General features: G+C 36.3%; 1 protein-coding gene across 4 annotated transcripts; it reads left to right on the top strand.

Annotated features, from left to right (window-relative positions):
- The first annotated feature begins 8,064 nt into the window (after nucleotides 1-8,064).
- Nucleotides 8,065-119,684, top strand: ATP2B1 (ATPase plasma membrane Ca2+ transporting 1). Of its 4 annotated transcripts, none has more exons than XM_063076139.1 (22): nucleotides 8,065-8,194; nucleotides 61,932-62,359; nucleotides 72,455-72,652; nucleotides 77,997-78,251; nucleotides 78,343-78,468; nucleotides 81,962-82,102; nucleotides 84,899-84,937; nucleotides 85,676-85,837; nucleotides 87,345-87,559; nucleotides 89,911-90,153; nucleotides 91,503-91,744; nucleotides 94,489-94,726; nucleotides 99,612-99,791; nucleotides 100,470-100,557; nucleotides 100,954-101,060; nucleotides 103,521-103,712; nucleotides 103,942-104,155; nucleotides 104,608-104,819; nucleotides 106,384-106,491; nucleotides 108,410-108,592; nucleotides 108,971-109,084; nucleotides 116,103-119,684. In XM_063076139.1, the coding sequence occupies exons 2-22, from the start codon at nucleotides 62,152-62,154 to the stop codon at nucleotides 116,412-116,414; spliced, it is 3,777 nt and encodes a 1,258-aa protein (XP_062932209.1). In that variant the 5' UTR covers nucleotides 8,065-8,194; nucleotides 61,932-62,151; the 3' UTR covers nucleotides 116,415-119,684. The 4 variants fall into 4 exon arrangements, with proteins under 4 accessions (XP_062932209.1, XP_062932211.1, XP_062932212.1 ...); XM_063076141.1 differs by having other exon boundaries at nucleotides 108,971-109,057; XM_063076140.1 differs by lacking the exon at nucleotides 8,065-8,194 and adding an exon at nucleotides 8,596-8,821.
- Nucleotides 119,685-144,179: the final 24,495 nt, after the last annotated feature.

Genomic DNA, 144,179 nt, shown 5'->3' on the forward strand with positions numbered 1-144,179 from the left:
TTTTCTTGTAACTATGATTTGCAATCGCTTCATCTCTTCGAATTCACTTACATGATTATTCTTATTCTGATGACATTTGCCCACTCATTAGGTGTGGCCCCAAGCTCAACTCAATGACACATTTTTTTCTTGAACAACTGATTTAGACTATGATCCAATGAATCCCCCATGCCAGTTCCTTAATAATATGTGAAGCAGATTTTTTAAATTACTGGGAACTTCTAACTATGAAAATTGAGTCTACCACTGTTAAAAACTTGAATCTCCATCTGAATCAAAGGTTTTCTCTCCCCCATCACTGTCTGTGTGTATCGGGAGAAGGGGGTGCTTAGTATTTGCACTTTTACTCCCCTCCTCCATTTCTTCTCAAAGCTGTGGCTTCTTCCAACGTTGAAGATAGGGAGGATGGAGTAAGAGAAAAGGGCAAAGTCTCTTTTCTTAGCTAGACTCCATTGTAATCCCCTCTAGCTGTCAATGCCTTCAATGTGGCAGACATCCAAACGTTGACTTTTTAGTGGGTACATGTGGGAGTTTTTGGAAGAGCCCAGCAAGGCCTTCCACTGCTGTTTCCTATCATGAGAGATAGGCTTCCTACCAACCTCTCTTGCTCCTCCATCCCTATTCCCTCCTCTGGAGCTGCACCTGGTAGGTGCTCTCACATGGCCAGCAGCTACCTTCCAAATCGTCCCATAGGAAAACTCAGGCATCTATGCTGAGCCACAGGACGGGTGAATAGATGACTCTCCTGCCACTCGTCCCCTCACCCTGGCATCCCTCTTCATTTATCTTTAAGTGAAAAACAGGTATTGATCATCACATCTGGTGCCAGTGGAGACATCCAATCACAGGGTATGTAGAAACCCCCCAACAAATGACTCTCCTGGGAACTCTGCTCCCTTGCTCTGTGAGTAGTATGTTCTCTTAGTGTTTGTTTGTTTTTTTAATATTCAATTCACCTTCACTCATGTTATCTAAATATGTTATTCTAGCATAGTTGTTTTCCCTAAGAACTTTGAAGACGTTATTCCATTATCTTTTGGCCTCTGTTATTGCTAATACAAAGTTGGCTGAAATATGCTAGTTGTTTTTTCCTGTTTTATCCTCTCTGGCTGCTGCTTTGCTGTCATGCCATTTCTCAGTGATGTATCTAGGTGAACTTTTTAAATGTCTTTTGCCCTTGGTATCTTTTTCCCCTAAGTCCTTGGGCAGAAGACAAGTCTCCCTGATGATTTTTTGACACTTCCTGAGTTAGGTGAGTTGGTAAGAACTAGTACCAGCATACCACTTGCTAGAAGGCAGCATTCCAGCTTTATATGGTGTTTTAGTACATTTAGGATGTTACAACAAAATCCCACAGACTGGGATAGTAGGTGGCTTATAAATAACAGAAACTTATTGGTCATAGATCTGGAGGCTAGGAAGCCCAAGATCAAGGTGAAGGCAGTTTTGGTGCCTGGTGAGGAACTGTTTTCTGGTTAATAGATGGTACCTTCTAGCTGTGCCCTCAGGTGGTAGAAGGGGTGGGAGAACTCCCTTGGGCCTATTTTATAAGGGTACTAATCCCATTCATGTGGTCTCTGACTAACCTCCCAAAAGGTTCCACCTCCTATTACCATCACATTGGGGGCTAGGATTTCAACATGTGAATTTTGGGAGGGCACAAATATTCAGACAATAGCACATGAGGGTTCAATTTCAACTCCCTGCCTCACTCAGGTCCAGCCACATCTCCTATCATTAAAATTCCATGTTTACACATTTCTGACTTATTTCCAGTTTCAGTAATCTCCTGGACTAATATCTGCTTACTGTGTACTTGCTTCTCTTTGAGGTATCTATTTCTGGCACTGCAGATTTCTTCTGTTTTTGTACTCAGTTGTACATTAACATCGTTTCCTATATTTTCCCTAGTATTTATACATAACACACAAATACACACACAAACATTTGAGGAGTGGTGTTGCATAAAAGGGAAAATCAAATCTAGTAGATCTGAAGAAGGACCCTGATACACGAATTCTGAAAAATGCTCACCAAATGAATCGGTGTTATGAACTAAAGTCTGTCTTCTCAAAATTTATATGTTGAAACCCTAATCCCCCATGTGATATATTTGGAAACAGGGCCATTAGGGAGATAATTAAGGTTAAATGAGGTTATTAGTGTGGGTCCCTTATCCAATAGAGCTGGTGTCCTTATAAGAACAGGAAAAGAGAAATCTCTCTCTCCATGCATTCACACCAAGGAAAGGCCATGTGAGGACACAGCAAGAAGGTGGCCATCTGCAACCCAGGAAAAGAGGCCTCACCAGAAATGAAAACTGATGGCACTATGATGTTGAACTTCCAGCCTCAAGAAATGTGAGGAAATAAATGTCTGTTAGTTTAGCCACCTAGTCTGTGGTATGTTGTTATGTCAGCCTGAGCAGATTGACACAGCCTGACTATCAGTGTCCAAGTCCATCCCTACTGAGCACGGTACCAGAATCTCTCAGACTCTTTACGACTATAACTGTAATGGGAAACCCCAACTGGGAAATACCAAAGAATGTTGTGCAAAACTATATTATTACAAAATCATACTCTAAACTTACCTGGGCCTTGGATAATATTTTCTTTATCTTTTGCCCATTCTTAGTTTCTTTAGTCTGCCTTTTTCAGTCCTTAGCCTTACTCAATTCTGGCTGATGACATTAAAAAGAACCTACTGTATAAGTTAGAATATCAAAACTGACATTTTTGTGCCTATGTCGTCCTCCCTTTAAAATTCAATTTTTACTCTATCTTTACATTCCTTTTTTTTTTTTTTTTTTTGTCTTTTTCTTCTACTACAGAGAAAGAGATAAAGAGATATTCCATTTTTTTCCCACAGTGAATTCCCTCTATATGTTCTGGATCCCACTCTCCTCTTACTTCTTCACCCACTCCCCAGCACTTTTTAGCTTTCATCCCTTGTCTCCTTTTCCTCTGCCATCAAAAATACATAGGTCAACAAATTGGTTTTCAGTGACTCGCTTTTGATAACTGTGAACTGGCTTCTTCCCATCATCTCTACATGGAAGAAAAAAAATTGACCTTGAAAGAAATTCCCTCGAATCATCAGATTAAAAGAAGGCAGCTATGGATATAAATCTAGAATTCATCATCAAAGAGGTGATAGTTCATTTGTTTGCTCCTTCACTTGAGTCAAAATTTTATTTTAGGCACCTATTATGTGTCAAATTCTGTTAGGCCTGGCATGTAATAAGTGCTTAATAAAAATTTCTTTGTATAAATGAATAAATAAACTATCATCTTGATGCTAACACCTCTTAAATAGACATCTTTGTTTTCCTACCTTAGTAATCTGAGACGACATTTGTTAGGATCAACAAACGCATAATGAATAAATAAATGAGTAAAATTATCTTTGTCCTCAAGGTGCTGAAGTCATGAACATGGGGGAACTTTATAGAATTTGGAATTTAGAGAAATGCTAAAGTACATGAACTTACTATTGGAAATAGCCAGGGGAAGAAAAAAAACTGGTGAAGAACACAATGGAAGAATATTATAACAGACGAGGGAACAGTGTAGTGGGTTAGAATCACCTAATGGGACAGTCAAAAATGCTGATCTGTGAGCTGCACTCCAAACAGACTCAGTCAGAAGCTATGGGAGCGTAGCCCATGAATCTACATTGATAAGCTCAGGAAGGTGACTCTTCTGCATACCCTCAAACAAGGAGTTTCAAAGAAAAGGTAGGCAACAATGAAAAATTATATAAAAATATAAGCAGTAAAAAATCTGAGAAGTGTAGGATTCTCCACACGTGTAAGAAAATCTTGCTGATTTTCTTATTGATAGCATATATACCAAGGTTGGTGGAGCAGAAAGCTGAGGGCCTGGATCCTTAATGGCTGTGTTCAGCAGCTGAATCAACCATACCATCACTTACACTGAACTTCTGATGTGAGAATAATAAGCTCCTATTCATTAAAGCCACTATCAGTCTAGTTTTTGGTTACTTGCAACCAAAAGAATGTCTAACTGATTCAGTAAATTAAAGATTTTACTTGTTGGGAGAAAGATTAGACTATATCAGTCAAATGATGTGATGATTAGTGACTAAACTTGGTGTGCTTTAACAGGATCACAAAGAGCGTCTGTCTCACAGGAAACAAACAATTCTGTTTTAAAATAATCTATCTGACCAGCAGGTAAAAATGTATACTATTCTTTGCAGTACATTTACTTGGTAAGAATGAATGTTTATAAATAATAATGATAACACTTATTGAGCACTTAGTACACATTAAGTACTATGTTACGAACTTTATATAAATATCTCACCCAAACCTCATAACAACCCTATGATACATCATAACTCATCTTTAGTAATGGGAAAATTAATGAGTTCCACTTACAGAGGTGAAGGATATAAAAGTTAGTAAATATGTGTTTCTTGGATAATGAAAGGACAGGAAAATGAATGTGGTAAACTTGTTGGTTCCAAAATACTTTTCATGGCATTTCTACTGCACATCTACTTCTGTATTAACTTAAATCCTATATAGCTTTTGTGGCGAAGTCAAGTCCAAATCTTTCTTAGGAAACCTTCCTCAACAACATTTAGATATGAGCTTTCTCTTTTTTGATTCTAAAATTTAGATTTAGGACCATATTACATGACCTAGATTATATAACATTTAGTGTAGAAAAAAATGCCTCATACTTAGAATCTGAGTACAGGATTTTTAGGCAGTAAATAATTCCTGTCAAATGTGACATCTAACTATTTTGCATTTTTCACGTGTAAAAATTTTCTATTATGTGACTTGAAAATTCTTATTTTAGGCTTTATGTGTAATTATACTCCATTTAATTCAGCAAATGTAATTAATTTGTTGCTAATAGATAACAGTTCTCTGTGGTCTTCAACTAATATTTCTCTTGACATCTCCCTCTGGTGATCCAGGTTAACAGAAATTTGAGAACACATACAATTATTTTTTTATGAAACATTTAGTTTCCCATCTTCCCTGCCTCCCCACACCTGTCAGTCCTCTTTAGCATTCTGCAGTGATCAGGACTGACACATTCACATGTGTATAACTGTGTATTGGGGAAAAGGATATGGTTTTTAAAATATGCTACTATTGGTATGTCTTTATTTTATCCTCTTGCTAGACTCATGTGACAGAATTCTTGAGGGAATAAAGATCCTAATGTTTCCTTTTACACTTAATTACATTGAGGATTTCAGAAAACTTTCTCCATGAATTATACATCTTGAATTATCAACTTATAAGCAAAGATGTTGATAGTTTAAATTTACTCCATTAAAAGGAATGGACTTCAAAAACTTGCCAAATATATTATTTTGATTATGCAGTTTCTCTTCAAATAATGTTAACATCCCAAATAGTAACTTGTCATAGGGTTTACCTACCTTTACAAATTTTGCATTCTAACTAAAAAGGGTATTAAAAGAACTTTGTAAGATTAAGTATTTCAACAGTAAATTGTATTACTATATTGTTCCTTATTATGTACTGATGTATCTCTAGATCAATTAATTCCATGGTATAAGTTAGGTCTAAGATTAAGAAGATACATTGGCATTTTTGGATTCAGGTAGTTTAATTTTTTATTTTTATTTTTTTAGGAAATTAAGCATTCCAATACTTACATTGAGAAATATGCTATTAGGGAGGTTTCAGTACTACAACCGTGGGAGAAAAAAATTGAATTCCTTAATGTAGTGTGTAGTTATTTCTACATTGTTTTCAGTCTTTATCTGAAAAATGAAAATATAAAAACCAAACTATTCAGTAGAATTATCTTAACTATGACAGTAAAAGTTTATCATTGCATGTGACTCACATTTCATTAAAATGAATACAAATATGTTCTGGGATACAGATATATACACACAAGTTTTCATTTATGAATATATATATGATTGAAATCATATTCTGAAATAAAGATGCTCAGTAATTTTCCATGACCATAATAACACTTTAAGAGCATATATTTTGCCATTTGGAACTGCCACAAACCCACAAAGTGAACAGATTCTAGTATAATCTATTATCCATTTTGCTAGTGTACTATAGCAATGATTCATATATTACTTTAATGTCAAATTCTTGATTAAAGTAGAATGCATAATTTAATTTTCTATTGTGACTTCCTTGGAGGAAAAGTTGGAAAAAAGCCAATGATTCTTAAATGTCTCTGAGACATTTTTAAAGAGAGAAATACTGGAATTTACCTAAGTGAAATTAATTTGTTCTTCTGTTAAGATTCGAAATAGTGTCAGGAAGGGCTATTTATTGTACCACATAACCAATTTTCTGACACTGATTAAAGAGCTACCATTCTGTCCAGTGTTAATTTTGCAAGTCAATTGCGCACAGCTCAGAAGGTTGGTAATGTCCAACCTGGTGAGACACAAAAACTGATAAGAAATTATTTTCAACAGTGTTAACTTAGATTTTTTTCACTTTTAAACTTCTCTTACGTATTTTGTTTCCAAGCCTTTAAAAATGTTTTAAGTAAATACTATCAGATAATGAACATACATAAAACAGTATTTCCCATTGCCTGTATGCTTTTGAGAAGACTATACAAATATTAATTCTTCCAGTTCTAAAGTTTAGAGAAAGAAGACTGCAGACCTTATCTTTTTGTTCTGATGAAGTGATATGTAAAATAACACTGACAAGGTCCAAGCGAGCAGCAATGGCTAGTCCAAACAGAGGCGATTAGACGGACAGGGAGCACGGTACCTTAGTTTAATATACACATTTAAAAATATGTGTGTATATGTGTATAAGAAGGAAAACCCGTCTTATTTTTAAAGTAGATGTCGCGACGGGTGGTTTTCTTTTTTCAACCTGGAAATCTCTTGAAGGTCGGGGCAGAGCCGGTTACCTTTTAGCATTGAAATACCGCACTTTATCCAGTGTTTTTTGTTTGTTTGTTTGTTTGTTTGTCTCTCTCTCTCTTTCCATTTCCTCTTCCCCTCAGGAAAGAAGGGTGTAGGGCTGAGACGCTACGCGTGAACTAAAAGAGCCACTAGCTAGGCATAGGTAGAAAAAGCAAACCCACAACGAAAACACGGGGATTTTAAGCGCGGATCCTGCGAGGCCGGTTTGCAGCAGCAGAACGCCTGCGTTAACCCTCTGGGCGCCGCTGCAGGGATCCCCGGTGTCTGCGGCCCCGGCCGGCAGGAACAGAGATGGGACGTTCCGCGCCCGCAGGGGGAGTGGGCTCTCTTCCCCACGGAGGGAGCGAGCCAGGTGGCACTTTTGTCTTCCGGCGCGTGCGTCACGACCCGGGACAGGCATCAAGTCCGGTAAGGAGTCGGGGCAGAGACGTGGCGAGGCGCCGCTCGAATGTCCACCGTTCGAGGGTTCGCTTTAACCTGTCCTCGCCAGGAGCGCTAACTCTCGCCCGCCCGCCAGCCCGCCCGCCGGCTTAGTTCCTGGGACCTGGAGGGGCGCAGGCCCGGGGGTGGCTAGGGCGGGGCTCCAAGCGAAGGGCGCCCGCACTCCTGCGGCAGTCATCGCTCTCCTGCCTCCACACGTCGCGGGAGCTGCCCGGCCCCGCACGGAAACAGCAGCTGTGACTGACGGAGTCACCGCCGCGCACGCCCGAGCCACCCCCTCCTCCCCCGTTGCTCCCCCCGCCCCGGCCCAACACGTCATGGAAACACGGACGTCAGAGCTTCTCAGCCAATCGCAGGCAGCGGCAGGAGGGAAGGGGCAAGCTGAAGGGACGGGGGCAGCAGCGAGCCGAGGCGCTCCGGGGAAGGAAGAAAGGGAGGGGCGCGCGGAGGCGCGGGTCCCTCCGCCCCTCACTCCGTCCACCCTTTCCCGACCGTGCGGCAAGTTCTAATCGACGAGCGCGTGCCCGCCAGCCGGGGACGCGCTCGCCGAGTCCTCCCCTTAAACGCCGGCCCGGTGGCGCTCGGCTCCCAGTCCCCGTCCGAGCCGCGCTTTCTCCCCGCGCCCGCGCGCGCGCGCGCCCGCCCGCCCCCAGGCTCCCCGCGGGCCGCGTCACGTGACCGCGCCCAGCCAAGGCGGCGGCGGCGGCGGCGCGAGCTTCGGTGGCGGCGGCGGCGGCAGTGGCAGCGGGAGCAGCTGCGCCGCCAGCGTGGAGCGGGAGGCGTGTGGGTTTGGAGAGAAGGGAGCGCCAGACCGAAACGGGTGAGCGTTGTCCTCCTCCTGCCTACCCTGGCAATCTTGCGGGCCACCCGGTGTAAACGGGGCCGCTTCCCGAAGCTGCTCGCAGCCCCCTCGTGCTTGGTCGTCGCCCTTCGGTGTCCGCGGGCCCCACCCTGAGCGGGCCGGGCTGCGGTGCTCATGGAGGGTGGTGCACCCCGCCCGCCGCTACCTTTGCGGACGGCAGCTTGAGGCCGGCGGAGCTACCCGTGCCGAGTGCGGCGCGCCCTGTGTGCGGCTCTGCGGAGCCGAGGAGGCGGGTCCTGTGAGGACGCGGGCGGCCACTCGGCGACTGCCGGGCTCTGGGCGGGGGCCGGCCGGGCGCCGCCTCCTCCTCCTTCGCCGCCGCCGCCTCCTCGCAGAGCAGCGTGAGTAGGGAGCCCGGGCTGGTGGACGCCGAGCCTCCAGGCTCCGCGGCCGCCTCATCCTCGAGGTGCGGCCGCACCTCCGCGTGGCGCCCCGAGCCCTGCGAGCCGGTTGCAGGCGCGCGTGGGAAGGAGCCCCATTCTCTACTCTTCCCGCTGTCCCTCACCACCCCCTCCCCCCCGCCGACCCTCCTGTAGCCTGCTTTTCCTTCCCCCCCTCGGAAAATGGTTTCCGCTGCCGGGCGAGGTGAGTGGCGGGGGCGGTGGGGCAGGTCACCTGCGGGGGAAGCCGGGCGGAACACAGAGGTCTGGGCATCGCGGCGGGGGTCCTGACAGCTGGGTGCTCGGCGGATTGCGGCGGATTCTGGAGAAGTTGGCGGGGACAGTTGGGGGTTCCTCGCAGGTTGTCTCCTGCCGGGAGATCGTAAAGGTGAGCGGGTTCGTCGCCGTGCGCCTCAGCTCCGGGTCCGGCCGGGAATCGCTGTCTCGGGCTGGAGGGATGGGGCTCGGTAGAGCTTCTAGTCTACATCCGCAGCTCTTCAGCTTCACCGAGTCGCCTCTGCCGCGCCACAGCCCATCCCGCCACTGGTTGCCCCCACCCCGGCGCGTGGTGACCTTGAGGGCAGCGGAGTCCGGCATTCCCTTTCCCCGCGCCCGGGCAGAGTCACCCCTCTAATCGTCGGCTTCGGCCCCCGAGAAGACCTGTGGGCGGGGAGCGGGGGCCTTAGTCAGCCCCCGGCCGGGGTGGTTGATTGATGCGTGTGAGGACGGTGATTTCCCGGGAGTTGGAGAGCTGCCTCGCCTTTCCCCCCACGTCTTCCGTCTGGCCCCCCAGGATGTTCACAGTTGCTTCCGATTCGTGTTTCTGGATTTACTTTAAAAGGAGGGGGTAAAAAAAACAAAAAACAAAAATCCCGCGCCCCCATCTCCCTTTTGGAAAAGGGTCAGTAAGCAAGAGGATGATGGCAGGATGGCATTCCAGTTGCGGGGGGTGGAGTGTGCTCCCATTATTCCATCCTGCGGGGAGAGCCCTGTGGCTAAGCTAGTTAGCGACCCCTGGTTCTGCGCCGCGGTCACTAGCCAGATTGGTTTCTGTGCGCATTTCATTCACCAGTTTTCTGCGGGACTCGCAGCGCTGGAGGTGCTCGCACCCAGTACAGGGTAGTGGTGTTTGGCGCCGAGGCGAGGGCAAGGGATGGGTCAGGGTGGGCTGAGGGGGTCTGCAAATATGCGGAGGACTCGACCTTCCTCGGCAGGTTCATTTTACCTTTCCCTTGTGTTAGAGCGCTGCAGACGGCAGCCTTTGGCTGCTATGTATACTACTTTTCTGGGTTGATTAATAATCTAATGGCTCTTGTTGGTATCGATTGCTGTTCATGATAAATTAGTTATATGGATTTTTTTCATACGTATGTAGGTATATGCATATATCTGGACGGTCTGCCTTTCAACATGGAAGCCTTTGTTGTATTTAACCTCCCCCACCTCAGGACAGCCTTCTTTAAAATAAGGCTCTTCTTCAGCGTGGGTGTATATTATAATAAGAAGTACTTGTAAGAGCCTGGTTAGTTTGTCTCTCGTCGGGCAGAGGGTGTGTAACCCTTTGGGTGGTGGCCCGTGTGAGTGAATGGAGGGCCTTCCCCAGACTCCCTGTCCTTGTGTGTGGTAGGGGCGGATTGGGGGAATTAAGAGGGATTGGAGGAGAATCTGCTTTTTGTACTTGTGCGTTTCATTTCGCACCCCCCCCCGCCTTTCTTTTTCCTCCTGATGAGTTCAAATTTGAAGTAGAAATATATATATTTTATCAGGAGCCTTTGAAAGCTAGTATATTGATGTAAATGGGCTTATTTAATCATGATTTCAGGGGGACGTTTTAGTTTCTACCTTGCTTTGGATAAGACAGTTAAATTGCTGTAATTAAGGGTGGATCTCTGTCCTGATTTTGGCTTGGGTGTAACTGCAAAGATCTTTGAAAAGTAACTGTTATTTCCTACCATATAGTCTGCAAAAGTGAGTCACATTCGGGTGAGTTGAGGACAGAGCGCCACCTTTAATTTAAAATATCGTGATTTTCTTTTATTAAAATGGTGAAAATTCAGAGTATGCCTTCTTGATTTTTATCGTAGTTGTTATTACTGGCATCCTCATATAGAGGTATAGGGGGAATTGCCTTCTTTTTTGTATTCTGAAATTTCTTACTTTTGGAAGGAATTTCTGCAATTGTATGGGAAATCACGGTTTTTAAAATGAAGCTTGGGATTTAATGTAGCATTCTGAGATGAAGTGAGAAACTAGTTTTGATTTGTGCTTACGATAAAATAACAGAGATATTGATAGTGTGGATCTACTTACGAAAAGAAATAAGAAAAGTAATAGATGTTTAAAACTAGCCATGGCCACCAAATAAGTTGGTGTCAACACAGTAGTGGCTACCAACATAGTAGTTGTTTTACAGTTGTGTTTTAGCTGCTGGGCTATTAACACATTCTAAACTAAACACTTGAAATCAGTAAAATTACTAACCTTGCTTGGATAAAGTACAGTAATTTTTTTGTTTGTCATCTTCTAGTAACTTGCCTATGAGGATTTTACAATTACTTGTTTTTAAGTAATACAAATGAGTACTTTCTGCGGGAATATTTACATTCAAAGTTTTAAAAGACCACATTGGAAACAGTGGTTTCTATATATGGCTTCTCTCAAGTGCATCTCATGTAAGAATAAAGGGAGTTTTTAATGCTTAGAAAACAAATGCTGTAGTGACAACTGAATTGGTGAGATTTCCTTTTCTGCCCACTTGCTTCTCCCCCCCCCCACAAATAAAAAATTTAAGGTACACTGTCTCTTTATGTACAGGATACTTTTTGATTATCGTACTGCAGGTTTAACATGAGAAAAAAAGTCTTAGCTCTCAAGTAATGAGTAAGTCAATATGTGGATATTACCAAATATAGTTTTAATTACAAACCACAAGATATTATTACCCTTCTATTTGCATTTAAGTTCTAATTTAACACTTTCAGCTTCTTCATAGACTACTGTAAAACATTAGCTATTGAGCTGTAGATAAGCTAAAATTAAGCAAAAATTCTGTTTGAGATGAAAGGTGGCTTATGCTTTTACTGCTATGTAGTCTCTTTGAAGCTGTATAATATGGCCCTAGGTTAAAGGACATTATTTGAGCTATTAGGTTGATGAATGCAAAATAGTTATACATTGTTCTGTATACTTTGAAAGAATCTTTTGATTTTGGGATTAAATGTACTAATTTCCTTTGTCTGACAGACATGTTAACTTCATTTTGGGTGAAGTGGTTGGTCTCTTACTGTGTGAAATGAGTTTTAAAAGGAATGGCCACTTATAAATATTGGTGGTCTTTTGCAGTATTGAACAAAAAAGAGTATTTGTCTTTTTTTTCCCTTTCATTTTACACATACATAAAGTTAAAACTGATGTTTTCACTTTTTAATTATGGAATTTGGTAATTAATGAGCAAAAAACAATAAAAGGAGTAAAGGACAGGAAGCAGTCACTTAAGGCATAAATGTTTGCAGCTTGGGTTACTCAACCAGTTGGAAGGGAATAATTATTTTCTAGTAGGTGTCATGATACATAGAAAGATACTAATAATAGCTTATTTGGGAATAGATAGAATCTGAGGTACCATTGCAAGGAAAATGATATCTGATAGTCATCGGAGTAATTTTTAAAAAGATAAATAACTTGTAAAAGATTATTTTTTAGCTTTTGGAAATGTCATCTATACACACCATATATATATACATATATTGTCTTGTTAAAATTTTTTATTACAGAAATTGTAAAATGTGTGAAAGTACAGAGAATGGTATACTTACCAACCAGTCTTCACAATTATCAACTCATGGCTCGTCTTATTTCATTTATATCTTCACACAGAAAAAGGATCTGTTATAAATGAGGACATAGGACAGGTGACTGAATTGAATTCTTAGGTTTTATATTTGTAATTTACAGAGTATATTCAATAGGGTCCAATATGTAATTGAATCTGAAAGGTCTATTTTTATGTTCTTCATTGTCTATATGGCATATATACTTTAATTCTTCTGGTAGTAGTCTGTCTTGCAGCAGGTGTCTAAAGATAGATACTCTCAAATTTTGCTGTCTTAATAATAATGCCTTTGATTTATGAAGTGCTTTACAGTTTTTAAGCCTATATTTACATACTATCTCATTTGATTCTCACGATAAATAATCCTGTGAGATGAGTTAAGCAGTTGTACCTTTTTTTTTTCTGGTAGGTTAAAGGATTTGTGTGGGCCCTCAGGTGACATAGCTAACAGCTAGATTAGCCAGAAATGGACTCTAGGTGGCTTCTAGTTTTTGTTCATTGCTTTTCTCATTATAGATGTTTATGTAAATTTATGAAGAATCAGTTTCAGATCACAGTACATTTAATAGTGGAAATAAGTAGATTTGTTTGGGCTTAGCTTTATAAATTTAATCATTGATTATATTTGATATAATGTAAACAGCTCATACCATACCCTGATTTACTTAACAGCTGAGTAAATGAATTTTAACATATTTGACATACTGTATTTTTAATACTATGGTTTTTAAGTTGGAATTTTGTTTTCAAAGACCTTTTGGTCTTTGAAATGACTAGGGGTGTCTTAAACCTTGAGTTAAAAATAAAATGTGCTATACTAAAAAAAGTTTCTTTTAATTTCTGCTGTAAATTTTTATGCACTTGTTTTTTTGTCCCATGTTTATTATGTAAGTCTTTTTTGAAATATTAATTTGTTATGGAATGAAATTTAGTTTAAGGTGGTCCCAAATGAGGAGATTTTTGTTCCTGAGATCCAAAACCTTAGAAATTTCACAATAAAAATAGTGTTTCTCTAATATTAGTATGCCTGAGAATCACCTGAGGAAATTACTGAAAGTGTAAATGCCTTGGCATTACCCCTGCAATTCTGATTCAGCAGATTTGGGGTGGGAACCAGCAGTCTGCATTTTGAGAAACACTGATGTCGAATTTATAACCGTTAAAATTATTTAATAGAGATGCCTTTATATATCAGGAGGACATCATTGATTTATTTTATTTTGAACATAGCTGAATCAGTGCTTTCAAATAGTATTGGCTATTGTAGCAATAGTTTGATTTGATTTGTTAATGATGGTTTTTGTGACCACTGTAAAGTTAATAAATTGAAAACATTTCTGTTATTTATGTGTTCAGAGTGTTTTTTTTTTTTTTTCTTTTTTCTTTTCTGGAGGATCCATCTGTGGTTATTTATTAAGCACTGTAAACTCTTAGAGAATGTTCTCTCTCTTTTTTTTTTTTAATGTTTTAATGTTTGCCATTTCCGAATGACTTGAACATGAGGGCTTATTTTCATAAAAACAATGCATGGGATATCATTATAGTGCTGTATATTTGTGCATTATTCTAGCACTTATTTTTCGTTAGAAGGAAAGACTTTGGATATTCCTTCAAACTAAAAAGACATAAATTGAATAAATTGTCATCCTTATTATTATTTTTTTTTAAATTTTTTTTTCGTGACCGGCGCTCAGCCAGGGAGTGCACCGGTCATTCCTATATAGGATCTGAACCGGCAGCGGGAGTGTCGCCGCGCTGAGTGCGCCACGGGCTCAGCCCATCCTTATTAATTTTGGTTAAAAAGTAGCTGCTTCAGAAATAGGTTAGTGCTGAATGATCTTTTAAGAATATTGATGATATTGGACTAATTGATAACTTGCTGTTCTGTGCATTAAAACAGGTTAGTGTTGTTTCACTTAAATGCTAAATAATAGTTTGTTTAGTTCAGCAATCTAGTATAAGGTCCATTTCAACTGACGTTTGGAACTATTCTGTCTCATACTATATACCACGTATAAATTACCTGCCTTTAATCATCTTATTCATGACCAGTTTTAAATGCAGTTGTTTTTGCTTAATTTATAACACTATGGACCATATCCTGTATCTGCATTTAAAATACATTTTATAATGAAATTAATTTCAAAGCAGGTCCATCTCAAGACTGTGCCAAACCTTAAACTTAGGCTTGTTGGCTATACCTCTGGGTATATTTAGGAATCATAGCTTATAATTTACCAATGATTATGGAAATATAAATTAGTAAAGATTTTTGGCAGAGAGATACAGGTAAACTTTGGGCAAACTTTTCGCCACATTCTTTTAAAGCTGTTTTTTGTTAAAATTTTCCTAGGATTGCGTCACCTATTCTGAGTAGTGTGTGGTGTTTTTAGTTACCTCTTCTGTAAGAATATTATTTGGTATTTATAAGTACAATAACTTCCAACAGTATGGTTTCTCAAAATCTGGGATATCTGCTTTTATGTTAATATTACTGTTATCTGGGCCTGTGAGGGAAGGAATAAGGATAATTTTGAATGGACCAATGCTTGCTTACACTGTGAAATCTGAGATTACACTGCCCAGCTGTAAACTGGTATGACTACTGTACAGACCTGATAAATTCAGGAGTAAAATTTGTATTCTGGAAAGTAGGTCTTAAAAAGGATTTGACTGTTTAACGTAAAAGATGCTTTTAAATAATTTTATTATTAGCAGTGTAGATCTGTTGTTCAATGTATTAATCTAGTGAGTGAGTTCTGTCCCAGGAGGATTTTTGAAAATAATCTTGTACTCTCAAAATTCTCAGATGTGTTGCTTTAATCTACTTTTCATATCTGTGTCAGTTTTTTTGTTTTTAAGTAGCTTACCTGCTGTCATTTCTTCATTCAAACTTTCAGTGGTTCCTCATTTTTCTCTTTATCAAGATAATACTTGATTCCGAAGGCCTTTCATCAAGTAGCTCAGTGTTCTCTAAAGAGTGTTTGAAAACACTGGTTCTAGGAAATATTAATAAGAGTTTCGTCGGAGAAAGGGGGCAAAATAAAAATCCAGGATGTGCTTGGTTTATGCAGTTTTCCAATTGGGGACTCCTCCCTGCTTTAATATGCTAATATGGACTGAATTTATCTAAATATGCTTCGTGTTTTGCTCCCTTATTTCACAGACTGTTTTAGTGGAGTGTCTCTCACCTATCAACTTTTCTGTATTACCTAACCAGGATCGTTGCTTTGCACACCTCTAGGGGGTGCTATTTGCATAGAACACAAAATGAACTTTGCTTCCTGGAATTGAGAGCTGCGCTGCATACTGTAGTACTGTGGACTGCCCACTATGTGACTGTCCTGTTGTTTGGTAGTTTCCTTGTCTCTGACTTCATGTATGTTTTTCCTCTCATCTGACAGAACCTTCAGTCTTCTGGTATGGCTAAATGTGTCCATCCTTCAAAACTCAGCATTAATTCACCCTTTCTAGTCATCCCTCATTAATTTTCTTGTCTGGATTCCTCTACATTTGTAGTCTGGGTGGTATGCTCCCATTCTTTTGTCAGTAATTTCATTTGGAGATAATGTAGAAAAGTTGAGATAGGATATAGGTTTTTGAGGACATATAGAATCTTATTGAGCAAATTAATCAATATTTTTTGGCATATTGATTTAGGATTTGGACATTGTATAACTTGTTAAGGTAAAACAGACAGTTGAGGGAAATTTTCTGAGAGAAATTTCTAAAGCCTTTTTACTTTTGAAATTTTTAACTTTGCTCATATGCATTCACAGAATAATCTGTTTTACTTCTGGTGGGTGGCTACATGTCATAGAATGTTACTAGGACAGTAGAATTTATATTCTATGTAATAAATACATTTCTACTTCTGAATTTCAATGTGGTCGTTCATTTGTCCATGTTAGGTTTTATTCTGATTGTAATAAGTCATTAAAATAGCAGTTAAAATTTGTATTTTAAAATGACTAATTTCACTTTCCTTTGGCTTGTGACATCTTCCCTCACATCACAATTAAGATCTGCTTGTTGAATCTTTAATACATTAGCACATTGTGTGATAAAAAATTGCCTTAATGTGGAGTATGTATTATGGCTTAAAATTTAAAGTATGATAACTCTTGTTGCTGTTTATTGATAGGAATACTGTTGGAGCTAAGTTTTGAAATCTGTTTGTTACAGATTCTAATTTTTGTGAGAGGGTTCTTTTCCATGAACTCAGAGTGAACTGTTATCTCTTGACCTGGTGCAGATTCACTGAAGGCATTAGGACGAAGTGTAGGTATATGTTCTCTGTTAAGATTTAAAGCATAGTAATGTGGTTATTCTTCCAACTGCCTTCCTTAGGTCAAGAAGGAAAGCCTGTACTTGACTTTATCATTTCTATTGAATGTTCATGTGACACATAAAGTAGTAATTTCAGACATGTAAGTAATGATTTATATAGATTAAGAATGTATGTATACAGTTATATTAAAAATGCTTGGAAAAAAATAATGCTCTCCAGAAATTACTCATTTCCCAGTGATTAGCACAGCTGAAACTATATAGGTGCACTGCAATTTAGTGTTCTCCCAATTCTTTTAAATCTTATATATCTAATTGTAAGGTATTGTAGAAAAAAATTCTAGGCCTTGCTGCTACTTTAACAGTGCAATAATAATCGTAATAAAATTATTGGTCAAAGAGAAGCACAGAAGTGGTTTTTGTAGTGAAAAAATAAAATAAAAAGATATCTGAAGGCAGCAGTCAGTGGAACCAGCAAAAGTGAAATGTTAGGTCAGTAAATCTTGATCTTTTTCTACTGGGTCACACATGGTGATACTGGCATATTCTCCATGCTCCCTTGGTAATACCTAGAGTTATGTGAAATTTTCAGTTTCTTTGTTATAATTCTGTCCTTGTCTACTCATGCTCAAAGATCAAATGAGTTGATGCTGTAACTACTCGTTTGTATAAAAAGTAACTCATGAACTTTAGGTACTTTAGTTTGGACATTCCTGACAACTAATATGGTGGAGAGCTATTGAGTTAAAGGGCACCAGTGCAAAACAGAGGGCTGAAAACAAGGAAGTGAAATGGCAAAGAGATGATGGGAAAGCCTAGCAACAAACCCTCTGAATGCTGGTAAACAGGAAAATGAAGAGCAATCAGCCCATCAGTCAACCCTTCTGCACGCATAGTGGATTTAGGGTAAAATTTACATTAACCTTCCTTTGAGGTTAAACACCACTGTTTTTGTACATGTAATTGAAACACTGACACCTACGTGATTCTTCTTCACCTGTGCCATCTTACTGATGACATTCCTTTTGTTGGAAATGCCCACCTTTCTCAGAGCCCCTTTAGGGTATTCCTGTGAGTGACTAGACCTAAAACTTTTGGTTTTTACTCTGTGGTATCTTAGGAACTCCGTATTTAAATTTGAGTTTTATCTTCACCACTAAAAGGCCTAGTGTGCTTTGGTAAATCACCTGGTTTCTTTGTAACTTCCAAAAAAAAGTGCAAAGGGGTTTTTATTAGTTTTTTCTCTTGGAAGTTTGGCTTTCAGAATAATTTGTGTAGCCATTTCAGATCCTTGTCCCCCCCTCTGTTCCAACCTTTTAGTTCTTTATTCTCCTAGGGTTGCCTTCTAATTTTGTATTATAACTACCTTATCATTTGATTTTTTCATTTGTGGTATTCTATGTTTCATTCATGAACATAAATTCATTTATTGAAAAGCTGAATTACTTAAGATTTCCAATTAAAGAAGTGGCGTATAACTGGCCTTTTTTTTTTTTTTTTTTTTTGGCACAGCTGGCCAGTATGGGGATCCTATATAACTGGCTTTTAATTCTGCTCCCTGCCAAACATATACTACAGTAAGAGCTTAGGGGCATTCCCCCCACCCCACCCCCATTTGAATCCTTGACCTTGGTGTTATAACACTGCACTCTAACCAACTGAGCTAACTGGCCAGCCCTGAGAGTAAGGGAATTCATAAAAAAATAATAAAGCCACATGGGAGAAGAGAAACTCACACCAAAATTTTCAAAGGAGTTGGCTTAGTAGACTCAAAAAGCTGAATGGTCAGTCAATAATGGAAAAGGCCAGAAGCAACTCAAGTTTCCATTGCAGAATTCCCCAAAGGCTTAGAGTTGGGAAAATGAGGTGCCTCTAGTGAAGAGGTGACAGTGGGGCTAAAACTGGAGGACTGGTTGAAATTTAAGAGTTTAGTACTCAAATATCTTTGCCCACTCTGTGTAGCTCTGTGACCCCTCTCCCCTCACCGTTGCTGAAGGCTGAAACTTGTTTTCTGGAGAAGACTAAGCACTCTGGGGAACACAGTTGAAAACCAAGGTACCACACTGAAAACTAAGTGTGAGTTTACATATTTATGTTAAGATCCTCAGCCGCCTTCTTACTCAGCTTTCAGAGTGTTAGCCACAATAGAAGTGTCATCTTTGACCAGATCAAGGGAAAAGGCTTTAAAGATTCTGACACTGGTTGAGAATGTGGCCAAAGAAAATGTCCCAGTCAGATCACCCTACAGTGAAATCCGTATTTAAAAAGCTACACCTTTGGATCTGGAACTTCTATTTAGTTTACTTGTGTGTTATTTTCTCTCATACTTTAAAAATTTTGTTGCAGTCTTATTTAAGGTATTCTTGATGTACAGTAAACTTCACATATTTAAAGTGAAAAACTTGAGTTTTGACATATGTCTATTCCAATGAATCATCACCACAGTCAAATTAATGAGCACAACTATCCCCCTAAAAATGTCCTTGTGCCTCTTTAATCTTCTTTCTTCCCTCCCCCTCCCCTACCCCCACCAGCTCCTTTCCTCAGGCAACCACTGATCTGCTTTCTGTTACTATAGTTTGAAATTTCTAGAATTTTATATTCATGGAACTATACAGTATATGCTGTTTTGGTCTGGCTTTCGCTCAGCATAATTATTTTGAGATCCATCCAAGTTGCATATATTAATAGTTCATTCTTTGTTACTGCTGTTAAGGATTTCACTGTATAGAAATACTGCAATATGTTTATCCTTTCATCTGTTTATGGACATTTTGTTTCTAGAAAGGTACAATCTCTTCTTAGAATTGCATTGTAATTTTTTTATATATTCTAGATAAAAGTCCCTTGGGAAGCTTTTGTGTTTGTGCTGGGTGTGGGAAGAAGAATGGTGGTGAAACATGTATATGAAACTTAAAACTGAAAAAGCAAGCAGGAGCACTTAAGCATTATTTGTAGAGATGTAGTTAGGGACTAAAATGAATAACTAAAGGATTTGAAAGTACCGTTCCTAGTTGCTTCTGAGTGGAAAGTGGAGTTGGGGGACTAAGGACTATTGATCTTAAAGCCTTGTGGGTCTATTTCTCTAAACACTTTATGTATGCAAAAGTTTGTCAGAACTAAAAATGAATACATTCATGGAATAAGTTTAAATGTGTAGATAGCCCAGACATGTCTCTTGTCATTCAACTCTTGTGTCTGTGTGCAGTCCTGTGCAGTTTAGATTCACAACTGAAAATTACTTTGGGTGAAATAATCCGTTTTTATAAAAGCTTAAGGAACAATGTGGAATTGAGTGAACAGCAAAGACAGTCTATGGACAAATTAAAGTCTTCTTTCTTCTCTTGATTTCTGCCTCAAGTCTTCCCCTCTTTGCAGATTCAAATTCCTCATTTCTTTATTATGTAGAACAGTTGGTTGCCGTATTTGGTTTCTTGAGTCTTTCCCTCGGACTTCCTCCAACACCACCACCACCATCACTACCCCACACATATCCCAGGCAACTCACAAAGACTTATAAAAACATTTTTTTCCAAATAATTACATATGGCGCCTTCCCTGATAAGTGTGTGATGAATGATTTCTCCTGGTTTTTCATCTGGATAAGTATACAATTATCCCTCGCTATCAGTGGGGGATTGGTTCCAGAACCCCCGAGGACACCTAAATCCACAGATGCTCAGGTCCCTCATATAAAATGGTATAGTATTTGCATATGACTTATGTAGTCCTCCTGCATACTTTAAAATCATCTCTAAATTACTTACAATATCTAGTACAATGTAAGTACTGTGTCATACAGACACAATTTTTTTTCCCAATTATTTTATATTCAAGATTTTTAAAATCCACAGACGTGTACCCCTTGGACAGGAGGGCCAACCATGTAGTTTTTTTTTAGTGTTAGAGTTTAACCAAATGAAATGTTGATTTGAGAGAGGCTCTTTAATAATCTCTTAAGGTATACATTTTTACAGGTTTGTCTTAACGATTATAGTTTTGAATTCCACCCTCATTAATTTTCTGTCTTCACCTGGAGGACTTGATATTTGACTGAATTTCTTCTTCTTGCTCTTTGTTTTTGAAGGAAGTAGTATCTCAGAGGGAGACAGCAGTCATTTCTCGAGAAATGTTAGATTTCAGAAAGGAAAAAGAAAACTAGTGTTCTTTTGTGAATGTGCCATGAAAAACAGACTAGCTCTAAAATACACTAGTTACTTTGAGTAGATAAAGGGAATTTAAAATTATTGAATAAAATGAATGCCTGTGTAGTTGCTTTCTACCTGCCAGGTACTGTGCTAAGCAGTTTACACATATTAACCCATTGAAATAAGAAGGTTCTGTGGAATTTGTGGATGAGGTATTCCTTATGGAAAAAGATAAAAACGATTATTAATGGTTTTAAAGGGATATCTTAAAATCAGTGACTTACATAATCTTTTTACCAATTTAAAATGTTACAAGACTGGTTGTGTAATGTTTGGAAAATATAGAACAGTGTAAACCTGAAACAATTATTCATAATCCTATGTCTGAGAAATAGCTAGCTTTAACATTTTAATATTTTTGATCTTTTAAAAAATTTGTACATTTAACATGCTTGATAATGTTGGTATAATTGTGTGCTTTTTAAAAAACTTAGTTTATGTCATTAAATTTTTCTCATGTCCTTAAATTTTTTTATTAACATCATTTTAATGTTTATAATATTCTATCCTATGGCTTCCTTTGTTTTTCTCTCTGTTAAATAATCCTCCAGTGAGCATCTTTATTTGTAGATGTTTATCTTCATTTATGATTATTTCCTTTGTAATTACTGGGTTTAAATGATTTCCAAAGTTTGTAATCTTTTGATTAAAATTTTCTTCCAGCCTCCTTTCTGTGAGGCAGTTTAGGGTTTTGGGATTCTTTGTCTTTTCTTGCTGTGCACACAGTATGTTCTACTCGCTTCTAGGTCTCTGCTCTACTTTCTCAAATTCCCATAGAACTTTTTGTTTGTTTGTTTGTTTTTGTTTTTGGCGACTGGCTGGTACAGGGATCCGAACCCTTGACTTTGGTGTTATAATACAGTGCTCTAACCAGTGGAGGAGACCAAACCCCCATATCATTTTTTAAAATTCATATTTTGTTGTTTACATGTTTGACACCTCCATGACATGTCCAGTTTAAGAGCAGGGACTGTTTATCTTTCTATCACTCACCCTTCTATCATTCTCCTGAAAAAGGAGAAAGCTACAAAGGTTTAACATAGAAGCTTTTAAGTGCAAATGTATGTTAAAAGTTAATCCAAAAAAATTAAGGTTCTGTATTGTAGATGAAGTAAAACTTCAGGGAAGTTTAAATGTGTCTTAGCAGTCTCTTTTATGACAATGTATCTGAGGTTTTTTTTTAGTTCTCAGATTTTGAGTGGAAAACATAAGAGGATTTTTGATAAATATGTCCTTTTAAAAAATATTTACCTGACACTGCTAGACAGTAACAACTGTGGTCTGCCAAGAAGAGAAGTTGTTGTGCAGGGCTTTAAGTCTGTCTCACTCTGAGTGTCCAGTGTTCCTTCTTGGTTTCCTTTTTCGTGCAGTGATTCATCAGGTACTGTATGCTTCCAGGAACCAGTGTAAGTGTATGTACATATCCCCTTCCTGGTCTTTGATGTCTTCCTATTATGAATGGGAGTATATTGTTTCCAGCTATTATACAAATGAAGAGGAAGACATTTTAGGGTCTGCTGTCAAACCTTCAAATCTCAATAATTTTGCTACCATAGTATCCTATTCTTAGAATTCTTGGTGGTGATTTCTGTCCTTCTATCACTATTATTTTGCAGGATTGTCTAAGTTGCCTGAGCTCTGCTTGTATTGCTACACACAGCCAAGGTAGCGAGGCAGGCTGTCAGTTCTGAGTTGTATCATGTCTTGGACTTGCTTCCACTGTCTCCCTTCTTGATATATGAAGGGTCTTCAAAAAGTTCGTGGAAAGATTCATATTATCTTTTAATTCTGTTTTTCCATGAACCTTTTGAAGTACCCTTGTATACCTGTAGCCCTTGATTCAAAGCATGTGTTTCTCCAAGCAGGTACTCTATTGGTGAAGGTCTTTGTCAGAAAATTCCTCCCTTGAGAAGATTCTTTGGTCATGCCCATCCAGTATTGGATACCAGGTAACCCCGTAAGGTAGATGCCCAGGGAGCTAAAAGGAAGAAATTTTGGGGTCTAGAGAGATTATAGTTTAACCTAGAGCTGCAGATATACACAATGAGTTTAAGATCATTATTGAAAATCAAAGATTATAGATAGTGGCATTGGGAACTTTTAAATTAAAATGGTAGCTGCAGGAGTGGGATGTGATAAGGGAGGGAGAACAGGACAGTTTACATAATTGATTGTAATGTTTTAATATCTAGTTAGTAGATATACATCTACATATATGTATTTGAAATTCAGAGCAGGTTTTATTTGTGTGTGTGTGTTCCAACTCAAGTAATGCCTCTTAATTACTTAGAAAAGTTATAGGTATAAAAGAGTGAAATGTACCAAATTAACTTATGTGACATTAATCTAATGTTGAGGTCAATGAAAACCAGTCTTGTCCAGGAATGCAACTTAGTGGACTAAATGGTATCTGGAATAGGAAGGAAGAAAGGTGAAGCAGAAATAGAAGAAGAATGGGAGAGGTGTGTGATAATTTTTCTCCTAGCCTAAGGCTGAAGATTTATTTATTCAACTTCCTGAACCGTGTTAAACAAAGTAGAAAACCAGGAAGTTGGCAGAAAAGCCCTCCAAGAAGCCAGAAGTTCATGCATCAAAACTCTGAGCACTTCATTACACTGCAGGTGTTTGCTTGGTGTGTTTACTCATTTTTAAAATACATTTCTATACCGTATTGATAACTTGTTTCCCAGCACACTGCATGTGAGAGAGAGAAAATTGAGAAACTGAAAAAGTTGTTTAGAGTCAAGCACAAAAGTAACATAAGAAAGAATTGAAAATTGACAACTTCATGGCAAAAAAGGAGGCTTTTTAAATAAAAAATAAGAATTTGTAGAACTTAATGATCATGGAAGATTTGGTCAGAAACAATGGTTTTGTTCTCCTCTTCCCATCTGGAATATCCTTAGCTGGACTAGTCATCCTTTAGGACTTACCCTGAAACTCTTTTGTGAAGGCCTCCTGATCTCTCCAGAAAGTTAGGTGCTTCTCACTTGGTACTTAGTGCATTAACTTGTGTCCAGTTAACTCTGAGCCCCCTATATTGCCCTGTCCCCAGTGTTACAATGATCACCTCTATTCATAACAGTTCTTAACTGTATTACAGACATGTGCAGCTTGTTGATTGATCCATGTATTTGTAAATCATACTCTCCTTGCTTAAATTTCTCACATTATAAAATACTGCTCTTCATTCAAGACCTACTTTAAAGGTTGATTCTTTGATGAGGCATTCCCCCAGCATCCCTGGGCAGGGTTAGTGCCATGTCTGCATCACCATCGCTTTATATTAAGACAGTGTTTCCTTGATGCTGAAACTGCAGTTAGAAAATAAATCATTGTTTTAATAATAGTTTTGGGGGGTAAAATGAAAAATATACATATAAAAATACTTTTATTAACAGGAGCATAGTCTAGGCATATTCTATTTTCTTCAACATAGAAAAATCAGAGTTTAAGCCTTTCTTCATTTTATGTCTGCTAAATCATATTGGCCATTGATTAAGAAGAACATCGTGGTAACATGTTGCTTTTTATAGTGTATGTTCGTTATCTCAACCTCCTTAACACTTTTACAGGTGATTTATAACTTTGAAACAGTGAAAAGTATAGGTTTTAGTTGAATTTCCCATTGGTTAATCTCAGTTATTTTAATTATCTTTTTATATTTTTATTTTTGTCCTTAATGTAATAGTGACGCTGAGTACTAATACATAAAAAGGAAATACTATTCTTTCTTAGTTTGAAAATTCTGTGATTTTTCCGAGGAGAGTTGGCAAAATCTTTTTCCTTTAGTTACTTTGCCTGACTTGTGACCGACAGTCTATGTATAAACTAGCTTTTGGTGTGAATATTACTTCTTAATTATAGGCTTATAAAAGATATTTTAAACAAAAAGTTAGGGATTGAAATTCCCATGGATTCAACATGGAAAAAAAGGGTGGAATTTTCCGTTTTATGGGCTAAGTAAGAATGCCAGGAAGTGGAAAGAATGATTATTTGAGCCAGGGAAATATGGTATTTCTGCATTGTCATATATCATCTTATATTTATCTGTTTGCAAGGGCTGGTTGGTAATAGCTATATGCCCAGGACGTAGAATAGTACCTGGCATGTTATGGGTCTTAAAAAACTGAGTAATAATCCTGAGTGATCACTTGCTGGTTTAATTACATTTGATAGTTGTCCAAGATAATGTGCTGTGTTGTCAGATTTTTCTGTAAAATATTTAAAATAAAGTTTGTCTTTATAAAGATAAGTTTCAGCTATGGCACATTTCTCATAGCCCAGTTCTGCTGAATAAATAGGTGCTTTCGACTTGGAGAAGAGTTTTCGAGAAATGCACTTGTAACAGTCACAGACTTCAGATTTCAGAACATTGGTTTAGTTGAAGAAAGTAGATTTGGCCTACCTACCGGCTTTAATAGTTGAGGTCATGAGGATAAAGAGTTTGATTTTCTTTTGTAGTTGGAAGAGGACTGATTGTCAGAAGCATGTTGCATATAACAATTGGTATCACTTAATCCATATAACAGCCTTCCAAATAAGATGATGGTTTCTTTTTCCGTAGACAGAGAAGTTGGTTTACTTGCCCAAATGCAGAGTGGCAGAAAGGCATGTGGGCCCAGTCCTCTAACTCTGGTCCACTGCTCTTTCTGCTGTACACAGTTGGCTTCTGACATATTACTAGAAGTTTAAAGTAATTTCAAGAGCTAGATTTTTTTTCCTTTTCCTTTTCTTGGAATTAAAATGTTCTTGTATGATTCTTGAAGTGCTTGTCTATTCACCTAAGGATTGATGAAGAATGTACAAGAGCCTAGGGATTGGGTATATTGACTCTAAATATTGACTGCAAAAGCCAGATTTAAATCTAGCTCTGATTAGGTTGTGGGAAGATTGTGCCACACATTTAGAGTAACTCTCCAGCAGTGAAGAGTTGATGTTATTCTGATATTAAAGGGAGAATTTATACTACCAGAGATTTTAGGAGAAAATAGTAATTATTAATTAGATGTGATATTTCCGATTATACTAGAGAAAAAAGTTAAGGTCTGTAGTAGAAATACATAATGCAGGAGATCCTAGACAGCACTCATGTCAAAACTAATAAGTAGTAAATAATAAATGGTGAAACACATGTTTATTAGTTAATAAAAAGCATAATTCTGTTAAATTTATCCCACAAGAATAAACAATTCTTTTGGATTTAGGATGTTGGCATTTTGAGTTGGTTCAAGAGATTCTGTATTGCAATATTTTGAAAGGCAATATTTCAGCCATTAAACAGACTTGCCTCTGATAAACAAGTTTCAGTGATAAAACTTTTTGCCATCATCTCTGTTACATACAGTGTGTGAGCCACCCACCTTATTAATGAGAATTATTTACAAAATTACTCTTGATGATACGAAGGTACCTCAGAAAGTTTGTGGAAAAGTAGAATTAAAAGATAATATGAATCTTTCCAAGAACTTTTTGAAGACCCCTCTTATATCTTCAAAAAATGAATATTTGCTGTCATTGAGGATATATTCTTTAAAACATATCCCATGATCTAAAGGAAATTTCAAAATAGGAATGCAAATGTTTTAAGCAATGGCAGCCTTATTAGGATGATTTAAGGTAATTATTTCGTGGTAGAAAATCATTTATTAGGCTGTATATGCTCTCATATGTTTATTTTGAAATAAAAGTTATAGGTATACTGCACAGTAAGCAGCTATCTAGGACAGAGTCTGGAATGTATTACGTGCTCAGTCAGTGCTTACTAGAAATAATCCAAGTATCCAGAAAGATTATACCTGGGGTTTCTATAGAGTTTATGCTTAAACTAAGGAAAAGTAAAGCATTCAATATGAATTTATTCAGAAGGTGAATTGTAGGTTTGTCACAGGATCAGTATGAATTCAATGCAGACCATCACAACTTCTATATTTACAGTATTCTACAATGACATTTAATATTTAGAAAACACTAAACTTCTGTATACATAGCACTTGTATGTACTGTGTGTATGGGGAAGGATAGGAGGTGAAGGTGAGGATACAAAGAAAAGTCTCTCCCTAACTGGTTTATGTTATGTTAGGTAAGATAGACAGATAGAAGTACTAATCCAGCAAATTGCAGAATAGGTAAGGATTAAGATATGATATTGAGTATGGGCTGAACGTGGAATAAGGCTGCTCCAGAGCTGCAAATTGGGAATTTGATATTTTCAAGTTCCTTCTCAGAGGCATGATGGTTATTAGTCCTATTAATCTGGGGCCGGGAAGGCAGGCCAGATGGAAAGTGCTTTTTTACAATTCATTTCCAATGTTTTATAAAGGTGTTAGGTTGGGAGACCAGAGTGAGGTGAAGCTCAGCTACTAGAATATGCAATTTCCTTCTGAATCAAAGAAAGGTTAAATTATATTTAGTGTTTGACCTACCTTTTAAAATTATAATTCTTTATAAACTGGAAAGTTGTAATAATAGGTAATCAGGACCAACCTGTATAAGCAGGACCAGGTTGTTAATAAATAATTCTTTAGTGTAAGTGTTCCAAATATCAAATGGGACATATATGGACATAAAAATTATTGATTATCTGATATCTAAGTTTAACTTGGTGTCTTATAGTTGGTGTCTTATATTGGACAGCCCTGTTAGGACCTGACAAGACAGGCAGTCAAAGGGAGTGAAACTTTAGTCTAAGTTTGAAAACAGGAAGCTGAAATGTAGACCATATGTAAATTTTAAAAAGGATACCAATATTGAAAATGAAGTTTGAAGAGGGTCTATTTGTTACCAATCAGAAAAGACAGGAGGGTTTTAGATTCAGGATGGAAACAACTAAAATCAATATAGTGAACCAAAGTTCTGAACCGTTAAAGTAAACTTTATCATGAATCTAAATTGTGACTCAGCTTGAGGCTTCTTTGTGTGTATTATCTGGTAGAGGAGACTGTAAGCAAAAGATTACGAGTAGTCCTAAACCCATGGATGGGAGTCACTTGGACTGGTAGACATAATGAGGGACAGCATTTTGAGGGTAGATAAAGAATTTTAGAGCTAGAAAAGATCTCAGAGAACTCTCTTTTATAGACGAGAAAACTGAGTCCCAGGGACACTATCTTGTCTAAGATCATACAGTGAGAATGAAAACCCAGGTCTGACTCCCAACCTTAGTAGCCCATTCCTCTGTTCAGTGTTTAGCTTTCCTAAACCTTGATGGAAATAGTATTCATTCAACAAAATATTTGAGTGCTAGCTGTATGTTTTGTTCAACTATAGTTTCAGGGACTATCTTAGATGCTGGAGATAATATTGGTTAAAGCAGGTAGTCTGTGTCCTATATAAATGGAAATTTATTGTTTTTCCATTTATTTATTATAAATAGTAGCTGTTAAATGAGCAAGAATTAGGATGAAATAGTTTCATTAAAATGTATAATCCAGAGCTCCTGGCTCATTCCCCTGTTCTGCAGTTTATAACAGTTGTGCAAAAATGTATGTGGTGGGTCTCCAAATATTTTATAACCTAAAACATTTGTGCAGCTGATATGTTTGCTCCTTTGTTTACAGTTCATTTAGTTATCCTCAGTAACGAAGAGTAACATTGATGAGACCTCAGCAGTTTTATGAAAGAAAGTGCTATAAGTTTATCACCTGGGACAGTGAAAAGACAAAAAATCTGACCTTGGCTAAAATCTTCACCTTGATTTAGATTTCTGCCAAGGACCTTCTAATTTATAAGATGAGTGCCCTAGGGTGCTTACCAAAGAGCTCTGGATTGATCAGCACTATGGTCCTGGTTTTCCTCTCCTCACTTGGAGGACAGTGTGTTCTTATATGTTCTTAGGCTTTTTTTTTTTTTTTTTTAATACCCATCTGACTTAGCATTCTACATATGACTGAATTGATGGAAAAGATGATATTGCATATACTCTGAGTTTTGCCTTCTTTATTTGGCAGTCTGATGAGTTCTAGGACATCTTTCATTGGTTCCCAGATAAATATGTAAAGTATATTTGGTTTGATTTAAACATTGAAAAATTAAGTATTGTAACTTATACTGGTAATTAAAAATTACTGTGTAAATAACATTTATCTTAATTCCATGTTGAACTTAGTCCCAAAATACTAGTATTTTTCAATTTTAGCAAAATTAGTGTATGGAATAAAACTTATTTCTTTTATTCAGGTGTACCAATTTTATAATTCTCAACACCAATTCTTTATCAGTTGATGTACAATAAGAGGAAGAATGAGCTGAATTTATACTTTTCCTAGAATAGTTGGAATGTTTTTAAAATAGATCTTATAAACTTGACTACCTCTTTAAATTGAAGCAAAAATTTTCTAATTAAATACTTCAGTTACTCTCAAGTTTTATACCATTTTTTAAAAGCATTTTGTGTGGTAGTATCTTTACCACACAATAATATTGCTAGTATTATTTAAATGACAAAGGGACTATTGGATTAAACACTTCCTTGGCCTTCTGCCTAATAAGTTGAAAGAGGTTAATCATTTGTATTTATAGAAAATATGAGTAACCCTGATGGAGTTTGGATGTGTTGTCCCCTCCAAAACTCATGCGGAAATTTGATCCCCAATGTGGCAGTGTTGGAAACTGATTGAGTCATGGGGTCGGACCCCTCATGAATGGATTAATGTCCTCCCTGGGGGAGGGGAGATTAATGAGTGAGTTCTCGCTCTGTTAGTTCCTGAGAGAGCTGATTGTTTGAAAAGACCCTGGCACCTCCTCTCTCTCTCTTGCTTCTTCTTGCCATGTGATCTGCCTGTACCCACTGGCTTCCTGCCGCTTTCCGCCATGAGTGGAAGCAGCCTGAGGTCCATGCCAGGTGCAGCTGTCCCATAATCGTAAGCCAAATAAACCTCTTTTCCTTATAAATTACCCAATCTTAGATTTTTCTGTTATAGCAACACAAAATGAACTAATACAAACCCCCAAAGAATATTATATTAAATTATGGATATGTGGTACAGAGAGAATTATATTTTTATCTGGGTTAATACTCTAATTGTTTTAGTGTATATGTGGCCACTGTAGGAACACTTATTGTCACTTTAATATAAGTTTATGTGCATCTGTGCATGTACACACACCACCCATGAAATAATGAAACACTTCCCAAATTATGTACTTTCCTGTTGAGATTGAACATAAATATGCCGTGCACTTATGTAGGCATAGTTAATATGCCTACAGCATATGGAAATGGCCTCTGCCCAGAGAATCCTCTTAGGCCAGTTTGGTTGTTTATGAATATGATTGGTTAGTTAATATTCATTTATTACTTTAGTATTTCTTAATAAAGAGTATACTCACTGTAGCACCATTTTTGCTGAAATTTCTTTTTAGGAAATTCTTTGGAGGGTTTACTGATGTGTTTCATTACATTGGATAAAGGCGGAAATACAATTATGTTTTTAAAATCCTAACTACAAAGTAAGATAAAAGTGAGTGTGCTCAAAAGCATATCAGTTATTTGGCATTCTTGTAGGAGAGGAGAGCAGAGGATGTGTGTTTGAGAAAGGCGTGGAGTCTTTGTCTAGAGTAAAGAGTAGACCTAACTCAAATTAGGAAAGGTTATAGATATTGGAAGCAGCACCATTTTGTACTTGGAAATAGGATTGTAACAGCAGCTTAAGCTGGATATATTTCTGGTTTATCTTCTCAAAGGAATAGAGTATAAGATAATCCTTCTTTTATCATCTAAAAAAAGTGAAAGATTGAGTTGAAGAACATAACACTGAAGGGAATTTCAGAAAATTTTCTTTTAACAACGGCTAGTGTTTTCAGTCAGTACCTCGAGAGGAAAAAAGGTTAAAATTAAATATTGCTTGAGATAAAAGAGAATGTATCCGTCAGCTTGAGCTGCCCTAACAAAATACCACAGGCTGGATGACTTAAACAACAGAAACTTTTTTCTTACATTTATGGAGGCTAGAAATCCAAGACCAAGATGTCAGCAGGGTTGGTTTTCTCCCGAGGCCTCTCTCCTTGCTGATGGTCATCCTCTCCTGAGGTCATCCTTGCTGATGACCTTCTTGCTGTGTCCTCACATGGCCTTTCCAGTGTGTAAGCACGCCCCTGTGTCTCTTCCTCTTCTTATTAAGGACATCAGTTTTATTGGATTAGGGTTGCATCCTTATGACCTCATTTTACATTTAATTACCTCCTTAAAGGCCTTATCTCCAAATATAGTCACATTGGAACTTAAGGCTTCAACATAGGAATTTGAGGGGACCCGATTTAATCCATAACAGTGAAAGCAAAGAAATTCACAGTGAAGTAATTTTAGTCAACTAGAATACAAAACTTGAGCATGCGTCAGAATCACTGGAAGTCTTGGCAAGGCCTCATTCCTGGCGTTTCTGATTTAATAGGTTGGGTATGGGTCTGAGAATTTGCATTTCTCATAAGCTCCGATGGGATGCTGATACCGCTAGCCTGGGGACCATACTTTGAGAATCACTGATATCACGTTTTCTGTTCAACTTGAGGGGAGTTGCTGCAGAATGCCCTGAAATAAGGGAAGCTCCTGAGGGGTGGGAGTGATGAGACAGATTGTAGTGGGAAATGGAAGACCCAGCGGGAACGTTGAAGAAACTGTTGGTTTAGCTTACCTGCATATGTTTACTTTCAATTCAGTGAGTTAGAGATATTTTGGAGGTTTAAAGCAAGCACTTCTATTGTCTGTTATGGGAAGAAAATTGACTATAGACTTTGTTATTAAGGAACTTAATTCTTGGAATATTTATCATCTCCTTGAAATGTTTGGTCAAATGTTCCCTCTTGGTGAGACATTCCCTGACTATTCTATTAAATTGCGTCTGTGAGTTTAGAGACTTCATCCCAATAAAATGGGACAAAGGCAGAGGCTATATTGAAAAATAGAATGGTGCCTGAAGCTCAGAATTTAAAATTTAGCTAGTTTAAACAGACTTTTGGGATTTATAGTCTAGGCAGTGAGTAAAATTGAGTTGTACTCTAAAAGTTCTTTTTTGTTGATTTAGAACTTGAAACAAATTTTCCCATAGAACTACAGCTGTAAGCAGCTGATCAACGAAGTTCTAAAAGGATGCTAAATAGCCATTATTACTAGCCTGAGATCTGGAAATCCCAGTTGGATTAAGATGGGTTAACAAGCAAAAGGGAGAGAGAAGCCAAGTTTCCCTCCCCTGTCAAATCTCAAATGAACCAAAAGAGAAGGTTAAGCTTTAGAGAGTAAACACAAAAGCTCTGCATTAAATACTCTAAAATAAACAACTTTTTTCTTTTAAAAATCACTCTTCTCTTGGCGTGACTGATTTTAGCTGGGTGTTGAAACAGTCCTAATTCGTTTTATAGTCACATATGAGAGACCAATATTTCCTTAATCCTTAGAAGTCCTTGTAATATATTTTAAGAAGCGTTATAGACATGTGTATGTTTTCTGTATGTGTGTGTAGTTATATATAAATATATATGAAATCATAGTTGATACTGATACCTCCAATTCCAGTCCACTGTGTTCTCCCTTGCCTTTCCCTCACCCCATTTTTTTGTCTCTGTTCTTCAGTTGCTCCCAGCAATACTTTTAATTCTTCGCTCAGTCTTATAGTGTACATGATATAGTTTGAGAACTTCTACACCATGCCACTATGAAAAAGCAAATGCACTAATAGAAGTTTAAAATTTGTTTACATTTTTTTTTCCTCCCCCCACCCTCAAAGGCTGTATAGTTAAAACAGTAGTCTAAAAGTGAACTGCAGAGGCACTACCCAACCCCTCTTTCAGAGTGGTCATTTTATTCATTTGAAATATAGTTGGGTTCATTTACTTATGTTGCCTTCAGTTTTAGCCCTCCCTTCCCAACCCTTTTTGTTTCAATTTTATATTTTGAATATGTACTACTTTAATGTGCTTCCAAAAGTCATAACTGCACACACATACAAAATGTACACTCACAATTGTCAGTCCTTTCCTTTTCTCTTCTACCTTCCCACCCCGTTCTTTTTGCAGGTAGCCAGGTTTCCTGTTTTCTGGTTTATTCTTTGTGTTTCTTTCCCCCAAATAAACAGACTTTTGTATGTTTTCTTATTTCTTACAGTAAAGGCGGTTTATGTTTTGCACTTTGCTTTTTTCCCCCTCTTGATGTATCTTGGAGATTGCTCCAGGTTGGCTTGTAGACATTTTCCTCACTCTTTTTCACAGCTGCATGGTATTCTGCTCTATGTGCCATGTGGTATGTAGCCACTCTCCTATGTTTGGACATTTATTTTCCAGCATTTTGAAGTTATAAATAATGCTGCAATGGATAACTTTGTGCCATATGTATTTTCATATTGCTTAAGTATACCTTCAAAGTAAATTCCTGGAACTGAAATTGTTGGGGTGAAGGGTAAATTAATATGTAGTTTTATTAGCTGTTGTCAGATTCCTTTCCATAGGGATGTGCCATGTTCTGATTATCTATTGCTGCATAACAAACCACCCCAATCTTAATTGTGCAATACATTATTTTTATTATGCTCTTGGATTCTAACTCAGACATTTGGGTCAGGGACAGAGGAGTGGATTGTTTTTCTGCTGCACAGTTTCTGGAACTTTCATCAAAAGTCTCAAAAGGCTGCAGAGTGACTAGAATAGTTAGGGGCTACAATTCTATTTCGACTTCTTCACTTGTATCTGATGCCTAGGCTGGGGTGACTTATGTTTGGCTCAGTTCAGAGATTCAGCCAGAACATGTACACATGGCCTCTCAGTGTAGCTTGGGCTTCTTTACAGAATTGGCAGCCTGGTTCTGAGAGGGCATATCAGGAGAGCGAGCATTCCAAGATGAGACAGAAGCCACATGACCTTTTATGACCTTCTTTCAAGTGTCATAATGTTGCTTCTGTGGTACAGTTAGCCCTCTGTATCTGTAGGTTCCGCATCCATGGATTCAACCAATCTGGGATAGAAAATATTAGGATAAAAATTCTGTCTGTACTGAATATGTACAGGCTTTTTCCCCCCTTTTTCTTCATTATTCCCCAAACAATACAGTATAACAACTATTTACATATCATTTACACTGTCTTACGTATTACAAATAATCTAGAGGTGATTTAAAGTATATGGGAGGATGTGCATAGCTTATATGCAAATACTATGCCATTTTATATCAGAGACATGAGTATCTGCAGATTTTGGTGTCCATGGGAGGTCCTGGAACCAATCCTCTAGATTCAAGGGTAGGGACATAGACTCCACCTCTGCATGAGGGTATGTCACAAAAATTGCAATTAAGTTTTAAAACTGTAATGACATTTTCCATACATTGTTGGTGAATTGATGCCTTGCCACACAGTACATTTACCAGCTTTTGAATTTTCGCTAATGTGATTGGTGAGAGATGGTGTTTCACCATAATTTTAATTCACATTTCTGAGTGAAGTTGAACATTTTCCCTATTTTTCTATTTTGGTGAATTGTCTGTGACTTTTGCTCATTTTTTCTTTAGGATATTTTATTCCTTTCCCTCAATTTAAATTTCTTTGATATTTTAGGGAAAATAGCCCTGTTTTCTGTGATGTTGCTGATACTTTCTCCAGATTTGTTACTTGTGTGTCAGCTTTGCTTATATTGTGGTTTGCCATGCAGAAGTATAATTTTGTGGTCAAATTTATTAATCTTACTTAATGCCTATGAATTTTAAGTCATAGCAAGTAAACCTTTTTAGTTACAGAGGGATTCACGTATGTTTTCATCTAGTTCTTGTATAGTTTCATTTCATTGTTCCATTTGGACTTTATTCTTGTATGATATAAGGAGTGGATAAATCTAATTTTACCTTTTTCTAAATGACTGTTCAGTAGTTTCAACACAATTTATGGAAAAGTCCATCTTTGCTTCCCCTCTTTCACAAGTAATTTGAGTTACTACCATTGTATACTGATTTCCATATGTATTTGGGTCTATTTCTGGACTTTCTGTTTTAACCCATTGGGCTTTTCATGTATCAGTACTACACGGTTCTATTCATAGGGGCTTTCAATATTGTTTTAGTATCTGGTACAGCTAGTCTTCCCATCACAGTTCTTTCTTTGCTGTGGTTTCATGAGCTGTTTTTGTATATTTCTTTTTCCATATAAACTTTAGCATGAATTTGTCTAGTTTTGGAAAGAAGTTTGTCATTTTTATTAGGCTTGCATTAAATTTACAAGTTAACTCAGAGAAAACTGACATCTTGATGATGTTGAGAAGTCTTGATTATGAACAAAGAAAGTCTTTCTGTTTGTTCAGGTCTATACTGTTGTCCTTCGGGAGTGTTTCATAGTTTTCTTTATATAAATTTTGATCGCTAAGTCTATTCCTAGGTATTTTTAATCTTCTTTGATTGCTAATGTGATGGAGTTTTCTATTATATCTTCTACTTGGTTATTAGTTGTGTATATAAAGACTTGATTTATGCATGTTAATTTTAATCCTTATACCTTACTCAGTTGTTTTATTGTTGAGTTAGTTTTCATTGATTCTCTCAATTTTTCAGTTTAGGATTTTCCAGGTATATTATCATGTAATCCATAGAAATAGTTTTAGTTTTCTTTCCCATTTCTTATGTCTCCAGTTTTTTTTTGTTTGTTTTTGGTTTTGGTTCTTTTGTCTAATTTACTGGCTGATACCTTCAGAATGATGTTAAATAGTAATGGAGCTAATGGGTATCCTTTGCTTGTTTTTAACCTTATATTGAATGCCTCTAGTATTTTCCCATTTATTTAAGGTACTGACTTTAGGATTGAGATATACAGTATATAATTTATAATGTTAAGTATCCATGCATTTCTGTTCACCAGTAGACTTTCTGATATTGTATTATCCTTATATTCTTGGTATAAATTCCATATGATCATGCTGTATTTTTTTCTTTAATGTGATGTTGGAGTCTGTTTGCAGAAATCCTAACTAAACTGTTAGCATCAATTTTTATAGGTGATGTTGGTCTATAATTTTACTTTTATTTGGTTTAGATATCAATGTTATACTTGCCTCATAAAAACCTGGAGTTTTTCTTTATTTTCTTTTCTCTGAAGCAATTTATGTAGCATTAAGACTCTGATTTTCAGAGGTTTAGTAGAATTCCTCTGTGATAACCCTCTGGACTCTCGTACACTTTTGTGGGGTTTTTTCTTTGTAACATTTTCTGTTTCTTCTATCTCTGTCAGTTTTGGTAACCTGTATTTTCTTAAGAAATTATCCATTTCATCTTGGTTTTAAGATTTATTTTCATAGAGGTCTTCAGTCTCTTATTTTGGGGGACTTCTTCTGTATACATAGTTATTTCTTCTTTTGTCATTTTATTCAGTATATTTCTGCATTTTTCCTGCTTTGTCAGCATATATAACAAGTGCATTCTCCTTTTTTAACACGTTCTCACCTTTGTCTCAGTTGTTCAATTAAATGCTGCTCCACTGTTGTCTTTCTTTGTGTGAGGGTACTTCAGAAAGTTTGTGGAAAAATTGAATTAAAAGGTAATGCTCATCTTTCCATGAACCTTCTGAAGACCCCTTATGTGTTGCTTTAGTAGTCTAATTTTCTTACTTTTTTTTTCTCCGAGGATTTTTTTCTTTGTCTTTAAACTCTGGCAGTTTAACTAATATGTGTCTTGAAGTAGATTGTTCTACATCAAATTTTCCAGGTATACAGTGGACCCTTTCAGTATCGCTGGTTTAGATTTTCTCTTATTTCTGGAAAGATTTCTTAAATCATAGTTTTAAATATTAATTCTTTCCATTATTTCCTTTTCTCGAAGGACTCCAGTTGTACAATGTTGGATCTCTTACATGTCTTCTATTTCATATACTTCCTTCTGACCCTTTTTACTTTTCTTGATCTCATTTTCATTCTTTTATTTTCCTTTCTTTCTTTAATGTCTCGTTAGATTTTCACTCAAATCCATTTTCCCTTGGGCATTTTATAATTTATTTTTAATTTCTGAAGATGTTTTTAAAAATATCTTTCCTAAGATTGATCAACTCTCATTGCATTTCTTCCTGGATTTTTGTTCATTTCTGTTTTTAGTTTTCGAATTTGGGGTTCTAGGTGATTTTTGTTTTTAATATCTCCAAATACTTGCTTGAGTATATTTAATTTGATTTAAAGTATTGCTTAACAGTTTTCTTCTGTTTCATGGAGTGTTTGTGGTTATTGTTTTGTGGGGAGAATATTCATTAGCTGAAATGTGATTTGCATTTTCTGTTTTCCTTTTCCAGTACCTTCGTATGGAGTTGGTTTGATTTCCCCCCTCCCCTTTTCCTAGGTAGTTTGTGGAGTAGGTTCTTAGTTCAAAAATGTCTTCTGTCAAAATATTGAAATACATTTTTTAAATGGATAATGGTGGTAGTGAAGAGAAGCAGGGATTTGTGTGTCTTTGTCTGTTTGGTTTTTACAAGATTCTTAATTTTCCCTTCTTTTCCTTCACTGCCATATCTCCAAGGGGCACCTCCCTTCTCTTTTCATCTGCTTCTCCCTGAGAAGCACTGTTTGTCTGAGCCTGCCATTTTCATTGCTCTTGCCTTTCAATCTCCCATGTAGCTGATGTGAACTACCAAATTCCACTGTTCAGTATTTTGGCACTTGGTGTTGGACTTTCTTTTTCTCTGGATGATTTTATCTGTGCTTCATCTGTGTCCTTTGGACCCCTCTTTTCTTTTTCAGTCTCTTAAGCCTCTCCTCTCCTGTGCTGTGCACCCATAGGCTTGCAGAGACAGGGGGATCTCCATTGGGTTTTGGTGTTTATTTCTCTACTTACCTGTAATTTGAAATTTGTGGTACTCTGTCTCTTGGTAGCACTGATGGTCACGTGTGGTTTCTTTGCACTCCTTATGATTTTATGCTTTTTGGGAAATAGATTGGGATTCACCTTGCTGCTGTTTTCCTCCTGACTCAGAAGTTGCAGAGGAGCTTTTTAAAACTAGGATCCTAGGGGCTGGCCAGTTAGCTCACTTGGTTAGTGCATGAAGCTGATAACAGTTCCAAGGTCAAGGGTTTGGATCCCTTTACCGGATGGCCTCCAGGAAAAGAAAATAAGTTAATTAAATGAAATTATGATTGTAATCCTGGGGAGTGATTCCATTGTTATGGAGCGAGGCCTGGGACTCTGCATTTTTAAAGCTGTTTCAATAATTTGTATTCAGAGTTAGTTTTGGGAGCTGCTTTCCTTAGACCAAGAATAAGCACACTTTTTTGTAAAGGGTCAGCTATTAAATATTTTAAGCATTGAGGACCACATATAGTCTTTGTTTCATGTTCTTTTTTTTTTTTTTTTTTTTTTTTAATCCTTTAAAAAAAATTCTTAGCCTTTGACTATGCAAAAACAGGCTGTAGGTGATTTGGGCCAACCCCTTCCTGACTTACACCAGAGAGAGACTTTTTTTTTTTTTTTTTTTAATTTTATTTTGTCAATATACATTGTGGCTGATTATTGCTCCCCATCACCAAAACCTCCCTCCCTTCTCCCACCCCTCCTCCCCCCCAACAATGTCCTTTCTGTTTGCTTGTCGTATCAACTTCAAGTAATTGTGGTTGTTATATCTCCCCCCCCCCCCCCCCCCGGTTTTTGTGTGTGTGTGTGTGTGTGTGTGTGTGTGTGAATTTATATATTAATTTTTAGCTCCCACCAATAAGTGAGAACATGTGGTATTTCTCTTTCTGTGCCTGATTTGTTTCACTTAATATAATTCTCTCAAGGTCCATCCATGTTGTTGCAAATGGCAGTATTTCATTCGTTTTTATAGCTGAGTGGTATTCCATTGTGTAGATGTACCACATTTTCCGTATCCACTCATCTGATGATGGGCATTTCAAGTCTCTCTTTCTTTTTTTTAAATATATCTTGGCTTGAAAATTGTGATGTTTACCTTTTTCTGAGAGCCTGAAATAAGCAAAATTTTTTAATGCTTTAAGCAACAACCTTGGATCTACTCTGGGTGGATCAACCAAGAGGTATAAACCAGAAAGTATGGAATTAACAATATGAAATGAGAAATAAATATAGGTGTTACCAGTTAGCTGCTTCAACAACAAAATAACTTTATATTATTCTCATAAAACACCTGATTTCACAAAACACTGCACTGTAATGGATGCCTAGCATACTGACCACCACAATACTTAGCACTGGTATTCATGTAAATACGTGAATGAGAAGTCCTTGGAGAATAAGTAAGTTGTAAATATTCCTACAGAGTTATTTGTTTAAATTTTAGGAATATATACCAAAATGATTTTGACTTTTGCATGGCTAAAATTGAGCTTTTCTGGCAGTATACAGGTTCAGTTGCTTCTTAAGGCAATTCTTGATTTGTGTTAGTTAAGTCAGACACAAAATAGCTTCCTATTTTCCATGGCCAGAGGGCATGTCCTTAGTCTTAAAGCTGTGTCATATTGTCTAAATGTATAGGAGAAGGTGCATGAAATCTTACCGTGTGGATGACCATCCCTCCCACTCCTGGTTTCCCCCAGTGCTAGCAGTAAACAGAGTCTTTACAAGCATAAGACTCAGGAGCAAAGAGATCATTTTGGAAGGGTAAATAACATGAATAGCAATATAGAGGTGAGAACAAATAAGGCTTAGGTAGTAGGCTCTTGAGTGTTTGAGCGTTTTTCACTGACAGGTTCTTCTTTCTCCACCCACTCAAAGAAAACATGAAGTGGAGGCCAAATGGCCACTTTTTTAATATCATTTAATCCTTCTGTGTTTTGTGAAGGGATTGATTTCTGTTGCGGAAATCACTGTGGTTTGCAGTATGGAATTTTTTAAAAAGTCAGTCTGTTAAGTCACCTTTATTTTTGGTCACCAATCATCCTCTTTATCTTAGTTATTCATTGATGCAGTGTTTAAAAGACTTTTATACAGATTCTTACTTTGCACAGGGACTTAATGTAGTAGTATTATGCAGGCAGGCTTAGGTCGAATTTGTAGTGAACTAAAACTCCTAATTTTTTAAAAATATTTCTCCACTCTGTGGTTATATATGTTTTTTCCCCCACCTTAAGAATTCTAATGGCAGGGGTTAGTATTTGTAAAATTTCATCTTACTCCTTTTTTATCCCATTCTTTGAACATGTAGTCTGCCATCTGATATATGAGAGCTCCCCTACTTGTGGTATTTGAAAATTGTCTTTTATATCTTCACTTAGGTTTTTGATTAAAAATAATGAAAAAGGTGAATATAATTTAATTGAAATTCTATTATTGGTTAAATTCTGAATAGCCACACCTGATTTTCTGATACTGTGGAGAAGAAAGAGTGAACACTGGTGTGAGATTCAGTACCAGGAGAAATAAGCAAGTGAAAAAAAGAGTTCAAGGAAGTAACTAGTGTTACTTCCAGTATAGTTCTCCTTTGAAGAAAGAGGAAGATGCAAAGAGGGTACATTTATTCTGTGGCATTTCAGTCTTAAAATGAGTAAAACATAAGTTTCACTGTAAGCTTGGTCTTGTGTTCTTCTGTCTAAAATGTGGTGAATCAGATATTTCCATTAGTGAGTTAAGAGGAGAATATTTGAAGGACAAATTAATCCCAGTTGGAAACTATTTCTTACAATGTTCATTAGTGTGCTAGAAAGATTTGGGGGAAGGTATAATCACTGCCTCCCACTTCCCAGCACACAATTGAAATTAAACTCCTGTGGATAAATCACTCAAAACAGCTGGGCTCTGCATAGGAATACCTCAAAAGCTAGGCCTTCAATGCATGTAAAATACACGGTGTTTAATATCCTACAGGGTCTGTATTCAGTATCATTTGGCAGTGATAAAGGAAGCTTCTACCTCCTGATCTTTGTGTTAGTTTCCGGGTACTATTGGATATATGAAGAGTTGTTAATCTTTAAAATTGTGTATGTTTTTTGGTGGTTTTTAGTTTTGAGAGAGAGTGACTTCTGAATTTTTTTGGATCCACAATGGATACCAGTTCCTATAGTTTTCTTGTAAGGAGAGAATGTGATTTGCTACTGTAAAAAGTGCTCACCATTTTTTTGTTTTGTTTTGTTTGTATTCTGTAATAACAACAAAAAGTGTTTGCTTTGTAAATCTGGGAATTACAATTGTCTTAAAATGGGAATTTAGAAGGGTTATTATCTTGTAAAAAGTAGGAGCCAGAAAGTTTTATTTTATGCAAATATGGCAACAGCTATAAAATTAATAAACTATCTATTTGTAGTTTTTGTACCGTTGGTTGAATAAAAGCAATGTCTTCACTTAGGGAAGACTGTATTCCCCCAATTTTTTGTACTGCTTTATTATCCTCTAAATAAAAATATCTACATAAACATCAATAGTAGAAACATTCTTTTCACTTAAAAATTAAAATATAGTAAATGCTTTTTTCCCCAGGCCTTTTTCTAGAAGAACATTATAATTTTTAAATAAGTAGTCCAAGTCATATGTCATTGTATCTGATGCTGCCACTCAAAGTCTGACAGATTTATCACCAGTAATTCTACCAACCAACAGTTGTGCAAACCTTGTCTATAATTTTTTTGCATGGTTCTGTGCATCCATGGTGAATTCAGGAAATATTTATTGTTAAGAGTAAATTGTCAACCTTTGGTTTTTAACCCTTTAATCTGTACTTCCCTGAACCTCTCAGGAGCTTCTGTGATGTGAGAGGAGATTGAGCGGTTCTCTATCACTGCACTTCTTTCCTAACCACCTCCTACCCCCACCCCCAGCTTGGATTTAGTGTTTTACATATTAGACATAATAACCCCCTCCCCCTGGTAATAATTAATTAGTTAATTGTCGTATATTTGATGACAATAAATCTCTAAGGTTGAAAAAAAGAAAATTCTTCTGGCCTAAATAGATTAATTTGTCAAGTATTTTTGAAGTAACATTGTTTTCTGAAAACCTTTCATCATGTATTTTTGAAATGGTGATACCTAAAAATAAGTCCTGGCTTGTCAGAGCTTTAAGGAAAGATAACAACACACCTACCACTGGAATTGTAATGGCATCTGGGGCATCCTGGAAAGGACTCTTTTCTTGGTTTTATCATAGTGGTAACTAGTGTTTGATTGAGTCATGTGAAATATTTTGCTTGTCCTGAACTTGAGTTGTGGTGGCCACTTTTCTGGAATGTAGCAAAAGTTACTTTATTGCTTCAGTTGTAAGTTATATGACAGCAATATATTGAGGAGGGTGCAAATTTTATATTTGCATGCTTTTCCTAACACTATAATAAAACAGTATTGTTTGTTCATTTATCAAACATTTAAGTGCCTACCTTATGTTAGGCCACATACTGTACTCTAGGGATAAAAGATGGGCTTTTTAAGGGCTCTTTGAGAATATTTGAACTTTGCTAAAATAGCAATAACACAAGAAAATAATTTTTAAAAAATGAGTAACTGTAGCAATGCTGCCTTCAGAATATAAGTGGTCATCCTTTAGAAGAGATGAATTAATCTCTCGAATATTTTTGGCTCTGAAAGAGATAAGTTGACTGTTGCATATATGTCTTAATTGTGAAAAGCATGAGCATAAGTTTATTGCTAGATCATATTGAGGTTTTCTGTTATATTTTTAATGAAGAATTCTCTTGGATTATAAACCAAACAGGATCTTTTCTTTTTTTAGCATCTCTGTATTTTCTATAATGTAAGGCTTTTCACATAATGATCTTCAGTAAGTTGAGAATTCCTGATCTCGACGAAAGCAAAGGATACTTCAGGGTTTAAACTCCCAAGAATTTTAGTGACAGCTTCTTAATACATAACAACCCTCTCTCCCTTCCTCATTGAGAGTTTCTGGGATACCTGTAAGAGCTTTTCAGATTTTGGTTTACCTTAGTGACAATTTTAAGTTTGTAAATATCTGATTCAAGTAAGTACACTTTTTGTAATGGCCAGTGTTTCCAGTAATGTGGGAAAATATTTCACCTTTACTTGGTAGGCTGTTTGTTTGTTTTAGTAAATTGTTATCTTTTTAATTGTATGTACTGTCTTTCCAAATAAGTGATCATCTCAGGTCAGGTGCCATGCCTCCATGTACATGCATTTAAAGGCCGTCAACTCTGCCTCTTAATAGCTCTCTGACCATGGACAGTGGTCCATGGCCTCACTTCAGTTTTCTCTACTGTAAGTTGGAAAGTAGTAGTACCAAAATATCATATGGTTGTAATAAACTAAAACACTATGTAAACGTTAGCCATTATTATTTGCCATCATCATCATCATAATCATTCACTTTAAATAAAACTGACAGCATATAGTAGTCTATATAGGAAACATTCTAAATCAGGTGGTTTTCCATTTACATTTGGTGACAAGCCAAAGAGATAGTACTCTGAGGTGTGTTTGCTTACAGGTACAGTTTCAGAGTTTGCTTCTAATACTGCCTTATGACCAAAGCTTCCCTGCTTACCCATCCCTGTCTTCCTCCAAATTCCTTGCATTTTTTTTGCCAATTCCAAAAGGCTCCACTCATTGTTTTGAACCCTCTATGAAGTTCATATCCACTTTTTTTCCCTCCCTTTTATTGAACTATGAATAACCAAAGGTTAAAAAAGAATCAACTACATGGTAGTGATAATTCCAAGGTCCAGCTGCCAAAAAAACAAACAAAAAGAATTAACCAATATATACTTACCACAGTTGTAATTAAATAATTATATAATTAGTAGTTTCATCTATCTTTCTATCTGTCTAATCAGTCTTCTACAAAAGTGTCTTAAGTTCTGTGGAGACAGGAATAATTCCGTCTTGCTCCCCACTGTGTCCCAGCACCTAGCACTGAGATAAGCCTTGAATGAGGAAATAATATTTGAATGCCTGCTCTTTTACTGCTAATGTCAGTAAAGGATTAAAAAATAAATGTACATGAGTGATGATGTGTGCCTCTTCAGAATCTTATAGGCTAGTTGAGGTACGCAATATATAGGTATAAAGAGATAGAAAAACCCAACTTTAAATGCTTGCATAAATGAGAAGTTAGTTGTAAGCTGTTACGTATTCTATACCTTCTAATTATATTTTGGCAGGAGATGGTGACCCAGTGCTAGCTGTGACACTCCTTTTACCACTATAGTTAATCATGCCATATTCACATTATCTGCATTTCCTATTTACCTCATTTAAAAGTCTCCAATCATGGTTGATATGTTTAAGACCAGTGCTGCCCTTAACAAGCTTTGAATTAAAATTTGGCATAACAAAGAGGAATTTTCAACTATCAGGGAGAAAAAGTTGAGTTCTTCTATATGAAAGAGACAGTATACAAGATTTTACATTTGTTCTCTCTTAATCCTCATGACAGACTGGAGGTTTTGATAGCAACATGTCTAATTTATTTTATAAACCTGCCCTAAAATTCAGTGGTTTTAGAGGGAACAGAAAGAAAGGAAGAATGTGGCAAGATTGGGAAGAAAAAGGATTTAGCTACTGATTGGATATTGGGGAGAGAGTGAGAAATCAAAAGTGCTTTTGCACTAAAGTGATGGATACTTTGACTGAAATAGGAAAGATTAGAGCAGCGTATCCTAAAGTATTCTGTGAAATGCTAGTTCCAGGAGATATTAATAGGTGCTCAGTGGAAAAAAAGAGAGTAGTTAAAAATAAGTTCAGGAAATGCTACATATATTTTCCTCTTGTAGATTTACAAATGTGCAAGGCTATGAAGTTTCTGCCTGAAGAAATCTATTTAACTGTGCTAAACACAAAACACCTTTTTCACAGAATAGCTATTAACATACTATGAGTTAGCCTCCTCTAGAGGAATTTGGGGATTGGTAACAGGAATCAAGTTTTTGGGTTTGAGCTTGAGGTTAGTACTAAAAATTAAATTACTGTCAAGTATTTGAAGATTTTGGAGATGAGAGATAAATGAGGCTTGAAAGTGTAGTTTTGTAGACCAGCTAAGTGGAAGCAAGAGGCAAAACTTGGAAAGAGTAATATCCAGCTGCAACCCCAAACCTAAAGCTATTGAATTGCATATGGGTCTTTCAGATAAAGGCACAGCTTTTCAGCACCTCAAGTGTGCAGTTGTCATGCTAGACTATATGATCCACAGTAGTCAGATAATGAGGGTACAAGTAATGTTTATAAGTACAAATCAAGCGTCATAATTGTGGCCACCAGGGAGATAAGAGCAGAGGACCCCAGACTACTGGGTGGATTTAGTCTGGGTGGTTGGGTGCTGGGGAGAGACAGATAGAGCAGCTAGTCAGAGATACAGAGAAGGAATGCTCAGAGAGATAGGTATAAAACCAGAAACTGCACGTGGAAGGCAAGAGAGGAGTGTTTTATGAGAGAGGCAGCCATAGGTGTTAGGTAAGAAAGGAATATAAGATCATTTGGCCCAACTCCTCTACTTTACGTGTAGAAAAATGAGATCAAGGGAGACAGAGTGATTTGCTCAGGATTAAGTGCTAGCACAGCAGAATCAGAATTGGAATTTTGTTATTTCATCGTTGTGGCTTTGTACTCCAGAGATTTCACAAAGGAAGAGATTGCTAATAATGGTGTTGCAGTATCTACTCTCTTGGTGGGAAGGGGACTCACTGTCCCTGAAGGGACCTCAGGATAGGGTTTGCATCCCTTAGTAGATTTATCATGGTAAGGTTTAAGACTTGCACTTTGAAACTCAATTTATCTACACTCTAACTATTGATGTTTTGGTTCAGGCTCATATTAACAGAGTTCATGAGACTGATATAACAATCAGAATGTCAATTTATTAATTTACAGTAGAAAAATAAAACTGCCTTGGGCAACAGACTCTCAAGTCCTGGCTAGCACATTCTCTTCTCCATAGATTTGCCACACAGGGAAACCACATTATAATTAGAAGGCTGCTTAGTGAGTTTGTAGGCAGAACAAGTGGTATGTTTGGAATGTGTAATGCAGTCAGGCTTTTCTTGACCTATCGAAGACCAGTTACCTCATCGTGCAATTGGGTGTGATAATAATACCTTGTTCTTGTTCGTAGGGTGTTGAGTACTGTAAAGTGCTTAGCACAGTACCTGGCACATGTGTCCTACTCTTAACTCTAACTACTATCAACATTTTAATTCTTCAGTTAAAATACAAATACTGCTGGAACCTCACTGTGAACTTAGAATGCTCTTTTCTAAACACTGTCTGAATGAGAAAGGCAAGATTTTCTTTTTCTTTTCTGATGACTGTCCTTTGCCTGTGCTTTCATGGTTGAGCAGCCCCTTTCTGACTGTTAAATGCTTTTTCCCATTGAGTTAAATTGACTCATTCCATCTGCCTAATGTCAGATCTTGAGTCTTGGGCTCCATCTTGCTCTTCTATAGGATGCTCATTTTGAATGCTCTGCTCAATCCATTATATTAGTTGAATCATATAAAATTGCTGATATTCTACTGACTTTCATCTACAAAAATGGCAGTGTCATATGGCTTAATCTAATATAATTTTAAATTTTAATTTCTTCCAGGTGATCCTAACAGTTCCTATTAAGAGAGGCAGTCAGTTGGTGAGGTCAGAAGCCTTTTTTTTTTTTTTTTTAATGCAAAGGCCTGAAACCATTATACATCTTTTCCTGTGATCAGGTTCTGAGAAGGTTATTTTGTTGTATGTGTACATTTGTCTTTTGTATAGTATTTGTTCTTCCTTTTCTCTTCACATTTAGTTTCTTATTTGCTCAGGCCAGCATTGAATGTATGAATGATTACTTCTACTTCCTCAGTTGATAGTTTACACTATGCATTTGTTATTAATTTTTTTTTCTTTTCTTTTTTTGTTTGCTGGCCCTTACAGGGATCTGAACCCTTTACCTTGGTGTCATAATACTGCACTCTAACCAACTGAGCTAACCAGCCAACTCGTTATTAAATTTACTAACATTGTTAAACCAGTGTTTGCTGTGCGGTATACATTCTGTGTATGATATCCTCGATCATAAGCATTAACTTTAAAATGTTCGCAGTTTTGGTTAGGATATTGTGGATCAGTGTCAGGATTGGCAGATTTCTTCTGTTGTACTAGAACTTTAATATAATGCTGACAGATTAAAGTCAGAATGCCTAATAATTGAAAAACAAAAACAAAAGAACTTGAGCTTATTTTGTGCAAATAACATTTTAGAGCATTTAGGAAATAATCTGTATTTATTTATCTTTAAATATATTTTTATTGGTTTGGGGCTTTTAAAAATATAATTTAGAAAATAATCTGTAGGATTGGAACTCTCACATTTCCCTCTTCTGTTTTCTGGTTCTTGTCCATTTACAGTATGTGAATTCTGCATGGTTGCAATCGTTGGATAGATATATTTCTGTTTTTCCCCTGAATATGGTGTCACAAAGAGTTTTCCAGTTGTTACTTAGTTTTAAGTTTCTAAGAGTCTTAAGTAGTTAGTCGTCTACTTTTAATTATAAGAGGAAAACCTTTTTATTCTACTGGGGTATCACATTACTGTTTTTGTTTTTTAGGGAGGTTTTCTTTTTTTTGGTTTTTTTAAGTAGTTTGGAGATCAGCTGTTATGAAATTCTAGATATGTGATACAGCCCTCTTGCTTTTTAATTTTTAAATACTGTTTGGTGGCATTATATATAAGGACATCATATCCAAATTCTAAATTAAATGTCTTTGTATATTTAACAGATATGTATTATGTGCTTCTGTATCGCCAGACTAACTTAAGCATTATATAATGTATGCTGAATATGACAGTTTATTGGAAGCTAATTAACAATGTGTTACTGCTAATTATAACAATAGTTATAGTTTATCAAGTGCTTATTATTAAGTGCCAGGCACTGGCTCTAAAACACTGGGATGATTCTAAGATATTTCATGTGTTAATCTTCAAAAATTATGAGGTAGATGGTGTTACTCCCATTTTACAATTGAGTAAGCTGAAACACTGAGTCAGTTGCCCAAGGTCACTCAGCTGGTATGGGAAAGTGATGGAATGAAATCTAAGAAGCTACGGACCTGTCATCATCCTAGTTATGATTCAGTGGCAGGCCAGGCATCCTCTTGAGTGCTGAAAGAATCTTTGCTTCTCCAAGATTGACAATCTCTTTTGCTGGCACCTGAGATGAGCCTTACTAAAGGACCACTGTTTGTCTTCAGTGGCATTGCCATATGTTCTCCCATTCAGCTCAGTTGCTCTCTGTTGAGCAGTTTCCATGGGCAAGGTCTTGTTGCTGGAGTGCTCACTAGGCAATACAGAAATGAATAAGACCATCCTGCCCTCAGAGCTTACAGTTTAATCAGGAGGAAAGTGTTGTATATGAGAAATTGCAGTACATATTGAATGTGTTCTAGAGACTCAAAAAGACTGTAGAAGCAGAGAGAAATTAATTCCATGCCTTGAGGTCAGAGTAGAGGGAGCATTTTAATTGTTCCTTAAAGGACAAGTTGATAGAAAGGCAACAGGAGTGGGTCAGCTTTCATTAGGGAACATTCTCTAGCATAATAGGAGACTGTTATTTGAAATGTGTCCAAAAAGAAAAAAAGAAAAAGGAAGTGGGGAGTCTGAGAGCTATGCTGGAACACATGGATGAGAGGAGGGATGCTGATTTGGTACATGACACCCATAATGAAGCTGTCAGTGTGCATACCTGTACTATTGATCTTTTACATGTGTGACCTATTGAAGACCTCTTGAGAGGGGAAGTGCTTTTAGGCTAGATGCTGCCCAGTATCCGTCACCATCTTGAAAGCAATTCTGCCTCCTCATTATCTCCTGGTTTATTCATTTTACTTTCTGAAATTGCTAAGAAAAGAAGTTAAACATGTTCTCGTCTTCTCAAAGGATGATGCACATCTCCTTAGTCTTACAGAATGATTTCAGTTGTCTGTAGTAAAAAGTCATCAGAAAGAATTAGAAAGTCAGGAGCTTTTGAAAACTGCATGTTTCTACCTGTCAGTTTTATATTAACCTGAAATTTGCATTGTTTTCTTTTGTGTGTATGTGCCTATCTTAATTTTCTCTTAGGGAAGCTTGAGGGTTTTTAATAGTATTAGTCTTTTGCAGTTTAATCTTTACTCTTATCCATTGTTATTCTAGTAAACAGTTAAGCAATCTGTTAGCTTCAATAAGGGCATAAAAGGAACACAAGTTGTGGCTATCGCCCCGCCCCTCAGGAAGCTTGAGTTGTATTTGAGCAGAAAAGATAAACTTTTAGGAAACCCTTCAGAGGTGTACAAGTAGGTAATGCATTTTTATCAAGGTCTCAGTTTTTTCTTTTGCTGCCTCCTTGTTTTTCTGCTCAGCTATATCACACTATATCAGTCACACCTCTATTTGCAGCCCCTGCCCTCCCTGTACCACTCTGCCTCAATTTAGTTATATCTTAGATACTATCATGAAGCCTTTCTTGAAGCCACATACCTTGTGCTTTGTGTGTTCACCATACCTTTTGTGATGCTCTTTACAATACTTAATTGTACTTGTGTGCTTATCTTTCTCCATCCTTTAGACTGTAAACTCCTTGAAGACAGAAAACCTTGGACATAGAGTTTACTCAGCTTGAGGACTGATAGGAACTTTGGAGAAGAACTACAGGTTTTGGAGGAACAGATATAAGTTTAATATTGGCAATTGCATTTGAAGTACTGCAAGATATTCAGATGGAGAGGTGTCAGTTGTAACGTGGCCTGGAGCTTGATTGAGGCAGTAGATATAGGTCATGATGTGGTAAGAGTTGCCAAGAGAAGACATTGTAAGGAAGAAAGGAAATACCCTCATTTAAGATGTGGTAAAGATTTAAAAAGCCAGTGAATGTGAGCAGAGGAGGATTGGTTAGAGACCTGTGAGAACTAAGTGACTGATATAATGGATAGGAGGGAAGAATACTGTCAAATGGCACAGCAGTACAAAGGAAGCTGAGGACTGAGAAAAAGCCTGAGATCATTAATCAACATAGAGAACCATCTCAGTAGTCTGTGGAGAGGATAGATCCAGTTTGCCTGGGTCAAGGTGAGAGTGGGTGATCCGGAAGAAGCACTGAGGATTGACCATTTTAAGAGGTGAGGTAAAGGAAAAAAAAAGGATAAGGATGGCTTAAAAAGTACGGGTGTCAAAGGATAAAATTAGAATTTAAACATTTCATTTAGCTTTATTGGCGATTCTAGAATTGGGCAACATGTCATTCCGTAAAATAGGATAAGTGTTCCAATGAGCTGAGCAAAAAAGGTTGATTTTATAAACAGAAAAACGGCTGGAGAAAAAGCAGGGGGAAAAAGCAAATTGGTCTTTTTTTTTTTGTAGATTGTGCCCCCCCCCCCCTCCCCCCGGGCTGGTGGTTCAGGTTTGGTCATTTTAATTTACTTTTTTTGCAAGGTGGGGACAGGAAGACCAAACAATAGAAAAGTAACCAATTAATTAACATTAGGTTACTTTAGGCTGTCTCTTTTGTGTAAAGATTAAAGCTGATGGAAGTTCATTATCATGCCAATTAAAGACTTAAACTGGCCTGTTTGGAAAATTGGTTGTTATCTCTCTTTCTCTTCTGATTTATCCGAAAGTTGGATAACTTAGTTTGGTGATTGGAACTTTAGCAGGGGTGACTCCATTTTGGTTTTCAGTCTGATCTGTTGGGGCCTAGTACAGGAGCTTAGCCCAAGACAGTGGCCTCCTAAAATTTTATTTAACACAAGAGTGGCATGCTTTGGGGGGCAAGGGGGTGACCCAGTCTTTTAGCAGAATGTATCTGAATATCGGGCTAGGCTAAGTGAGGGAACCACCAGAAAGGGGATTGAGGTGATGGCAGTGGCTTGCAGTAGCAATCAAGAAAAATCTTGGAGCAGAATTGAGTAGCCTGAGTAGAGATGAGGGCTGGAATAATTTAGAATAGACTTGGAATTTTAAGAGGAACAGGTAGGAAGTTAGAGTTGTGTCAGTGCATCGTGTATGACTGAGAAAAATAAATTTCTAATGGAACTAAGAACTCAGTCTTAAAAATTTTACCAACATTGCTCAGCCAGATGGTATGTCTATTCACGGGTAGCTAATTAACCAGATGGGTGTAGTAGGAGGATAAAGAGCAAGTGAGACGTCAGAGCAAAATTAGAATTGCTGACCATTGGGAAATTAGCTTTTTTAGGGAGGCAAGTGTTGATCACAAGTTGGGGTCTTGACTGCCTTTGAGCCTGGAGGTCAGAATGTGTACACAAGATTCAGTAGAAGTGAAGAAAAATAAAGGGAGGTAAGTTTTACCAGAGAGGAAATCTTGAAAATAGAACAATTCCGAGTGAGGTTGATGACTTCAGTGTGCAGTCCTACCCTTGAATAGCAGTTACAGAGTACAAATCAAAGTCTTAGGATGCAGGTCAAGAATGTGTGAAACCAGAATTTGAACGATCATCAACATGATGGGACAGAGTGGGTTACAGTTCAACACATCTCTAATGTCTGTATTTTTTGCACTTGGGTGAGTTAACCATCAATCAGATTCTTGCCTGTAATCCTCTTAAAATATAGCTTACCTTATTTTTCAGCCATGTTATTTGAATGTTGTGCAAAAGTGAGTATTGATTTACTGAGCTGCTCTTTAATAACCACTACTGGAAATTGCAAAAGACCATCAACTATCAAGCTATATAGATAAAAAGGGGATAAAGAAATGGGAAAGTGTCTTCTGTCCTTAATTCTGTATTCAGTTGTTTAAATACTGGAATAAATCATACTTGAAATCTAGAGTTTTTAATTAAGAAAACAGAAAGCCAGTGTTAAATTTACAGATATGAGTTATGCCTCTCTCAGTATTGCCAACTTTATTTTTGTGAGCTCATTTAGTGACATAATGAGCATCCTGTTTCCTTAAGCATTTAAGTGTAGGTTCTTGTGAATTGACAGGATAGAAGCTCTTAAGAACTGAGTAGGCCGACAGAGCAGCTGGTGTGACATTCAAGTGTTCATATTGCCTTAGCTCCTGAACAGAAGGAAAAAAACAGTTTTAATTTAGAAATTTCTTATTTGACTATAGCTGAAAATCTCAACACCAGTGAGACTAGAAAATGATAGAACATTTGGTTCTCATATTTAACTAGAGATATAGTATGCTTATATTTGTTAAACTGCACAGAATTACATAAAGTTAACTTTTCTGATTTTTGAGCTTTTTAAAAGCTTATTTTTTACTAGGAAACTTACTGTTAAGATGAAAGAGTCCTAAAATGCCTAAATAGAAAAATAGAATAGGAGAAAATAAAATGTAGTTTATTCTGGGGTAGAGCAGGAGAAGGCAGGTATTTTAATTGAAGTTCTTTGTTAAATTTGTTAAAATTTAATACTTGTAGGTGTTTAAAATCATTTAACATAAGTTGAAAGTGTAGCAATATGAGTCTCCACATTTTTGCTTCGAATGAAGGAAATTGTAGTATTTGTGTAATGTAAAATTTAAATAGAAAAATGTTAATATACTTGGTATTAAAAATCAAAACAATTCAAAGTACCAGTTCACAGAATATTTTTAGAAGATGGTCTGCTTTTAGTTACCCGTGTAAATTAAGAATAGCATAATAAAGATTCATGAGTAATTTGCTTATATTTTTTTCAGAAGCTTTTGGATCAAGATGACAATCCAACAGTTGATTGCCTATTCAAAGATCAGGGCGCATTTTCCTACAATAGTGGTTCTCCAGACCAGTAGTTTCAGCATCACCATTATCTGAGAATTTGTTAGAAATGTAAATTCTCATGCCCTTCCCCCAGATCAACTGAATTGAAATTCTGGGGTGAGGGTCCAGCATTCTGTGTTTTAAGGAGCGCTTCAGGTGATTCTGATGCATGCTGAAGTTTGAGAACCACTGATCTGCAGTTTGTAGAATTAAGTTTTAGGTTTATCCTGGTTTTGGTGAATTCAGAGGGATTGTGTTTTTTGACCTGTAAGTATAACCTGCAAAATTAGGCCAGCATTCCAAGAGATACAAGGTATCATCAGTGTTTGGGATGAGATACCAACTGACTTGACCATAAAGCAAAAATGACGACAGTTAACTTCAAGATATCTGTGTTTGAGATCATTCACATTAAAATTTTATCATATACTCTGCTTAATTAAATACTTTGGCATAAACAATCTGTGCTGGAAATGACAGGTATCAAAAAGACTGAGTAATTGTCTATAGCCCCAGGGAGGGGGGTGAATCACCAATTTATAGAATCCATTCTGCTTTGGGCTGGCATATTTCTTTATAAACTAAAGGCCATGGGGAATTGGAACTGTGTTTGGGGCTAAGATGAGGAAACTGGTGGTTTTTTCACACTTTCACTGAGTCAGAGTGCTATAGTATGGTTTCATCATTTTAATTGAATTGTGAAATTCTGAAATATTAGGGAAAGAAACAAAAATAAATAAGCCTTGTAAATGCATGTGCAGATACATTTTTTACTATTATGTATAAACCAATCTCATGTTCTCTGACTAAAACAGAGGAAAACAATTATGATAAAGATTACCTTGCCACCCAGCTCCTCCCCACTGACTCCCTTGACAATTGTCCGCGAAGAGGAACAAGCAGTAGAAAGTGAAAACAAGCAGCCAGGGTTAACATTGGTGGGAAGGAGGGTCAAGCATCCAAGAAGTTTCAAGTGAGCGAATGGTCAGCAGTAGCAAAGGTTGCCAGTGGGTCAGATAGAAGGACTAAATGTGTTCATTAGATTTAAGAACAAGAGGGGCAGCCATTGGTCACCCAGAAGAGTAGTTTCAGTGCAGCAGCAGATGAGAAGAAGCCAGATTGTAATGGGTTAATCTGTGAATGGGAGATAAAGTAGAGAGCAGATTTCAGAGAGGATGACAGCTAGATGTGTGGTTGAGGGTTTTCTTACCAAATGGCCTTTAATAGGAAAGATCTTCCCTACCTCCTTTCCTTCCTTCCTTTTTGTTTTTTAATTTTCACTTATTTCTACCTACTAACTTTATTACTTTGTCGATTTGGTATCTTTTTATTCAGCATGGATAACCCTAACAAGTTATTTCTTAAATAGCTGTATCATTTCCTGCAGGCTTTATGAAATATTGAAACTTGTATTATTACTTTGCATACCTTCAGGTACTTAGGACCCTGGTTAAACCATTGCCATCTAAGCCTTATAATTCATTTGAAAATCTGAAATACCTTTTGACTTCTTTTGCCGAAAAGGATTTATAAAGGAGGGTTAAGGTGATAAATCTTGCATACCAAGGTAATTTGAAAACTTGAACGCTATGACTTTCTTTTAACTCATCTAACACACCTGGCATATTATTTTAAACATAGTGTTAGGAGTTTTATTTTGCTCTGTTATATGAATTGTCATTGCTTCCGTTGCAAAACCTGTTTGTTTTAGCTTAACATTCAAATAGCATTTCTGCCAATTAACATTGAGCACCTACTGTGTTCCAGACAGTGCCAGAGGTTAAAAATGAGAGGCACAAAACCTACCTTGAGTTCGGAGTATATTGGCGAGGACAGAGAGGTAAACAAATCATTGCAGCTATGTGATAAAAGCTATAATAGAAAAACAAATTAGGGCCTCCCCTATTCTAATCTGTTTCCTATCCTGAGAGATTTGCTAAAGTGGTCATGTAGGATTTATAACTGACAGCAGCAGTAACTTGCCCTTTAAAGTACTTAGTCTGCCTCTGGAAGAGTCTGCTAGCTATAAGTAAGTTACTGAGGAGAGTGGGACTAATTTTAGTTAACAGAGACACAGTGACAGTATTTATGAATCCTTCAAGACTAATAAATCAGGCATTGTAGAAAATGCTTATTTTCTGCTTTATCAGTTCTATAAAACTGAAATACTGTTTGGTGAATTTATTCTTGTTTATATGTATTGTTTACTCATCTGATATAAATTACTTTTCTAAACAAGCTGTATAGGCTTTATGCTCTTTTATGTGAGTGTGGATGTTTTCCCTTAAAAAGTGAAAAATGTGAGTTCATAGTAATATTAAATTTGTCATCTCTTGGTTTCTTTGGAGTGATTTAACGAAATAATTTGAGTATACTAAAACTTTGTGAAAAAGAAACTCCCCATCGTTCATGTTCTTGAAGTATCTCCTGTTTGGTAAGTATAGTATTAGACAATCTGCTCTTTCTGCCATTAACATTGAGATATTACACACAGGCACTTATATTTAATAGTTTACAGTAAATTATTATCATTTCTTATTAAAGGTTATTTTAATTGTTGGAAGATTTCAAGTTTCTAGGGTGTGAATCAGGTAGAAGGTTATTTTTTTTCTGCAGAAAGTAACTGTATAAGAAGCTTGAAGATATGGAGATTGAAAATGCATAAGGCATCGTTTTTGCCTTTAATTTTTTGGTGTAATGGGCCTTAAATATAGGCTTAGTTGTGTAGTGCTTATACTGTCCAGCCCCTCTAGGAGACAGTTCTGGTGGTGAGTTTTGGATTGTCCACACTGACCGAGGGTCCCTGCCGGTATTCAGGAGAGTTGGGTGGGGCTGGGCCAGATTTCTTAATTCATGAGGTAGCTCTCACTGTCAGTAGAATGTCAATAGCAACCACAGTGAGAAACAGCTGTAAAGGCTAGTTTTCCTTTTTTCCATGACTACCTGTCTATGTGCAAAGGAAGTGGAATTCATTTTATGTTAAACAAAAATAACACTAAGAAAATGGAGGTCTTCTTCAGTGTTCTTTTTGAAAGGCTGTAGTCAAAAAAATATTTTTTAGTTTTTTGTCAGTCAAGTGGTGCATCTAATAGCAAGGATGTCAGTACCCATTTTGAAGTACAGTGGCAGTTATTCCCCTGGTAGTAGTAGCCTCTTTAAAACTTGTACATTATTATGATTGATCCCATGATTTAAGTTTTAGTCATTTACTCTCTCTCTTTTTTTTTTAAGTTGTTTACCAGTTTATTACAAATGATATTGGGATATTACAAAGGACACAGATGAAGAGATGCATAGGGAGAAGGGGTGTGCAGATTCCATGCTCTCCCCAGGCACACCTCCCTCCAGCAACTTCCACTCGTTCAGCTGTCTGGAAGCTCTGTTGGTTTTTGTTTTTCATCTACAAAATCCATTTATTGCACACTTTTTGTTTTATAGCTGAGGTTCAAAATGTTAAAAGAATTGATTGACCTAAATGAAAACATACTAACAGTAATCAAGTTTAAGTGCCATTTCAGAAGAATATGCCTACTTTTTCAAAGTTATTATGACTTTGTGACTATTGTGACTTTTAAATTATGATACTAACATCCTACTCTGAGTAATGTGTAAGACACAGTCTAACAGACAAATACAGTAAAGTCTACATCCATTGTGTAACTGCTGTAATAGGTATGTTGGTAGCCTGGCATTGGCCACATACCACTAACGATGTGAATTATGACATCCTGCCTTTCCAAAAATATGGATGCTCTTTACTCCTTTACCACTTTATGTGGTAAAGAGGTTGAAAAGAATCCTTTTCTGAAGTTAGTATCTCCATGGAAGAGAAGGAGAGTGGCATAAGGACATTCTGAAATTTAGAAACCAAGCCAGACCCCTTTGCCAAAGCGTTTACTCTCGTTTTTAATGACTTTGTATTTAATACTTGCTTTCTTTTCTTAAGCATTTTAGCCTTTCTGTAAGTACATGATTATGAGTGTTTGGTTTCAGTGGCTCTAAAATGAGCAATTGGATTTGATCTCCAACATCTCTTTCAGGTCTTAAACTCTAGGATTCTTTCCTTTGTAACCATTATTTGACAGAATGAAGGCTTTTGAAAATTTGTTTATAGTTAGTATTTTATTTTGATTTAGATTTAGCAACTTTTATAATATTTAATACTTTTTCACTCCAAAAATTAGTGATTATTCTGATTAAGATATATTAGTATATTTGGGTCCAGTGAATAAGTTATAATTTTGTACAGTTATCAAAGTTGACATTAAATGTTTTCTTAATTTATGAGGTAGTACACATTGACTAGTAGTTAAAACACCAGAGAAGTAAGAGTTTAAATCATAAAACTTCTTTTTATTCTCGTATTATATGAATAAAAATAAGCTGTCCTTAGAGGATTTGGTTTTTTCCCCCCAAACCCCAGATCGATAATTTGTATTCATATGGAACCAATCGTAGATTAAGAACCTTTTGTAAATACTAATTTTCAATTTTTAAAAATTTATTGAGATGTAGTAGAACTAGTAAATAGAAATTTGTCTTAATATTTAAATTATTTCAGTATATCAAGTGATACACTAATTCTCTCTTCCTCTAGGTTTAAAAATCTTCTCTAAACATTCTTTGTCTGAAATGGCTTGGCAGTTCACCTTATCTGGGGTGGGTGGGGGAAAGCTATTCTCTGCAGAATGTATCTGCATATATTATTAAATAATAGTAAAAATAGCTGACATGTATTTACCATTTTCTGTGTATTAGGCTAAGTTCAAAGTGTTTTACATGTATTAATACATTTAATGATGAGGGGTGTAATGTTATTGTATCTTTATTTTACAGATGAGCCTGTAACATAATAGGTGTGTTTGTTCAAGGCAAGGTAGGATAGGTCTGTTACCTCCCCTTGTTAGATATTAGGCTCCTGTCCTTGCTGCTTAAGAGCACACTCACTTTGGAGATGGGTGGGGAAAGCCCTTATATTGTGCTAATTAACACTAAGTTGATGCATACTTAGCATTGAGTAAACTGAACCTTTGTCTTTGCAAAGATACTGTTGCATTTCTTATGTCGTATTTGTACAGTTATGTTTTTGGAATTTAGGAGACCATACTTTTATACCAATTAAGTTTATCTTCTCACCTCTCATCTGTCTGTCCAGATCTTGATTCTGTCATCTAACATAATTGCTGATTTACCTCCTAGTTTCAAGTCATCTATAGATTGGATAAACACAACCTCTTGTCTTCAAATCACTAACAGAAAAGTTTAGAATCTCTCAGGAATTAGGAACCCAATAATGCATTAAAAAAACACCTCTATTCAGGTTGTCCCGTTCATTACAAAACATACTTAGTAGTATTAACATGTATTTTCTGTCTTGCCTGCAAGAATCTCATGTTGCTGTATGATATTAATAATAACTTTTAGAGCTTCATGTTTCATCCAGCTTCATATTTCATTCAGTAATTTACCTATTCTCTTGTATTTCTTTTAGCTTTTCTAATAAGTGATTTTTTTGTGTGTTCACTGTTGAATCTAGATCCCTTTCATACAACTTTTCCATGATCTCTAAGTCAAGTGACCTTGTGAAAGGAGGTGTCGAAATTTGTATTAACAGAACTTCTCTTTATGAACTCCACTCATTACTAGGACCTCACAGTCATCTTTTTATCTTCTTTTGCGGCCCTGCCCATTCACAGTAAAGCTTATGTGTCAGTAGGAATCCACCTTAGTCTCCTTTTTTGAAGACTGTAACCATTTTTGTCCAACTCTAGTTTTCACCTACCTCTTTTTCCATAATACCTCAGAGATGAACAACGTGGTTTTGATAAGAGATGTCATTAATTCTGGGATAAATTTTGCAGGCCAAGAGGCCTACATAGAGTAGCTAATTATATGTTTTCTTTACAATCCCCCTTTTCTGGAGCCTCAGTTTCCACTTAACATTTCTTTTTCTTTCAAAACTTTTCGAGTGGAAGATAAAAATCTTTTAGAGAACAATAAGAAGCAAAGTAGATGTGAATTCTGTTGTATCTCAAATAGTGTGTCTTTCCCTTGGTTATCAAGTTATAGCTAACAAGTAAAAAGCAAAACCTTATTGTTGTACAAGGGTATACTTTAAAAAGTTCATGGAAAGATACATATTGTCTTTAATTCTATTTTTCCACGAACTTTTGAAAAACCTTAGTACTGAGCACTTTTGTCAGTCAATCAGTTAGGTGAATGGAAGAGTAGGTAAAGAGGAAAATAATGGAAGAGACTATAGACCATCTAGAAATAGACAACAGCCTGATATATAATTCGTAGGTAATGGGTAATTCAAATAGTCCACTTTTGGAAAGGGGCTTATTTGCATTGGCACTTTTGCCTGGACTTCCTTTTCTTTCAACAATGATGGAAATGAATGTGATTGGTAGTTATGTGCTTATTATAGCTGTATGAGTTGCAGAGTGATTAAAAAAAAAAAAAAAAAAAAAAAAAAACTCAACCCCCGAAAGGGCATTTATTGACAAATAACTGAAAAGATCAAGGGTAGGACAAACTTTAGTCACCAGTTGACCCGGGGGCTCAAATAATGTCCCAAGACTGACAGGCACATTCCCTCTCCCTCTCCCTCTCCCCCCTCCCCCTCTCCCTCTCCTCCCTCAATATTAGGCTACACATCCTTTCCCTCTCCCTCTCCCCTCTCCCCTCTCCCCTCTCCCCTCTCCCCTCTCCCCTCTCCCCTCTCCGTCCTCGACATCCTGTATAATTAGATCCATTCTCAGCGGCTATCCCCTTTAAATCTCTCAGATTTAAGTTCAGTAAAAGGAAACAAGTCTCTGCCCAACAGTCACAGAAAAAGTCCCATTGCCACCCATGGGCCCTTGTCGGAGTCATGTGTACATTTCTGAACCATTTATTAGCATGGCCTGGGGGGTATGTCTGGGTCTGGGGATAGAATCCCACTCAGACTGTTTTGAGAGTTGGGGAAGGGCAGATCCCTAAACAAAATGGGGCTATTGCTGAGAGATATGGGAAAGGATGCTGAGGTGGCAGATGACAGCTATCCATAGCAGTCTCTTCAATTCTGATTTTATTACATAAACTGGTATGTTTGGTATTACTTGTTTTTTGACCTACAAAAACTTCCATTAGGTCCCAGTTAATGTGAAGACCTAAAATGGAGGCAATATAGCATGGCTTTTTGAATCACAAATATAGGTTCAAATCCTAGCTCTATTATGTATCCCTGTTGTTAAGGAATTTAAGTGAATCCACTAAGTAACTATTTTCTCTTCTTTGAATTCTGTCAAGAGAAAAGACAGATTGGTACATAAGAATAAAAAAAATATTTTAGGGTTGGTGTGATGTTCAGTAAATTTTGGGTATGGAGACTCAGGGAGATTATCAAATAACCATTCTCTCCAGTTTTTGAAGTTGGGTTATTATAATAATTGATGTGTGAGTAGGAGGGAACATACTTTGCCTACTAGATGAGTAAAATTGGTAATAATTGGGCAAGCATAAGGATTTGTGAAGTGGGAGGAAGCAGGCAATGAAAGAATGTCTTAACCAAATTTGTAACTATCACATCCTTGCAAATTAAGGCAAGCAAACTTTCCTCAACTTGCTGGGGGGAATTCTAAGTTTTTAGTCCATTCTCTATTGCAGTGGATCTCACAGTGTGTTCCCTGGACTGATAGTATCAGCATCACTTGGGAAATTGTTAGAAATACAAATTATGGAGCCACACCTTAATCTTACTGAATCTAAACCTCTGGAGGTGGGGCCCAGCAATCTGTATTTTAACCACCTCTCCAGGTGATTTTGATACATGCTGAAGTATGAGGTCCACATATCATGATTTACAAACATCCTCATAACAATTTCATAGCTGAAGGTTAACTGCATTTACCAGTATCTTTCCTAGTTTCTAACCATCAAACATTTTATTTATTAAATATTTGGGGGCAGAGGGTGGGTGGATTGCTTGGGAGGGAGATAAGTTGAATCAGTAAAATGGAGCCTGGCCTTGAATGCCAAAAAGGCCTGAGCAATAGGACTGCAGTTTCATCCTGTAGGTTTGGATATAGTGGCATAAAGCCTATTTTAAAAACTAACTGTAGCAGCAGAATTCACAAGGGATTAGATGTAGGAGATATGAGAATGAGGAAAAACCTGTGGAGTAGTGATTATAATTTGCGTATAAGGACTTGAAGATCAGGAAGAAAGAGTGTTATACAGAAGAAATTGTTCAAAGGAAGAATCAACTGAACTTAGTCACTGAATGAAGTTGGAGAGGATGGAATTAAAGATATGATTTCAAGCCCAGGTGATTAGAATAATGGTGATTGGGGAAGGGAGCTGTTTAATTAGGAATAATATGAATCCAGTGTTGGGCATGTTAACTTTGAGGTAATTGTTTAAAGGGTATGTATGGAGATGGAAGAGTTGAGAGCTCATCTTTAGGTAGGTTAGAATAATAGGAAAACTTTAAGGTATGTTGAAGAAATTAAAGTAATGCATCCATTCATTCCTCAAGCTTTTACTGAGGGTCTACCATGTGTCTGGCACAGTTCTCTTTTCTCAGGATATAGTAATGGACAAACCCTGCCCTCAGAACTAATATTGTAGGTGGAGGGAGACAAAATAACAACATGTAAGTGAATAAACAAGATAATTTCAGATAATAAGGGTCAGCAAAGAAAATAAAATAGAGTAACAAAAAAGACTGAGGAGTAGAGAATTTCTTTAGCTAGGAGGTCAGAGAAAGACCTGAGGCAGTGACATGTGACAGAAATCATGGTGGAAGATAGTTTTAGAAAGCCAAAAGATGGTGGAGGCACAGAGTGGCCAGGGAGAATTGCAGGAAACCACATTAAAGGGTTTGTTGTGCTTTTTGGCCTTTTAGAGGCTATTCTATACGAAAGGTTTGGAGAGAGTGGTCCATATATTAAAAGGAAGATGGGCTTGGAGACAGTCCAGCTCAGACATTTCAGACATTTGTTTGCTGTACAGAAAACGTCTCAATTTCTATGAAAATTACTTAAGGAGTAATAACACCTCATGGGATTAAATTGTGATGATTAAAAGAGAGAATGAATTTAAAGCAACTAGCATAGTGCTTGGAACATAGGTGCTTAAATGGTAACTATCAATACCAGTAATACTGAATGGAGCATAAAATTCAGTCATGTGAAATGCAGTTTCACTTAATAATGAGATTTAATGTCTTTTTATATACAGTTCTATTTAGAGTTATACTTTAATCTTTTATCATGCAAAAAATTTTAAGGGTATGAGACTATAATTCACAAATACTTTAATAATTAAATTATGTACTTTGATTAGCTACCTTATAGTGTTTGGAAAGTATGCAAGTGTGCATAAAACTCTAGATAAAATTTATTAACTTAAATATTTTCTTCTTGCAGATGTGTATATCTCATTGATGTGAAGAAACTAGTCATGGGACAAAGGTCAAGATACTTTTCTGGGAAATGTTGCTGCTGATGCTGCTTTATATAAAGTCATACAATGAGTGTTTGGTTTAAGAAAGATTTTCATATTTAAAAGATTTTCATCTTGGAAATATATCAAGTGAAAATTAGATTATTTTGGGAAACATTTTCCTCCTAATAAATTATACTTGTAATGGGCGACATGGCAAACAACTCAGTTGCATATGGTGGCGTGAAAAACTCTTTGAAAGAAGCTAATCATGATGGAGACTTTGGAATTACACTCGCAGAGCTGCGGGCTCTCATGGAGCTCAGGTCCACAGATGCATTACGAAAAATACAGGAAAGCTATGGAGACGTTTATGGAATTTGTACCAAGTTGAAAACCTCTCCCAATGAAGGTGAGTTTTTTTTATTCCTTCCTAAAGAGAGTGCTGTGTATTTGGCTTATAAATAAACATGCTTATATTATCTTGGCTGTAGTATGATTATGCCATAATTATAGTGACATTAAAAATGGGTTAGTGGGCCGACCATGTGGCTCACTCAGGAGACTGCAGCACTGGGAGCGCCGAGGTCACCGGTTTGGATCCTATATAGGGATGGCCGGTGCGCTCACTGGCTGAGCGCTGTGCGGGCAACACCACGCCAAGAGTTGCGATCCCCTTACCGGACACACACACACACACACACACAAAAGGGTTAGTTATCAGATTGGTGCAGTTAAAGTATCTGTAGATAAAAAAATAATGTTGCAGATTAATTTATATATTTCAGATTGGTGGGAGGAAATATTTTGTCCTACTCTTCATATTATTGCTGTCTGTTTACAATAACAAGATTGTCTTTCCACTCTAACTATAGAGGATGGAACCAGGCTTGGTAGCCCCCAGGGGATTCAGGGAAAATAAACCCGGCTCACTATCCTTCATTTTGCCAGCCGGCTTAAAATAGTTGGTACTGCCAGTAGCTGACAGAGTTGTTTTTAGCTTATGGGGCTTAACCTAAACTTTAATGATTAGTTCAGGATGTCCTAAAGCAAATGGAGTAGATTAGATGGCAGTTTTTCATCTGGCAGACATTTCCTTTGATGAAAAATAGTTCAATCTTTGAATTATGTTGAATTTGCCTGTGTTCAAAGAAGATTTTGGTTTCATAATTCTTGATGTGTAGTAAGTTTCTTTTTGAGCATCAAGAAAGGAAAATTCATTATAACTTCATTTCATTATGGTTTCTGAAATGATTTGAGAAAGATGGACTTTTATATGTTGATCATGTTGAACATAAAATTAGGTTTGGAAGTTTCAGGAAGGCATTTCCAAATTGCAAATTTGGCGTGTGCCGGGCCGGGGGACACGTGAGAATGAATGTTTGGTAACCACAATTTATTTTAGTAAGGATGATAAATCATTAATATGAAATCTTAAAGTATATTAGTATATATTCTAAAACAAGTTTTAAAGAAATTATGCAAAAGTGTTTTTCTTGACATTTTTTTCTGAAACATCTTATGCCATGCTTCATTTGTAATTACATTTAATATAACTGGAAAAAGCCATTTTCAAAATTGTTAAAGAATTCTAAATCACACCAAAAATTTCTTTAAAACCTTTATGTAATTCTGTATGAATTATTAATTATTTTAATGATAGGTAGATTTCTCTGAGGTAGCAAGATTTTGAGGAAGTCAGTGTCCGTATTCACATGTCTTTAAAAGGGCTTCTTCACACTGCTTGGAGTATGTTCTTTCTCTGTTAACTCTCTAAGATTTGCTGATCTTTTCAAGACGGAACCACTAGAAACAGGAACTTCTTAGTTATATCTTAGATATGCTGTACATTTTAAGATAGGTTGGGATCCCTGTTATTGGTGTAGATTCGGAGAATCAGGAACAGACCTATGGACTTTAATAGTAATTTGACAAAATTCAGGGCTTGTTCATTATGCAAACCAACTTTGAAATGTTAGCTGACTTTATAGCATCCTAGAGATCTATAAATTAATATGTTGGGGCCAACCCCGTGGCGCACTCGGGAGGGTGCGGCGCTGGGAGCCTGGCAGCGCTGCCCCCACAGGTTCGGATCCTATATAGGGATGGCCGGTGCGTTCACTGGCTGAGCGCGGTGCGGCCGGTCACTAAAAGGACAAAAAAAAAAAAATTAATATGTTGTTCTCAATTGGTAGAAGCACTAATTCACTCTAACCATATGTATGTAAGTACATTTAATCTAAACCCTAATCGTTGGATGTTTTAATTACCAAATAGATAGGAGATGTTAACATTAAAGAGCCCTCAGTGTAAACAACATAGTTTGTTCATAAATGCAATATTGAACTTTAGTTTCAAATCTGCACTTAACTACACTTCCCCCAACCATGTCTTTGTATTTCTCTACTGTTAATTCTTGTCTTCTAATAACTGTATACCCTTCCATTGTGTCCTCCCATTTTTATAGATAGGATTTTTCACTGGTTTGTACTGAAGTTCTTTTGTGCAGCTATTTTGGGGCGTACTCCTTACATTATTTTTGAAGTTAATCAAGTTAACTGAAAGTTTTGCATCTAGTACAGTGGTTTTTAAAATTTGGGAAAGGGATGGTTATGTCTCATTTGACAACATGATGGAAGCTGTGGATAATCTCTAGAAATAGTCACTTACTCAAAATTTAATATGAATTGTTGTTGCTTTGTGCTATTAAATAAATGGGTGCGTTATTTTTCCCTTTCATTCTTAGAAAGTTCTTCCTCATGTTCTTCCTAGTATTGTGAATTTAATGTTTGCTAAAATTTGTACAAACTATTGTCTTCACTGTTTATGTATAAACAATTTGTCATTTTGAAATGTTTGTTTAAAGAATGTGAAACGAGCCATTTTAAGCATTATTTTTGTGTTTACGGTTGTTGAAAGTATAAGTAAAAACAGCAGCAGCCTTCACAGGAATATTATTCCCCAAAGGAATCCTCATAGTTTTAGCTTAATTTAGTAGAAATAATTCACTCAGAAAGCTAGTGAGCATTTTGTCATTGATCAACTAGGCACATGATAATAAATGAAACATGATCAAGAATAAGCGGCGAAATTTGTATGCCTGAGGAAATAATCTAGACAGCAAGTACTCTCTTATTAGAATAACCTGTTTATAATCAGGGAAAGTGAAGATTAAAATAATCTTCAAAGCACATGAATTTTTATTAGGTAAAACTGAAGTTGTTTACCTGTCTTTTTAGTTCTTTAATTCATTAATTCATTCGTTGACTCATACAATCTTTCATCAGACCTAAGATGTTGATTGCCATGTGTTTTATTTACCCTCCTAGAAAAAGAAAAAGTGTTGGCAGTTATTGGAAGATGGTTGTAAGTGTATAATTAAGTCACATCTTAATTTCAGAGATTTTAATAAAATGTAAGCATATGTGTGTCTTAGAATTGCTGGAATATAGTATTTATTGGTATCTGCTGTGTGACAGGCACTTTTCTAGGTCCTGGGATCCATGAATAAAACAAAAATCCCTGCCTTATTTTCACATGGGAGAGACAGACAATTCACAAGAGAAGTAAAATGAAATGTGTAGTTAGTGATAAATGCTTAAGGGGTAAATGAATGGAGAAAGAAGATCAGAAAATACTGGGAGTGCTGATGTCAGATTGCTATAAAGTTTGGAGGAATAAACCAAAGCATTTCTTAGGAACAGCAGCAACAAAAAAGATAGGTAACATATATGCTATATAATACTTTTTGTTCCAGGTGGTTATTAGCACTTATAAATATTAACTCATTTTATCCTTATATCACCTTTATTATTTTACAGCCAAAAAACCCATAGAACAGAAAGGTTAAACTTACCCAAAGTTTCTCTAGACTATGGATATCATGCTTTTAAATACTATAAGGTATCTCCTGTTATAAAAAAGTTCATCTCAAACAGCTTGTAAAGAGTTAAGATTCTGAGAAAGAGGTACATGTATTTCCTCCTCTTAATAGTATTTTTTGATGGAAAAAAATTTTCACTACGTAACTCAAAAAAATTTTGGTTTAAGATTCTGTTTATCAATCTGGTCTTTAAAAATATGTCCTATTCAAGAAGTTATATTTGTGTCCTTCCTCATTTGTCCTGCCAATTTATCACTCTTCTAACAGAGTAGTTCTTTAACTTGTTTTGAAGGACACTGTATGTCCTTTGAAGGATACAATATGTGTGCTGATCAATAGGAAGTGTTTTGAGCCAGATGTGATTTTCATATTAAAAACTTCCCAGTGATTCTGATTAACCATCATCACTCTTAAAGGAGTTGGAACTATTAATTTCAAGGTTAACTGGAATTGAGGCCCATAACTTCATATTTTTTGCTCTCTCCATTAGAGCAAGCATCTGTCTTATGGTCCTCACAATCCAAGAATACACTTTTGTACCAAAATAACCTATTTATTGTATACTAACTGCATAAAATTAGCTTTACAATTTTTTTCTTCTTTATCTTTAACTTAAAACCTGCTCAGGTTACTAGTTTTTATTGCTTATTAATTTTTTGAAGATAGTTGTAACATTGACTACTTTTCCTCTAACTCTGCAGCATATACTTGTATATTATTTTTTAAGGTCATACTTGACAGAGTCTGAAGTAGCATGGTCTTAGTTGGTTTTTGTTTTGTTTTGTTTCAGTTTGCAGATTACAGTAGATAAGTTTCCTCCCCAAAACATTCTCTTCTTCTTTTCATAACATTATACTCTTCAGGTTTTCTTTCTTCCTATCTGGTCAGTCTTGCAGTCTCCTGTGCTTTCTTTTATGTGTTGATTATCCTCAGGTTTCTGTCCGTCTGTACACTCTCCTCTTCATCTTTACACTCTCCTGTGTGGTGCCATCTGAGTGCCGATGATTCTCACATCTGTAGCTCTGGTCTGGGATTTCCTCCTAAGCTTTGGGCCTGAAAGCCTGATTCCTTTTAGATATCTCCATTTTTTCAACCTCTTCAAACTTTCCCTTCTGAAAGCATACCTTTTTTTCCCCTTCTTGATGGAACTGTTAATCCACCTCACCTTGCTGCTAAGCTAGAAACTTTAGTGGCCCTGACTTTGACGTGAATTTTTTACCCATTCTCACTCACTTGGTTGATAAGACTTGGCATTTCTAACTCCTAACTTTCTCTTAATCCAAAGGTGACCACTTCTTTACATTCCCACTACACTGTTTGAGGCCACTGTCTTCTAGTGCAGTAATTCAGGTAACATAACTGGTGTCTCTTCCTGTTCCCCTTCATACTTCTGGTGACACTCCTGCTTAAAGCTGGCAATGGTATTGCATTGCCTTCAGAATGAAATTCAGATTTTTACTTGAGCTTACAAATTTCTTTGGGATCTGACCCCTGCCTATCTCTCTAACCTCATCTGTTTCTTCCAATTCTGCCCCTCAACGTTTGAGGCATAGCAAAATTTTCAGTTTTCTTAAATATTATTGTGCCAAGTTTACTCTTGTTTCTGGGCCTCCTCTTACTGTTCTCTTCACCTAAAATATTTTACCTCTATCTAAAACACTATCTTTCATAAAAGATGTAACACTTTATTCTTTAATAAGCGTAATAATCCTCATTATGACTGTTTACCTCCTAAACATTTTTAAAATCTCCAGTTAGATATCTTGGAATTCCCTCATATACCCCAAACTCCTAAATATGAATTCCAGTTCCCTGTGTGTATTCCCATAACTTACTCACCACCCCATCGTAATACTTAACACGGATTGTGTTTAACTGGTTGCTTGTCGGTCTCCCCCACCAAACTGAGTTTCTTGAGGGCAAGTACCAGGGAAAGGCATCCTGTCTGACTAATTTCCCTTTGTGTGCTTAGAGCCCAACACAGTGCCTGGCTCCTGGGAGTGAATGCGTAAGTTTGCTTTAGACCAGAGGTTCTTAAATTTGGATACAGAGGAGAGATCACTTCCGCTTTTGCAATTGAGAATGTGATGAGAGTATTAGACTGTTTCCCAAGAAGAATGCTCTTAAACATAAATTTTCACAAATGTATACAAATACAAACAATTTCAAGTTCGGAATTTAATAAGATTGTAGTATGTGCTGTATATTAGCCATGATTTTCAGTTAAACTCACCTCTTCCAACATTCTAGTAAACTTCCTTCTCCCCCCGCCTCCCGATTTCCTAAATCGGGACTTAATTTTATTAGTCCCACCAGTGGAGATGCTTCATTTTCTTGTAAAACACTGACTTCACTTAATTTTTGTTTTATTCCATAATATGTTCTTTTCTTTTCAAATATAAAGTCAGTGCTGTTGAGATATTATCTACTCATAGCATGACGATAGGCTTTTTTTTTTTTTTTTTTTTTTTTAACTCACACAATGGTGGATCCAGCCCCAAATGCATATAGTTCTGAGGTTGCTTTTGATGATTTTTGTCTATATTGTCTCTTTGTGAAGCTAACGGGGCCATAAGGAGATCAGTCCCATGCATGACCTTGGCCTCCTTGCTACTACACTGCTATCAACCGAGCCAACAGGACTAGGCAGAAGATTTCCCATTATTTTAACTCATAAGTTATTCCTAATAATATCATTTGTCCAGTTTTTTTTTAAAGTAGAACCAGATAGTTTCATCATCAGTTCCACCAGCTTAGCAATATCTTTTCCCCACAAACTTTGCTTTCTTTCTCCATATATTGGAAGCTTCTTCCTGTACCTGTTTTAGGCTAACACTCCTGCCCTGGATTCCAGTCCCTCTTGCTCTTTAAAGGCTTGACTCTAGTAGTATCCTTTATTTCCTGTATAATCAGTGTTGTTTTCTCTATTGATCATTTCCATTGGTAAATGAACTGCCTTAATATCTGTCACCTACTTTTAAAAAATAAAGTGCAAATAAAACCTATTTTAACTACCTTTACTACATTTTTTTCTCCTAACTGCATCACGTTTCTGGAAAAGTTTATCTGTACTTATTATTTTTCACTTGCTCAATCCCATTCTCTGGACAGCTCTTTCTAGTCAGACTTTCTTCCATACCACTCCACTGGAAGATTCCTTATCAAGGTCAGCAGCCTCTATCTTAGTGAAAAAAAGTGGTCCATTCTATCTTCATCTTACTCAGCCTTCTAACACCATTTGCCATAGTCAGCTACATCATCTTTTAAAAAACTTTTTCTTCTGTAGGTATCTAGTATTTCATGAACATGTTTTGTCTTGTTACCCGCAACTCTGGCTGTTTTTTTTCTCAGTTGCCTTTGGCTTTTCTTCCCCTATATGACCATCAAATAAATGTTGGAGTGATTCTTGTCTGCTTTCTCTAGCTTTCCAGGAGCTCTTATCAGGCCCATGGCTTCACAGTCATCTGTATATTGATGACTCTCTGGCTCAGACTTCTCCTGAGTTCTGAATATGAATAGCCAGCTGTCTACTAGACATCTCCACTTGTTTTGTTTAAATCTATAAAGGAGAAAGAACCATTAACTCCTCTCTCCGCTTTCTGCACAATTCCGCAATTCTCAAAGCCTGCCCTGTCTTGGTAAATGACTCTACCATATACCCACTGAAGTGCTTAGACCAAAAAATAAAATAAAAAGGAAAAATATCATTCTTTATTCTCTTTTCCTTTCATCCTACATTAGTCCTTCAGCAAGTTGTCTGGTCTCCTTCCAAGATACCTGGCAGATCCAGTTGCTCTTCTCTGCCCCCATTTCCAAAACCCAGATTCAGGCACCATCATATCTTACTTTATACCACAACAGCCTCCTTCATGGTGTTTTTCCTTCACTCTCGCACTCTCTAGTTTATCCTTCATGTAGCAATTTAAATGATCTTTCTAAAATGAAGATTAGTTATCACTACCCTGCTTTAAAACCTTCTAGTGGGTCTCTATTGCACTTAAAGTGAGTGACAGTTTACTTTCCATATCCCCCATGATCTTGCCTCTGGCTGCTTTTCCCATTTTGACCCTCTTCTTTTCTCCGTGGTTGCTGGGCTCTAGCCACAGTGACTTTGTTTTTAGTTCTTGATTCTTCTCATCTCATTTTGATCTCTGGGCCTTTGTATTTGCTTTTTGCTGCTGGGAGTGCTCTGCTCTGAAGTCTTCTCATAGTTGACTCTATATCGTTCAGACTCATGTCCAGTGTTAGCTCCTTAGAAAACCTACTGGAGTCCACTGAGAGAGTTCTGGTAGCCCTCTTTTTCCATCTTCATTGCACTTATTTCTGTCTATAGTCGTTTTAATTGTCTGCTTGTTAATCTCCCTCCAGCCTCATATAAGCTTGTTGAATGTAGGACTTGTCTCGTTCACACTAACTTCTTAACATGTAGAATAGTCCCTGGAAGTAGTAAATGTTCAGTAAATATCTGTTGGGGAACAGACTACTGTTAAAAAGCTTAGTTTCATTATATTTAGGCTATGTAAGTTTATTATCAATAGAAATTAATTGTCCCCAAAATGGAATTAAAACCTCTAGTGTTCAGTTTGTGACTTGTCTTGCCCCTTACTTAGCTTAATAACAATTACCCTGTAACTTACGATTTACAAACTATAAACTTTCTCCTCTAGTCCTTCAAAACAACTTCTAAGTAACACCAACAAATATAGTGCCTCTACCTCAATCCCCAAAGAGGTTAAGTGACTTGCACATGATTTCAGTAGGTAAACTGGAACCTAAGTCTTCTAATACCTAAATTAGACAACTCTATTGGTGTAGTGTCCTAGGTATATGCTTATGTGTGTGATGGTAGTTTAGAAGAACTATAATAACCTTTAGGACCAGCTTCTTTTTCTACCTTCTAAATTCCCCCCAAAATACATTTTTAAGCTGTCTTTAGCTCTCTGGCTATTCTTTTTAGTGTTAACATAAAATACTGGCTCCTGTTTTAACCAATACAAGTTAAGATCTGATCAATTATTTTGTAATTATAGTGGTGATGTTTAAAGATATCAGGTGTTATGTGTATGTAACTAATGGTAGTCTTGATTCAGTGTTAGTTAAACTGATGTAACCAATATCTTCAAACACATTTCTTAGGAAGAATTGAAGACTGACACAAGGAGGGATAACAATTTTTTTTTCTTTTTATGATAATAAGGACATTAAAACATGAGACAAGACAAACCTACCCATTATCTAATATCATCCTTATTACGACAGATCTTTGCTTCCTCTTTTTCCATCAATTCTGCCTCAAAGCTTAGAGCTCTGTGGAAGCTTTGGGTTGATGACTTTTGTCATCAGAAATCTAAAATGCTTTCTGAACTGCCCAGTAATGACCCTGTTATAGTTGCTAGTGAGAACATTCTCTGGAATCTTTCTGGAACATTCAACAAAGGAAATAATTACTTTAAATCTATATGTTCCTTTCTCATCATTTTGTTCTAACAATGTACTTTTCTCCTACTCCCTGCCTGCATCAGCATTGAGATTATACATTTAAAGCCAAGAGACATCCAGTGATCTTCTGTTTTCCTGTCTTCTTCCTTTGCTGTTCTTTTGGAATGGGACCTTGCTGAAAAAAAAATGAGTTGAAGTTAGGTTTAATATTGACAAACTTGAAAGTAGTAGTATTCTGGTATCTCTGTCCCCTTCTTCATCATTCTTGAAGAGACTCAAAAAAAATGTCATTTGTCACTGCTGTCTGTGTTATTACACTCCACAATAATGTATGTGTATACACACTTTGCATTAGCTAACTGGGATATATCTGGGTTTGATAGGATCAACAGAGTTAAATTAGAGGAGGCTTGCTTGATAGGGTTAAAGGAAGGGCAAAATGGATGTTCATACAACTCTCTCTTAATCTTCTCCCTCATTTCTTTCTAATTCCATGCTCCAGAAAATAAATATTATGTCCTGCAGTGTACCTTTACCCTTACAATGACAGTAGATGCAGTCAGTCAGTAGCACTGCCTATTTCTTTTAAGAAAGGTCTTTCTGAGTCTCCTATTTGTGACTTGGAAAGCTTTTATCAATCTAAGTGTAACAGAGACATTTTAGTAGAGAAGCTTTTAGAGCATGTGATAGATTAAAGTTTCATTATTCTTCAGTAAATAGTGAAAATCAAAGACTTGCACTGGTTAGTTATCCACAGTGCTATAACTAAATCAGATCTACATATGTGTCTTTATATGTAAACTTACCCATTTTTGAAGGGAAAAATTCTAAGTAAAGGTCAGGGAAATGTTTAATTCCAATATAAAAACAATCAAACTATCACATCAGTTCTGGTCCCTGGCAAAACAAAATGATATAAAATAGTTCAATCAAAAATAACCAATTGGGGAAGTGAAAATTCTTAGTCCAGTCCTGAGACATCTATTTAAAATGTTTTTAAATCATCACACTTGTTTTCGATGACTTAAATTCTGTACACTTAGGCTAAAGCATGAAAATAAACATTTTGGTAGGATCTTAGAAATTATAATCTGAAGTGTGACAAATTAATGTGTTTTGAATAAAATAGATATTTTCATTTGTAAGTAGTAAAACTGTTCACTGAAATTTGTTTCTTTTTATTAGGTTTAAGTGGAAACCCTGCAGATTTAGAAAGAAGAGAAGCAGTGTTTGGAAAGAATTTTATACCTCCTAAAAAGCCAAAAACCTTTCTTCAATTAGTATGGGAAGCATTACAAGATGTCACTTTAATTATACTAGAAATTGCAGCCATAGTATCTCTGGGCCTTTCTTTTTATCAACCTCCAGAAGGGGATAATGCACGTAAGTAAATGGGAAAAAAAGACTTACGTGTGCAATGTTCATTAAGCTCATTCATTTACTTAATATGTAAAAATAATATTTGGCCAGCATTTTTTGACTGTTTGCTATGTGCTAGGCACCAATCTTAGTGCTTTCTGTATATTACCTTAGAGATTTTCACAATAACCCTATGACTTATATAGTGTCACCTTCATTTTACAGTGAAGCACAGGTTAAATAACCTGTCCATATATGCTATGTGTCTGGCACAGACCTAAGCCATATATATGACATGACATGCTGTCATGGTCTTTAAGTTTTTAAAAACACTGTTTTATTATGAAACAATTTCAGTTTTAAATTTTTGGTTTCTTTTGGAAAATGTCATTATGGAAGCGAAGTTTACCCATTACTTTTCAGATTCTACAGATGTTTTGTTATGTATACCACTTGGGTTATTTCTTTGCCATTAAAAAAGGTTTGTACCACAAAGTATCTTGATCAACATAGAAGGACATTGTAGAATAGTAGATCTGCTTTAACTTGTGGCTACAAATGGTTTTGTTTATTCTCCCATCTTTCTATGCCCTTCATTTTTTACTTAAATTTCTTTTTTGCCTTTGAAAAAAACGTTGCCTCTGGTTGAGAATCACTGATGTAGGTAAAAAGGGATTTAGGCAATACTCTTGTCAGTGATGAGCCAAATTATTTTTTAAACTTTATTTTTATTAAATAAACAGTACACATTTTGCTGTTTAAAAAAAAAATAGGGGGAGGAAAAAGACAGTCCAAAGGAAGTAATGTAATATTCACCGAAAATCCCACTTCTTAGAGATTCCTGCTGTACATTTTTTGTATATATCCTTCCCGATTTTAAAAATGTGTTTTGTGTCTGTGTGTGCTCATAAATTTGAATGTGTGCATGCTTGGTGGGTGTGTGTGGGGTTGTAGATGTGTGTGTTTGTCTACAGAGGGAGGTCAAACCAAATTCAACAACCTGCAGTTTAATTCTTTAGTTTCCGTTTACCCAGCTGTCACTGTAGAATATTAGGAATTGGTGTTCTAGAATTGAGTGAGTTAGCAGTTTATTAAAAACTTTTTACTTTTAACATTTTCCCCCAAGACTATATAAGAAATCTAATGAAAAATACTTTCAATAGATTGGAGTTTGTTATCAACACGGCCTGGGACAAATCCTTCTAGAATTCAAACTACTTCTTAGGATGGAGTGACAGGTCCTTTCCCAAATTTGTTAAAGGAGATACTGGTATTAGAATCCAACTGAGAAGATAAGCAAGAGATGTCAGTGTCATAAGGCCCTTCAAAAGGAGTCAAAATCCACTTGAAGGTGTTAATGAAGCATAAAAAGATTTATTTGCTCCATGGTGAAAAGTTTAGTGTTTTGCTTTTTTTTTTTTTTTGACATTTATTAGTACACTACATGTATCTATTCACTATATTACCTTTTAATACTAAGAAATAGTAACTTGCTTAGAGGAAATTCATTATTTGTAAATCCACAGTCACAGAAATCTTAAATTATCAAAACTTTTTACTAATATTATTTGGCATGGAAATATGTGCTGTAGTCCACACTATAAGTAAATCTATAGTTACTAGTATCTGCATACCAGTGGTTCTCAAACTTTTTATTCTCAGGGCCCCTTTAAATGCTTGTATGTTATTGAGAGCTCCAAAGAGCTTTTGATTATGTAAGTTATATCTATAGATATTTACTGTATTGTAAATTAAAATGGAGAAATTTGAAAATACTTATCAGTGTGTTCTCACCACAAAAAAAAATTTTAAAAGGTTAACTGTGAGGTGATGGATATGTTAATTAATTCTATTGTGGTAATCACTTCACAAATATATACATAGCAAAATAACATATTGTACAACCTAAATATATACAAGTTTTATTTGTCAATCATGCCTCAGTAAAACTGGAAAAGTATTTATTAATGTATTAATAAGCCTATTTCATATTAGCATAGATGGCATTTTGATGAAAATAATGAATTTTTAAATGAAAGAATGAAAAGAGTGATCATGTTTTTCATTTTATCTTCTCTTTTATGTCTGGGTTAATTGAAGATAGGTGGGTTATTATATCTGCATCTGCATTTCATGTGTTGCTTTATCACATGTATTATACTATTTGGAAAATTCTATTATACGTTAATGAACTTGAGGCAAATATTGTCTTAGTGTTATTATGAAAATAGGGTTGACCTCAGGGATCCCTGTGGGATTCTCAGACAACATTTTTAGAACTCCTTCTGTTAATGCACATACTTGATGTACCATCCAGGGAATAAATCAAGTAGGGGATTTTAAAAAGGAATATTTACCTTGTGTTAGAGAGCATATAGACTGAATTTAGATTGTACATATCTCTTGGTTGAATATATTTATAAGGGAACACCTTAGGTAAAATAGATTTTTATTGTATTTGGACTTTATTGAAAACATTATTAAAATACTTGTTAAAAAATAACTGGTAAATTATAGTCCTTTCGTAACTTTGATCTTGTTACTTTCTTTTTCCCCTGTAGTTCCACTAAAAATTTGTAATGGTCATCAGTAGGAAAAAGATGTAATTTCTAGAAATATTTTACTACTATATATTTCAAGATCATTCTGATCTTATCTGTATAATAGAGTAGAACTATATGTGAAATGAAATATGTCATTAATTTGTTTCAAGTTTCTTTTGAAATAATCAGTAGTTTAATGATAAATAAGCAGATGTGACTTAAAGCTGAAAATTATATAACTGTCCCACAATTTCTTCCCCCTTAACCTCTGTTGCATTGGTCTTTAAACTTTTTTGGTTATTTACTCTATCAGGAAAAAAATTGAGCACATACCTCCAAACAGTACATTTATTAATCATGTATATTTATAATTAAATCTATATGATGTGTGTATTTTTGAGCTATTATATTTATTCTATTTATACAAAAATATAAATTGAAAGAATAAAAAGATAACTTCTAAAATTTGGATTTTTTTTTAATAGCTGTAAAACATTATTTTAACCTGATTTGGGTCTAAGTTTGATTTATTTCAGAATTTGGTTTTAATGTCTCATAGCTGAAAAGAAACAAACAACATTATATAAATCTAAGTGGGAAAGGTACTCACTAAATCATGATGCTCATTTTCAGTCCCGTACACCAATTATACAAAGGTTTTTGTTGACTGACTGGTAATTTTCATCTTCTGATGTCAATCTGTTATTCTTGCACACTATTAAAAGTATTGCATTTTTATATTTTTAATGAATGACATCAAACCCAACAGAAATCCTTCATTTGGGTAATATTTTAGCTATGTTTCCAGGTAGGTGAAAGTGGTCAACATGGTATCTCAGCCTTCATCTGTTCTTCAGTCCAGACTGGCTCTAATTCAGAGAGTTAATCTCCTATTTTCTGGGTATGGAAAAGGGTGAGAGGGGAGTTATCCTCGCAGCATCTACTGTTTAGAAGAGTATAAACCATAAATCCACATAGCTGGTTATTGTACACAATGATACATTGTCATTTCTTCAGCTTGAAAATAATTGAAATAGAAATTCTAGTATTTGGGGTGGGCGTGGGAGGCAACACTCTCAATGGATCATCCTGGCTGTTGTTCCTCACTTTGCAAAATATGCTTCATACCCATTGATAGCTGAATCCTTCTGATGGTTCTTGGGATATTTTTTGTGATTGTTCACATCGTCTCTTCCATCTCATCCCTAATTGATCTTAATCTAGTCTCTGTTTTTTCTCCATTTAACTGTCCCACATACCTCTCCCAGATTAACCTTTTTTTTTTTCTTGGCGGCTGGCCTGTACAAGGATTGAACCTTGAACTTTGGTTTTGTCAGAACCATGCTCTAACCAATTGAGCTAAATGGCCAGGCCCCCGGATTAATCTTTAGTCAACACCCTCATACCTCAATTCCTTTCTTCCATCTGTGCTCACAATTCTAGAATATACTTTAATCATTTCTAATGTCATTCATTTACTTGTTCTTTTTTTCTGAACAATCCTTCTCCTCTTTGAGAGAACCAGTGGCTTTCAGACATTTCAGTTCAGCTCAATAAGAGATAACTTTACGTAGCAACCTAGAAGAATATATTCCTTCATGTAAATTTATAAATAACAAAAGTTTCAAGAAACAGTACTTGACCCTTACTGTATCCTTTCTATTTTATTCTGTTTCATTTTTCAAAATGCTGGTCATGAGCCACTGAATTAATTTTAGACTCACAAGTAGATTTTAGCCTGAAGTCCAAAAAGCACTGTACCATTATTCTTCCTTCACCATTATTGGCTCTACAGTTTTAGGGTTTTGTGCCCCTGCTCCTTCCTTTTCTGAACTCTTTCTGCCATTGAACATTTGTACTGACTTCAGTCTCCCTGGAATTCTCTTCCCTTAGATCTATATGGCTGGTTCCCTGTTAACATTTGGCTCTTTGATTCCTAGCTCAAATGTCATGGACACCTCAAAGGGGCCTTCTCTGCTCACCCAACCTTAGCCCTGTTTCTTCATTTGATAATATATCACCATGTTTTGTTTTTTCGTGGCACTTACTGATATTAGAAGTTTATTATTTGTGTTTTATTTGAATTTCTCATACACCATCCCCACCTACAAATGTTTGAGTGTAGGTTTTATGAGGAGAAGGAGCCTGTGTGTCTTATTTACTACTGTATCGCTAGTTCCTAAAATACTGTCTGGCATGTAGTAGGGTTTCAAATAGTTTAATTAATGAGTAGCATTTCACTTAATTTTTCATCTTATAAAAGGCAAGCTTTCATCACAGTCCTGTAAAATTGACATAGTAAATACGCATGATTCATGGTTTGCACATAGTACTTAACTTTTCATGTATGTCTTGTCCACCATATGTAATAATTAATAGCATTAATCATTGGTTGAGTGTGAAGGATGTCCCAGCCACTGCTCTACCTACTTTTTCTTTTTTATAGGTGTCCTCACATTTAATCCTCACAGCAGCTCTGGGATAAGTGGTAGTATCCTAATTTGACAGACGAAGAAACAAAAATACATTACTTGTTTTAGGGCCAAGATTTTATCTCTTCCAGTGTTCTTACTTTTAGCTAGTACCCTAGACTGCCTTCTGTCCTAAGGTGAAGTATCTTAGAGTTAGGGAACTTGAAATTGACATAGTAGGTGTTCTTGTCATAGAATGCTTTGAATTCAATAAAGTGTCTAGGGCTATAAGTAAAGTTGACAAAGTAAACAGACAGCATAATTAGCACAAAAATATGATTTGGATCTATAATATGTATATTGTCATCAATTCAGAGTCTGTTTTTGATAAGCATTTTCTTTCTTTACAAATAGTTTGTGGAGAAGTTTCTGTTGGAGAGGAAGAAGGTGAAGGTGAAACTGGTTGGATTGAAGGAGCTGCAATCCTTTTGTCAGTAGTATGTGTGGTATTGGTAACAGCTTTCAATGACTGGAGTAAAGAAAAACAGTTCAGAGGTTTGCAGAGTCGAATTGAACAAGAACAGAAGTTCACTGTCATCAGAGGTGGTCAGGTCATTCAAATACCTGTAGCTGACATTACTGTTGGAGATATTGCACAAGTGAAATATGGTAAGTAAAAAAGACCAATACATCTGACACTAAACATAAAATTAATTGTGATCTTGTTTACACTTCAGCATATCATTGCTTTTTATTTTAGGTGATCTTCTTCCAGCCGATGGCATACTTATTCAAGGCAATGATCTTAAAATTGATGAAAGCTCATTGACTGGCGAATCTGATCATGTTAAGAAGTCTTTAGATAAAGATCCCTTACTTCTGTCGGGTATGACTTTCTTTTATACCTTTGAATATTTTCCTCCCCCCACAACTGTGTGCTGTTATCAGCAAACACAGTTTCCCTAAGAGCCTGTAATGTGAAGAAGAATGGGTATATTATGCTTGCTTCTACCCTTACAATCCATAGAGACTATTTTTTTTGTAAGCTGAGAGAGACAGTAGACATCTTTGCATCCAGAGCTCTATTTTACAAATGAGAAACCTGAGTTCAAAAAAAATCAAGAGAATTGAGAGTCAGTGTTAGTTAATGTTAGTATAATGATAAAACTAAAATATAGGCCTAATGATATCCACTTGTTCTGTTTTTTTGGTATCATGTTTATTCTTAAGGCCTGTTGAAGTATGAAATTAAAGAATGATTATATGTTAATAGCAAATTAATGGGTTCTCTGTTTTGGTCTACAAAGGACAGAGTTTTTTTTAAAGAACTGGTAAAACCCTTAAAGTTTACCTAATCCATCTCACTCATTTAAATGCTGAAGATTGAGTCTGAGATGTAAACTATTTATCTAGATTGTGTGACTAACCAGCAATAGGTCCACGAGTGGCACCCACATCCACTAGTCAGGATTGAATTTGTACATGGTTCAGACAAGTTCTAAGAATGGAGAAGGAAAGGACTTGGAAAGGTGAGGTTACTGTCTGTTTGGGAGGCTGTTGTAGTAGCCTAACTGTGAAAGCTGAAACAAAGGTTAATTGGAAATGAAATGGGAGGGATGTTGGGAAAAATTACAAGCTGCCTTTTGAAGCGCTAAATGAGAGGAAGCCAAAGAACCACAAATTGACTCCAAAAGCATGCTAATTTTTTTACTTTGGATTTCCATGCTTTCTACTCTTAGTCTTCCAGTATTCTTTGTAGAATTCACGGAATTGTTTATCAGAACTGTATTTGTTAGACTGAATTTATGCTAGAGTTTTAGGGAAGCCAGATGTTGCTATTCGTCTTCTCTTACCATTCTCAGGTGTTAATGGAAAGGTGACATTTTATACATTGGCAGGAGATTCCTGCTGATTTAACTACTTAATAACTTGGCAGCTATAATGTTTCATTTCTTCTCCGTGACCTTTATATTTCAATTGGTCGAACAGGATTTTACTGAAACCAAAATCAAGCCTGTGATATACACAGGGTTAGTCAAGTTAGAATCACAACTTTAGAGCAAAACTTAAGTTTAACCATTACTGTTGTATGATTTGTAAATGTGTGACAAAAAAGCTTATTGCAAAAAATCAAAGTAATTATGTTGTATATACATTTGTGAATACCATTATAAATAGGGTAAAAGTTTTGATTGTTAATAGGCTTATGTTCTGTCAAAAAAAATCTTGATTTGGGTGCCCTCAATATCCTAGGCCACTTAGAACATTCATACACTACTTGGATTTTTCTTTGTATTGGTGTGCTTGTAATTCATACCCAATAGAAATATTTTGGATAATGTGTACTTATTCTACTTATTCCTCGCTGTGTTTCTAAGAAACTATAGTTAATGTTAACCAAATAAAATCTATAACCTTTTTAAAGGAAAGGGAAGCTATCTAATCATACCTTACCATCACAAACTAACTGGGCCACTATATTTGGCAAACTGAAATAGTCTTCTGTTGCTTTTGTTGTATATACTTCATGGACTTTTATGTACATCTAGCTTATTTACATAGTGCTTAGCTCTTCAGGTTGATTTCCTTTAACTGAACTTTGGTCCTTTTCTGTTTTAACAGAGATGACTGGTAAGCTTTATGTAGACTCAGGTTCCTAACACAACAAGTATACCAAGAGAACTGTATAAATTTTCCATGTTTAAGAAAAGACTGAAATAACTTTGTAGAGTCCCTTATCGCAGTAAGGGTGGGAAAGTTTTTCTGCATCTATTTCCCTATTCCAAAAATGTACCAAAAAACATGACATGCATTTATTTTTAAATTTACTCTCATGATGCCATTTCTCACTGCTGTTCTTGGCTTCTTAAATTTAGATTTTTAAAAGCAGTATTCAGTTAGCAGTGAGGATATGGACAAAAACTGTTTACTTTGCCTGAGCACATTAACTGCCAACGTCTGATTACCTGTGGTAAGGAAGAATAGAACATAAAAAATTGAAGTCCGCAGAAAGCCAGAATTGTTAAAAGAAACAAACTGTCTTTTACATGTATTACTTAATAAATACTGTTTCACTGTCTTGAATTTCACTTCTTACTTCCCTTGCATTTTCATTGGCAAAGAAGCTAATAATTAGTGAAATATTCAGAATATAGATTTTTAAAAGCAAGAAAATCAAACACCTAAAAAAGTTTATATTGGATAAGTTGCTCAGTAATTAATAGCCAAATATAAAATCTTAAATACCGAAGTAGGTATATATGCTTTATGATCTTATTTAGCAAAAGACCTTTGAGCATCAATTTGGTATGTAAGATGGTGGTAGTTGCTACAGATCTTTCCCTCCAAAAGGCTGCGAACTAGGAGATAAAATACAAGTAAATAATAACTGATAGCTATAAAGAAGACTTGATTGAATGTTAAAAAAAAAAAAAAAGTTAAGTTTTGAAGCCTACTTAAAATTCACAAAAAGATTAGAAGGGCATGAAGCCTTTTAATAAGTAAGGAAAGATGCAGAGATGTACAGGTTGAAGAACTATAAGCAAATTTATGAACATTATATTATAAGAATATAGCCATTGTCCTTTGATAGAGCTAGATCAAATCTTTGCCTTGCCACTTAATAGTTGCATAACCTTGGGCAAGTTTCTAGAAAGTAAGAACAATAATCCCTGCCAACTTACAAGATTGTTGTAAGGGACATAGAATTCAGTGTTCCCATCTCTGCTCCCTAGCTTTCTGTAATGGGATTTTATGTTGGAGTGAATGAAAAAGTTTGAAAGCTTGGTTGGTCTCAAGGTGAAGACTGCACTTAATCTAGTAGGCAATGTAGAGTCAGAAATTTTTGAGCTATGAGAGGCATGTGATGAAATCACATTTTAGGAAGATTAAAAGATTCCAAGATGTACTGGGAAGGCAAAGAGACTAGCTAGTAATCTAGGCAGGCTGGAATGAAAGCCTGAGTTAGGTAGTGGTCAAGTTGGGGCTGGGAAATGTGAGATTTGTTTGTATAGAATTCTTTTGGTTATAAGTTTTTGTAAGCAATTTATTTCTCAGAGAAATGTCCCTCATACCTTAGGTCATGATTAATAACAGCGAGCATTCATTGAACCCCTACAAATTTCAGGCAGTATGCTAGGTGCTTTATATTCTTAGGCTTATTTAAGAAATGTAAATCTCATTACATTTCTATGAAGTATAGGTTCCGTTATCCTCATTTTACAGCCAAGGAATTGAGATGTTATAATTCATCCAATATCCCATGGTAAATGAATGGTAGAGTGAGCTTTGAACTTGGTTATGACTGAGTTAAAACATTAAGCACAAGAATTTAGGTGTTATATAATTTTAAAAACAAACCAAGCTTTTTGTTGTTGTAGGTACTCATGTAATGGAAGGCTCTGGAAGAATGGTAGTTACAGCTGTAGGTATAAATTCTCAAACTGGAATTATCTTTACCTTACTTGGAGCTGGAGGCGAAGAAGAAGAGAAGAAAGATGAGAAGAAAAAGGAAAAGAAAAGTAAGAATAGCAGTTTGATATAAGAATTGGTATTTGGAATGTGAGTTCTAGAATTACGCCAAGACCTTGGAAAAAAAGAAAAGAATTAATATTTGGAAAATATGGCAATTAGATTATAAGAACTGGTACAGAAAATAGACTTCTTTCATGAGATTCTGATATGAAAAATTCTACAGGAAATTAATTACCCAATATTTTACTTTCAAGAGAGAAAATTAAAGGAGAGAAAGTTATTCTTTTAGACTTAATAGTCCTTTTAAGTGTCTTTAGTGAATATTGTCAATCTCCTTTACCATAGCTAGACAAATTCAGCATCTCCTGGGACACATCCATTGGCTTTATTCTATTTATTCTCTAGTTTTAGAATCTCCCCTGTCACCTGATCAAAACGAATTGAACTCTCGCTTCATATTTGCTTATTGTTTTCTGCTGCTTCAGTGGTAGCTTTCTTTGTCAGCCATATCACATTTTAGTTTCATCGAGCTTTTAACATTTTTCAAGTTTTCTGCTATTCACATTTCTCATTCTATACTTAACACAGTTGGGTTTTGGACACAGGACTACAACTGACACCTTATGTTTATCTTGTATTCAGTCCATCATTAGATATCAAGATCTTTTTTATTTTGATCCATTGTATCCGATATCCCTCTGAGTGATCTGTCATCAGCAAACTTTATTTTTTTTATTTTTTATTTATTTATTTTTTTGTCTTTTTCGTGACCGGCACTCAGCCAGTGAGTGCACCAGCCATTCCCATATAGGATCCGAACCTGCAGCGGGAGCGTCACCGCTGCACTCTCCCGAGTGCGCCACGGGCTCGGCCCTGCAAACTTTATAACTTTACAATTTATCCACAAGGATCTTACAAGAAGCTCGGTCATTTCTCAGGGAGAAATCTCAGAATCTCTTACTTGGGGGGACATGCCACTTTAAAAAATCCCTTCCCACCCTGCTCTGAGTATCTGCTGTACCGTCCTTCTCTCCCACTTAGGATCACTCTTCTGAAGCCTTTTCCCTTTGGATTGACAGCAGTTTACTGTGGTTTAAACACTTAGATTTATTTAATTTTACTTAGGATACTAAGCCCATATTTCCTTTTTTCTCCCATGAGTGTTTTGAGGATCTTCTAAAATAAATGCCTTTCTAAAGTTTTGGTTTGCTATAACTACAGCAGTATTTTTAATATTTGAGTGATTTGTTTTATTCTTTGAATTTTGTCTTTAGCTATGAAATCCTTATTTCAAACAAAAATGTATTTGAAAGGTTCTGGCTGCAGATGAGGGTAGCAAGCCCTATGTACTAGGTTTCTCCTATTCCACTCCTCAGGGCAGCCCTCAATGTGCCTCCCTAGGTTTCTTAAGACCAAATGGAATGCAATTTGAAAATCAGTAGTAATGATTCCAGGTTTTGAGTGCTTTGCATGAGATATCTTACTAATTCTCACAACCATGCGAGGTAAAGACTATTATTCTTTTTACTGCTGAGTAAACAGGCTAATAGAGGTTGTATAACTTGTTCCAGGTCAAAGTGCTAGTAAGTGGCAGATCAAACCCTCGTCCCTGACTCAGAGTCTGCCCATAACCATATACTATGCTCCATCCTAATATGCAGGAGTTGAAAGCCATTGGACACTTTAAAAAGAAGGGAAATTTGCATCATGACTTTATTTTTATTTTTATTTTTATTTTTATTTTTATTTTTGTTGACCCACAGTGTCTTTTCCAATAAGCACCTTTTTTCTCCAAGGTTTTATACAACTGTTTTTATTAATCCAGTCCAGAATATTCCCAGAAATTAACAGCTAATTCATTGTCTACCATTTTTTATTCTTGTTGTTGTTGTTCTGTAGAACAGGACATTTTTCCATCTGTAGACTTCCAGCCCCTCTCCCATTCCCTTGACTTTTGGCAGTTACTCAAAAGCAGTCCAGTGTAATCTGTCTCGGTTCCTTCACTATCCTGGAATGTGGCTGTCTGGTCTCTCCAAACTTGAGCTCACTGAAAGTAGCTAGGTATTCTCTTACTATCTCATCATCTCTCTTGAGCTTGTATTCCTTCTTAACCATATTTGTTCCATGTTTTCCAGTTAGAAGATAGTTCTCCTTGATAGAGAAGTTGAAAGAAAATAGGCTGAATGCTTCTGTTTCCTCTTTGTTATTTTAAATATTATACTGTCTACTCTGAACAGTAGACCAGTCCCCTTTTTGATTATGTTGTTGCTTCAAACATGCTCATCTTTCTGTGTTCTCTAAATCTAAGCAAATTTGGGGGATTACCTTAACTGATAGTCTTACTGGCTTATAATGTATATTTGTATTCTCGTTTTACTAACTTTCCTCTCCTATCTTTTATACAAACCATTTCTGTTCTCACTCCCATCAAAGCTCTCCTGGGTGCCTGTTGTCTTTTTATAACTTTCCTCCCTCCCTTTCCATTCTGCCCTTTTCTGCTTTCTTAGGGTTATATTTGTATTTAGTTTGAAAACCTCTTGTACCATATTTGGGTTTATTATAGCTTATAAAAGATAAAGTCTTATGGAGAAATTAAACAAGTATAGATGCCCTAAATTATTTTGGGGTATTCCCCAATGGGTTAAACCTAGGGAGTGATTGACCCAGCAGGTCATTACAAGCCAAATGTTTTCTAATCTGTACATACACACGCACACACACGCACGCACGCACACCCCATTGTGTAACAATTCTGTTATAGAAATTTGAACTACCTCTGCATAATTTAGCGTGGCTATATTCATTTCCTTTGGAAAGCTTTAATTCCCATTTTGTTCCTACAGATAAGAAACAAGATGGAGCTATTGAGAATCGCAATAAAGGTAAATTCAGGAGGATAAAAGTACAGTTAGATTGTTTTTGTTATATCCAAAAATAGATCTACTGTGTACTATATCCATCCAAAAGTGTAGGGTATGTGTGGCAGGGAAAATCAACAATGTAGTTTAACTTGGGTTAAACTCTCTTCCTGCTGTGCTTTAAATCTGCTGTCTCTACGGTCTTAATAAGATTTTAATTATGATTTATGGTAGTAAGCTTATTATGTAGGTAGATCTCAACTTAAGCCTTTCAAGTATTTTAACATTGGTTATTATGCAGTTGGTAGCAAAAATGTGTAAGAAACAAAATATATAGCAGAAATGGGTTTTTTCATTTATTTAAGAGTATGAATGTATGTATATTTTTCTATATATATGATTATACATAATGTTCTACATTACAGTCATAAATTATATCGGAAGGATTTATGGTGTTTGGATATTACCTAATATAATACAGAGGAGGACAAATGATTTAGTGTTCTTAAGTTATTAGTTTAAGGACCATGTATTTCTTCTTAGGCCTCATCCCCATAGCCTAGTAGGACATTCTTAAATCTAGTACAAAGTTTCATAACTCAATGTTGTTATTGTCTTCTTATCTCTGTGTACACACACACAGCTGAATACTTGTACCTTTTCTAATTTCTATAAGAAAATGATTTTCTTAGAAATTGCTTCAAAATGTTAATAATGATATGTGCCTTAAAATGTAGTGAGTTTATGTGCTCTTAAATGTAGCGAAAGCTCAGGATGGTGCAGCCATGGAAATGCAGCCTTTGAAGAGTGAAGAAGGAGGAGATGGTGATGAAAAAGACAAAAAGAAAGCAAATTTGCCAAAAAAGGAAAAATCTGTTTTACAAGGGAAACTTACAAAACTGGCTGTTCAGATTGGCAAAGCAGGTATGATATATAGAAGAAAAGAAAGTGGTTTGTTTTAAAACGTGCTAACTTTGTACTTAAAAATTGTTTTTTGATATGCTTAAATGTGGAAATTATTGCTTTGTGAGTGGAAGGGGAGTTAAAAATATTTTGTTTTATCCACAGTGTAACAGGCCTTTTGAATTACTGTGGATACTTATCATTGCAGCTTAGGGCTGTTATCCCCATTTTACACAGACAGAATTGTCCTCTGTCAACTAGCTAATAAGTGGTCAGGATAAGATTAGCACCTAAGTCTGCCCAATTTAAAAGCCCATGTACTCATCTCTGAATTTCTCTGAATTTCTGGGGAAAGTAAAGAGAGGGCTAGCAGTGAGGTTATTCAGTACTGATTATCCAACTATATGTTAATTAAAAGAAATTAAGAAATTTCATCACACATTTTGCTCATCTTTTTACTGGCTGTCTATGAAAAAATTTATCCATGTGTTTTTCTGAACATTACAGTTAGTTCAACTGAATGGAATAATCATCATAGTGAGGCTGAAGTGACTAAATTACCACCGTCACTAGAAAGTACCTGTTAATAGAACCAGTAGAGCTCTTAGATAAAAACAGAGCATACCTTTTAACAGTACCATCTTTTTGAAAAAACACTGTGTCAATAAATCAGCATACATTATTAAAATTACTTAAATTGCCTCATTCTACTGCTTCCTAGGATTATATTGGGAAAGTGAAGTTTTTGCCTCTGCCCTCAACAAGCTTATTATTTAATAGAAAATATTTGCTTTTTGTAATATGTAGCCTAATGTAGTACTATCTCAAATAGTGTTGAGGGACACAGTGGAATTGAGGTGGTGGTGGCGTTTAGCAGACATTGGTTTGGGATATTAGACCCAGACAAGTAGACTCGCCTTATTTTACAGTGCACGTTTACAGGAGGCTAACTATCCCACAAAATAAAGCATTAAGTGTTTTGCAATACATGGTTAACTCTTAGTTCTAAGTTAATGAAGCTGTAAGGACAGACCAAAAATAAATTAATAATTAAGAATTCAGATAATACATTTTATATATATTATTTTTTAACATAGGTTGAATATTTTATTCAAGTCTCCCTATAGATCAGATTCTTGTCAGCTTCTCTTTCAGCATTAGGCAAATTGCTGCCTGAACATGTAAAGCACCACCTTTTGCTGAGCTTTTGGTATTTCCTTGTCATTGCCTATTATTTTGTCTCAGTTTAGTAGAAGGCTAAAGATACAATTAAGTCTAAGAAAGAACCATAAATGTTTTCCCACAGTTCTCCTGGGGACAGGACTGTACTTGGAAGAAAAAATTAGATCTGACGATGTCAGGTGATAAGTTAGTTGCAAAAAGGAGGTAACAATTTCTCAGAGAAATTAAAATAAATATTATCAAGCCAGTTATAACTCTTTACAATGGCTAATCTGTAACTGGCAGCTGGTAGCGTCTATCTAGAATAATTAAAGAATTACGTTTTTCTTTTTTTCTATCCTGAAAGGTCTGTTGATGTCTGCCATCACAGTTATCATTCTAGTGTTATATTTTGTAATTGATACCTTTTGGGTTCAGAAGAGACCATGGCTTGCTGAGTGTACACCAATTTACATCCAATATTTTGTGAAGTTCTTCATTATTGGAGTAACGGTATTAGTGGTTGCAGTGCCAGAAGGTCTTCCACTTGCAGTCACTATCTCACTGGCTTATTCAGTCAAGGTGAGTAGAAAATAGTTAAGTAGACATATTACATTTAAAGCCTCAGCTGGTGGAGAAAATGCATATGCTCTTACACCTTTTCTGGTTCTGAAAGTATAGGATTTCCATAAATGTACACTTTAGAAATGCTGTCATTGATTCCCTGCACGTTCCCTCAGAGGCCTGTGCACTCCAGCCTTGATATAGCACTCAGCACAACTTTGGGAGACAAAGTGCTAGACTAATTTTCACTATGTGGTAGTTATGTTGTCAAGTCACATCACCTCCTCTTTCCTGTCTGTAAAATTAAGGAGAGGGTGTTTCTCAATTATCTGTGGTACAAGAGCAAAGATGGTTCATTCAAGTCCACCCTTCTAAGACCTCTTTGTTTACACTCTTCCATCCCCATAATTGCCCCACAATCTAGTCTTCACACTTGTAGGCAGTCTTGTGTTTCTAAAAAACTAATTCAGATCATGTTATTTCCTTGCATGAAACCCTCTACTGGCTTCTTATCACACTTAGAATAAAATCCTAATTCCTTACCATGGCCTGCAGGGCCCTGCCCTGTCTGGCCCTGGCTTCTTTACCTCATGGTGCTCATCTACTGCCCCTAACCCTCTCTGACCCAGCATTACCAGCCTTCCTGCTGGTTTTCACACATCTCAACTGTGTTCCCACTTCAGGGCCCACTTGTTCCTTCCTTTGAATAACCTGCTCTGTTGCTTTATTCAGGTCTCCTCAAACGTCACCTTCTCTGACCATCTGACCACTCAATTTACAGTAGCTCAGTCCTTCCTGTTTTCCAAGTACAAAGCTAAAATACGATCTTTGATGTCTTTGCTTACTGCTGTTTCCCTGAAGTAATGATCTGTTTGAAGATTATTAATTTATTTTTACAAATTTTATATCTTATATGGAAAAGGTGAATTGAATTAAAAAATGTTTAGCTTGGACGATTTTGGTTTTTCTTTCACTATGGTTTCACTGGTAAAAAAATTACACTTAATGGAAGAATGCTGCTCTTGTAAATTTTCAAATGTTAATTAGCAATTTTACTTAAGGAACATTGCCAACGTAGTCATAGTTTCTGCTCTAGCACTCTTCAGTATTCAAAAGTGTTTTACAGTAGACCTGTCATTATAATATTTTTTGCTTACTGTTTGAGTTTGTTTTCTTCTCAGGCATTTAGCGGCTTTTATTTAAAAAATAAAATGGTAAATGTATCAAAATGGTGATGAAATAGAGTGTAATCATCTGCTTGTCCTTTTTTTGATGTTTTAAAATAATTAGAAATAATTGGAATAAATATGTTTTAGGTCAGTTATTTTACCAACATATCAATTTATTAATTAGTGTTCTTTTCATGAGATACAGTGTTTATGGATCCTCTGTTAGTGTTTTGTAAAATTGAACACATTTTCCTTACTGCAGAACTCATTCTTTTAATCTTTAATATGGAAATCATAAGTAATTTGGGAAGCACATATCTCTATTCCCCGTATTTATTTCTCCAAGGAGCCAGTTTCTTATGGTATCTTGCATTTTAGTAGTTACAGAAAAAACACTTTGTAAAATTACTCTTATGTAGTTTTTAACCCATTCCACATATGTATTGAGAATTCATTATAAAGTATTTTAACTTTATTGCCCTTTGGGACTACTGTGAAAACACTTGTTTTTTTAGAAATGATTTTTTTTGTTGTTGTTATTGTAAATGAGAGAGGTAAGACACATTTTGATCCTAAGGATGAAAATACCAAGACTACTAGCATATAGGATAGATAAAAATGACCCATTCTGGTTTTGATACATTAACTGAGTCTATCAGTAAAAAAAAGAAAAAGAAAGAAAAAGAAAAAGCAGCTACTGTGTACCTACAAGCTCATTATTTTAACTGATAAAAGCTACTTTTTCCCTGGAGATTTATATAAAAATGTTTTGTTTTCCACTTAATAAGGAGACTTAATCTTTAATGTGCTCTTACTGTACTATAAGTACAGTAGTACTTATAGATTGTCATTGGTCTTGTAAGGGCACTTCACAGAACCTGTTGAGGCATGTAGTCAGCGTGATTGACGTATGGGTGCAGGTGTCTGTATTTGTTTACTAGATTGTTATGCCGCAGTAAGTGATTGAAACCATGAAAAGCTATACTGTCTTAGGCTTATTTTAATAGGTCAAATGTGCTGAAATTTTTTCAGTATTAAGCTTGTACTTTATACAGTGCATTTATGTAAAGCCGGGAGTTTTAGTTTTGATTTTAAAGCAGTTTATAATCATTTTAATGTAATGAAGTGATTGGTTTTGGTTTTATATGTAACTTAACTAGATTTTGTTGGGTTTTTTTTTTTTTTTTTTGGTCACTGTAGAAAATGATGAAAGATAATAACTTAGTAAGGCATCTGGATGCTTGTGAAACCATGGGAAATGCTACAGCCATTTGTTCCGATAAAACAGGAACATTAACAATGAACAGAATGACAGTTGTTCAAGCTTACATCAATGAAAAACATTATAGAAAGGTTCCTGAACCAGAAGCTATTCCACCAAATATTTTATCCTATCTTGTAACAGGAATTTCTGTGAATTGTGCTTATACATCAAAAATATTGGTAAGATTTATTTAATAATTCATTTTTATATATGAAAATTTTTAAATCTGTAAGGATTAGACTACATGTATATAATTCTTCAGACCAACCATGACTATGTTATTTAACCTGAATTGTGTAAGGTTTTTAAAAGGCATACATCTATATAATGTGTAAGTTTATTTTGATATAATTGGTGTTTTGAGTAAAGTCTGTTGATCAATATATACATTCTATTTCTTTGTATTTTTCTCCTGTATTTTGAATTTTCTGTGTTCAGAAACTCTCAAGCTGTATAATCAGAACACATTCTTAATTTAAAGTTCTTATTAATAAGCTCATTTTGTGAAAGACCAGGCTATCTTACTATAGAAAGTCAACTCTCAATTTTCTAGAGAAAATTTTGAAGCCAGATTTCAACTTAAAATAACATGTTTTATGTATGCTTGCTATATGCTCCGTCTGTTTGGTTTTTCAGTAGTTCCTACCTATAAGGTGGTTCTTAGACCTTTTTAGAACTAACACAGTAAAGTAATTCTAGACTTGTACTACCTTAAAATGAAATATTGTCAACTTTGCAAGTTTTAAAAATCTTATAGCAGAAAGTATGAAATTTATGTTTGATATATCTGCTAGTGATTTATGGATGAAAACAGAACGAAAATAAAATTGCAAGTTGTTTTATTAGTGAAAATATACATAAATTGGATGATTGGACTGGAATGTTATGGGATCTTGGTTCTTGATCTAGCTTTGCCTTTTACTAGCTGAAAGTCCAAGCTTTACTTTCTTTAATTGTTAAGTTGATCACATCTGCCCTTAATACCATTGTGATGATTACGTAAGGTGGTATTTGTGAAGGCACTATGAAGGAAATAAAACTTTTCAATACATTTAAGGCAACAGTACTTTATTTTAATGCATGTATTTTTATTTTAAGCCATAAAAAATGGTAAAGTAGATTTAATTGTGAGTGATTTAATATAAATGTTCAATGAAGACAGGAAGAGAAAAAGAAAAGAATTAAAATTAAATCCCTTTGTGTATCAGGAACCAACTTTAAACCTTATATATCTTATATCATTTAATTCTGGGGTCACAGTGCTCCTGTTTTACAGATGCCGAAGTCAAGGATCACAGCAGTTGGATAACTTGCCAAAAGTTCATGTAGCTAGTAACTGGCAGGGCTGAGGTTGGAATCCATGTCATTCTCAACCCAAGCTCCTTTCTGTATACTTCTTTGAAATGCTGATATTAGACATTTTCTATATAACTTTGTTTTTTAGAGTGTCGCATTCTGTTTTACATTATAAATTAAACTTCGTAGAGAAACAAGATGATTCTAGCTTCTAAACCTTTTTCTCTTATAGCCACCAGAGAAAGAGGGTGGATTACCTCGTCATGTTGGTAATAAAACTGAATGTGCCTTGTTGGGACTTCTTTTGGATTTAAAACGGGATTATCAGGATGTTAGAAATGAAATACCAGAAGAAGCACTGTACAAAGTCTACACCTTCAATTCTGTTAGGAAGTCCATGAGTACTGTCCTGAAAAATTCAGATGGAAGTTATCGAATATTCAGCAAGGGTGCATCTGAGATAATTCTGAAAAAGTAAGAGTAAAATGCTTAGATGAATGAATTGCTGACTGTAGTTGCTTTATGGAATACCTACTATGTTGTGATTGTTGTTGTTTTCTTTTTGTGAACATCAGGCATTTGATAGGACCTCAGAGCTTTTTAGCATATTTTATAATATCCAGATATTTGCCCATGGTATTCTACCATTTTCACACTCTAGCTTCTGTTATTTCTTAGTATTTTGCTGTAGGGAAAATAAACCCATTACCATCCAATTTGGTAGACCTAATGAAGTAAACTTGGATGTTTGTTTTTAGACATGTTGATTCCATTGTTTTTATAGGATCATGAAAAGTAAAAGCCCTCCTAGGAAGAAAAATCCAAGTTTATATCATCAGCACTGCATTGTAGATAATAGATTCAAAATGTGATCAATGAATTATAGAGATTCAAAATGTGATCAATGAATTTTTAGAATAGCAAAGCATTGAAACTAGGTCTTGAAAAATCCCCTTTTATATCAAAGTGGGGTTTATTGATATTTATGGTGCTGCAGAGTCACATCCTGTAATCTTTCTTTCTATCTTTTTACAGACCAGTAGCTTCAATTTTGACATTATGTGTTTGCTTATAATTCCCCTAATGTTTATCTGTTATTACAGGCATTGAAATTATTTTGGTTTCTCTAATTCCAGTAGAGAGGTAGAGAACTGTTTTTAAAAAAATGTTTTTTAAGAGCAGTTTTGAAAAATTGGAACTCCTTTGTAATTACAACATTTAAAATATTTCTGTGTTTAATTTGCTTATATGTGGATTATAACCCAGTGTTATTTTCATGAACACTCAACAGATTGTAGTCTAACAAGTTTAAAAGACAAGTATATAAATAAACAATTGAAAAGGCAGCATATGATAAACAATTACAAAGTTTTAAGATGAAAGATCACACTGTGGGGATGTGGCACTTAAGACAGGTCTCAGTATGAAGTGAGAACATCAAGTACAAGGAAGCCACAACATAGGAAAGGGGATGGGAATATGCAGGTCATATTGGGAGAATAGCTAGTCATATAGTTCAGTAGAGCAGTGGTGGGCTTTCATGACATGCAGGTCATATAGAACTTTCTTCCCTCCACAGTACACTTGGTTATCAGATTTCAGTGTGAAAGGTTAGAAATATGTCTCATCCCTGGCTTGATGGGTAGGAGATAGATGGTATAGGAGAGATTTTTGAAATCAGAAAAAATCAAGCCTTGACTCTTCCTCTGCAACTAACTAACTTTGGGTCTGGGGTAGTTTCTTTCCTTGGCTTTCATTTTTCCTCCACTGAGAGAGGCTGTGATGACCATTTATTCTGTGATGATGAAATAAAATAATGCAAATAAAATGTCTAGCATGGAGCCTGATGTATAGTAAGTATACAGTAAGTGTTCCCATAGTAATATTTACATTTTGTTGTAGAGACTCTTAAATTTTAGGCTGAGCAGTTAAAACTTAATTAAATAGGCTAATGCAACAGAAGTATTTTTTTCATCAGGTAGTAGTAGAATCATCAAAGTTGTAAAAAAAAACAAAACAAAAAAAAACTGCAATTGATAATTCTTGCATCAAGGAATGAGGTGGATTGGGAAGAAAAGGATGGACTGGAGACAGATATCAATTAAAAGTCTATTGCTGTTCTATAATAGCTTTAGTTTGAAATGAGAGCCAAAAGAAGGTAGCAGTAGGGGAAATATGAGGGTACTTCAAAACGTTCATAAAAAGATTTGTATTATTTCTTAATTCTGTTTTTCCGTGGTCTTTTTGCTGTACCCCTCTAAAGGAGCAGACACGTTCAGGAGACTATTCAGAGGAGAACTGTATAGGACTCAGGAGCTCATAGTATATAGATGATTAGGACACAGGAAGTATTCAGGTAAAATTTTAGACTTCTATCAAAACGATTGGAGTAATGTTGATACCCATTACATGGGCAGTGAGGAGGCAACTTCCAGTCTTTTATGTATTAAGGTTAAGGTGCTGGTACAGCGTCTGGGTGGAAGTCTTCAGCAGTGACAGAAAGCTTGGGGAAACAATCAGAACAGAAGATCTGGATTTGGGAATCATCACCGTAGAAGAGGAGGAGGTGGCATCACCAAGGGGCACTGTGAAAAACAAACTTTAAATAGGGAAGTGTACAATGTGATTTTTATTTGCTATATAATTAAAGAAAAGGTTATAGTTAGTTTCACTGAAAATAAAACAATTTTGGCATTATCTCTCTCACTCTGGTTTAATGCTTATTTTAACAGTAAGTTATGTTTTTTCTTTCATGGTTAAAACAATATAGGTGACGAAACAACATCTCAGGTAAGGGGTTGATTGAACTTGGCCTTTTACTTTAAAAGAAGAAAATATTTGCGATTTTTGTGTTAATTAAAATTAATGTCTAATTCTGTACCAGAATGGTCAGGTATATAGTTTATTATTCTTTGCCACTTCAGATTCTTTGTGAAAATCTAAAAGCACTGCATTTCCAAAAGAGAAGGTTTTGAGAATATCTAGAGTAACTAATACAGTGCAGAACTATCAAATGATAACCATACAGATTAGAACTGTCTTTTGTAAAGAGGAGGGTGAAGAATGAAAATGATTTAAGTTTGTAAAAATGCAACATATGTAATTTTCTAAATTACAGATATCAAGTCCCATGATTTCTAGCTCTTCCATTTCACTTAAATGGCATTAACCATTATTTTTGTTAATTATTGATGTTTGGATTCAACATTTCCTTTTAGGTGTTTCAAAATCTTGAGTGCTAATGGTGAGGCAAAAGTATTCAGACCAAGGGACCGTGATGATATTATAAAAACTGTGATTGAACCGATGGCATCAGAAGGCTTGAGAACCATATGTCTTGCATTCAGAGATTTTCCAGCAGGAGAACCAGAACCCGATTGGGATAATGAAAATGATATTGTCACCGGCCTTACATGCATTGCTGTTGTGGGGATTGAAGATCCTGTGAGACCTGAGGTGGTGAAACATTCTGTGTTCTGCATGTGCAGAATCTCTTAACTGTAGAGGATCTAGGCATTAACAGTAGCAAGTTTTCTAGTAAAATTTTCAGTATTTGTGATTTTTTTTTTTTTTCTGTGTGAACCCAAGATAAGTGAAATAATAGTGCTTGTCATGCATATGCTACCTTTTTATGGTTTTTAATTAGAAAGCTTCTCTTTGGGATCCTTTGTGTTTATAGCACCATAACCTAGCACAACGTAGCACAGTACCTTGAACTGGGTAGGATTTTCAGTTGATATTTATCTTAAATAACAGATGCTATTAAGTTATTTGTTTTTACAGTCTCTAGATCAGCATTGTCCAACGTAGAGCTTCCTATAATGATGGAAATGTTTTTTATGTTCAGTACAGTAGCCACTAGGCACACGTGACTACTCAGTTCTTGATGTGTGGCTAGTGCAACTGGAAAACCGAATTTTTAATTTAATTTAAATTTAAGCATCTGGCTAGTGGCTACTATATTGGATGGCATGAAGCTCTAGGCTTTGCTTTTCTTCTTTAAATCATCTTTTTAGTATTTTTTTTTTTAATGTTTATTGAGCAACTACTGTATGCCAGACACTGTTTTAGGTACTGGAGACATAAAGAGTTTTGATATTTGGTCCCTAGCCTCAAAGAAGTCACTGTCTTGGATATGGATTGACAAACATGATAACCCAGGATGTTAGTACATTACTGGATATATACAGAGCATGTTATATGAGCAGAGAACATAAGCTCCCACCTAGTCTAATGTAATAGCATCTTTTTTATGAGGTCTCACTGTACGCCAGATATTTCATCAAGTCCTTTACATGTATTATTTCATCTCATGTTCACCTCTATGACATATGAGTATTTTTGCTTTCATTTGACAGGTTAAAAATTGAGATGCATTGAGATTTAGACCATAGACCTAGTATATACAAATCCCAGCTCTGTCTAAAACACATGTGCTTAAAAGACTGCTATATTAACCACTGGAGGGGTCAAGTAAGACTTCATAGAGGTTAATTACCTGATCTGAGTCTTAAAGGATGACACAGTATTAGCTAGACCAAGAGAGAGAAAGAACAGTAAGTACCTTCTGAGCAAAGAAGCAACATAAGTAAAAACACAAACATGAAAACTGTTTTTGTTCAATGACTTCATCAACTAATTGATTCAACACCTAATGTGTAGTACCAGGCACTCTTCTAGGAACTGGAAATACTGCAGTGAACAGAAGTCATGAAATTTATATTCTCAAGGAAAAAGACTGCCAGATAGGTACAATGATGGATGCATGGACACTATGCCAAGTGAAAATAAATTCTGTGAGAAGTGAGACTTGCTCCCTGCTCTCATAGGCCCTACATTCTGGGTGATCATTGGGTTGTTGGGGGTGGGGGTGGTTCACAATGAGCCAGCTGTGTAAATAGCTGGCATTCCAGGCAAACAGCAAAAAATTCAGAGGCCTAGTGGCCAATTAGCTCAGTTGGTTAGAGTGCGGTACTATTAACACCAAAGTCTGGGGTTTGATCCCTGTAGTGCCTGAAAGTGAGAAAAGTATTTAGCTATTTCTAAAAAAGGAAATTAGTGTGGCTGTAAGTATAAGAAAAAGAAAAGGGGGAGATGAAATGATCTTTCACTTTACTAGGCTATAAGGGCTCTGAATTTTATTCTAAAATACAGGTTGGGAAGTGACATGATTTATGTTGTTAAACTACTATTTGGGGTATCGTGTAAGAAAGGGATTAGAGGTAAGAGAGGCAGAAACAGGGAAGCAAATAAGATTATTGCAGTAATCCCAGGCTAGAGATGATCATGGCTTGGACTACAGTTGTGACAGGGAAGATGGAAAGTAAACGGAGGTAGAACCAGTAGGAATGAATATGTTGGGTGTGGGTATACTGTTCTTGACACTGTTGAGGTGTCTTGAGATATCCAAATGTATGTCAGGTAGGCATTTGGACCTCAGAGCCTGAAAGTGGTGTCGGCTGGAGAAATCACCTATGATAGTAAAGGAGATCTCCTGGGGAAAGCCAGGGAAGAGAGCATAAGACTAAGATGTCCTCTGAAAAAGGAGATGGAACCAATCTCTAACTTGCATAACTAGGTGAGTGGTAGAGGGTATTACCAATGTACTAACAGAATCAGAAGCAGCAGTTTATTAAGAGAGAAAGATAAATTCAGTTTTGGGGTTTCAATTGCTTATGAAACATCCAGGTGGATAATGTTTGCCAACCTTTGGAAAATCAAAGTTTTATATTTATTTATGGATTAAATCTTACCTTATTAAATTAGGATGTCTACAACTTTTGTCCTTTGGAAAACATATTAACCTGTTATAGTGCTCTTGGAATTAAGGTTGATAGTTTTATCTTTTTTTAAACATATAGGTGGCACTTTATTTTTTTCAGTATCACAAAATGAGATGGGTACTTTTGTCCTAAAATGAGACAATGTAGTGTTGAAAAAGCTTTCTCTGAGTGAGTAATCTGGACCGTGCAGTTCTGGTGTAGGGAATCTTGATTGATTAGATATCTAGAACAAATCCAGTTTTTTGTGTATGCATAGTACTTGAATAAAACACTAAGCCTAGCTTCAGTTCCTTACCTATAAAAGCGGATATAGTTTGTGAATTTTAAGTTGGAAGTATTTGATAGTAAGCAGTCACTAAATAGTAGTTTGCCTTTCGTAAATTTTATTTGCCACATAGTTTTAACCTGACACTGGTTTCTCCCTCTTACTCATTGTTATCCTACCCAAATGATCCTGGGATGCTATCTAATTAATGACTGCTTAGATATATAAAAAATTTAGTGTACATTTTTTCTCAAATGAGATATCAGGAGATATATTACGTTTATACAGCAGACTAGTGTTTTCAAAATGGAATACTGATTTTTTTAAAAAATAATCTAAGCAAGCTCTGTCCTTTGGTTTACTGTTTTGTCTCTAGGACCTACCATAGCACCTGGCATTCAGTAAATATTAGTTTGAATGCATATGATATCCCCCTTTAGTGATTTGAATGACTGGTGGAGGGAAATACTTTTTATGTAAATCTTAAAACTTATTGATACATTCTATTTGAGTTACTAGTAATTAAATTGCATACATGTTTTAAGACATGGTACCCTGTGTGAAATGCCCCTTTTGAAAATTACTCCTTGGTGACTATTTCCCCACAGATAACTTAATTCAGTAGTTCAGTAAATACTAAGCTCCAGTTACATATCAGGCACTTATTTCTTAAATAAATTAAAGACGTTGTACTAGGTCATAGGGGATGCAAAGATAAGATAAGGGTCCTACTTTCAAGAAGTTCATTGACTTGCTGCGGATCCAGGTAAACAAGTAACTATAATATGATGTTATTACCTATAATACAGATATGCATAAGACAAAGGCACAATTTTGTCTAGGTAGGCCAAGAAAGCCCCACATAAGTTACATTTTAATTGGATTTAGTATAGAAGTCACAAACAGGCAAGCCTGCAGGCCAAATTTAGCCTTCAGTCGTCTTTGGCATGTGTGTGTGTGTTTGTGTGTGTGTAAAACATTTGAGTATTAAGAGATTAAGCACAAATCTGGGTTTCCCCTTTCTCTTGAAATTGTAGGTTCTATCAACATTGGGCTCTCCTTCACCATGGCAGAAAATAGGCTAGAGCTGAGTAACTGTTACATTAGGCATTTATCTCAGGTTTGTCGTTTCAGCATGTCTTCTGCATTCATATTACCTGCCTGGCCCTATAGGCGTTTGAATTTGCAGTCTCTGCTCTAGTAGGATCAGTGTGGATTTTCTGGTTAGGGAAAAGTGGGAAAGGGTTTTCTAGGCAAAGGGAACTGAAGTAACAGAGGCACAGAAATAATATGTATACTGTTTATCAACTTCTGTATAATAAAGAAAAATTTTAGATAAATCTAGGAAACTATTCTGAGGCCAAATTGTGATACTCTGTTATACTAAGAACTTTGTAGTATATGTGTAACAGCTGAAGAATCATCATACATTTTTAAGTATATTAGTGTGTTGGAAAAACATCTCCACTATCAAGTATATCAGATTTTTTAAAGGAGAAACAAATATAAAGACAGGGATACCAATTAAAAAGTCATTGCAATAACTTGGACAACAAGCAGTGGGGACATGATACAAGGAAGGTTTGAGGTAGAATCCACAGGATTCGTTGGGCCTTAAGCACAGAGAGGAGGGGAGATGGAAGAGGAAGTACAGATGACCCTTAGGTTTCTGTTGGATAGGTAAGTAGAAAACCTGGTTTCCCTTTTAGACACCCAAATCCTGATGGCCACTTTTCAGGTGGAACTGTGAATACAGCTCTCACAGTTAGGTATGGGAAGGATATAGATTTGAAAGTTGTTGGTGTATAGGTGGTAGTTGAAGGTATGGGAGTTGGTGAACTAACCTTACAAGATAAGGATTATAATATATATTATATTAAGTTACCCTTATAAGGATTGGAGAAAAAAAGTGAGCCACTCTTAACGCTAAGGAACACCAACATCTTACTCTGGTGTGATCTGGGCAGTAAACCCAGAAAAATAGAAAACCAACCAAAGAAGAATTGCTTAATGGTTGCCAGGAGGAAAAAGTGGTTTAAAAAGACTTTGGTAAATAAATAATACAATTAAGCAGGTTGATAACTGAAAATGAAGCCTGAACTAAGACAGGTAGTAGAATAAGAAAGAAGGGATTATTGGGGCTAATTCAAGAAATATTGAATATTTTGAGATGAAATTAAAATTATCCTTATTTTGGGGGCTATGAAGTAATGCATATTTGTTCACTTGGATTTTTTACCTCTAGAAATACTAATTTTCTTTCATAATACATTTTTTTTTCTATGTAAACCAGGTACCAGATGCAATAAAAAAATGTCAGAGGGCTGGAATTACTGTGCGGATGGTCACTGGTGATAATATTAATACTGCTCGGGCTATTGCTACCAAATGTGGTATTTTACATCCTGGAGAAGATTTCCTATGCCTAGAGGGTAAAGATTTTAACAGAAGAATACGAAATGAAAAAGGAGAGGTAAGGATTTTTTTTTTTTTAATTTTTAGTTGATAAATTTTTAGTATATTAGGAATCTAATTCAATAAATACATATTGAGTATACCCTATACCGTACATGAGTAAATGCAAGGCACACCTTAAGAGGCAAAAACTGGCATTCTAGGAGATAAAAGGGACTAGTGATAAAGCAGCCCTAAAGGGAGTGAGCAGTTCTTGCTAGAAATGTTTTATGAAAGTAGTGGCAGTGAATCTAGGCCAATTTCAGAAGTACAGTATGTGTAAAGGGAGTAAGGAAGATGGGTTTGGAAAGACTGATATGTAGAGCATATTTTAGGGACCCCAAAGTCTGAACTTTTTATGCTGAGTTAAGAAAGTTCCATTTTCATGGGCAATGGGGGGATTTTTAAATTTTGATTTTAGAATGATATGTGTAGCAGTGGTTCTCCAACTTGGGTATGCATTGGCGTCACCTGGAGAGCTTTTTTAAAACACAAATTGCTGGACCCAGCCCAGAGTATTTGATAAGATAGACCTGGGGACACCCAATAATTTGCATTTCTAACAAGTTCCCAGGAGTTTCTGATGCTCTTGGCCTTTTGGCCACACTTTGAGAACCACTGATAAATATGCTAGATAGCTAATTTGGAACTATGAAACTAGGTTTCGGCACATTTTAATTTTGATAAAAATTTATAGATTGAGCAAGAGCGGATAGACAAGATTTGGCCAAAGCTTCGAGTACTTGCAAGATCATCTCCTACTGACAAACACACACTGGTTAAAGGTGAGTAGATTTTGCAATTCTTTCACAATTTCTTGTGAATACAGAATATGTGTTCTGAATACAGAATACAGAAATGTGTTCTGCTTCCTATAATAGTAATAGATTCTGAATATTAGATTGGGTCATGGGTATTATCTTTTTCAATAAAATCTAAATTCATTTCCTTTTGTTATCTTAGGTGAATTGTGTTTATCTTCAGTGATTAAAACAGGATAGTGTTCCTAATGTAGCCATAGTTTCTGGAGTTCTTTGCCCAACATCTAAGCAGTTTCCATTTTTATGTTTGTTTGTTTATTTTTAACCTCGAGTCTATAAAACTTTCTAGGTAGGATGTTCTGCAGAATCACCTTATTACAGAAAATGTTTTTAAAGACTAAATATTTACTTTTATTTAAGGTATAATTGACAGCACTGTCTCGGAACAACGCCAGGTTGTAGCTGTAACTGGTGATGGTACAAATGATGGCCCGGCACTAAAGAAAGCAGATGTTGGATTTGCAATGGTAGGAACTTACTTATTCAAGGATTCACATGTAATTTACTGGCAGGGTTGTTTGACCAAATTACGATTGGTCTTACACTGCCCCTTAAGATCAGTTTGAGGGATGATTGATAAGTCTAAGTTGATTTATAAGTCTAATTGGTTTATGCATTAGCTTTATTTGATGCCATGAAATATGTCTAGAAGATGATATCTTTTGAAGAATTGCAATAATATACATTTACTGGTACTGTTTAAAATCTTTAAAGGTCTGTGATTTTATCTGAGCCTTACAGCACCCTTGAAGGAGGACATAGGCTTAGAACAGGTATATATTTAAATTAAAAGTATAATTCTTCCAGTAGGATTATATCATATTTTTGGTTAGGTCAATATTCAGTTCTTATTGTAACTATAAATGCTGTTCCAACCTGAGCCTTGTGGTCTACTATAATTACTTTTTCTTCCTTGCACAACTTTTTGTATTCCTTGTAAATTGTCTTTTTCATTTGCTTTGTTTTTGTTATTTTTATTTTTTAGCTTAGTTTTTCTGTGTACTTAACACTAATTCATCCCCAAATGCTCCTTTCGATAGGTGAGATGTCTGGTACTGTTATTACCATTTTTACCTTTAGAGGTGCCTCTCTCACATCTTTGACATGCTTTTAATCTGGACCCACTGATGCCAGGCTTTTGCAACACAGCTGTCTTGTGGGGCTCCATACCTGAGGATTTCCTCTGCCTATTTCTTGTGTTGGATCTTTTACTTCCTGGATTCAATGGCATCACTTTTTTTTTGTCTCATCTGGTACACACATCTCCTTCAATGGCTTCCTGTGAAAGGGTTCATGAGAGTTGAATTTTTTATAACTTATGACTGAAAAATATCCATTCTTCCTTCACTCTTGATTCTTAATCTGAGGTGGTATAAAAATCTAGGTTGGAAATCATTTTCACTCAGAATTTTGACTTCATTTCTTTCTTATTTGTTGCATACTATTTTGAATTTTGAGCCTATGTAGGACCTCTTGGTTTTTTTCTTCCTTTCTGGAGGTAGGTAGATCTTTCCTTTGTTTTCAGACCTCTGAAATGCTTGATGATTTGTATTAGTAAAAAGGTACTCTGAAAACTCATTTTCTTCTACTTTGTGGGATTTTCCTAAATTAATCTTACTTTCTCTCCTTTGTTTCTTCTTTCTGGATTACCCACTTTAATTTTTGAACTTCCTGGACTTATCTTACCTTGTCTCTTTTTTCATACTTAACCATCTTTGTTGTTATTACTTTATTTTCAGAGATATTTCCTCAACTTCTGTTGTTTTTCATTTCTCTTATCATGTGTTTAACTTCTAAGAGTTGTTTTTGGATCTCTCCTTCTTGTTGTAACATCCTGTTTTTATTTCACTGATGCACGTTTTACCTTTCTAAGGATTTGATTTTTTAAAATAAACTTTCATCTCTCTGCAGAGTCTGCGTCCCCATTTGCCTTTTGGTTTAGTATCTGTCTTTCAGGTTTGTTCTTTACTCAGATGTCAGGTGGTTCTTGGTTGTCTATGCATATTTACTAGTGTAAAGCTGGGAAGCCCTAGGCCTATAGGTCAGATTTGTCAACCAGAATATTACCTGTAACTCCAGAAACCCTAGTCATACTCTCTTCTAATTTGATTATCTCTTTGTCTCTCTGCAAAGATAACTAGTATGCTGAAGATTACTTTTGCTTGTTTTTGAACTTTGTTTAGAAGAATTGTATATTATGTATTATTTTGAGTCCATCTTCTTTTGTTCATCATTGTTTGTGAGATTTATCTACGTTAGTTACATAGAGCTGTAGTTCATTCGGTCTGATAATCCATCCCATTCTATTGTCGACAATGTAATCGTTAGTTTGAAGCTTCTAAGTGTTCCTTTAGTGTCTTCAGTAGACTTGCAAGAGATCCTTCTGTTTCATTCCTACCTTCATCCCTACTTCCAGTGCTACCTGGTACCCACCAAGTTCTGAACCTTATGGGAGGGTCCTGTAGTCCAGAAAAAGGCTACTTCTGTTTCCCTACCATTGGTTTAGGATTGAGCTTTCTTGGGTCTGCTGAGTTATTTGCCATTTGGTTATCTGCTTTTCAGCCTCTCAGATTTTCTTACAGAATCTTCTTTCCCTCCAGCTTTGACCTTGTGAGTTTTTTTTTTAAGTGTACCTTTTTGTGTGTCTCTTGGAAGGAACTTGGGTAGTGCCTTTGCTTGTTCCTCCATTTTTAACCTAACTTGAACTTTATTTTCCCTGCTTTATGTTTATGTTTGATTTCTGCTAATCCTGGATGTCTTTCTAAGTCGTATCTTAGAATAACTATATAACCTTCTTTTAGCATAAATTTAAGTCAATATTTATTAGATATTATGGTAACCTTTTAAAATTATTGTGTATTATTATCTTGACTATTTAAAAGTTACATTTTAAACATTTAGTCTAATTCACAGTATTTTTTTAACAGGGTATTGCTGGAACTGATGTAGCTAAAGAAGCATCTGATATTATTCTCACAGATGACAACTTTACAAGCATTGTTAAAGCAGTTATGTGGGGACGAAATGTCTATGACAGCATCTCAAAATTCCTTCAGTTCCAACTTACTGTTAATGTAGTAGCAGTGATTGTTGCTTTCACAGGCGCATGTATTACTCAAGTAGGTGACGATTTGTTTATTAAAACTTGTCTATTTTAAAACAAAAATGCATATAGTCTGCCTTTTTAACATACTTAAGTATTTAAATGAGCTGAAGCTTAATATTTTTAGTTAATTAATATAAAAATGTAGTCCTGTTTCTTAAGTTTTTAAATCCTAAAGGCTTCCTGAGAATTGCTGAGTTCCTGAATAAGTTGTGAGTGTCTATTAGGAAACATATCTTTTCTAGGATTCACCACTTAAGGCTGTGCAGATGCTGTGGGTAAACCTCATAATGGATACGCTCGCTTCTCTGGCTCTGGCAACAGAACCACCCACTGAGTCTCTCTTGCTTCGAAAACCTTATGGTAGAAATAAGCCTCTCATCTCACGCACGATGATGAAGAATATTTTGGGTCATGCATTCTATCAACTTGTTGTAGTCTTTACACTCTTATTTGCTGGTAAGAATTCAATGTCTAATAAAGTTCTGTTAATTATTTCTGTTCCAGGCTAATATCATCCAAGATGTTTTAATGTTACAAATTTTTCAAGAGCCTGAGTTTTATTCCAGACTTCATATTTATCTTTAATTTCTCCTCTTTATCAGTGGGTGTTTAATAAATTTTGGGAGGCAATGTGATAGACAGTGGGGGTAAAATAAGAGTCCTGATTTCTTTTCCTGGTTCTGGCACTAACTTAGGTATGTGATCTTGAACGTATCACCATAGTTTTGGGGGCTTCAATTTCCTCATCTATAAAACAAGAGGGTTACACCTGATAATCCCAGGTCCCTTCCAGCTTTTTCTATGCTGTCATTCCAAATTAAATAAATGGTCTGGTTATTGTGTACTTCCTTGAAATGTTAAATTGTTTTGTATGATAATTATAAAATAGCAATTTTTCATTCTTTCAGGAGAAAAGTTTTTTGATATTGATAGTGGAAGAAATGCTCCTTTGCATGCTCCTCCTTCCGAACATTATACTATTGTTTTTAATACCTTTGTGCTGATGCAACTTTTCAATGAAATAAATGCCCGGAAAATTCATGGTGAAAGAAATGTATTTGAAGGAATCTTTAATAATGCCATCTTCTGCACAATTGTTTTAGGCACTTTTGTGGTACAGGTGGGTGATTGGAAAAAAATACTTTCACATTCGATTATTATATTGGGAGACATTAGGAAAACAAGTAGTTCCAGAAATTACTTGACAGCTGGGGGGGAGGGGGGGCTTCTATTTATTGCTTTGATGATATTTGTAGTATCATGTTGATCTAAGGTGTCTTATGGAAACTTGGTCTGTTCTTAGATATAAATGCCACAACTAAGTAGATAAAACAATTTTATGTCTTCCAACTCAAAAATGAAAGTTTTTTTATGGAACTAAATCAGCCAGTCACATTAATCATCGTTTTGTTTCTACAGCATCTTAATGTCCTCCTTTTCACACCCCTCATTATACCAAAAAAAGAGATTAAGTTTAAGAACACTTGGACAAATACATATTGAACTTTTTTCATACTCATCACTTTTTGGTTTACAAAAGAAAATTATAACAATTTTATATCTCTATTAAAATCTAGACCTGTTTGTCAGATAAGTTATAATCCGACTGGGCTACTAACAAACCAGTTGGGAATCTAGCTGTACAAATGTGTACAAATAATCTTAACTAAACAATCTTAACTAAATCTTAACAGTAGTGGAATTGACAAGTACATATTACTTGAATTGGAATAAAATTGAGCTACAAAGAATGGAATTTGTAACTTAAAAAAAAATTTTAACGTTAGCTACTGAACTTATTCTTTTTAATTTCAATATTCGGCAGCTACTTAACTGCCATATCAAAGAGAGACCTGTCAGACTCACAAGAAGGTGAATATTTTTACTTAATTCTTAATAGTTCATATTTTCTTTTTTTGTTTTTTGGGGGTGGCGGCTGGCTGGTACAGGGATTGAACCCTGGACCCTGGTGTTATCAGCACCACACTCTAACAAACTGAGCTAACCAGCCAGCCCTGTTAAATCTTAATGTTTTCATGTACACTGTCTTAGGTCATTTAGTGTAAGGAGGGAAGCATAAGCACTGTATTTTGAATTTTACTTATGCGCATACTGCATGAGAGAGAGCAAATTTCTGAGGGCATACACCAACTGAGTTAGCCCATATTTCATAGGACTTTGCAAGTTGCTTTTCTTTTCTTACATTCCATTCACATTTATCCTAACGTCTAAATCTTAACTAGGAATGAACAGCTATTTATAGAAGGAAAAAAACAATTGTGTACTTTGTCCACTTTTCCATAACACACGGTCTTTTCCACAAAACTATACTGTCTTTTGTAAAGGGTCTAAATTATTTCAACAATTATACTTAATACAGGGGAATGTTATTACTTGGTATTATATTGTAAACAGTACAATGTTATTCTTGATCATGAGAATTTTTTAAAATTTTTGTTAAGCACAATTTAAACATGAAGTATACATGCATTTAAAATTTGGGGCAGAGATCTTACTTGATTTCAGTGATTTATTTTGATCTATGACTATTATAATGCAGTTCATCAGTATAGTGATTGTTTAGCTTGGGGTTTAGAGGACATAAATTTGTGTGTTTTTTAAAGTGTATGAATTTTTTAAACTTTAAAGATTTAAATAAATTTTCCCACTGATTATTCCTCCAGATAATAATTGTGCAGTTTGGTGGAAAACCTTTCAGTTGTTCAGAACTTTCAATAGAACAGTGGCTATGGTCAATATTCCTAGGAATGGGAACATTACTCTGGGGCCAGGTAAAAATCTTAACAGTTTTTGTTCAAACCTAAACTGATATTTTTGAAAATTCCTAGTGTGTGTTTTCTTAATCAGTTTTGCTGCTTGATTCTAAATAGTTACAATTCTGGGTCAAGAAAGGGAATTCAGGAATATATTCTTTTAATATTTGTTCTAGTATGTCACTTGTTTATTATTATTATGCCTATATTATAAAATGCTATTTTAATCTCTTGTATAGTTTTTTAAACTTGTTTTTTTAGAACAGGTATTGTATCATGTATTAAAGATAATATATTATGGCTGGTTAGAATGCTAATATCTGTATCTTTTACTCTGAACCATCTCTTTACATTTTCAGAGTAAAATTTTTTACAAAAATTGTAAACATATGCTTACTCGATCATTTTGCTATAATTTTAATCAAAATGTAGCATAGGAAAAATCTTGAGTCTTACCTAGAGAACGTTTTTTTAAAAATAATGGTATCTGGAAAAAAGGGCCACAAAATGACGTTTTAGATTATTTGGATTAAATAACTTTACCAGTGTATAAATAAAATACAATGCCTGAAAATGAGATATGCCTCATTTTTACTATAGGCAGCTTACTTTGCAAATGCATGTCATTATTTTTTAAAGATAACTGGTAATGACGTGCATTGTTCATTTTAAGCCCATTACCATTGCTACAAAACTAACTGACAGAGAATCTATACTAACACTTTCATAAATGAAGGTTAACATATGTTACAGTATGTAACTTGTATGAATTAATTTATTATCTTTCTGAAGTAAATCAAATCAAATTTTTAGGTTTTACTTAAATTTTGCTCAATCTTTATAGTTTTCTTTTTTTATTTAACATTTACTTGTACATCTTTGTGGGGTATGGTGTGTTGTTTCAGCACATATGCTGCACAGTGATTCACTTAAGGTAGACGGCATAGTTTTGTACCTGTTAGTCTACCACCACTTCTCTGCTCCGCCCCCACCATCTTTATATCTCTTCAATCTCACCTTTTTCTTAATTACGTTTCTAGGTTCTGAGTTTTCTCTTCTTACTTATTTTGAAGACCTCATTAATAGAGATTTTTTTTAAGTAGGATCCATACTTGATCCACATTTCTGTTTTGATTACCATTCTAATTATTTCATAATGTTCCCTGATAGGCAGAACACAACCCCACAACCTCCCCATAAATCTGGCTAATTTCAGGAAGAGGAAATTCCATATAGTTTACATACCCAGCAGGCTTAAGTTACTGTCTGGTTGACATTGTCTATTGATTTTGTGTGCCATGGTAAAAGGAGCACTGGTTTTGGTGGTCAGTAGATCTAAGGTATAAGCTAATACATAATTGGTAGTTTTTTATCTTTGTTTTCTGGAGCAGCTGTTCCTATTTGATATCATTATCAATCAGTGTTAATCCAATTTCAAATAGTCACATTTTATAAAAATAAATACCTATAACAAACAAAACTATTTTCAGTAGAACCTTGATGATTTTTTTGAATTCTGGTATGTTTTTTCTCATTGGACTCTTACAGTACTAATGAAATATAAATTTTTCGCATTCAATAAAACCACCTGCCATTTTATTTGAAATAAATACAACTAATAGGAGTGTAAGTAAATATATATATAAAAGCACGATGTACAGTTTTACTGTCTTGACTGTTCTAATTAAGATATGAAAAATAGAATCAGGTTAATTTCCACTCAAGAAAACTTTTACCCTTCAAACTTAAATCTTTTGTATACCTAAGAGAAGAATATTTTTTGTTCTGGGAGAGAGACTGATCAACAGGATCTCATTGCTTCATTGGTAAAGATAGTTGGATACTCTTGCAACTTTTAATACCTTTTGTATTAAAGTTGATCAGTTTAACTGTAATTGATATGATTTATTTCTAAGTTCTTTCCCCTGTGTTGTAGCTTATTTCAACAATTCCAACTAGCCGTTTAAAATTCCTAAAAGAAGCTGGCCATGGAACACAAAAGGAAGAAATACCTGAAGAGGAATTAGCAGAGGATGTTGAAGAGATTGATCACGCTGAAAGGGAGTTGCGGCGTGGCCAGATCTTGTGGTTTAGAGGTCTGAACAGAATCCAAACACAGGTATGGGCCTGGTAGAGAGGTAGGAGAGATGATGGGAGCAGGGACTTTTGACCTGGGGAGGAGGTTCGAGTGTGTTCCTTAACTTCCTTTCTAGCCTTCCCAACCCACAAAACTTATTGTTTTGAAAAATAGTACTGGTGCCTGGAATGAGTGAAACCTTTAACTGATTATGAAAGAATGTGTCTATATGCCCCTAAGCTCCTTTTTTCCTAGCCTTTTTTTCCCCCTTCATCTCAAAATGCTACTCTTGCCTATTTATCTGCTCCGTAAAAAGTGCCTTTTTCTTTACTTTTTATATGTTGATAGATGGAATGGTCCTTTCTCTTGTTCTCTCTCTCTCTTGCTGAGCAAGCTGTCACAATCTCTGATTCCTTGCAGATGGATGTAGTGAATGCTTTCCAGAGTGGAAGTTCCATTCAGGGGGCTCTAAGGCGGCAACCCTCCATCGCCAGCCAGCATCATGATGTAACAAATATTTCTACCCCTACACATGTAGTGTTTTCCTCTTCTACTGCTTCTACTACTGTGGGGTGTGAGTGTGTGTTCCTAAGTGCATGAAATTAACATTTCCTACTTCACACACCTAACGTTTCTCATTTTCTCCTTAATGTTTAAGTTCATTGTTCAGGCTTTTCATAAAGCTTTCTTTTCGTAAAGTGGATTGAGACCTCAAAGTGTTGTCATTGTTGTTGTTTTATTTCTTAGAGGGCTAGATAACAGCTGGAACAATTGCTACCAAAGATTAGATATGAAATCTGTGAGCTTGTCTCTGTGCTAACTCCTAATAGTTAATATGGGGAATAAAATTGTAGCTTAGAATTTGTGAAACTACTATAAATTTTTGAGTATATGCCTTTGAAAATGTTTGTACTGCATGGTTCCCAGAAGCATGTGATTTGAAACTGATGTAACAGAACCAAGAAATTGCATTTTGAAAGCTAAAAATGAATTTAGCATTTTGATTTTTATTTTGTTCAGTTTGGGAACAACGTTAATAGTCTGAAAAAAAATTCCCAGTATATATAGCCAGTTGCTTGCCTTCTTAAGCTGAACTTTGCCTTGCTTTGGATTTTTTTGGGGGGAGGGTGGGGGGTTCTTATATAAACTTCATAGTTTTATGGTATTTATAGTTTGTGGGGGTTTTTCTGTTGTATAATCAGTTTAGTTCAAAATTGCATCATAGATAAGAAATGTTCTGTTAAATTTCAAAAGAAGTAGGGAGAGTGTACTGTTGATTAATTATTGAACATGAAATTTCTATTAATTGACTGTTATAAATTTTCTTTCAGGTTTTCAGTAAATTACAAACTCCCTAAAAGCCTTATAATCTGTATTATCACAGCTAGGAGTTAGGGTCTTCTTATTCCATGGTGGGTTCTCACTGTATTGGAGGTACTAAAGATGTAAACCCATCCCTACCCCCAAAATCTGCTGAGAAACCTCAGGATAGCTTTGTATTGGGCAGAGACCTATCTTTTCCATTTGGTCTCCAACCAGTTAAGTGCTGAAAGAACGTGGGGAAGCTGGAGAAGGATGAATTAAGGGCCAAAACAGTGCAGGCTATTTATTCAATGCTTATTTGTTGCCTGTTGTTTAAGTAAGTTTCACTTGGAAACTTATTTTTACCAGTGTTGTAAAACAGGCAGAACAAGAGCTATCACATTTTACAGGTGTGAAAACTGACTTGGAGTTTCAATGGCTTACCCATGGCTAATAAACAAAGGCAGCATAAATGATGTAAAGCAAAGAGCAGAAAGTGCTCTAAATGTAATGTTAGGATATTAAGTTTACATACAGATAGAACAGTTAGGAGTCTTCCTTTTAAAAATTACTTACCTGTATGAAATGGTAGATGTAAATTACCTGGCCTGGTACATGTAATGTCAGTTGCATGCTACTCTCCTTATGTCTTTGCATTTCACAATGTGCCTAGGACACATTGTAGACATTTCACAGTGTCTCTAGGGCTTCTTACCACCCAGCCCTAGAAAGTAAATGTTCTGCAGATACTTACAAATGGCCTACCATATGTCAAGGCTGTTAGAACCTCCAGGTCCTGCAGTCTAATGAGAAAAACAAGCAGTCAGAAATTTCTACATGAGACTGAAACACAGAATATTATAACATGGTCCTTAGCCCACTCTGGGAAGTCAGAGAAAATTGACCTGAAGAAAATGACTCCCAAATAGACCTTGATAGAATTCACCAGTTGAGGAGAGCAGGCCTCAGTGATAATAGTTTGATACTAAAAGAATAATAAACTTTGAATGGTTGATGCAGCTGTAATGGAAAGTAAGCATCTTTTTATATCCCACAAGAAGGAGCCAGAGTAAGACTTAATCCTGAAAGACCCATTCCCCTCAATTTTAAATTTGAAAAATTTCAAGCCTACAGACAAATTGAAAGTTTTTATCGTGAATACCCTTCACCTCTATTTACCACTTATTGTTTTATTTCATCTGCTTTGTCTATGTATATATTAATAGATACGCTTTTTTCTGAGCCATTTGAAAGTGGCAGATATCATGACATTTCATCCCTAAATACTTTAGCATGTACCTCCAAAGAATAAGAAGTCTCATATATAATCATTCTGTATTACCACATCCAAGAAATTTAACGTTGATATCGTATTACCTAGTATACAGTCCATATTCGATTTCTTCAGTTGCCCCCAAAATGTTGATTATAGCTTTTTTGATCCAGAAACCAAGAAAGGGTCATTGACAGTGTGTGTTATGACTCTTTAATCTCCAGCCTGGGTTCATTCCCTGTCTTTCATACATTGACGTTTTAAAGAGTCCAGGCTAATTGCTTTATAAAATGTTCTATATTCTGTATTTGTCTCATTGTTTCCTACTGATTAACCTCATGTTAAACTTTTTTGACAAGTTTATCTCATGGCTAATGTATATTCATTTTCAGCAATATTTTAGGTAATTGAGTTTTTTTCATTTGGAGAAGTATCACATGACCTTAGATATACTATACCTACTGTATTTCTCGGTCTAATTGTGTTCCAGGCTTAAATATCAAATCAGAGACAAACTGTTTTAAGACAGACACGTGCATGCACACATGCACACCCGCCCCAGGCTTTTTTCTCATACACAACTGTACATGAAACTTCTGAGTGGCTGGGACCTTGTAGCCAAGGGAGTAGAGAGAGACTTCAGAGAATAGCAAAGGAAGGTTTGTACTTGTTGCTTCATCAAGGTTTGAAGTGTTTTTTTATTGTATATCCCATGTTCTAGGAGTGTAAGGAGGTATCCAGGGATGAATCATATCTTGTTAATGGGGTTATCATTATATACTGAGAGTTTCAGTAATTTGTTACCATAAATTTCTCTCAACCTCACTGGTGGAGCATTGTCTTAGGTGCCACAGAACATTAGCCAATATATAGAATTAATTAATACTGTTAGTGTGTTTAATGAGAACTTTGATTTTTCTCACTGTGTTTCTGCCCTAATAGAGGATAGTCTTAGAAATATCTGTGGATGTCAAATTTCTTTGACTCTTATTTGGAGTCCTTGCTTTGCTAAATAGAAGAAATAATAATCCAGTTCAACTTTGTCAGATGCTAAACTTGGAACATCTCTGCAGAGATCTTTGTCTCCTCATTTATTTGTCAGCTCTTTACTCTTAAAGATCTCTAGAGAAGACGTTCTGTAGGTGTTTTTTAAAAAAAATTTATAAAGTATATCATTCTAATGTCAGTCTACACAATTTATTAATTCTTTTGCTGAATAAATAGCTAAGCCTTCCTGGAAAGGAGAAATTGAAGGGAAAAAAATGGTCTTCTGGGTGAAGGGTCAGCAAACTACAGCCTATGGACCAAATCTGGCCTGTTGCCTATTTTTTAAAAGAAGTTTTTATTGGAATACAGCCATGCTAATTCATTTAAGTATTGCCTATGGAAGTTTTTGCACTAGGAGGGCAGAGTTGAGTAGTTATGACAGAGACTGTGTGGCTCGCAAAACCTGAAATATTTACTCTCTGGCCCTTTACAGAAAAAGTTGCCAACCCCTGTTCCAGAAAATTAAAACATTGCACACTACCTAGGTAGTTCTTCTTTTGAGAAAATTACATATGCAAATACCCAACTTTGGAAAACAGTAAGATTTTCTTTCTTGTTGCAAAGTATCTTTTACTTTACTGTTAACAATTCTTTATGGTAGTGCACATAGTAAAAGTAGTGATGAATACACATTTCAAAATTAACAGTCTATTGTAGAAGATATATCAGCTCGTGACTAAATAGCCAAGTATTTTAGAGCTATCTCCTTGTATATACCATGTTTTGGGCAATAATATTGTTATTTTGTGTTATCAAAGGTAGGATGGTAGAAAAATAGTTGCTTTGGAAAGGGTACATGGTCTTGTTTTGATTTGTTATTTAAATTTAAAGTATCGTTTATCTTTAATTATTTTTAGTCTCTTAAAATTAAAATAATCACTTCAATTGTTTTGTTTCTATATATATCTTTTATGTAAGGTTTCCTTGTTTTTTCCCTCTGTTGAATAATTTACTTTAAAAAATTTTTTCTTGACATAGGAGTTATTGAATTTTTCTTAATTCTGATAATTTTAGGAGGTATAATTATGTTGTACATAGAAGGCCTCAATAGATTTTCAATAGAAATTGAGTAAAAAGCCTGGATAAAATAAATAGTGAGGCTTGGATTTCAAAAATGGGTAATTACGGTTGCTAAAGTTTCTGTTTAAACTGAATTCCTTGTGATATTAATATTGTTTCCTACGTACCTAAAATATTGTGCATATAATTCTTTTTCTCAGAATTACTACTGTACTGTGAGAATTAAACATATAGAAGGTAATAAAGATCAGAGCTAGTTCAACATTGTGCCTTACATCAAGAGTGCTTTCTTATTTATGTCCTATAAAAGCAGAAAGTAAAACAAATCTGGTTCAGTAATTCTTGGTTAATCTAGATTTTATTGTGTGTATCTCACGTGAGAACTGTTCTTTGAAATTGAGTTGTTTGGAGCATTGTTGAGCTGTCCTTTTACTGTGTTGAAACTAAACACTGTCATGTGGCTTAAGTAGAGGAAGAAGAGGAAGCACTAACCTTAATCTCATGAAATGTTTTATTCTAGTGAAGTTAGCCATAACATAACCCTCTATATGTTCTTGTCTTTCACTGACTTCTAAGGAACCTGAAACTGGGAGTCTAGAAACCTGGGTTCCAAGACTCTTTAGCACTGATTAGAAGTGACCTGACAAGTCAGCCACCCACCCTCTCAGTTGCGCAGTTTCAACATTTATAAAGTGGTTAGAATTAAATGTCTCTAGTTTTGTTTTAGTAAATTCTTCCAGACAGAAAAAAATCTTACCAAAATTGAAGTTTTGGTAAAAAAGAAATTTAATCTGATTTGCCTGCCACAGATGTGTGTGTGTACACATACTGTTGCTTGCCCTCACCTGCTCAGTCTTTACACTCTGCTCCTCTTAGAGCTTCACTAACTCCCTGATCTCTAACTTAAGTCCATGTTTCTTCTGAGTTCTAGATATTTTCCAAATTAAACATGTTCAGAAAATGTATTTATTTCCTCCTTGATTTTTCACTGCTCTCTTCTATACCCAGACTGGTAAACACACACACAGACACAGACACAAAACTTAACTGTTTCTCTGTCTCCGTTGGCAGCAGTACCAGCAACGTAGTCAAATAAACAACAACTTCAGTGTCATCTCAGACATTTCTCATCACCCATCAAGTTTGCTGGCTGATCCTCCAATTCATATTCTCTTCTGTGCCTACTGACATCAACAGATTTTTCTTTTGAGGAAGTTATCTTTTTGCTTTTTTAAACTTCATAGTTTATTGTTAGGACAGTCAGGATACTTGCTAAATTTCCACATGTATAAAATGTGAATTGTAAGATTTTACAATAAAACACCAACTGAATGAGTATATTTAGCAAGCATTGTTTACATTCCATATGTAAAACTTTACATCTTAATTAAGGGGGAGGGGGAAAAGCAATAAAAGAAATTGAAAATGTGTTTGCTGCTACTTATCTGTCAAATTAAGGAACTGAAGTAAAAACACATGAATAGGATACAATTAAAAAACAGCATATGATAAAGTGGCAAGACAATATGGAGAGATGCTTGCTGCTCCAAGTGTGGATCATGGGCTTGCAGTATCAGCATCACCTGGGAACGTGGTAGAAATGCCCCTGCTGAATCAGAGTCTGCATTTCAACAAGATCCCTGAAGCCCTGGCATTGATACTTGTGAGCTAACACTGTTCTAAGTCTTTCGTGTACTGACTAATTTAATCTCCCATGAACAACCCCCATTTTATAGTTGAAGAAACCTGTTTGACCAGGCAGGATTCCTCAAATAGTAAGTGGCAGAGCTGGAATTCACACCCAGATATTTTGCCTGTCGTCTTTCTCACTCAACTGTGCTGTACCCTTTGTATGAAGGGCTAAGTGAATATGGACTTAAGCAGCCTATATACAAGGCTTGGTAAACAAGGGAAGACAACTTTGAGGTGAGATGAGGATATAATAAGAAGTGGGCACGTGACCCTAAACCCTATGTTACATTTTTAAAAATACATTGAAGTATTCATTTGAAGGAATTTATTAACTTATTCATTATCATTGTCTTAAGAGATGATTTTGGTAACCTCTTTACATTTATACAGCAGATTTTAAGAAGGAAGGTGAATTGTTGGCCTGTATATTTAGGGGTTGAAAGTACTAGAAAACTTTAAAACTTTGTTTCTTCTTCTTGGGAAATTTTTCACAGAATACCAAAGGATTATTTCGTTTTGTTTTTAATCTGTTCTTTCCAGAGAACTGTAGTAATTGATTTAAGTTTTAATCTATTATAAGGAAAAACACTAACACTTTATAGATAAATGGCATATACTCAAATATTTATAGCTGTTTAATGGCATTTTATAGATATTTATTTGGGTTTTGTCTTTATTTTTATTTTTTAATTTAGGGAATAGTGGGGTAGATGTGAGTTCATTGTGGCATTCAGCTTATATTTGCTTGGCTTTTTCATAGTCAGTGACTCCCTAATTCCTAGCATGATAAATAGTAACCCTTTGTGCTTGACTTTGTTTAATTTATTTGAATTATTTTCAAAATACATTTTTTTTAATTTAAAAAAAATCAGCTAAGCTTGTGTATGATTAAGTTTTTGTTTTGTTTTTTGTTTGATTTTGTTTTCTTAGGGAAAAAAATCCTATAAAATGGCTATTAAATTTTTAGCCAGTGACAATGAGATTTTCTTAGCGTTTGAATTCTGTACCTCTTAATTCTTAGAGTATGTGGTTTTGTTGTTCTGTAGTGTCCTTACTAAAATATTCATTTTTTTACAGTGTATTGCAAGTTCCACTGCATTACATGCAAATATGATTCACTCATACCTAGCTGTTTGTGGATTCAAACTCATAAATGAACCATTTTTAAGTAAAGTTAATAGCATACTGACATCTTTCTGTGTTTTCTGATATTTACAGATTCGAGTGGTGAATGCATTTCGTAGTTCTTTATATGAAGGGTTAGAAAAACCAGAATCAAGAAGTTCGATTCACAACTTTATGACACATCCTGAGTTTAGGATAGAAGATTCAGAGCCTCATATCCCCCTTATTGATGACACTGATGCTGAAGACGATGCTCCTACAAAGCGTAACTCCAGTCCTCCACCCTCTCCCAACAAAAATAACAATGCTGTTGACAGTGGAATTCACCTAACAATAGAAATGAACAAGTCTGCTACCTCTTCATCCCCAGGAAGCCCACTACATAGTTTGGAAACATCACTCTGATTGTAAGCTGAATGTTAACACACTAGCTGCATTGTAAAGAAACAAATTGAAACTGGGTCTTTTCACATATTGTGACGGACAAGATAGCTTTCTTGTCTTTGGACTTCAACAGAAGACATACTTGTACGAATGTAGATTTATTTTTTTAAAAAAATGCAAAGCTTTCTGCCAGACTGAGGGTGCTTTTTGGGGGGTGGGAGAAATGAACTGACAGATAAACAGTAACTCAGAGTTAAGTGACCCGTGGATCATCAGTAGAACCCAGGAATGGTCCTGAACAGTGTATTAGTAGAGCTTTAGTTTATCTCAGTCCTTGATGGGAGAGAGGGAGGAGTAAAGCTGGGCTAGACAAAGAGCCCCAGATCATTGAATTGATACTTTAATTTCTGCTGTTGGCTGTTAATAATTTGGATTATTTATGTTTATAAATGATACAGATCTGTTTACAAGGTTTGTAGATACTTTTTTTGTTCCTGTTCATAGATGGGAAGCTTCCTTATAACTGATGCAGAGAAAACTTAGTCCTTCAAATACTGCTGTATTTTCAGGAAAAAAAGGGGTGTTTCTATTGAAACTGTACTAAATTTTTGCCTACAATTTACCTTGTTAATATTGTAGATAAATTGCTAATACTAATAGCCAAATAGATAACACTAATGCTTTGTTTAAAAAAACAAAACAAACAAAAAAAAAAAACATGAGCAGTGGTGTTCTAATGAAGTTATGGCATCTGTCCTAATTAGTTTCTTAAATACATTTACTACTTAATGGTTTTGAAACAACTGTTTAATTTTTAAAATTTTTGAAAACTTGCTAATAACCTTTTGTTCAGAATTTAGTAGATTGTTTAATGCAGGACATCAACTACATAATGAAAGATGCTTGAAATGCTTTTGTTATTTCAGGCAAATCAAATTAAATCAAATTATCAAACTGCAAGAGATCCTTAGTCCTTTTTGTTTTTGTCTAAACATGTTAGTTCAGTGATGTCTTGGTGAACTGTGAGTGAACTGTATTGATTTTTCTAATAAATCCTTAGAGACCTTCATACAGCATGAGGGCTGTTGGCATTTTGAAAAAGGTTAATAAGTAGAAGCATACATGTTTTCCTTTTGTTTTTGAAACTTGTTTGTAAACATAAATATGCCCTTTTATTAAATAAATATGTGGCAATGTTTTTTTAAAAGACATTTCAGCTTCTTTACTGAGTAATTCTGCATACATGGTGCATCAGTCTGTTCTCTTTAACCACAATTGGAATAAATTTCAAGATGGTAACAGCCCCATGAAGTACTGCTTTAATTCCTTGGTGGTAACCTAATAGAATCAGATTAAGAAAATTAACACAATTTCACCGTTTGACATGTTCTTCATAGAATTTAATTTGTCCAAAATAGTCTTAACGTTTAGAAAAAGAATGACCACCATTGTCTTTGATACATTTATTTTAATCTTTAAGTGGCCAAATAACAGATTAGATAAAATAAGACTATATGAAAAGGTGGAAAAGGTTCTAAAAAGATATATTTAGATGTAATAACTGTATGTTGGAATGCCCATCTCTAAACCAATTGGATTCTTTAGCTCTGTTTCTTTCTTCTGTCTACCTTCTTCCCTCATTTGCCTCTCTCTTTACCCTTTAGAAACTGGCATTATTTTAGGGCCCAGATTTCACCAGATATGCAATCCTCAGGCTGAAATAAAGTTTACGAGGACTACTACGACATCTGAGAGTGCTGACCCAGCAAAGAAACATTTAGTTGATGGTGCTTGATATTTTTGGTGGGTGGGGGAAATCTTTTTCCCTCCATCAGTTCTTTGCAGTAATCTTCTGCAAGTCTTCGATTGGCTCTGTCAGCATTTGTAATTGTACATTTATTCATCAGGTATTTATAGCTAATCATACTGTAAAAAGAGGTAGCATGATATGCTGGAAAGCATATTAGACTAGGAGTCAGGACCTGGTTTCTAGTCTTGGTTTTGCCATTAACTTGCTGCATGATCTTGGGAAAACTGTTTACCCTAAATGTAGGTAGTGGACTAGACTATCTTTAAGAACCCTTTCAACTCTAAAAATTTGACCCTATTAACTGGAGAAGCCTGTAAGGCATAGGGAATAGAGAAAAGGGAAATGTTTTCGATTTTCTTTTTTATTTTGGTTATGCTTAAATATGAATATAATTACCAGAAGATTTAAAAGTGCATGTGCTTTGGAGGATTTGTAATGAGCTTTTACAGCATTCATTTTTCAACTCAAGGCAATGGCTTTTTACAACAACTCTAATCCATAAATGGGTCTTAGGACATCCATGAAGTGATAGCAGGACATGCTTAGTGTGTATTTCTCTCTTTGAGACACTGTAATTTCTACCAGAAATTTCCAGAGCATTATGTTAGTAGAAAAAAATGCAAGCAAGCTGTTAAAGATCTTGGATCCCATTATATAGTATGTATAGCTGAAATCAGCATCTGTAATTCAATCACTTTTTCTCTTTTATCCTCTAACCAAAAAATTGTTTAATTTTGCATCCCAAATGTTTTTAATCTTTGTATATTTTTAAAAAATCCTTTCTCCTCCTCATTGCCTTTTTTGTGGTTGTAAATAGACTTACTTGCACTTTGAAGATGAGTTACTCCTTGTCATCTTACAAATATGTGATATGGTAATTTTCATAACAGATGTCAGTTTTGAACCAAGAAATGGTGATTTGTTTATAAGAAAAAAAAACTGGCTTCATTTCTGTGAAATTGCTCTTTGAAAATTTCTTTTTACACGTGTAAGCCAACTGAGATACCGTGATGGTGTTGATTTCTTTCAATGATGCTTACCATCTATTTTAGCCACTGAGCCTTTTATTATTTGTCTATTTGTAAAGTTTATTTGTCTTAACTCATTTAATAAATATACTGTTTATCTGTTTCTGAATGGGCACTGAACTTTTTGAATATTGGAGTTGATTTGAACATCATAGTTTGGAATTGATTTTTTCTACTCAACATTTTAAAAATCTAATTGATGAAAAGTATGTAATGTACTTGAAATGTTATGGGTGTGTTACAGTGAATCAGTGTTCTAATATGCATGATCTTGCCTCCAAAATGGAAGTGGTTACCTTGTCCCTAGTCTACCTACCTACCGACTTCAACCCCTGTAGCACAATAGATGATTTCTGCAGTCCGTGGGCGTGTAATGTTTTGTTTTTAGAAAAGATTGGCTTTTCACATTAACTGTAAAAGTTTATTTTTTCATTCAATAATCCAAACTTGTCAGTAGCAATTATCTGAACTCTATGGTTAAAAAATAATAAAATTGTCCTTAGGTGGTTTTTATAATAAATTATTAACATAAATTAGCAGCCTCATTTAAATACTGAGTAATCTTTAAACGATTATGAATACCATATTTTTCAGTAAATTCTTGAGAGTATTTAAGTATCATAACGTGAAAGATATTTTTCATTTTGTTAAGTTGGAATTTATATATGTATTATGCCTCCTGACTTAAAGAAACATTTCCTTCTTTTTTTCAGTTTTTTTTTTGGTGGCTGGCCAGTACAAGGATCTGAACCCTTGACCGTATATATGTATTATGGATTAGAATTAAATTTTGAATTAAGTTCTCTTTGTAAAAGTAACTGAATAAGCAAGAGGAGTTTCTTATAAGCCTTTGCTTGTTCACATTTTTCCTTCCCCATCCTTTAGAGAACTCATGTCTTACTGCAGCTGCCTTTTTTCTCTTAACTTACGCTGCTCTAAGACTCTTACGCCTAAACCCCGTGTCAACCTTTATCTTTTTTAATTACTGTCACATTTGTAAACAAAAAGTGATTCATTAGCATAATTATGCCGCCTTACTAAAAATAATCTGAAAAAATAACCTTTCTTTTAGAATAGGCATTTTTATACCATGAAGAATGTTTCATGTGGTAAGGGAAGTCAGTAATTGTGTTCCCATACTTTTCTCATCAGTATGTGTCAAAAGGGAAATTATCCAAATAATTTTTTTCAACAGATTGGTACTTTTCCCCCTTAAACTCCCAATTGACAGTTTACTTGTATGCTCTTTGTCTTAAGAACCATTTCTTTGACCTTTTCTCTGTTCGTTACAAAAAAAACCCACTTCAGCTAATACATGAATATATTAAATGTAGGCTTGTTTAATCTGTATCCTCTGAATTCAAGGTGTCGTTATTGAACAATATATTAATGGCTTGGAAGTAGGGAATTAAAGTTTTTTAAATGTGCATATGTGCTTAGGATTGGTATCTGGCACAACTTCCTTATCCAGCCCTGTATCCTAGGAACACTAGTTCCCAAATCAGTAGTACACATATCTAGATTTGGGTTCAATGCAGTAAGTCCCTAAGATACTCTTAATTTAAGTCAGGGTTACAAAGGCCACATTTATTCCAAATCACTTTTCAGGTCATTAGGTATAAGCAGTAATACTTTCCTTGGCTGTTAAAAGGAAATTGTCACAACATAAATTAGTATTTATGTAATACTTGCTATATGCTAAGCACTTTGTATGGATTATGTAAATATAACCCTGTGAACTACTGTCATTTTACATATGGGGATACTGAGGCTTAGGGGGTTTAAGTAACTTGCTCTAGGTTACGTAGCTAGGAAGTAGGGCTGGGATTCACACTTGAGACAGACCCTTTCAAGAGCCCATGCTGTTGGCGCCTGGTCTTTATTGCAGTACTAGTAGCTTGTGAACCTGAATTGGGGCCCTGCATCTAAAATCTGTGCTTAACTCTTCAGTGTTCCCTTTGCTTCTCTTCTTTTCTGATAGCAAATGCTTCGAAGATGATCTTGATCTTCATAACCTTGGAAGATAGCTCAAAAGACTGAGGCAAAGAATCACCAATTAAGACGCATAATCAAAGCTTACCTCACAGACCTCCTATAGCTGAAGAGTCAAAGATAAACTCAGTAGAATGATGTTTTTAGTAGAATACTTTGATTAGAGAATTTCATGATTCAGTACTTGAAGATAGGTGTGTTTATTCAAAGTTTCATAGGTAACCTATTAATTTAACAGGTCATTGCTTTGTTTCCTAAATAATTTGGAATGCAAATAAACTTATCACGTTAATGAGATAATCTGCATTTTCTGTTTTTGAAATTGGCAAAACGAAAGAATAGGGGGCTGGCCAGTTAGCTCAGTTGGTTAGAGCTTGATGCTGATAACTCCAAGGTCCAGGGTTTGATCCCTATACCAGCCAGCTTCTCTCCCCACCGCCCCCACCACCATAGGGTGTTTTACTTGCAGATAGTTTATATTTTATTTTATGAAGAATTATTTTGTCTTTCAACAGTATATTCCCTGATGAAAAATTTTAAGGCTTTCATATTTAGCACAAGGTAGTGACACTATTTCATATTGGATTTTAAATGATCAATGTTTAAAATAAGAAAATTGCAGCCATTGTTTCATTTCTGTCTTAATACCACTTTATATTAATGTGATTTGTGAATAGTCATTTGGTCACCCTTCATGTGCAAAAATGAGATGCGTGCTGATTTTTATAGTCTTTAAGATATTTTAGTGAAGATACAGTATTTTAAAACATTCTTTTCTGGAAGGCTGCGTTTGAAATCATACATATTTAGTCTAAGGCATATCTTAATGAATAGCCTGAGAACGAATGCACAAAAATAAGTATGGGAGCTCAGGGAGACCTGTGGTATTTGAAGTTAGAAATTTGAATTAGGATGCTTTTAATTTATGTGGTATTCAAATTCAAAATCTTTAACCATAAAACTGCTTTTTCAGTTAGCTTCAAACTCTTGGAGAAGGGTAAGTCTGTAGTGTACCTAAAATCTTTAACTTCTATTTTCTGCTATAGACTTAGGGTGGGTAGTAGGTCTCAACCTCTGAAGTGTGATACGGAAGAGGGTAGCTTATAACACTAAAGCCACACCAAGTTTCTGGAGCCTGGGAATCTTTCAACATGTAATAACACCACCCTGGTGTCCATCCCCGTTTTCCTGTTTCAAAAATTATCAAGGGCTAGGGATGATGCTGTTAGAGAAGGGAACATGTTGCAGTTAAAGGTAACATTTGAGTAGAGACCTGATGGAAGTGAAGGAGCCTTCCAGGCAGAGGTTCCAGTATGTGGTGATTGGCAAGTTTGAAGAACTGCAAGGAGGCCAGTATAGCTGGCTTGGGGTGAACCAGCAGGAGAGTGGTAGGAAATATACTTAGAGAGGTAACTGGAGACTGCCTGAGCATAGTTATAAGCCTTAGCAAGAACTTCGGCTCTTAAGTTGAGTGAGAGGGGAAGCCAATGGAGGAGGAGCAACATAGTCTGACTTTCGAAAGGATCATTGGCTGCTTTGTAGAGAAGGATAGATTGGAAGCTAGGGGACCAGTTTGGAAGCGATTGTTTCTTCCAGACCCATTCCATTCCAGCTTAGCTTGTTCTGCTGCTTTGTAGCCCCTTCTGAAGAGTCCTTTGGGCCCCTTATTTCTTTTGTCTGTGTTAACTTTTTGCTTGTCCTGCTCATCTAAATGACACAAGGCTGGCACCACTTTTACAATCATCTCACAAGAACTTAACATATTTTCCTCATTTGTTTTAACCTATATGCAGTTTTCTGTTACAAATTTTTACCGTTATAAGGCAACATGGTCACAAACAGAAGGTGGCCGTTTCTTAGTTGTTTAGTCTTCAAGATCATAGTTGGTGTATCCTCCAAACTACCTTTCTCTTGCTTTGTAAAAGCTCCTTACATCTGTTAATCTTATTCTTTATGTTAAACATGAGTTCCAGTCTTAGGATTCCTCCAGCATCCCTGAGTCGTTTTTAGCCTGCTAACCTTCACTTATCATCCTAACCAAGGCACTGGAGCTGTTACCTCACTCCTGCTCTGTTACTGACCTGGATGGCTTTGTGTGTTGTTACACGACCTTGGTGCCTAAATACCTGAATGAACTGCAGCCTGTTCTCAGCTTTAGAGTATGCTCAGTCTTGCTGGTGACCAAAATTCACACTCATTTCCTGGTTTTTCTCACTGGTGCTTAACCCAGCCATTAATTTGTCTCTTGTTCTTTTCAGGGCCATTCCTCATTGCACTTATTCCAAACCTTCGTGCCTCCCTCACAGCCAGGATTCAAGACCTGCTTTGTCTGACTCCAGAGCACACTTTTCCTATCCTCGCTGTCAACCAAACCTCTGGGGTTTTTTTTGTTTGTTTGTTTGTTTGTTTTTAGCAGATATCTGCCTCTCCTTGTCATTTTGTTATTGGTTTTTGGTCCCAAAGCACAAGATTTTACATCTGTCTATATTAAACTATTGTTTTATTCAACTCATATCACTTAGACTCCTGATTTTGTTATCTAGTTTATTCTCAGCTCTTTTCAGCTTAATGCTGCGCAAGACAGTGATGAGCTTTCCTTCTACTTCTCTATCGAAACAACTGTCATGGCAAAACCAAAGACATGAACAAGACAGATCTGCAGAGAACCGTTTGCCTGACTTTTTGAAACCACTAGCAGGCTGATGTTTAATCCAATTCAATCAATTGAGTATCACCTAATTAAATGTTCTGTCATCCTACACATACGTAGCCGTTAAATCTAAAAGTAGACGATGCTTTGTTGAGATGCTGTCAACTACATTTCCTGTTTTGCTATAAGTATTTCTTCGTTAGTTTTAGGTACTCTTTTTTTTTTTTGTCAGTCCTTCATTTTCACCATTGTTACCCTCGTCTGTTCCCTCAGGCCCATATACTCAGATTTCTTAACTGTGCTCTCCACATCCCTGCCTTTTGTCTCTCCTGTCACCAATCCATCCAGCACACTCAAAATCATCTGTCACAGCTTTGCCAATGTCATCCCTTCCCCGTTCAGAAAACAGATAAGTAAATACCCCCCAAAAGCCTTGGATGGCTCTTTATTTGCTCTTTCACAGCTCCTGCCCCTCACATGGTTGTCGCTTGCACCTCCTTCTCCACCGCCTTGGGCACATTGTGTGTTCATGTGTGCTCCCCTCACCTGTAAATTCGTCCTTGAACTCTGCATGTTCCCCTTCAGTGCTTTATATCTCTTCACAGTGCATGCAGCACTCTGCTTCTCTCCTTCCCCAACACAACAGAGATAGTCAAGAGCACTTTTTTCAGAGGTTCAAAGAGTTGATCTCTGAGGTTTAGGAAGAGGGACTATAGTGTAAGAAGAGCATTTACTCAGCAGTCAGCAGACCTGGGTTCTGGTCCCAACTTTGTCTTATATCACTTTTCAATACCTCAAGCCCTTAGTCTCCTCGACAGGAATATGAATATTACAATCCCTGCCCTACTTTAGATGTTTAGATGAACTTGGGGATTTGAAAGCACTGTAACAATTATAAAGGGCAATGCATGATGGTAAACAACCAAAACGATCCTGTGAAGGGCTGTTCCTGCTTTCCCCAATAAATTTGCCTTAAATAGAAAATTTCAGAGTTGAAAAGAGCCCTTATGTCGCAACTGGGTCATAAATATCCAGGCATTGTGAAGATCACCCAGAGATTCATCTCATTAGAAATGATAGTGTTTGCTTCTTCCATTTCCATTTTTTCTGTATTTTTAGTCAATAATAGAAACATTTTCTCTTTTAAAAAGAAGCAGTCTGCTTACCTCTTGCACATCTGGGTGGTGATCAGATGAGTGTGCTAGTGACCCAGACACTCAGTTTTTTACTATTATTTAGCTGAACACTACTAGATGCTCTGATGGCTTGGGACTGTTACCCAGTTTTAATTGCTTTTTTGGTTCCTGGTCATATCTTCATTCCCATAATAAATCATGGAGTAAACCAGTATTTCCCAAACTTTGCTGCACATTAGAGTTACTTGGGGGAGCTTTAAAACATGCTGTGCTAGGCTCCGACCCAGGCACTGAAGTCTAGTGTATGGCCTGAGCTTTGGCATTTTAAAAAATTTCCCAGAGGATTCTAACATGCAGCTGGTTTGGGAACTACTGAATTAAACAGAGGGAAGCATGGAGAACTACAATGCTGAAATGCAAAAAGTTAACAAAGAGCATAAAAAGTAATGATTTTGTAAATTTCCTCAAGATTAATGTCGGTAACAAATTCTTGATCAAAATGCTTTTAAAAAATGAGGTTGTGTCTAGTACTTCAAAAATCAGTGTTAAGAAGAAAGTATATAGATTATTAAATTTAGTTTCCTAAATTTACTGTGATGAAAAACTAACCTGAAATACATTTTTTGTGGAAATATACTTACTAATAGAGGGTTAAAAACCTCCTTATCTCGTTTAATAAAAAACAAATTATAACCAATATTAAGATAAGCTAGTTGGTTTCGTGAAAGCAAAATGAAAGGACTTCAAATGTCAAGTCATGAAAGTTTACTGTTTTTTAAATTCTAGTCTATATTTATAGATGCAGTCTCAAAAGCAAGCAATATGTCATTTTAAAATTTGTAGCATATTATGCTTTTTTGCATAGCTGAAAGTAAACAGCATGTATTTACTTGACAGGAAAATGTCAGATTTTATGATGAACATTAAACATATTAAAATATTTATAATATATTTAAGAGTATACTTTTTAAAATAAGATTTTTGCCTAAAATTACCTATTCTTATACCCAGAAAAAAATTAAATTGATTATTTTCTATTTCTAAGGGCAATTTCTAAGTCAAATTAGTAAAAAAAAGTTGGCTCCAACCATCTATTCAGTTAACCCCTAAAAGATCCCATATCATTCCCAACTGGTGGTTTGTTCCTATGTTTGAATATTTCTAGCAATAGTTACAGTGTACACACTAATTTTTATTGAGCCCCTATTCTGGGTTACTTGCTTTCAGAATTTATCTCAGTAAGTCATTACAATGCTATCCCTCCTATATAACAGAGAGGTTAAGAAAGTTGCCTGTGGCTACACAGCTTAGTTAGTATCATCTGGGATTTGAATCCAGAATTGTTCAACAACCAAACTCATGACTATTTCATTATGTCTAAGTGTTAAAATCATACCAAACCAGTTCTTTGTGGAGTTTTTTCAGATACATAAAGGCAGGTTGCCTGTCCTCATCTCCATCTTCTCTTTTCCATGCTCAACATCTCCAGTTTTTAGAACTGCTCTTCATAGTAGGGTGCCCATGTGTCCCAGTTTATAGTATTGATATACAAGCCTGGCATCCCAGTGTGATTATTAGAAGTGCCCCCCTTTCACTCTCAAAAGTGTTCTAGTTTGAATCATCAAAATTATGTTTTCAAGTTGCCTTATCTTGTTTCCTTTCCTCCAGTGTGTTTGTATCCTTCTGTGTCTACAGCTGTTGTTTTGAAATTGTGGAATTTGGGATTCTACTGCTATGACAAGTGGAAAATTGAGGAAAGATGCAGAGCCACTTTTTGTCATCTGTTCAGGTGACAAGGGGGCCCCCAAGTGTATCCTGCTAATAGGAGTAACTCTCAAAGTCCAGTTCGTAAATCTCAAGAAAGACTCCTAGAAGTTCTTGCAAACAAGACTGTTGTAATAGCTTGTGCAGTTCTCCAAACAGCTGGGTGGGGGAAGTCTACCTTCTCTCAACCCAAAGCCTAAGAGACTAAGAATGTAACTGGGGACCTGACCGTTGATTCAGATGTGATTCAGAGGTGCTTAAATATCTCAAAAATGTGTATAACTAACCCAAGTGCCTGCTTAAAGTTCAAAAAAGCCCTGTGGCTTTTTTCTTATTTCTTTTCTTTTCTTTTCTTTTATTGAAGAATAAACTTGCATCCCAGATATGCATGTGAGTCACACTTCCCTTTGAGGACAGCGTCTAATAAAGTGACTGACACATAGGCTATTAATTAATGATTTTAACTCAATGAGTAAAGTCAGGTTTTTTTAAAAAATGCTTTCCAACACAATTTTAATAGCAATTCAAATGTTTAATAGTAGAGGCTTAAATATACTATATCTTCATGATGGAATAATATGTAACCAAAAATGTAAAGACAAGTTTAAAAATATATACTTTTTATAACCTGCTTTTTTCATTCAGCATAATATTATAAATACATCCATATCAATATTCTAGACTAAATTCTGCAAAAAACTTAGTTCTGTAAGTTAGGACATGTTATTCAGTCTCCATGAGCTTTACTTCCTCTTCCAACTGTAAAATGAGGATAATAGTGTATCTACCTATTTCTCAGGGTTATTGTGGGGATAAATGAGATAAAGAGAAAGTCTTAGCACAGAGCATAGCCTGTAAAAGGAACTCAGTAAAAATGCTGTGGGTTATGATAGGGGCATTATAACTAGCAAATTATTTAATATGTGCTGGCATTAGTACAATGATGGGACAAAGATGAGTTGTAAACGGGTAGCCTGTGAGCCCTATTTAATCCATAGATGTGTTTGGTGTGGCTAGAATGGTAATGGCTCATAAGGTGTTTTTTAAAATGTTTTTCATTGATCACCTACATTGAAAGTTAAATTTCACTAAAAACATTCACATTTTTCAGTATCTGGCAACATTTAGGCCCTCAGGGTATGGCAGCAATACTTTTATGCTTCTTCCTACCCTCTTCAGTTTGCCATAGTCCACACCACTCCCTATAGTCCATGCCACTGTCACTTATCAGTATCAGTGTCCATTTATTGTTGTTTCTCTCAGTAAAACAGAGGAAAGTGAAATATTTTGTTGATATCAAATGCGAAATAATGAAAACTTTATAAGGATTCACTTTAAAGAAAAATTATTTTAAGCTGGTCACCTTCACTCATATGTTATCTGCCTGGCCCCATAGGCATTTGTGTGGAACGTGTAACCTCTCAGAAAATTCTATAGCCATAAGGAACCAGTGCTTTGGACCAAACACCTTTCCTGGTATAGACAAGTGAGTTAAGACCCCTGAGAGACTGTGACTTGCCCAAACCTAGTTAAAAACAAAGTTGAGACTCAGTCTACATGTTGATTATTGTCTCTCTTGATATTTATTAGGCTTTTAAAGTTTTATTTTTGTCTTAATTATTAAATAATGAAAATTAGTGTAAATTATCTTTAGAGTAATTAACATTTCAATGCCTCTTCCCTCTACAGAACACGTAAACTCATGGCTTTCTAAAAATAGATTTTTAGAGCTTTCTGACAACTTCAAGAAACTTTTTAGCTTAATAAGCTTTAATTTTGTTGCACTGTTTGTAGCAAATTTAGAGAGACCATTTGAAAGGTATTGAATTTTGTAGTATTGGTTTTCCTGTTTTCAAGAATGGAGAACTTGCCCATTGAAAGCCATACAACCTTGAAACATGCGACTGGAGGCTGTTGAGGTGGTAAATTTGGTTTAGCAAATCAGGAAAAGACTTTGCAGGGCTCTTGATTGCCTGTGGAACTGGAAGATCCATACATATTAGATCCACTTTTATATATAATTTCAAGCTTCTTCTCTAAAACATTACTTACTGCAAATAACAAACGACTGAGTTAAATCATCTTATTTTTGTTCTTTTTCTTCCCCCTCCAGTTTCTGGAAAGGGAAACAGCCCAGAGGAATTGGAAAGCAGATGACATGGGTAATTCACAATTGGATCCATACTAAATAAATTAAGCATTATTAGTATGTATAAAAATATAAAGCTCTTTTGAGATTTATCATGTGACTGAGTTAATTTGAAGATATAACTAAAAAGAACTATAGTTAGTAGCTTTGTTGAGAAAATAGCTTTCTTTTTATGCTTTCCTTTTTGGGACATTACTTTTATCATTGGATTGAAAACTTTTCTTTTGGGAGATTTTACGTTATATTTACTCCAAAATTTTCCCAAATATAAGTAGCTTTGGTTTTTATTTCACATTATAAGAATAATCTGTGCTCATTATTAAATTAGCAAAATATGTAATGACAAGAAAAACTGTCCTGAACCCCATCTCCCAGACTTAAAATTATGGTGTATATATTTAGAAGCTTTTGTTCTGTTTGTTAATATCGCCACTCATATCTAGCCAAACCTTCAGAACTATATACAGTTGGGGTTTCAGATATACAAAAACAAGTTCGATCTAGGAATGGCCCACTGCAATCCAAATTGTAAGAAGGGACAGGGGGCACCTGAGAAAAATTGCACGTATGTGAAGGTTTAAGCGTGGCCCATCAATCTTAGTGACCAGCCAGCTGAGGGGAATAGAGCAGAGGATCTTGGTTCACAGTGAGGCTGACCCTGAGAAAGAAAAAATGAGAGTAAAAAGCTATGTGAGTAAATCCCCAGCAACTATTGGTAAAGGCTGCCTCCCTCCTGAGAAGACTGTAAATTGAAACATAGCAATATCACCAGGGGCCCAAGCTACTCCTCTGTGAGGCCCTCGTTGAGAAAAGGACATAAACAGAGAAGCCATTTCTTATCAGTCAGAGAGAGGGAGATGAAGTAGGCTAAGTAGTAAGAGCTTCCAGTGGCAACAGTCCCAGGGGCAAGTGTGGAAGGCCCACGCTGAGCAGCAGCAGAGAGCAGACCAGAGCAGGGCAGCGTGTCAGTACCAAGCAGTCTTGTTATGCTACTAACTCAAAGTGATGCTTTCAATTCTATTCCACAAACCTCTATCCCTGCACCTGCCCTCTGCAGGGATTGTGCTAAGCAGAGAAGGGGTACCAAGATGAAAAAGACACAATCCCCAGTATCTGAGACTGATACAGGAACAGTTATAATAAAGTAATAAGTACAGTAATGATGTCAAACAAGGTGGGTTGGAGGACTGACTCCAACAAGTGTGCAGATCCAGGGTTCAAGAACACTTCTCAGAGAAATCCCCTGAACAAGAAGTTGAGAGACAGACAAGGCTTTGCCAGCCTGCAGAGACGGAGGCAGTCCAGACAGAAAACATCTGGTGCAATGGAGCTGGGGAGACAGCAATATTTTCTTCATGATCTACAAGTTCATCAGGTAAGCAGTAGTGCTGAATTCACTACCCTTTAACATTTATTGAATTATGGATGTTTAAAATATAGTAAAAATCTCTCTAAAAAAAACCGATGAGAAAGGTTTACCTGATTAACAAGATTCTTCAGGATGTGGGATTACATTGCTTTTAGATATGTAAAGGCATTCAAATGAGAATAGCTGTGTTGGTTAATAAGATTTTTGGAAACTGACAATGAAACATTGGCTTATAAATGTGTGCTTCTAACCTCTCATTTTTTAGCATTTAAACCTTTCCCTTTACAATCTTGATTATGCTGTGAATTTGCTAAGCTCACTTTATTTTTGCTTCCACTGAAAGCAAAGTAAATCCTGAAACTGAATAATAAGTAGTGTACTGTGTGCCAAAAAAAAAAAAACTTTTTTTTTTTTTTGGTTACCAGAAGGGCATTCTACTCTGAATTGAATAATCTACCTAGTAAATATTGGTGACAGAAAGGACAAGAAGGCTTAAAGATAAATACCTCTAAAGTTATGCCTTCAATGCCAGCTGTACAACTTCATGTCAAGACCTAACATAATGAGAAAAAATGAATTCTCTGTCATGTGTCAATACAAATAATTCCATGAAGTTTGGATCATCATTAAACTCAAATTGTTTTATGATTTCTATTATCCAATCCTTTTAACTGTACAGTACATTTTACTGTGTACTCAGTTTTATGGAATGTGGAGGCAGCATCTGATTTAATATTTTCTATTCAGGTTGCTTACTCTGTAGTAAAACATTTTAATCATCCCCCCACTCCCCATTTTCCATTCAAAGCTGTCAGTTCCCATTTGGAAAGGTTAATTAAGACCCGGAGTCTCAGAGCTTCTTATACAGAAGCAACTTTTGCCAGCCTTAATAGTTTTCTTTGAATTTGCTGCCAGGTCTGATTCTACATGTAAATATTTGACTGAATTCATTAAAAACAGGTTTTTCCCACCCCCCACAAGAGTCAGGGAGTGAGGTTACCATAATGTAATTTGTGATATGAGAAAACTTTCATTTCTGCATACTTTTTTTGCTAATTCCTTGGTTATTGTCAAATTTGCAGATGTCTTCATTACTTCTCTTCATTAAACTTTTAGCCTTCTTTGAAACTGCTGTGTCAACCAGGAGATAATACAGCACATTTGCATGAGCCCATAGCGTTTTAATTAATGTCATTGATGAGGTTGGGTCGAGTAGGCCCTTTGCCAAGACCCTTGACTCTTAAAGAATGAGCATCTTCATATTAGAGCCAGCTTTGAGCAATTCACTTCGGACTGCAGACATGTTTGTTTTTGTTTTTGTTTTTAACCTCTTCAAAAAAGAGCCTGCCTTGGAATGTTTTCGAAATAATCCACTGCAGAAAAAATAGTCTGTGAGCCAAAGAACTTGCTGTGAATATTGGCTTTTTGCCACAGCCCCCTGCAGAGAAGGAAGAAACCTTGTCTCTGTCCACCACTTCGCTTCCTTTTTCCAGCCAGAAGTCCCCACCAAATTTACACAGGAGGAAGGCAGCTTCAAGAGAACCGGGCCCTGGGCTGACTGGTTTGTACCTGAACTGTCCAATAGGAATATAATGCAAGCCACATACATAATTTTAGATGTTCCAGTAGCCACATTTTAAGAAGTAAAAAGAAACAGATAAAATTAATTTTAATAATGTATTCTAACCCAGCATATTCAAAACGTTACAATTTCAACATGCAATAAATAGAAAATTTATTAACAAGATAATTTACATTCTTTTTTTTTTAACTAAGTCTTCAAAATCTGGTGTTTATTTTACAGTTAGAGTATATCTCAATTCAGACATTAAATTTTCATTGTAAATACATGTTCAGTTCTTTAAATCTCATGAAATTAACAGCTGAAAAGATAGATTCACAAGTTGTCCCAAATATACTAAGAATTGTTTTCCAATAACTGAACCCAGTATCAGTTCTTAAAAATCAATTGAAACTAAGTAAAAACGAAGCATTTATTTCTTAAGTGCACTAGCTACATTTCAAGGGCTTAACAGCCACATGTGGCAGGTGGCTACCATAGAGACAGCACAAAATTACAACTTTGCTACTTAAAGTGTGATCCACGAAATGGCAGCATCAGCATCACCTGGGATTTTATTGGAAAAGGCAAAAACTCGGGCCTCACTCTAGACCTTCAAAATCTACATTTTAACAAGGTCCCCAGGTGATTTTTATGGACATTATAGTTTCAGCAGCACTGAACTATTTAACACATCAGGAAAATTGGTATTATTGCATCCATTTTACAGAAAAGTTTTGCAGAAGGTGCTTAAAATCACAGCTAATAAGTGGGGGAGTTGAAATTCAAATTCAAATCTTGCCCATTTTTAAGCCTACACCTTTTCTAATATTTATCAACCAAAACATAGAATATGGTACTACTAGTGATATAAAAGTTAATTTTAAATGGTTCCCAGGGAGTATTTAAAAACACACCAAAGTACAAAGTCTGAAAATCCCTTTTTCATCCTCTTAGTTTTTCTAATAAGGTCGAGGATGACATCTCTGAGTGGTGCTGTCATGTTTTCAATAGCTAACATTTGCTCAAAGTGGGTCCCACTGTTGGAATGTTCATAGAAGTACCTAGCTAGGTTTACATAGCTTTATTTCCTTTCACTGCGTTTATTCTTTTTTTTTTTTTTTTTTTTCTCTATTTATGGCAAATGATACTGGCTTTCCATTTACAGAAGTGGTATATAAAGTAGATATATTTAAGTAAGAGAGATGAGTTGTAAATGTGAGTGCAGATGGTGCACAGATATGGCCACGTGGGATAGGAGGAGTGGGAATGACCAAGGTGTAGGGAACAATGCCCTGGACGAAAGTGCCTCCTCCAAAGTCAGAGCCACCAGCAGTTCAAGCCCGAGAGAAGACTGTGAAGCACCAAGAGTATTATGTATTCTTGTTGCAGGTGGGCTAAAGTCTCCCCATGCCAGTGCTTTATCACAATGCCCCTTCAAAGCACTTAACAGTCGTTATAACCATTTTTCTTTGTGTGGGTGGTGGTTGTTAATTGTATTTGTTTGGTTGGGTGCCCAGCATTTCTCACTTCCCAGCACAGAAAACCCAAACATCAGATCCCTGACCTCCTCGATAGGCATAAGACATAGGCTCAGCCAATCCGATGCTCCTGCTGGTTGATGGATATACAGCAAATGCCTTAAAGAAGCCAGGGCCGCTTAGGGCTCATCAGGGTCATGGTGGTGACAGCACAGTGGCTGCATTATTGTCCCATGGTCACAGTGATTTCAGCGGCAGGATTCAGCAAGGGCAGCAGGAGTACCCTGACCAGGCTTTGACCTGGTCAAGGGGCCCAGACTCCCTTAGTAACACTATTTTCTAAGTGTGATTGCTCTACAGAGTTCCATGGTATCCGTGGGTACACAGCAGCATTCCAAAACTGCTTCTTCCCTTTATGGTAATCAGAGTTGGTTTCTGTCTTTTGCAATTAAAAAACATGACTGTTAAAGAGTGATTCTTTGATTGTCCATCCACCCCACTAGTCTGCCAAACCCCATGACAGTAGAGTCTGTATCTGCTTGTTCACATTGCGTAATCCCCAGGGCCTGTCCCATTGTTTCAAATATAGTTGGTGCTTAATAATTATTAATGAATGAGTGAATGAATGTTGAGCATATGGAAGATGGCAATAAATGCTTAGAGGGATATTAAAGAGTTAAGCTTTTACTTTCTCAAAATGGACTAAACATATTCTCTGATTTAAGAGAATCTACCTATAAAAATTAATCTTCAAAGATAAATTAATAATCCCTAAATTAAAAGAACAAACTGATTCACCCAAGATTCCTTCTCTGATTTTTCTAGGGTTAAGTTTTGTTTTCTAATTATAAACTATTACAGGATCTTAAACAGAACAGAATATAAATTTAAAAGTTAGATTTTGTGCAGTGAATATGTACTGCTTCAGATTAAAGAAAATAAATTATTTGAAAAATACCATATTTGGAGCCATTGACAGCATGACATGCTTCAGCCATGAAGATCACACATATCTGAAATAGAAATGTCAATCCCAGAATTTTCAGCAATTAGCATGTGGCTTGCTAAATTCCAAAACGGTGCTAAGCAATTTACCAACATCATGAAGCTGCACAACAACCCAGGAGTTAACTACTTTTGCTGCCCTTTTCCAGATGAGGAGATTGAGACACAGCAAAGACACTCAGTAATTTGCCTAAAGCCAAATAGCTAATAAGGAGACACAGCAAAAGAGTTAGGATTTAAACTCCAGCCTGATTCCTAAGTTTAAGATTGTAATCACCATACTATACTTGCCTGATAGGTCTGTGGCATATAGTTTAATAAAGACTGACTCCATTTTTGATGTTTGACCACTGACACTTTTAGGTCTCACCCCTCCTTCTTTTTGGCCCACATCTGGGCAAGCCTATGGGAAAGCTCACGTGTTCCCTTTCCTGGTGCTAGTGAGGCAGCCCATCCACACTCCTACCTTCAACACACCCACGTGCATGCGTGCACACACCACTCACCCCTACTCTCCAGCCATTTGCAGCCTGTGTGACTGCTCTGTTCTCCCCAGAAAGCCTCAATGTGGGAGTAATAAATCTCTTCATACTTTCTTGCTGTGCCTGTGGCATCATCTCTCTCAACATGTGAACAAATTTTTGGCCGAGAGCCATTGATCCCACCCTCCGTGGGACAACCACAAGACAGTATTAAATTAAATGTCAGCATTGTGCCTTAGTATGACGCCACAAGCCTTCATTGAAGACTGTGATCAGGAAAAAGAAATTCTATGAAACTCACTTTTGCATTTACTGCACAAAGAACATCATTTATTACCTTGTCTAATTTTTGTGAATATTATTGGTGAAGAGGGTATTTCTATCTTCCTTCCCACTCCAACCTCTTCCCTGTTTTTCCCTAGGAAGTTTTCCAGCTCAAGGGAGTAGGAACTGGTTATCCTATTGGTATTTTCATAAAGCTGAATTTTACTGAAAGGCAGGGTCACTCAGTGTAAAAGTTAGCCCTCATGTGTGGTACTCTTCTGCTTTTTGCCCACCAAAGCATTCACTTCAGTGATCCTACAAATGTTTCATTGTCTTTCACCTCCTTAATGTGTCCTCACTGTCTGCCCTACTCAGCTTAAACAGTTAGTCATTGTAATCACTCCCTTGCTGACATCCTCTCCTCCATTACCTTCTCTCATCTCATCACACCCTGGTTTAATCCATCTCTCTGCCTACTCGGCACCTGCCCTTGAAGGTGGGTGGAGGAAAACACAGCCATGTTGACTTACCTCACTTTGAACTGAATACAAGGACCCTCAGGTAGCACCACGATGCTGCCAGGAATCCATGCTGTCTCTGATCCATTCACTCTCCCACTCTGTAAGGTGCCTACTCTACATCTTTTCTTCATTCCTCAAACATCTAACACATCTTCCCACATTCTCACTCTCAGCTAATGGCCTTGCCTCCTACTTCACTGAAAAAATGGAATCAATTAGAAGAGAATTACAGCTGAAGCCCACCACCACCACATCAACTTACCAGCATCGGCACCCACACCTTCTGCCTTCCTGCTGGAATCAGGGGAAGTGTGCCTGCTCCTACTGAAGCCCCGGTGCACGGGGCCCCATGTACCAGGCCGCAGGACCTCTCACCCATGCAAGGACATTGCTGGAACAATTTGCCACCTCTCTCCTAAATCATCAGTCTTTTCCTTCTGCTGGCTTATTCCCATGGGCATATAAAGCTTCTCTTGAACTCATGTCCCCCAACTTGTCACCACGCCTTTTTTTTACTTTGTTGCAACAAAATTCCTCAGAGAGATATCTGTGCTAGTGCCAATTCCTCTCCTCTCATTTTCTCTTAAAACCATTATTCTCAGCCTTTTGCCCCTGTAATTCCACTTAAACTGCTCTCGTCAGGAAAAGCAATGACCTCCATATTGTTTAATCCAATGCTTAGCTTCTCAGTCCTCGTCTTACTGAACGTAGTCATATTATTTGACAGTTGATGGCTTTTTCCTCCATGGCACACTTCCTTCAGTTGCTTTCTAGACATGACACACTGTTGGTTTTTATGTATTTTGTTGGTTATACCCTCTCAGTCTCCTCTGATGGTTGCTTTTTCCTAATGTTGGAGTACCCCAAGGAGCAGTCCAGGATTCTCTTTTCTATCTTCACTCACTTCCTTGCTGATCTCATGATGACCTGAAATACAAATCTACGTGCAATCACATTCATTTCTAGCCCAGACTCCTTTCCTGGACTCCAGATATGTGTACCCGAGGCTTACTTGACATCTCTACTTAGATGTCTAATAGATGCCTGGAAATCAATATTTCCAACATTAAGCTCTTGATTTTTCCCCTATCCATAGTCTTCTCTATCTCAATTGATGGCAACTTTATTTTTCCAGTTTCTCCAGTGAAACTTTTTTTAATGTGTAAAAAGCATTGTCTATTTTAAAAAATTATTATTGTAACAGTTGATTGTACATATCTGTGGAGTAGAGAGTTGAATATCAATACCTGCATGCAATATGTGATGCTCAAATCAGGATAATGAGTGTATTCAACATTATATGATGTAATTGTTTTTTGTGGCCCTTTAACAATTCTCCCTTACCATCTCTCCCTTCCCCTTTCCCTTCTCTGGTAACCTCAGTTCTGTTCTGTCCTTTTGAAAGTTCAGCATATTATTGTGATTGTTGTATCTTTCTTTTTTTTAATTTGTTTATTTTTTAGCTCCCTCTTTGGAGTGAGGACATGTGGTATTTCTCTTTCTGTGTCTCAGGACAAACTTCGAAGTCATTTTTGATCGCCCTCTTTCTCTTATACCCCCTCTCCAGTCTAGCAGGAAATTCTGTTAGCTGTAGCTTCAGAAGATATTCAGAATCCATCCACTTTTGTATCACCTCCACTGCCATCACCCTGGTCCAACCCATCATCACCTCTGCGTACATTACTGCAATGGCATCCTAACTGGTTTCCCTCCTTCTGCACCTGTCCCCTGAAGTCAATTCTCAACAGAGTATATTTTAAAATATAAGTCAGATCATGTCATCTTTCACTCCATATCTTGCAGTGGCTGCGCCCCCTAATCTTCACAAGGTCCTCTGGGCCCCATATAATCTGCTTCCTTCCTTTAGTTATCTATCCTCATCTTCTGTGAGTCTCCATTACTCCTTCTCCATTAGCTACAATGGCCCCTTTGCTGTTCCTTAAAAACCTCAGGTGCGGTCTCACTGTAAGGCCTTTGCATTAACTATTACCTCTGTCTGAGACACTCCTCCCACAGAGAGCCACATGGCTGACTTCCTCACCTTCTTTAAGTCTTTGCTCAAGTATCAGCTTCTTGAGATACCCTGTCCACCTAAGACAGCTTGTATTTTCCAAATATCTCCCATCCTGAGACTCTTTTTAAAATGTTACCTTTTCATTCCCCCATTAGGACATGGAGACTATGTCCCTTCCCCTTTGAATCTGGGTGGGCCTTTGTGACTCTCTCAACCAGCAGAGACACTATATCACAAGTCTTGGTCATAAAAGGAGGTTCAGTACCATTCTCCAATAAAAGAGGCCAGGGCTCCTTATAGAAAGGACTGACTTCAGGGATGGAGTAGAGAAAATGCAAGTGAGCCTGGAGCATCTTGAAGTACAAGAATGTAAGGAAGTGATTAGAAATTGAAGGATGGGAGCAAAGGAACCGCCAATGCCCAAAGCTGGGACAAATTGAGCAGTAAAATAAATCACGTAGTATCGGATTATAACTTACAATATAAAATGAATACATATGAGTCCACACTGATATAAATATATCAATAAGGAAGGAGAGAAAATATTCCATAAAGTAGAATTCCAAATGACACATGTAGATCCTATCCACTACCAGTGGTGGAGTTTTAGTCAGTTGCTTCCAAAGAATAGAATACGGAAAGGGAAAAAATAGCAGTTTTAGCAATTTGGGGAGAAACATGGCAAACATTGCTCCTTAACCACGTGATCAAAGTTAACATCACCAGTGAAACCGCATGGATATCGTGTGCTCCTAGGTGTGATGTGTTAGGGGGACACTTCACCCCTGTGGGTTTTTTTCCAAAAACCCATTCCCTCAGTCTAATCATGAGAAAAAAATCACATGAATCTAATTTGATGGACATTCTACAACATAACTGACTGGTACTCCTCAAAACTGTCAAGGTCATGAAAATAAGACTGAGAAGCTGTCACAGGCCAGAGGAGACTAAGGACACATGAGAATAAGTGCAATGTGGGATTCTGGATTGCATTGTGGAACAGGAAAAAAGGACATTAATGGAAAAACTAGTGAAATCCTCATAAAGTCTGGACTTTGATATTTATGAACCAATGTTGGTTTCTTCGTTTTGACAAATGTACCAGAGTAAGGAAAGATGGTAACATTAGGGGAAATTGGGTGAGGGGATATACAGAAACTCTGTACTTTCTTTACAAATTTTCTGTAAATTGTTCCAAGGTAAAGCTTATTTAAAAATAAAAAGGCAAAACAACTTCCACCTGGTCTCGGTGTCTCTCTCTCTCTCTCTGTCTGTCTCTATCTCTATCTATCTATCTCTATCTCTCAATCTTTTGGGATATTTGCTTTCAGAACCCAGATATCATTCTGTAAGAAAGTGCAGTGCATGTGGACGGGCCTGCTGAAGGTATTCCAGCCACAGTCCCAAATAATGGCCAGCATCAAGCACCGGCCGTATATGTGAAGGAGCTTTTGAGATGATTCAAGCCCCAGCAACCGTCCAGCTGCAACTGTGTGAGAGCCTCTGAGTGAGAACCACCCAGCAAAGCCCAGTCAACCTCAGAACCATCACAGAGATAATAGTAATGAGACTATAATTGTTGTATGCCACTAAGTTTGGGGTGGTTTCCTATGCAGCTAACATCACCCTACTTCCCAGGTTAGTTACGCCCTATTCTTTCTCCCACTCCACATGGTAGGGTAGACAGGCAGACTCAGAAAACCTGGGGGGCCTGACCCCTTTTAATAGGTGCACTTACTTGGGCATTACTAGGAGGAGATGGGAGAACTCATTTCTGCTTCAAGCCTTTACTTCATGCTAGAATTGGCTTTTACCAGACAGCCGTGGATTGGGGAAATATTGAACGGTTGAACATCTTTTAATCGAGTCATAATTTGATTTCCATTCTGCTCTTTTCCTCTGTATATAGAGGGTCCTGAAGAATGAGCTCAGAGTCCGTCTTGGCATATTCAAGCTTATTAGGGTGGTTGTATATTACCCCCATAATACACTAAAATTCTTCATCCTTCACAAACTCATGGGGGAAAAATATCTCCCTTGGGTCTCAGTCCTAGGAATTGCTGTGTGTCTCCGAGTGACAGGTTTGCTATTATCTTTTGGACACTGCACCATGTAAAGGGATTATTCTATTGGCTGGTAAGAATTTCCAGACTAGGTTTGCAGCCCACTGCTAGCAAGTGGACTGGGACTCATGTACAATATATACTACCTTCCTCTGACTTCATTTTTATTTCCTATTGTATAATGTCCCCACTTATCCTGTATATTTTCTTATTAGCACCTTTATAATTCCCCTTGGAAAGAGTCAGGATATAAAGTACACAAATAATGTTAAGTGCCTCTCCCATCATTAATGTCCAATAGGTGAGTTTCCTTGGTCTTTGTCTAAGGCTTAGCTTTATTGAGAATACTAGATTTTTGCAGCCCTCTCTTAGTGTTTTGTACTAATGGATTCTAGTAAATGGGGCTTTAAGCAGAAATACTTCTGTTAAATCCTCTTTCCCATTGCTGTCCAATTGAAATGAGAGGTGGTCTCCAGCAGGGTTTCAAGGAGGCCTGGCCCACCTTGATCTGGGCAATTGTGAGCACACTGTATTTGTGAGTATGAAGTACTTGTACCTATGGGAATGCATGTTGGGAGACGGGTGTGAGCAGACCCTGTCCAGATCGTACCACTAGTCAGCTTGATGCTTAAAAGAGGAATTCTTTTTTTGGGGGGGGGGTATTTTTATTTACACTTTCATTGAAACATAGTTGATTGTACATATGTGTGTGGTACAGAGTTGAGTATCAATAACTGTGCAATATGTAATACTCAAATCAGGATAATTAGTATATTCAACATTATGCAATGTAATCGTTTTTGATTTTGGCCCTTTACCAATTCCTCTATTACCTCCCCTCCTCTTCCCCCTTTCCCACCTCTAGTAACCTCAGTTCTGTTCTCTCTTTTTGAAAGTTAAAAGAGGAATTCTTACTTGCCTATTCACTAGAGTGAGATCTGTAAATTCTGTAACTCAAGGTCTTTAGTCTTTCCTAAAACAAATATATCATCAGCTTTTACATTCAAATAAGGTGAAAATTCTACATAGTGTAGAGTTCTTATGATCTTGTCAAGTTTCTTTATGAGAAAAATAAGAAACCTTGCTTGAGCTGTCAGAATAATTTAAGACAGCTTGAGGTTTTTTGCCTTGAGTTTGTGTGGGCAGGAAATTTATTCTTCACTTGGTACATCTTTGAGCTGCACACAGCTGTGCGAGATCCCAGTTCTTTACAAATTGCTAATAAAGAAGGTAATGCCAACATTTGCACTCTTGTCAAAAGTCAAACACTGGAGATTTAAATCAAGATTTCTGGATAGAAAAGCTTAATCTTTTGAGTCATGTTGCTATGCTTTTAAATTCACTTCCAAACACTGAAGGGGGAACTAAAATTAGAATTTGGAATAAGCCAGACGCAATGAAAAAATTTCCTCATTCATCAGACATGTACTTACTGAGGTTCTAATTTAATGTTTGTGCATTTAGAAATTTTTTTTTTAAATGACAACATGGATTTGGTCTCTAAGTACAGGATTCTATTAAGTTTTGGCCAGAAGAGGAAGAAGGTAATTAATATCTGTTGAGCCTTTATTATGTTCCAGGCACTTGGCTAGGGTTCATATAAGTGTTATGATATAAATATTATTGATCCCATTTTACAGATGAGCAAACCCATTTTACACAGCCAGTGACTAAAAAAGTGGGGTTTTAACCCCAGACTGATTCTAAAGCCCAGTACATCACACTACTTCCTGCAATCTAAATTTTTGTAGCTTGGCTAGAAAAAATTTTTTTCATTTTAAATGTCCTCATAAACATTTTCAATTCATTTAAAGTATATTTAAATTAGTTGAGACCACAAAGAATGAATATATATTTCTGTGACATAATCATTTATTTTTAAGTTAATGTGATATTGAACGTGGGTGTGGGAAGTAAAGTGAAATGATGCGGTCCCAGGGAGGTGACTGGTCACCTTTAGTTTATTCTGACCTCCATTCTCCCATATTTCCTTCTTTCCATCCTTCCGTCCATCCATCCATCTGTCCATTCATCCATCACTTGATCTCCTAACATGCTCTAGATATTGGGGTAAGCATCAGAATAAAGAGATGAGAGGAAATGAACTTCATTTCCAAAGAGTTTTCAGGCTAATGCATGACAAATATACATAAAGCAAACAATTTAAATATAGTGTACTTTCATGGAAGATAGTACTGTCCAAGGGGACAATGGAACCTTTTGCAAGAAGGTGTGATCTTGGAGGAGTCAGAAAGTGTTCTTTGAGATTACCCTTGAAGGATGGATAAGATATGAACAGAAGACATTCTGCTAGAATAATAAAGGGGCAGGATTGGACCAAACTGAATTACTACATCTATAACGAATGACTCATATGCCAGCGATCCGCATTGTAAAACGAGGCTAACTGCTTACCTTTCATAATCCCAGCCCACATCCAGATGTCAGCTGGTAATACTGCCAATTTATCTCATCCAGGTTCAAGGCAATCTTTATACTCTATTCTGAGGCCTGATTCATTTCAAAATGCAGAATGGAACATATCCAGGAGATAGAAAAATCCTGGTCCTGGAATATGCCACGATTCTCCCAAGTTCATAGGAACACTGAATGTAGTAGTTGTGGAAGAAATGGGAGGACTCTGTAGTAGCAATCATTCTCAAAAGCTGGGCTTCCCCAACATGGTCTGAAGACCACCTGGCTCAGAACCCAGTGGGCATGCTCACTAGAAATAGAGTGACCTGACCCTCCCCCATGCCTCTGAGTCACAATCTTTGAGAATGGGACCCAGCAAGATCCATGAGTGAGTCTGATGTTCTAAAGCCAACCTTTGCCTGATATCATTCTGGGCCTTTGGGCCCAGAGCTTCCCCAGACCTGGTATAGAAAGACATTGAAACTGGTCATTTGCTACCATGTAAAGCTGCTTGTTCATCCAAATAGAATCACGAGACTTATGAGCACAGTATTGTACTAGGTGCTGTGAAGAATAAACAGAATTATGTGACATGGTCCCTTCACTCAGGGAGCTTGTGTCAAGGAACAGACACAAAATTAGGAATGTGAGAGATTTATTGGGAGTGATGCCTATGAATGATAAAGGAGTGAGGGAGCAGGAGTGGGCATGAGTCCTCAGACCACAATGTAAGTCTGACACCTGCAAGAGGAGGAAGGATGGAGGATTGTGCAGGAAAAGCCTCAGACCACGGTGCAGCTCTGAGACCATCCTGGCCAGCCCAATGGGGAGCTCCAACTCACAGATTTCCTGTAGAGGTGTCCCAGGTTGAGCAGAGATGGCCAGGCCCTAGTACCCCTGCCATGCTCAGTCTTTGGTTGGAGCTACCCAGAGACAGCGTGTCCTCACCTCAAACATTGCACAAGGTCCTTAAGTTGCTGCAGCTGGAGGCTGTCACCTGACTGCAATCCTGTGGCAGTTCCCTCTTGAGGGAGTTCTGAGAGGTGCACTTCCATGGCTGCCCCAGACATTCCTTAAATGGGGATTTGAAGGTCTTACCCTAATCAATGGAACACTGGGAAGAAGGATGTGGTGATAGTGAGGAATCAGGCACATAGCTTTGGAGCCAGACAGACCTGGGCTAGAATCACAGCTCTGTCATTTAGTGTGCGACCTCAGGTAGGTGACCTACCTCTCTAAGACAATCCTCATATGAAAGATTGGGAGAATATATATATATATGTATATATATATAAATATACGTATGAGCATTTGGGGCTGGCTAATGCGACAGCACCTACAGAACACCTTTCTTATTTCCTAGTAATACATCTCATACACCACATCTGCCTCCATTCATTTGCATGCAAGTTTCATTTTCTAACAAAAAAGAGAGACCAGAGAACAGGAAAAGGCAAGCAAGCAAATAATGGCACCATGTCGACTGTTGATCTGGTCCAGATCAGATGTGTATCTCCTATGGTTGGTGCAGGGTCGGAGGTTTGTATGGATTGTTAGATCCCTGAGTTCTTTCTCACAACATGTTATTTATTGAAAGTGATAGTAGGCTACCCTGGGGTTGATGACATAAGACTGCAGATGACAGTGCCAGGGCTCTAGCACCAGGCTGCACCCCTGTAACCTTTGTGGCTCACTAGTGTCCCATGATGTACAGTGGAGAAGCTCTGCCATCAGCTCACAGATCTCACCAAGAGACTTTATAACCTCTGGCCACATGAAGAAATGCTAAGGATCTGAGTTGACACAAAATGGGAGAGGAGACATGCTCCCTGTCTCTTCACCAAATTCAGAGACGTTTGAACAGTATGAGGACCAGAAAATTTTGGAGCATCTCCAGGTGGCACCTTGGATGTAGATATTGTCATTTTCATGGTATGCAGTGACATCTGTGAGTGAAGTCATCAATGATCAAAAAGAACAGAACAGATTTGTGGTGACTGAGGTTGACATGGTTTATGAGACACTATGAGACATCTCTTTGAAAACACCTAGAAAAAAGATGAGGGGCACTTAGACTTATTG

This window comes from Cynocephalus volans, chromosome 12, assembly GCF_027409185.1.
Source record: "Cynocephalus volans isolate mCynVol1 chromosome 12, mCynVol1.pri, whole genome shotgun sequence".
Classification (NCBI taxonomy): Eukaryota; Metazoa; Chordata; class Mammalia; order Dermoptera; family Cynocephalidae; genus Cynocephalus; species Cynocephalus volans.

What these genes read in the sequence shown, in the direction of transcription:
- ATP2B1 (XM_063076139.1), top strand. Translation starts at nt 62,152, where the DNA reads ATGGGCGACATGGCAAACAACTCAGTTGCATATGGTGGCGTGAAAAAC. An exon ending in GAAAACCTCTCCCAATGAAG is followed by an intron (nt 62,360 to 72,454) that starts GTGAGTTTTTTT and finishes TCTTTTTATTAG; the next exon opens with GTTTAAGTGGAAACCCTGCA. An exon ending in CAGGCGCATGTATTACTCAA is followed by an intron (nt 103,713 to 103,941) that starts GTAGGTGACGAT and finishes TATCTTTTCTAG; the next exon opens with GATTCACCACTTAAGGCTGT.